Source organism: Phoxinus phoxinus (genome assembly GCF_949152265.1).
Source record: "Phoxinus phoxinus genome assembly, chromosome: 5".
In the NCBI taxonomy this organism is placed as follows: domain Eukaryota; kingdom Metazoa; phylum Chordata; class Actinopteri; order Cypriniformes; family Leuciscidae; genus Phoxinus; species Phoxinus phoxinus.
Window position 1 is genome coordinate 26,311,314 of NC_136880.1, and position 121,896 is coordinate 26,433,209.

Genomic DNA, 121,896 nt, shown 5'->3' on the forward strand with positions numbered 1-121,896 from the left:
TAATGTCTTCATTCAATTCAATTCAATTCAATTCAATTCAAATTTATTTGTATAGCGCTTTTCACAATACATATTGTTTCAAAGCAGCTTTACAGAAAATGCATTTAAGAAATGTAAAATACTGTTAGTTAATCATAAATTTAGGGCATAACATATCGCCGGCGTTGGGTCGTCTCTTCACAGGCGTCGAGTCGTCTCTTTGGGGCATCTGAAGTCTCCATGAGAGGCTGGATACATAACTGGAGCTGACAAACTCTATTTGAGTTATCTCGGGACAGGCGTACCAAGATAACAACAAAAGAAGGCAGATGGGAAATAATTAGCGTAGCTGCTGTTCATAATATGAATGCATTTGATCTGATTTAACTGTAGTATAAAAGGTATGAGATGCATTATGTGAATGCTTGGCTAAAGAGATGCGTCTTTAATCTAGTTTTAAACTGGGAGAGCGAGTCTGAGCCTCGGACAATATCAGGAAGGCTATTCCAGAGTTTAGGAGCTAGATGTGAATACGCCCTCCCTCCTTTAGTGGACTTAGTTATCCTAGATACCGTCATCTATAATATCCACGTTCTTTCCTTCATTACTTAATGACACAAACATTTATGTTATTGGATTTTTTCAACATCCGCTTTATGCTGGTAAATCTTGTGGATTTGTTGCAGAATCGTGTTAATTAGTTTTGTCAGGACCCAAAGATACTTTTGCTTCAAAGCCATTTTGAATTCGTTTATCATGTCATATACAAAGTTGGCCATAAGCGTGTAAAATTAATAAAACAATTTAAGGAATTTACACTGGTTCAATCTAGGTTGCACTGTATGTTTGATTTATGTTGAAGTCCTTAGAACACTGCTTTTAATAATGAGCCTTTTCTTTCGTAATCAGGCTCTATTTTTTGTTCATTTTCACCTTTTTTTCCTTACTCACAGGTTCATCGTCACGCTCTCTTCGCTGCTGCTTCCTTTCTGTGACCTCATCGACCTTTTTATCTGAAGTGACAATCTCTGTAGAAAACAAATTTCATCTTTTCACAGAATTTGGTCTTGGACACTGGAAGTGAGCAATGGCACAAAAACTGCCCCATATAATCGATCAAGCTGTCTATATTTTTCACGCTTGCAGTATACAGCTTCGTTGATCATAAGGAGAGTGACAAATTGTTATACAGGATAGGTTATGCAGAAAGCCCTTATATGGTGATGTATTTGTGCATGTATTATGGTAATTACCAACTGCACATGCGGCCCCATTTAGAATAATCTGTATTTATCCGGATAATAAAATGAGGGTGGGAACAAATTTGTGTGTCTACACCTGTTGTGATTTCATTATTATTATTAATATTGTGCATTTATGGTCTATATATATATATATATAAAATACCTTTTCTGATCACAAGAAGGTCACTTTGAGATTGTGGACTGCATGGGGAAGGGGTTCGAGCCCTTGTGCACTTCACTGCACTCAACTCATTTCACCTTCTGGGCCAGATGATAAACATTTTTAAATAATGAAGGGCGCGCAGGGATGATCAGATTTTGGAAGTGATTTATGATGACGAGGGGGCAGAGGTGATGGCAGGGAGAGGGACGTCCTGTTTTGGCCAGACATTGGCTCTTAATCACTCCCTGTAGTCAGATAATGACATGCATTATTTAACATCAGGCCAATATAATCCCACTTTCACAGCGCTCATGTTTCTGCTCTCCTGTGGCGCGTGCGGCACGTGCGGCGGTCAGTCCGTGTCTCTGATCCCTGCCTTATTAAATCTGTCCCTACAGCTCGGATGGGATTTAGTCTGACAAAGTGTGGTGCTGAAGGTTCTGCAACTAAAACTTTTCTGCTGAAATTGAACTCTGGAAAGGTGTTTTGTCAATCAAGGTTATGTTGGCTATTCCCCCTCTGCTTCAGTGTGAGTTTCAGACTTTGTCACTGATTTTAATGGTATGACTGGCATTTCAGTAACATTCTCTTGAACTTTTTGGTGGCACGTGTTTGCTGTTTCATTGCTAATCTGTATGCATACACAGTCCAGTGCAGGAAATAAATCTGTCTAACATTTTAAATGCTAAAATTTGGTGGTAGCAAGCACAAACCCACTGATTTAAGCATATGATGTTTATATATTTGAATGATATTACTCACTAGCTCAGTGAAAAAACTCATAAAATATGGTGGGTTAAATTAGGGACATCTCACCTATTCATATATGTATAATTATTCAGCACAAGTATCACAAAAAATTAAACAGTAATAATATGGACAAATTAGTTGTGTGTGTGCTAGCTTTTGTATCTATTTTATGCTTATTAGAATATTGTCTCATTAGCATAACATGCCTAACTAATTCCAATGCAGTCACTTGTGAGGTTCAGTTTAGTCAGGATACTGCCTATGAAGGTAGTAGACAGCAAAGCAGCTAGCTAGGTGACAGAAGCTCATATAGGCTATGACAAAGAACTTCACTGACTCTCCAGTAGAGGAAATGGAAATTTCTTTATGACACAAACATTTTTGGGGGGTTTTTTTTCAACATCCACTTTATACTGGTAAATATCTTGTGGATTTGTTGCAGAATCGTGCTGATTAGTATTTGTCAGGACCCAAAGTAGTACTAAGTTTTGCTTCAAAGTAACCATTTTGAAATAGTTTATCATGTCATGTTTAGCAAGTTCGCAAGAATATTTTGAAGTGCAGTAAATATTTGCGTATCTGCGCAGGATTTTGCTAAGCAAACGAGTATGTTGTTGAAGAATAATTCTGGCACACAAGTAACAACTCAAAGATTGCTGTAAATTGGTTGGTTTTCCCCCTGCTCATCCCTTTCTCTCATTCTTTTCCTTTTTCTTTTGCGGCTTTGTTTATCTGTCCAAGAGTGGTGGGTTGGTGGGTGTGGTTTTAGTGTCTCATCATTAGGAAGGTAATGCTATCTGTCCAGACCTGTCTGAGCAGCAGAGCTCTAATTAACTATAATGGAAATGTCAATCACAGTAGGACGACAAGCTGTCCGCTGCTATCTATTTTCAATTGCACTGCACTACCAGCAAACAATTCCATTCTAACCATTACAGGAATAGTTCACCAAAAATAAAAATTATGTCTTTTTTTTCACATCCACATGTCGTTCCAAACCTGAATTGCTTATCGGAATGGTGGAACACAAAAGGAGAAATTCAGAAGACTGTGCTGGTCTCTCTTTTCCATGCAATTAGCTTTAAATCACATTAAGCCATAAGATAAGATTCACTAAACCTATTGCCATCCATGCTCATTCAAGAGAGACGCAAAAATTTACAATTCATTCTTTTTGGACAGATCTTTTCAGTGACTTAGTTTGGTTCACAAAGACAGTGAGTCTTTGGCTGCGTTTACACTTGGCATTAACATGCGACCTGTATCTGGATGTTGTCCACATACACATTGAAAAGACGAGTGTAAACGCGCTTCTGATCGGAATGCTATCCGATCAGCGTGTCCAGTTTCGGAGGTAGTCGTCGAGGACGCATTGTGATCGGATCTCAGTGTAATGTAAACGCAATCCAGCCATCGTGTCTGCATTCACAGGTGGACGTCATATAAATCCCCGCCCAGTCTCCCCACGTGCTGTCAGAAAATAATGGCCAGACGCAGTTTAGACAATAAATTACATTTATTTGAACCTTACAATAAACGTCAATATTTAAAACAGTTTATTTAGACTTACATGATACTGTGTGTGTCATTTTTTTCATTTTAATTGTGCAACATTATCTGAACGAGGCGATCGCCTGTACAATCACAGCTGTGATCATAAGATCTTAATGAAGAGCGTGCGCCGCTTTGCCAGAGGAATAATGGGAATACACTTTTAAAAAAATTATGTTTTAAATGTTGAAGGTTTTTTATTGTTTCGGCATGTTTATTAATCCATTTCTGTTAATATAGTCATTGCATGCTATAAGCTTAAACCCCGATGATCGATGATGTGACTTAACCATGGTTATTTTTGTATGATGGAAATATATGCCTGCATTTAAAAAAAGTAATTTGATTTAAGGATGGAGATTGCACAGGAAAGTAAAGTGAGTGAGTGAAAGCAATTGGGACATTGCTTAATTTGTATAATCTTTACTCTTATTGGTGTCGTACTACAGACCTAATTTAAATATTAAGTAGGAAACAGAAATCCGATCGGTTATCCAGATACAGAGGTTACTTAATATGAACAAATGTAAACGCACGGTGTCCTGATTGCCTAATGATCCGATCTGCTTGATCGGATCACGGTGATCGCATGTTAATGCCAAGTGTAAACGCAGCCTTTCAGAAGTCGGACTGATTCGGTTCCCAAGTTCAATTCACTGACTCAATGATCTGCATGGTCTCAGCAGTTGACAGTCCACTAGAGGGGAAGATTATTGGTGAATACAGATTTAAAATTCTCCATTTGTGTTCCACACAAGATATGAAGTCATATGAGTTTTGGAACGGCATAGGGGTGAATAAATGATGATTTTTCATTTTCATTGTTGGGTGAGCTATCCCTTTAATATAACTTTCAAGTATGCAGCACTGATCCAAAAAGAGCAACTAGACTAGCAAACGCATACATTAGATAGCTATGTCACAATGGCCTTGATTGTGATGTTTGCTTTTCTCTGCATTCACAATTAAAGGAATGTGCCTGGAAAAAAAAATGTGAGTAATAACTTTAAGTGAAAAGGTTGACTCATGTACTGTTCATGCGTAGTGTTATAACCCAAGGTTACCGAATCTGAGATTGACTTACACATAATTGATCACATGCTTTGCAACTCTGCTAATTAGGGTTGAGGTCAAATAACTGATCTTATCAGGGAGAACTAATTAGTTGCTGGTTATGTTAGTGCATGGCAAAACAAACGACTCTCTTTAATGCATAGTACACGGTCTTAAACTGCATGGCTAAAGTTACCTCAGAATACACTTTGTAAACGCACAATGCGAAAATAATTCGAAAGAGTGCTTTGAATTTACATTTAAAGACTATGAAAAAGCACGACTGGATATGACACAATATATCTGTAAAGCCGCCATTCCACAATATCTAGAAGTTATTTATTTCCAATCTTCCAGAGTAGTTCTGGAACTGAGTTCCAGCATGTGTGTTTACGTAATATATTGAGTGTATGCGTCCGTCCGACCAGATGTGTAGTATTCTTATCAAAACTATTTTTGCACTAAAAACTTTAATATTTAAACACTATTTATGTAAACTGGGCTGTTCTGAATAATTATTTTACAATTATTAACCTTACTATTTACATTGGGTAGCCCTAGAAAGCCTACTATGCTTGTCTTTCAAACATATTCATAGGCATTTGTTTAGTCTGGATATATTTATACATTCAGTATTCATTATTTCACCATGGTGAATAAGTGGAGGGTAGCTGGTGCATCACAATCAATTTGAATGTTCCGTGCAACTGCCAATGGCGAAACGTGACAAACGAGTCATTATATATACATTGTTGCCATGGATGACGGCAAATATTAGAAATTTTATTGACCAGTCAGAATCAAGTATTCCAGAAAGCTGTGTAATAGACTCAAATAGCCATGCAGTTTGAAGTTTTGTAATGGTTCTGCCTTTGCGCTCATAGTATCTCCTATATTCCTCTTTGTTCACAAAGACCTTTTAATCCAGCTGTGTTATGCTTTATAGATTAATCCTGAGAGAGGCTTCGTAGACACATCCCTTAATAAAAGCGCTGGTGGGTCTGTCAGTTTTCAGACAGAAGCTCAATTTGAGCAGGTAAGGAGTTAATATAATCTGTCCTCACAAAGGGCAACGTGTGAGATGTCTGCATATTTATCTGTGTGTGTGCGTGTGTATCCGCTGTCTATCACTGCACGTGTGTGTGTTTGCATTTCAATGTGCCTCAGGGGTTGAGGTGAGGACAGGGAGAGGTACAGGAGGTGCTCTCTATAAAGGGCAGCCTGGCCTGTGCTTGGGGAATGAGAATGACATGCTCAGGAGAGTGTGTAATTAAAGGGGCTGCCTACTCAGCATCACACATAACATTACACTCAGCTCCTCACTTAACGATTACTCGGCAAACAAGTGTGCAAATACCTGTCCATCTCTCACTGTTTTCCACTCTTCTTTCATGCACTGACCCAGGCTACAGATAACACCACAGGCACTGCAGTGGACCGTACCGAGCTTGGCCTGGCCTGACTACAGAACAAGTGAGCACATTTGAGAGTGAGCATAGCGCTGTTGAAGGCAAGTGGAGAATGATACTTCAATGTGACTTTCAAAATAGGCTCATTGGTAGAGCATGCTTCTACTTAATTTCTTTTTTTTGCATATCTCCAGAAAAATAACTATATATACAATTATGATTACTGGGGTAGATTATTGATTAATAAAGGTTATTTTCACACAGTTCCCTGAACAATACTAAGTTATGACCTCAAAACACTTTTACTATATGATTCGTAAACTAATACATTTTGACATATAGATCACGTAACCAGCTTCTCACGCATTGCTTTTCTGACATGGTGAAATTGCTTGGTAGCTCCCCTGGTACAACGTTGCACTTGCGATGCAGATCGCTCTGGTATGCGTCCCATTAAACATTGGTATAGAAGAGCTCAAAAATTGGTAGAAGCAAGCTAAAATGGCATGGTTGCTTTAGAAAATGTGTTTTTTATCTCACTTTGCTTTTGTTAACTATTGGTTAGGTTTAGTGTAGGTGGTGCAAATGCGATAGAGCAAAAACCTTTTTAGCGCCACTGACTGTCATGTTCTGTTTGTTTTGGCTTTCACTGGTCACATGTGTTCCTTTTTGTTCTTGTTTCCTGCCACTCGTCAGTCACCATGGACACTAACTACATTTATCACAGCTGTTCATCCTTTAGTTAACGTCTCGGTGTATTTAGTTCCTGTCTGCGTTTCAGTTCATCGTCCGGTATTGTTCGTGTGTTGTGTTTGCACGCTGTCTCGCTATTCAGTTCTGAGCTATATAAATAAACCGTGTTGTTATTCGTCATCTCCTTCGTCTTCCTTGGATATCTGTGTATAATTTCCGAACTGCCGCAATACGTACAACAAGCAACTTAATAAAACATTGCCAGATTCACGTTCATCTGTTTCTGACAAAACTGAGCACGCTTTTAGAGCCGCCATTCACTGGACATGTATGAAGCAACTTAATATCATTTAGCAGAAATGCCACCACATGCATGTTTTTCCAATGATCCAATTGGTTGGTGACTATATGGGTGATTAGGGAATGATGAAATATCAAAAACTATATATATATTATGTAAAATTTAGTGGGTGGCATAATATTCTCAGATAGCTTCAAATAGCATCCTGTCTTAACTCATTGCGTACAAGTTTATGAGTCAATAAATTCAATAGAGATTCCGCTGCAAAAGCTATTCTGGAATTGTGGAAAGGTGGAGTGTGATGTTAACATAATTATTACAAATAATAAATTACTAGTCTGGTAATATACAGCTCACAATCAAATTTTTGTTTGCAGATCTGGAGAGAACAGATGTGGGTGGAAAATTAAGCAATGAAACTGCATCCGTAAAAAGAGCAATCTGTTGTTATTTGCTATTATTAGGCTTACAAAGCAATATGGTCAGCAATCCTGACATAATGAAAACTACCTGACATTTAACTGGGCCTAGCAGACACAATAAGGAAGCTTATATGAACTTAGCTGACTAAGCCTGATGTTTACATTTTTGAAAATCATTTCAACTGCTGTCATTGTTTTTATCCCTTACCCAGCTACAGTATAGTTTTACTGCACACATTTAGATAACACTTTCTACATAGCATGAAGAAATTTTTCTTTTTTGTTTATATTTCTTAAATACATGTACAAGTAGCATATAATTCATTTTAAATTATTTATTATTGTTTTCAAGTGATAAGAACATAAATTATATATTTAATACATTCATGCATGTATTTTAATATATTATAAATAATTTTGTACTTTTGTACTCCAGTATTCCAATTGTTACAAAACAAACATATTTAATTCCAAATTCCCTTCATTTGAGTTTCACTGTTTATTCACTGTCTAATTTGTCATTTCTGATTCAACATTCTTAGCTGTTATACTACAGTTGGTTTATATTTTCAAAGTGTTACCCAGGTTTGCTGTGGATCAATAGGTCTTGTGCAAACAATTTGCATCACTTCTTGTCAGTCCATATGTTTGTTATTAAATTTGGGGGGAAGGAGATCTCTTTATATTCTACTCTAGTCCTCTGTTTGGTTTCCTAATGACATGGAAGTTTAATGATTTCCTGTATACAATAAAATGTCAGGATAATATTGCAGACAAAGGTAAGCCAGTCGATCTCTCAACAACCCCTACAATAATAGTCAACAAATGAAAACGTTCACTGCTGTTTCACAACTAAATAAATCTTGTTATAGTGGAAGCTAACTAGATCCTATTCTAACACTCTTGAGACTGACATTCAGTTATTTGAGAGAGGTTGCAGTGGCCGGGCTCTTTGTGTGCATGTTTCTCCACCAAACATAAAAATTGATGTGAACTAAAAGAGTTATTAGTGCAAAATGAAATATTACCAATTGTTTCTGTTTCCAGTGCTTGAGTTAATGACTCAATCCCTGGAACAACCTGGTAACATTGTACACTGTGTGGTCACAGACTTAATGCCGCCATCTTGAGGGTCCATTGGGACTGAGCTTTTATTGTTAGTACTCCCAGCAGACCATGCACTGTTTGCCTGAACCCCACACAGGCTCTGTTCTCAGCTGGCTGCATAGGCTGGTAAGATTCTGTTTGCATTAATACTGGCAGAACTTGTTGATTTGAACAGGTTATCCAACTCCACACAAATCTTAAAGTCGTGGTGGCTATCTGGTCCCATGTGAGAACATCTTTGAAACATAATTCCATAAAAGGACAAATAATCTGCGATTAAAATTAGCAAAATTCAGATGGTGTTATTGCTTCTAATTCATCTTTGATGATCGTGACATTTGATATCTTAAAGACGTAGTTTACAATGTGAATAATACCTGCCAGCAGAGAAACTTAAAAACCCATGTGGTGAAAATCAAGTTGTTTATATGTCTATGTGATGTTTTTAATAAGTTTTAAGACAAACCATGTGCAAATTCATAAGTCAACACCATTGCGGAGTATTTTATCCTTAAACCGGCATTGAAAAAAAGACGCGGTTTGAAATCGCTGGTGTTTCTTACGTCACAAACTACCTTGTAACCAATCACGTCAACATGCGGGCGGATTTTTGCATATCATTAACAGCGAACTATAAGATGAGTCTCAAGAGAAGCCATGCCAGGATATTTTTCTTTTGATATGAAAAATCTGGCAAATTTAGCAATATAGCGTGTGAATTATGTATATGATGTATATTACGAGGTTATGATGAACTATATGCCTTTCTCCACTGACGTTCTGAGTTCATAGCTTTGAATAATGTAGTCCAGCGTTTCCCATCCGGGGTGCCGCGGCAGACAGTATCATGCTGTGTTTTTGGACTTGTGAGCTTTCTCTCTCCCCCTCTCTCGCTCATGTGCTCTTTGGTTTGTCGAGGTTGTCCAATAAGCTGGTGTGTGGTGGGCATTCTGGCGCAGTAAATGGCTGCCGTGGCATCATCCAGGGATGGATGAGGAGATTCCCCCTTCCATATGTAAAGTGCTTTGAGTACCCAGAAAAGCCCTAAATAAATGTAACTAATTATTATTATTAATTATTAAACTCTTGGCTCAATTCTAAAACTGATGCTACGGACACAACTGCACATAAATAGGCTATAAAAACAGCCATATAGCACTAGTAAGAGAATTCCTGCATAATGAACCCACAGGTAAATCTATAAAGACAACGGCTGAATTCTTCACATTCATGTAAATGCAGGATGATTTCAGCTGTTGCGGGCCCTTATGAATGTGTCTTTCAGCAGTGCACTGCACTGAAGCATCCTTGTTAATGATATGCCAGTGCCAATAATTCCCCAACAACACTCTCGGTAGACAGTTGGATAATGAGTCGTTCTCTTGCCTTCCACAGTAGAACAGCTGTTAAGCTTCAGCACTTGAACTTCCTGTTTAAGAAACTCTTAAATGGTTCCCTCTTTTCTGGACCACTTTTCTTGTCAAGCCTCGGACAGCAACATCTACACTACAAGAAATATACTGACAACAGTAACACACGAACAACCAAAAATCACTCTAGTGAAAAGGTGCTCATTACCACCAAACTGGTGGTGTATGTTTCTTTCTTATGCTCTGCTCGGTTAGAAGTTGCTTGGCTGGGAGGAATGAGGAATGAAGAAATCCAGGGAGGATTTGCCACCACTGCATCCTCAGTATAGTCTTTAAAAGGACTCATAAATGTGTTGAATTTATTTAGTTATTGAAGGGAGAAACCTTATTATATGTGTTCAAGGGGCGAATGCTTCCTGAAGGAAAACCCGAAGGAATGTGGATATCATATTAGGCTTACTAAATGTCAGCTTTTGGAATATCTTTTGATTTTGAGATTTAAACTCAGTTTCATTGTTCCCTGAGCCATATGAACTCGCTCCGCGTGCAGTTTGAAGATAATTTTGGAACTGTTTCTAATAGCTTTGCATAATTTTAGTTTTAACAGCTAACTAGGTCCTCCTAAATCCAGAGGGATACATTTTGTACTTATTACAATGTGAAGGCAATTAATTGGGCTGTAAAATGCTTTTAATATCTCATGCTCATTTGAAGCAAGGTGGCTTTAAGAGAACGAATGCTCTGTTTGCTCTTACTGGAAACCTATGGAAAAGACTATGTTGTCAGCACAGTTGTGACACCACCTGCGTTTAGTTTGGCCTTGTCCAGGGTTTAACTAATGCTCTAAAGTGCAGGGCTGGCAATATTCTCAAGGGAAAGTCACCGTGGCAATAAAAACATGAACCTTTATGGTCACACTGACCTAATTCTTCACACTGAACCAGCTCACTGCCACTGCTGTGGAAATGCGATAGCATCATGCTATGTTTGTAGCGCTTGCAGTGATACTGAAAAATCCCTGTATGCACAAGGCAAACTGATTGGTGACTTTATGCAAATCGCTTTTTTCTAGCATTTTGAGTTGTCTATTTGGAGTCTCCTTTTTTTAAATCCACAGAAAAAGCAACGAGTCCAGAGAAAGGATTTACCACACACTCCCACCTACGACTCAGACGGTGGTATTGGAAGCTGTCAAAGAGCAAAGCATTTTTTAGCAAAACATTGGATATGGATATGAATGTCTCCTTTACAGAGAAAAAGGGTGTGTACTATGTTAAGACACTTATTATATTATTATACACCTATTATTAGCTAGCACTTCTCTTTCTTCCCTATATATAGGCCCTTGCTCTATATTATTCTGGAGATCTGTGGGAGTCTGTTTCTGCCTCAAGAGTACAAAATAAAAAAAGGTTGTTGTGAGCTAAAGTTGAAAGGGAGATATAAAGTCACATTGTGAGATAAAGCGGCAATTATGAGTCAATAGTCAATTGCATAGTTACAATTGCAAAAAAGAAATAAAGTACCAAATATGACATTTTTATTTGTAAAATCAATTTTTTTTTAAACATTTTTAATTAGTCGCATTGTTAAACAAAGGCGCAATTGTAATATATATAGTTACAACTATGAGAAATAAAGTGAACTTCAAAAAGTAATGAAGCCGCTACAAGAAATGCAGTCGCATTGTGAGATATATGTGAGATAAGTCAAACCGGTGAAATATATGGTTACGATTATGTGAAATAAATCTGCAATGTTAGCTATTTTATTTATTTATTTTACTCTGAGGCAGGAACAGGCTTACATATTGACCACTCTCATATCACTGCATATCAACAGGAACGTCAACACTTAAACAGCATGTTTCATCAGTTTCCCCCTCAGACTTATTGACATTCCTTTATCATGAACAGATTGCACACTTTGAGAGGACAGTGGTTTTGGAGGGAAAGACACACTTTATTACTACAGCATTAATATCCAATCCTGCGACCGTCCGTGCCAGCCGTGTTTTTCTACCTGGGATCCTTTCCCAGGATTTATGGGATCATTCACACAGAAAATGTGCACCATTAGGTTTTTCACACGCCGCAATTCAATCACGTCCTGAAATCCCCGCGCGGTCACCTCTCCCGGCGTGTGTCATTGTAGGCAGGTATTTCTCCCCACCGCCACACCACCCCATACGAGTTAATTCCTTCTCGGACTCCAGCGGGAGAAAATCAGGCCTTGAAAAATCATTACTTTCCATAATCCCTGCCTTCCATACGCCACCACACTAATGTGTGTATGACAAAAGGGGGGAGGGAATGAGAGCGATGTGCTGGAATAAAAGAAATTGGATTAGAATAAGTCAAGAAAAAGGGAGATCTGTCCCCAAAAATTGAATTTCAGGTTTTAAGTGCCCTTGCTTCGCCAAGGTCTTTCATTCCTCATATTCTAACTTTATTTTCCATCGCGGGGCTTTCCTTCTTTCTTACTTTTGACATGGCTTGGAGAAAACGCACTTGTTCCTGCAAAACTCTCGACTCTCTTCTCAGACATTTAGTCACTGGCAGCCTGAAGATTAATGGCGCTCTTGACAGTGTGTCTGACTAGAAAACAATCTGGTTTGTATTAACCACACAGCAAATTGATTTAACACAACCAGCTGATGGAAAGTCCTTGTCGTTGCATTAAGTTGCATGCAAAAAAATATGTTTTTGGGAAAACGTGAAGACATTTGACAGCACTGTTGACTGTTTAAACGTGAGGAGCATTTAGCTCAACAACCAGGACTACTAGACGCACTGCCGGGAATATAAACACATTGCGGTCTCAGGTGTTTACTGAGAGAAATTGAAGCTTAAACTCTGTAATGGTCTTTGGCAAGCTGGAGCCGGTCGCATCGAGGTGGAGATGCAGTTCTGCAGGGGGGTAAACAGAGAGTACCGATAACCTCGACAAACCAAAGACGCACCTGACCGAGAGAGGGGGAGAGAGAAAAGCTCACAGGTCCAAAAACACAGCATGATACTGTCTACCAAGCACTTCTCAGAAGCCCTGATTATACTGCAAGCAATGTGGCCAAAATAGAGTCAGAAATAACAATGGCAATCAAAGTGTTCCTGCATGCACGTAGAGTCTCCGCATTACTGTGACAAGGGCACTGTGCACTTAATGTAAGTGGTGCCGCTCGGCAATTAAGACAGCAGAATGGAATCTCAGCAAAAGCCGAAGTGGAGAAAATTACGCCCTAAAGTGGTTATGATTCACTCATATATAACTGTCACCACGAGGAACTTTGGCGGCCTCCCTTATTGTGCCAGATTTTAAGAGGAACATGAGCTGGAGTCAAAGACACTAATATTTTAGTGGGCACGCTTTCAAAGGTCATCGACCATGTTGGATGCATCACCATCTCATCGTGTAAACAAAAAAATCAACAATGCTTTTTTGGCTCTGTGTCAGTTTTTATGATGTTCATGCAACACTATTGATCTGTTCATTGAAGTGTATGACTGCAGAGGAAGTACCTGGTTTCATCAACCCCTTACTTCACACCCGCACCACCTGTCATGCCCCCCTCTGCTGTATCAGGAAGGGAGTCTAATCATTATCACATGGCAAGTTTTACCTGCCTGCACTTCAGTCTCTCAACAACACATCATATCACACAAACAACCAAGAAAGAGAAGAGTGGGAAGAAAGAGCATACAGAGATCGAAGGAAGTCATGGTTGGTTTTCTAATGCACTGTCTGGAACCAGTGCAGCAAATGGGATAGGCTTCAAATACTACAGGATGTTCTTTACTGAAGGAAAGTGCCCAGTGTCAGTTATTATATTTGGCCAGTGGTTACAAAAGTTGTATTTGAAATGCAGTGTAATGCAGTTTGATTCTCTGGGTCAGTCACTGCACCACTGTAATAAGCTTAGTGTATAAACATTTCACACTTATTCGTTGAATTTAACAGTTTACACAGACTTTTTAATTAGTCATACATGCAATTGGCCTGAACTATAAAAAAACAATACTAAACAAACAAAAAAAATAGGGATATATTTAAAAAATAACAATGTGAATACTGACAGTGTGAATCCTAAACAACATGTTGTTTTAATATGAACAACCAGACAGATATAGGCTTGCAGAACCTGATTTTACCAGATGCACACACACACGTCCTGATTTTGCTGAGTTAGATACATTCCTGGGTCAACATCTTTTTTGATCCTGAAACAACATTTAAATCAACCAATCAGATTTGATGGACAAATTTGCAATTTATGCAAATTTAGGCTGACAACCATGGTTAGGTGCTTATACATCAGTGTAATTCACCTTATAATTTCCCTCTGATTTTAGGGATAACTTAAATGTAGGGGTAGGGATATGGTTAGGATTACATTTTCAGACAGGAATGTTGTTCCAGGATCAACAAAATATGTTGACCCAGGAATTTATCTAACTCATTAAAATCAGGACGTGCAGATATATTCTAATTGAAGTGGGTTATAAGCGGTTTGTTCACTAAAATAGACTGGCTCATAAAAATACTTTGTTCAGAATCAGGTGACGGAAATGACTGCATTCTGACTCACAGGGTCTCTACGTAGTGTCTATTTATTGAGCACAGGCTCTCTGTTGAAGTTGCATTCAAAATGTGTTCTTTTGGACCACCCTAAAATGTCATCAGATGCATCCCCCCCACCCATACACACACACACACACACAAATAGAACCAGTGTCCAACCCTACAAAACAGCAGTGCTGCTTACCAACCAATTATTATTTGACCAATGAAATGATGAAGAAAAAAATCCAGGTGAGGCTTTTTGTCTAATGATAAGAATAGTTAGACTGTCATAAAAGGTATGCAGATCAAATTTAGTTTTTATTTCTATTATGAAAGCTCAGTGGTGTAGTTGCTAATTCTTCTCATTGAGGTAGGTATAAAGAAATATTGAGTGTCTCTCATTCTCATCTGGACACAGAAGAAAAGATACAGTATGTCTTAGCTACCATTGTGATAATACTCTCGTCGTCTTTGTGGTTGGTCGTCAGACCGGTCAGTTTGCTCAAAGGACTGAATTTGTGGATCATTACCCACAGTGACCCGAACAGTCAAAGAAAGAGCATGTCAAGAGATGTGATGATTGTTCCACTGGACTGTGACTCGCAGCTTAAAACAAAATTTGATATTTGAAAGTCATGTATGCCTCTGTGTCGTACAATATGTTCAGCATTACTGCGTTTTGTGAGAACTGTCTCTTACTTCTGTATTTCTGCGAAGTACATCTAATATCAGTGGGACATAACCATGAATAAGTTCTTGAATAATTCTAACAATTTTTCTGAGAGATGTTGAATATTCAATGAAAGCTCTGTAGTTCATATCTAATTAATGCATTTGAACCTCATCTCAAGTTCTGTGTTTGATCTTATGCCATTTTGTAAATTGGGCTCCTCCGGAGACGTGCTTGCATGCTTGCTGAGTGCATGACTTGATAGTTCTCTCTAAGGTAGACATGAAAATGATCACATGCTTGATCGCAGAACGAGGTATGTTCTTATTTATTTAATTTTGTCAATTAATTTGTTTCATTGCCACTCCATTAAAATAGTCGAGTAGGGGTCAGGGAGTGCACGGAGAGTGGCGCTTTCGACTGTGAAAAGTCATAATGTGGTTCATGCGCTAAGTTTATGAGGTCAACCATTAGGATTAATTGTCCTGACTAATGATTTAGACAAGGATGCTAATTACAAGTTATTGTACATTATGTCAAACACAATTGTAACCCTGATATATCGTCCCTCTGCTTTTTTCTCTTTATACTTCACACCTAATCCCTGAAGGTTTTTTGGAAAGTCAAATTGATACAGTATGTGACTTGGTCCTCACAGTTGCTGGTGACTAGTTTGAACCTCGGCTCTTCTTAAGTGTTCAAAACATAAAAGAATAGCAGAGTCCACACCACATGGTACAGAGAAACAATTAGAAACACTTGCAGAATTATTTTTTTTCCAGCTGAAGAACAATAAAAACATTGAGAGCCAATTCAAATCCGTCTCTTTTAAGAAATAAAGGTTCTTTATTGGCATTTGGTTCCATGATGAAATTTTAACATACATGGACCCTCTTAAGGTTCTTTATAGTGGAAAAGGTTCTTTAAATTATTAATGTTTTCTTAACACTCAGAAAAATAAAGTTATTTGAACCAAAAATGGTTCTTCTATAATGCATCGCTGCAAAACCTCCCTTTTGGAATCTTTATTTTTAAGAGTGATCCTGCTTTAATGTAATATAGCATTTAAAATAGCAGACAACAAAACTGCAGTGTGCGCTTAAACAGAACGTTATCATCTGCTGGTGTGAACGCTGTTATAGTTGATGTTATAGTTATCATCCTTGATGTGGACAGGCCTTTATAGGTCAGGTAGGTTGTATAACACTATTGTCAAAGCAGCTGGCATAGACACACGCTGCTCTGTGACCAGCTGGAGGTATTTTAGCCCTACTCTCAGTTATCCATACAAAAGAATTGCACCTGTGTTACAATGCACCTGAGCATGTTCATTGATTACTGCTGCACCTGCATCTACTAATCAACCCATTTCAGACACTCAGGTGTCAGCAAGCACAGCCAAAGATGCCTAGTCCTGTCCTTCGGCTGTAAATGACCACCATCGTCTCTCTCAGAAGCTCTCGTTTCACTAACACAAAGAAAAAGAGAACACTTTCAACTCATGTTTTTATCTTGAAGTATATTTTACATTTAAATGTTTAACAGAGAAAGATGTAGGAATTTGTCTGAATTTTGTGTTATCATGATGTACTTTCCCATTAAAATATGGGAATTATGGACATATTATTGTATGAAATTTAATATACCAAATTGAGATGATAAGGGAAAGAGAAGGCAAAAGTTTATCTTTTATGAATCATGTAATGATGGATTAAAATAATACAACATGAGAAATGTGAGCACAGTCTTGTGGAGATAAAATGCAAAACATTAAGCAGCATGGAGCTGCGGTGAGGACAAAAACATTCATTTTCTGGATGAGTTTAAACATTAAAGCTTTCACAAACTCAGTTAGCAGTCACAAATTAAACTGCTATACATAAATAATACATACATACTACATAACTTAAGTTAAACTCCCTTAGCTTACCAGTAATACAGCCAGTAGGCCTAATACAATGGGATTTACACTTATACTTACACAAAATAACAGAATGTGTGTATTCTCACACAGTATTTCTCACATAGCAATTCTGTTGAACAGTGTTGGGGGTAACGCATTACTAGTATGATGGTTATAGAATAGATGTGAGCAGGCATTTACTCATCTCACTTGCAAAAAAACAAAACAGATTCAGCATTACTCAAATTCAATAAAAAAGTGAAATGCAATCTCAGAATATTATGTAAACCTGCAATAATTAAATGTTAAATAACACAAATATACTTTATGTATTTAATCTCACTTTATTAACCAATGTCTTTGTTGCTGACCTTTGACAATCCAATTCAATCTTACCAATGGAGCAAAAATGACATCACATTTGAGTTTAATTTTCTTACATTTTTATTACTGAAGTAATGTTGAACTTTCTTCTCCATCCTATTCTTCTTCAATCTAGAATGGCAGAAGAGCTTTACGGTTTGTCTGAGCTTCACCCTCTACTGTACAGGTGTGAATTTGCATTTCATTCAGCATAGGTTTATTCATTTCACTTTTGATGTAAAGGGGCCTTTACATTTGCCTTTTTTTTTCTTTTTTCTTTTTTTTTAGTAAAAAACAACCAAGCCCAGCCCAGGTGAGAAAAAGCAACGCAAAAGTAATCTAACACATTACTTTCCATAAAAAGTAACTACGCATTACTTTTAAAAGTAACTTTCTCCAACACTAGTGTGAGTTTATACACTTGCAGCAGGACATTGACTTCCAGTAAGTTGATTCTACTTTTGTATGTTTTGTGCACTGAGTGAACTCTTCCTCAAACAAGAACATTACCACATCAGCAGCTTTATGAGAGTCTGAGCATTCTGGGAAAACAAGTGCTCTTAGTGAGGTATTTAAATATGCGGACAGAATAAACAGTTCTTAAAAGAAACTATTTTTGTATGCGTGTTGTCAATATTCTCAAAAGTAATTATTTTATTATTGTTAACAGAATCAGCGATGTTGTAGTGGAGACATTCAATCAGAGACAACACCAATCATGTATCCACACAGTTTGTTCATCATTCATTAAGGCATGTGGCTCATCCAGCGCGCTGTCATAAATGACTAATCACGAGTAGATGGATGAGGAAAGGAGACTGCTATTTTCAGCAAATCACAAGACTGGGTGGCTTCTGGATGAAAAGAAAAGAAAGGAGACATTTAGAACCTTATAAGGTTACAGAAATCTCTTGAGGTTTGGATCATTTGTGGTATTAATTAATGATTTTTTTTTCCCTTTTCATGTTAATGCTAACTGTCACTAATTAATGGGTGGCTGTTTCCTTCCCTAATGACAGTCTGGAGAAGTGATGCGGCCCCTGACAAAAAAACCAGTGAGGTATTTTTTACTTGACAATACTGGTTTATACTCATTTTTAAAACATGATAAATTACACCGAACTTAAAGGAGATGATTTTGGGCCTTAAATTAGATACTGCCATTTCTTTAAAATATAGCTTTAATTAATTTTCACTTTTAGGAATGCATTTAATATTCAGACCAAATGTACCCCACAGCGCTCATAATTTGGTCAGAAAATCTTCTAATTGTTGAATAAGTATGGCCTTGCAGATTCTGCTGTGGTTTGAGCTAAACCATTATTGGAATGACAACATTTGCACCTCTCAGCCATGGCAGCATCTGTTTAATCTCTGATGGTTTGTGTCCTCTGAATTGGTCGGGAGTTAATTGCAGTTTCACACTGAGGCAGAGTGGCTTCTTGTTGAATATCTAAGTGGGTCATTGTGTGTTTTGTTTTGTGGGGAGCACTACATCACTCGATGGGGTACGTGTCTGTGATAGCCACGGGGTCCCCTGCGGATGATTTATGCGGATAATACTGTTGCTTGTAATAATAATAATAACAATGTTTTATTGGAATAAGAAATGAAAGTGGGTCAGCGCTAACCGACTGATTCAGTGTCAAACCCAGGCATGCCTTCAGAGGCCAGACGCATAAAGACTCATCCATCAATAACATCCACCTAAATATAGCTTCTGAAATATAGCATCCTGTTCCTCTGCCCAAGAATGATGGAAGAAATATGGCTTTTGCCTGCAACTGAGGTATTATTCATGAAGTCATACTTTGATTATATAACTCGTTTTATAAAACAGTTGGTTCCAGCCTTTGAATTTCCTAGAGTGCTGATATGCAAGTACTAGGACTTTTCACTGTTTGTATCACTCCGCTTGTCTGTGTTTGCATGCTTCAAACAGGATGTTCATCTGTACATTAGTGGGGATTTTTTCCCATTCACAGTTTTTTGGAATCATTCACTCATTATTAAAAACACTTAAAGAAACAAGTAGCTGTCCCAAATGACATATATACTATGCACCATGCAATAATAATAATAAAATAATATATGTAAATATACTGACAATATAAACTAAAATATGTACTTTGCTGTCTAATGTATGTCATTTATACATCTACGTAATTAAACACTAAGTGCATGAAGTGTCCAACATTCCACTCTTCGTTTTTTCATTTAATTGCACTTTAATTTCACTTCTTGTTGGGATTTTCAGTGTGAACAACACCCTATACTCACACTATTTATACTACAAAACGCACCTAGTGTCTTTATGAGTGAGTCTTTGAATCATTCACTTAACCCGATTCATGACTCATCCATTCAGAAGCGCCTGGCTCGGAGACGCAGCAGTCCTGCTTTGAATTATTTCTTCTTTTTTTTTACGATTTTATTTTAAGCCATTTTCATTGACAAAAGCACAAATAGACAGCCTAAAATGAAAGTTAATCAATGTTATCCTACTTTTATTGAACTGTTGTATAAAAGCTGTTGCTTTGAATGCTCGATTAAATTACATTGTGATTTAAAACCCGCTTAAAATAAGCATCAGGGAAGATACATGTCTAGCTCAGCTCATTTAATTGAGTTTATTTTAAGTAGCCACTTCTATAAACTCTTCATTAAAAAAAAAATGTAAATATGTTTTTTTATAATCAAATTATATAAAATGGTAGTTTATCAAAAAGACACAAGTCATACATGACGCACAGACGCACAGTACAACCTTCTGTAACAACCACATCTAAAAACAGAAAGTACACTCCCATCTCTGTTATAAATACTGACATGTTTGTTCCATCTGAATCGGTATCTAAACTCACAAACATTGGGTGATAAGAATAAGTAAAATTAGTTAACTCTTAACGCGTCATTAGATACTGATTGTCTGTTGAATCATTTCTAAATGAATCTGTATCAAATCTCAGTGTCAAGAAGGACAAATTTGATCTTGTTATTGTTTGATATTCATTCACTCCAGATATGTTGGACATATGTTCAATTCCCATTGCATCATGGGTTCTCATAGACTAAAGAGTATCTGCATAGAGTCATTAATAATGGACAAGCTACATTAAATTTGTATTCCCTAGATGTTCATTTTTTTCTCTTATGGAGGTCAAAGTAGGCATGATGCTCCATTTGACAACTAGTGCAAGACATTCATCTGTCTACAAAAGCCTGCCTGTGTGTGAATGCGCTTCTGTTAGAAGTAGGATAGCTCGCAGGAGAGCAGCAGGAAGAGACAGGGAGTAAAAGGTGATGACAGACTCGTGAGGATGAAAGGGTCTAACCCTGTTAACAGCCCTACCTAAAGCCTCTAAATAAATGGAGTGAAAACTAGGTGACTAACTCAAGGAGGAGAGCTTCTCTCTCTCTCTCTGCACCAGACCAGACAAGTGCAGACAGATGTATCACCAAACCCTCTCGTTTCGTTAAACTGTCATCCCTCTGGCACAGCCCATCAGCTTCTTTGGATTAATTGTCTTAAGTTGTTGTCGCCGTGAACTGACTAATCTGAGTCACGCATGTGTTATGCTGATAATGAGTGCTTATAAACAGAACCTAGCTGTGGGAAGTGGGAAGAGCTAAGCTTGCGTAGGTCCTCTGGGCGGTTGGGCTGCATCGCTCATGAGATCAACAATGGATATTTGAATGAAGCTAAATAATCAAGGTCAGCAGGCTCAGAGCACTGAGCACAGAGTGTGAAAAACCAATTTCATGAGACCCTGATAGGAAGCTCAATTTAATATGGCACACATGCCCATTGTGTAATAGTCTTAAGCCATCTATCACACTATGAACTTACTGTTTTGAATACAGCAACACATGTAAAGCTTGTCAATCCCAGCTCTCTGTCTATCCATCTATTTGAAGCCTACGGTACTGCGGTAACTTGCAAATGGTAAATGGCTCTCTCTTGACATTGTGGTCACGAAATGGTTGTGCTGAAATTGAGTAGGGCCTTTGCAACTCAACGCCAACATCAAAAAAGACAAGTGGAACCTCCAGGGAAAGGATGGTGGTAGGCTAGAGGTATTACTGACATCGCTCACCTTCCTTTGGTTCGACTTGATATTCAGTGCAAAATATTATGCACATAACATTTTATTACAAGCTTTGAGGCATGATTTTTTTTTTTTTCATTACCACATAATACATGATGTACCATAAAGGCGGAAAAGCACCATAAGGCTTTTTTGATTTCCATCAGTGTTTGGGGCAGGCGTCCACAGCTGCTTACACAAGTCTGTGTTTAGATGTGTGTGTTGTACTGCACTCTTTTGTAGCTATAGTAAACACGCTTGGGGGGAAAACTAACAAAAGAAAAAGAGAGGAGAACTGGCTCAGAACTGCCTTTTTATAAAACATGAAATTGTTTGTGTTGCAGTGGCTCTGCTCCTCTGTGATACACATTTGGTGTACTTTAATAAAATAGAACACTCCAATACACTTGTAATGGTAGCATGCTGGTATTTCAAGTAAATAAAATTGTACTTTATTGTATGTATATTTTCTCTCTTTTTGTCTTTAGCAGTGTTTGAATGTGTCAGAGCTCTTATAGGTTGCATGGACCATGCATGATCAATCATAAATGTATGTAACTGTTCATCAGATGACAGCGTATCGTAGAAGTATCCAATGAAAAATTAGATTTGAACTAATAGAACTAATATCTAACTAAAGCTGTAAAGAGGGAAAAAGCATGATATGTCTGGCCAATAATTTGATAGTTTCTCTTTCATTTGTATTGCTTATAACTGATCAAGACCACACAAATTTGCTCTTTTTCTTCTTGTTCTTCCTGTTATTATGACGGGGGTGGGGGAGGGATATTCCAAAAAGCTGGTTATGTGACATACTCAGGTATGTTTTATATATAGAATTCTCATCTCACACATTGTTGATCTGCATTTCGTGCTGGTCGTAATCGCACATACACAAACACGGTTGTTCGCTCGACCGAAGGTGGCGGCAGGCAGAAAAAACAAAAGCTTAAAAACTATGCATAAACTAACAGATAAAAGCAGTGATTGAATATCCTAAAAACCACATTATGAAGTGCAGTTTTGTTTTGTTGGGCGTCTTGTTAGATAAATCAAGGACCGAATAACCACAAACCCATATTATGAAATGATGTTTTGTTTTGTTAGGCCAACCACGAAATCCAGATCTTTGTGTATATCAGTACTAAAGGTGACACTTGCTGTGGCAGAGCAAATATAGTTTAGCCTCTCTCAGGTGTAGGTGTGTGTTGACCATGTCTGAGATCCTGTCCTGCTGTTTTCACAGCTAGCTCTAAAACCTATTAATTTAATTTTGTGGTGCAGCCCACACTCCTGTCAGGAGAAATATAATTAACAGGGTTTTGTTGCTGGTGTCTGAAACCATCTCTCTTACAGTCTAACTCACACATTTATATAATGAGCAGCCTCCTACATGACAGCTTGTGGTTGTGAATTATGACCATAAACAGCAGCCCTGTGGTTAAACTTCCTCACTGATATAATGAATATACTCACAGAAACATGATAGCTTGTGGTCTTGAATTAAAGTGCTTGTTTCGGTCCAAAATCTGGTGTGAATAAACAAACTGGACAGGCTTTGTTCAGAGATGTAATCAGGAACACAGCATTGTGGGATTGTTTTATGTGCTTGAACTGTGTTGATTTTTGTGTGCCATAATTGCTGTTACTGGCGAGCTGTAAGAAGTGCCCTGAAATATCAACACTTTCTTGTATTTCTCTATTGACTCCACCCACATATTTTCAGACACAAAGCTTTTTGTTTTAGCCTGAGAGCTAATGAAGCTGGCTCATACATTTTTAGCATTTTATAATGTTAATCAAGGTTTCTTGCAACCAAAACAGTCGTGATTTAATTTTATGTGACCATTTTTCACCTTCTCCCCAACCCTTTACCCCCGTTCACACCTCCAGCGACTTGGCTGACAATGTGACCTGAACTCATTCATTTTCAATGAGAGTTGGCGACATGAGCGACAGCGACCATTGGCGACAGGATATAGGCGAGGGTTGCAACATGACAAAGCTGAGAAAAGTGTAACTTTATTGACTCCTGGTATTGTGTTTTTATAGTGCTTTGTTTTTAGAGCTTGACAGCCTTTGTTCACCATGAACTGTTGTTTTGTGGAAAAATATCTATGTGATGAATATTTTAAAAAAAGTTATTTTTTTCCTGTGAAAAATAACATGCATTTGGAATGACAGGGTGTGTAAATAGTGAGAGAATTAGCATTTTTGCATGATCCATACCAGCTTGAAAAATGTTTTCTTAATGTGTTTAGGAACGATAGTATCTTCCATTACTTCACCATAATTAAGCTTCTGAACACCAAATGTAACTAATGTGTAAATGTGGGTGGTTCTGCTGATGTTTTCATAATGTTTTCAGTTTTGCAGCTTAGGGTATGTATACACAACAACTTTTTCAAAACTATCCCGTTTATGCATGTCAGGCCAGTAGTTGGCGATGTAACTTTGTTAAGAAACACTCCGTGGCGTGAACACATAATACGCATGCATGAACATGTAATTTGCATTCGCATGACGTCACCGTTTTCACAAATTCACGCTTTTGTTGTTTACATGGAGAAGGCATTGTTTTCAAAACCTTGCACTTTGAAACCAGGCCCCAAAAAAGCTGTTGTTGTGTAAATGAACGGCCAAAACCCATAAAAAGGTTTCAGTTTTCAGTTGAAAATGGTGTCGTATTCCCTTACTTAAACCATCTATTTTTATGTGTGAGGAGATTTTGAATTCCAAAAGACAATCGAAAAGAACATCTTTTTCGGCAACACTTGGTCCATTAATACTATCACTTTATCTTTTATCTTCTCTTCTATATCTTTTTTTTTTAAGTACATGTACTGCGTTAGATTACACTGGGAAGGGTCATAGAACGTGCATATTGTTGTCCTATTGTTAGTTTAACTGCTTCAATTGTTCTCATGTGTAAGTGGCTTTGGATGAAAGCATCTGCTAAATGAATAAATGTAAATATACTGTACTTTATCAAAGCCTGCAGCTGCAATTATTCACCTCCTGGAAGTCATTTCAAAATCAAACCAGCTCATCAGGACTCAACTTTTACCCGTAAACTGCATCCAGAAACACATCCGGATATTTTACCAGCTGGTGTGATAACACTGTGCAAACATCTAGCGCTGCTTGTCACATCACATATACATATGCATGGATTACAGGTGAAAAAGACAGCTTTGATATGATAACGAGTGTGCGCCACTTACTCAGAGATTCTGCAAGTGTCCCCTGTGTGAGTCACAGAGTATCGTTCACATCAGCGCATTACATACAGCCTATGTTCATTTCCATTTCCACTTTAATTTGAGTTTCTCTTTGTATCTAGGAAATTCAATCCAAATTTTGGGAGACAGCCATCATGTTGGTAATTATGCTGAAGTCTGGACGTAATTAATTTTATTGGACCAGTTAATCGATTCCTGATGAAAAGGGAGATTAAACTGATAGCTCTCCTCTCCAGTCATCGGGGCTCCTCCCTCCCTGATTCGGGCACGCATACGCGCTTTGGCTAAGCCATTACTTCTAAATGAATCTGTAGCGTGTCGCTGGCTCTGAGCCAGGGCAGATAATGCTAAGACTGTCTCACTCCCAGCAGTCACGGCTTGATCTTTCGGAAAGCGACCCATTCGCGTGACTATCAGTGGTGAATTCCTCATGCACAATGTCTAAACAGGTGTGGTACATCTATTAATCAGGTGCAGGCATCGGTGTGCATTGCTCATAGTTTAATGCAGGTCATAATTTAGTTATGGGTGAACCGGTGTCATCTTTCAGGAGCTGTATGGTGAAGCAATATTGTGTTCCATTCGGTCTTTTCACATTGACTATGTGAACTAATTGGCAAAAGCGGCAATAATAAGGCCCCTAATGCGATAACATACAAATTAAACTTATCGCTCTGAATGATGAAGCACAAAGAGTCGCGAGGGAGCGAGCTAAATCAATTTAGGAGGAGTAGCGTGTTTGTGAAAAGGGAAGAAAATGACAAGGGAGATCACGGCGGCTACTGTTGGGGAAGTGCAGATCCTGTGCGAATGTGAATAAATCCGGCAGCTTGGTTTAATGATGAGAGACAGCATTCCGAGTGCCTTCTGGCAGTTTTGTATTACCTGCTAAAATGAGCTGACATTTGCATTTGAAAATCCTCCCTCCTGAAAAGATACAATTAATTCTCAACACCTAATGGTATTTGCTTGGCAAATCTGTGGCAAGTCACGCTCAAATTTAAGCCCTCTGTTGAGTATCTTGGCAGTAGATTTGCTCTGAACATTGCAAGTTTCCTGTCCAATCTTCCAATTGGAGCTCCTCGCAGACCTTTGTCTGAGGCAGTACACAAAATTTGATATTCCATGTTTGTCATTCACATTGGAGGACTTTATGTATTAGTTCTATTGTCGGGCTGTTCTCCAGGCACACGGGAGGTGATTCTTGGCCAGATTTAGCTGCATAGAAAAATGATGAAATGGCTGTGACATGTCAAGATGTTTCACTATTCTTGTAAACATCTGCTATCAGACAATACAATGCCTGGCATGCAGCCTGGTTGTTTTCAGGGTTATGAAAATGGAGACAGCAATTCACCATTAGACCGTGTTGAAATGCCAGTAAACTTTTACTTATCCAATACGTTCAGTTGCTCAGTAATATTAGACTGAATGGAAATTTGCATTTGGTAAAGCCTGCACGATTGTTCTGCAGTCTTTGTTTGATGAAAGAAAATTAAGAGACTTTCAGAGACGATTTCTTAATCATTACAATTAGAGGAACTTTGAGAACCATATCTCAGTAGCACAGGCAGTCAACAATAAGATTGTCACACACAAAACTCAACACAATTTCTTAAAAAAACTAAAACTTTCATATCTCTTAAACAGTATATGGAAGTAGAAACATCAGAGACTTCTTTTGACATAAGAACTATTTATGCAGTTTCCAAATATGCTTACACAGTTTGGGGAGGTTGTACCGGGTTAGAAAGGAGTTAGAAACAGGGATGAAAATAAATTATCATTATGATTTGATTGCCAAATAACATTTACTCAAATCTTTTTTCTGAATATTAATGTCATGTCTGAGCAGACAGAGAGGATAATAATAAAATAATAATATATATATATATATATATATATATATATATATATATATTTTTTTTTTTTTTGACTTTGTGGAAGTTGGTATACAAATAATTAGACATTTTAAAAGTAAATTTGATTAACAAAACCACTGGTCGTGGGCTGGGTAGAAACAACAGTACTCATTGCACATTTGATGTTCATTTACACAGTTTAAGTTGTAGATTTCAAAACCACTTTAATTTATAGTGGATAAATGTTGAAAAAATATGACATAATTATGAGATACATCACAGCACATAAAAAGCAAAAAACAAATTACTACGAAGCAACAAAAAAAAAGCACTGTCTCTATTTAAAATGGGCAAAATGTATTTTTATGTCAAAAAGGGCTGGATGACATTAAATGGGTAAACACTGAAGCAGAACATTTGCCTTTGGTCGAACCAAGTCTTATTATTGCAATCTTTTTTCGAAACAGTCACAAAGCCAAACCACGTTGTTCCTCTTCTCAAACAACGGAAATCTACTGTCTTAATCTGTCCAGAACTCAACTGCAAACAAAAACAGCTCTGTAGAACAACCGTCGCTACCGAATATGCGAACACTGCTGCCCTCATGTTTTTCTCTCAACGTCATGAAAAACAGGACTTATATAGTAGTTCTTAATAAAGTCGGCGAGAGGGGCAGGATAGAATTATGGGACATTTCTGACTCCTCGACTGTTACAGCGCCAAAAAGGTGTCAAGCTGATATCGATGGCAAAGGTGCCCACGAGAACTATGAATAGCAAATACATTTCTGCATTTATACTCTGAATTTGAATTACTCCTGGCAGGATGAGGTTGCAAAAAAATCACATCTACGGCTATCTGTGTCCAGGGTTGTAAGCGTGACACTGCTCCGTAATCCTGCCAATCCATATTCATGCATCATTCTGCCAGGTTCTATCAGGACGAATTCTATTACCAGAGCCAAGGAAGCAGAGCCTCAGTAATACATTTAGATAGATCATCATTATTATGTTTAAAACTTTAATATCTAAGTTTGTAATAGCAACACATTGTAGTTTAAGCCTGCACAGTGATTGTCTCTTACCATGGCTTCTCTTCCATGTTGTGTGGTTAATACATTTTCTGCACATAAAACACATTCATGGATCAATGGCATGATAAAACACATTCAATGACATTCAATGGCATGATAAAAATACATTTAAAAAAGTATAAACACTTAACAATACAAAAAACATCACTTACTGATTTTACCTTAATTGCTTTATTTAAACTCATTCAACTTTTTGGCCGGCATCATTTTGCATAATATTTTCACAAAACAGCTTCTTTAAGACTTTAAGATATTTTTTAAGACTTATTAAATGTGAACTCTTTTTAAAAGTGGTATAAAAGTTTTTCAAAACCACATGAAGCCAACATGGGTATAAAGAGAGTACATTTCTAAACTAGGTCAGAACTTTTAAAAGATGTTTCTCTATTGTGGACATGGATATCATTGACCCTCAGACTAACAATTCTTCTTTCAGCTGTGCTGTTACGGTGTTAAATATTTCTCCAACAGCTCACTACCCATTTGAGTTCTGACTCAGTCGTGACCGCCAACCGAATCTCTGTCATCTCAGCAAGCTGAGCTTGAGTCATGACAATGAAGAATCACTCACACATCATGCACACAGTGACTTTTATCACGCAGCTAATTTTGTAGCATAAGCCTTTGTTATGTGCTCCAATTCAAGTGTGTATGTGGCTTGTTTTTTTATTGCTTAGGTCTTTTTTCCCTTTTCTTCTAAAAAGCAATTTGTCAAAAGCATGTGATAGAACTGTTTATGAATAGCAGATCAAATTAGTGTAATCAACCTTGCGGCTGCAACGCACCCATTTGTATTCATATGGTACTCTATCTGTCGTTCATTGGGATGTGGCGGTGCTGCGAGGTTCGAAGTTGTCATGAATGGCAATGCATGCTTTATTTGTCACCAAGCTAAAGCCGCAAGCATGTCTTACAAGCATATAGTCTGTTTTACGGTTAATAGATTATACACATTCTTCTCTACTAACAAACAGCAATTTGTGTTAATAGAGTAATTTAACAGTGCAGGCTGAATGAAAAGTAAAACCATCCAGTAACTAGCACTTTGCAGTGGATATTCTTTTTCTGGTAACAAGAAGCGCATACATAATTAAAAATAAAAGGGCTATCATAAACGTGGTGTGGTCTGTTTTACTTAATAAGCTTCCAGAGGAAAATATGAATAATGCAGCACAGTTTTTCTATTTCTCTTTGTCTCAAGGTACCGATGGATAATTCAATTACTTTTTGAGGAGACCAGACCCAAATAATGCAATTAGATTTTTATAAGCCACACAGAATACAAAACCTGTCATAAACTTGTGATGCTGTGCAATATGATATCAAATGCAAGTCCATTGCGAGGTCTATTCTGAGAAAACTCTGAAACATTATGGAATTAATCAGTCAATCGATACACCTAGCTGAGGTGCAAGACACGCAGAAAGCTCTTGTTGCTCTTTTGTCTGGAGCCTGCAGAGATGAATGAATAGTGAAAGTAAGCTTTGTTTGTCATCTTAAGTTTTTCTTTTTTCTTTAGCTTGCAAAAGTGCAGGCATGAATTGAATATGTCTGCAGCCACAGTAGGGGGTGGAAACCAGAAAGAGGCTGCACTGGATTGTGGGATAAGAGATGATGTGAACTACCGGTAATCCTGCTGACACAAAGTAAATGTTAACCGGAACAACTATGAGCCGCATTATAAAATGTATAATGTTATAGGTAACACTTTACAATAAGATCTCATTTGTTGATATTAGTTAATGTATTAACTATCATTAACTAACAATGAGCAATACATGTGTTACAGTATTTATTAATCTTTGTTAACATTAGTTAATAATAATACACAGTTGTTCATTGTTTGTTGTTAGTTCACAGTGCATTAACTAATGTTAAAAATACAACTTTCGATTTTAAGAACGTATTAGTAAATGTTGAAATTAAAATAAAATAAGATTATTAAATGCTAGAAGTAGGCTATTGTTCATTCTTAGTTAATTTAACACTCTAAAAAATGCTGGGTTGTTTTAACCCAATTTTGGGTCAAACATGGACAAACCCAAACATTGGATTAAAAATGCAATTTAAAAATTTAACCCAACGGCTGGACAAACTGGATCAAATATTTGATCCAGACTTGGGTTAAAACAACCCAGCATTTTTTAGAGTGTAACTAAAATAGTTAAAGGGGTCATCGGATGCAAAATTGCATACAAATGTGTATTTGCAGTGTGTGGACACAACCACCATACAATGGAAAAAAAAAATCCATTCAGGACTCCTTTTTTTTATTCCTCAAAAAGCCTAAACACTCTCAATAATCAAGACATTTGGATTTTCTGAGCAATATGATGTCATAATGATCATGCTCCGCCCACGACCACTGACAGACTGTCCCGTAATAGCATTTGTATACTGCAGAAGAGAGAAAGAGTTGCGACACTCTTTGATGTCGCCGCTATGGCTGTCACGTGGTTCATGTAGGCCCCAATAGATCCAAAACATACGCTGGCTGTCATGTTCTTCTATGGGACAGACAGCAGCGATTGCATTATTGAACGGTAATATAAAATAAAACATACACCCAAGTACTTTTTCAGCTGTTATTGCATTTTGTTAATTTCAGTTTTACATTTGGAGAGGCAACGAGGTACTGTATATTGCTTAGTTAAGTTTTAGGCTATATTTTTGGAGGGAAAAGCTTAGTGTTCATGTTCGCATGGGTAGTAGCACTGGCTTTAGCGGCTCTAACTTAACTTTTCCATATCATTCATCTGATGATGGACATCTTATGATATTTATTTTAGCACAACTGGGCTGTATTAGGCTATTGATTCCTGTGATTTTGCTTATAAATTCCTATAGAGGTCTGCCGTGGCGGTCCGTTAAGATTTCGCTTAGAAGCTACCTCACTTCTTCTGATGAAAGTGGCCACCCCCAGGACCACAACGTGAAACATGATCATGTTGTGACTAAGAATATAATTTTAAGATTAAGCCATACACATATTATCAAAACTATAACAGGTTAACCCATAAGAACCCACTGTGACGCGGGCGTCACAAACACTGGTGATTATCTGGAAAGGTCTTTTCAAAGCATTATCCCTCACTTTCAACCCAGGAAGTCCCTAAGTGACATTTAAGGAACACCCAGGTTCAGTCATGTGACAATTTGTGCATTTTTGTTGCCATGGCAACATTTCCAAAATGGTGGCCTGTCTGGTCTGCACATGTTGCAGTGTCAGCAATTTTTAAAAACGCTTGTTTTTGTTACTAAAGGTATGTTTCAACCCATACAACAATTCTAATGTTTTAATAACATATCCTAGATTACACTTGACCTGATTTTAATACCTTTCTTGTACAAATTGATATAAAACAAATTATGAAAATATTGTGGTGACATATGTCACATCGCCCTTACAGAAAAACCACATGAATTTCACATGTGCAAAAACACATGTGGTCACATGTGACCACATGCACATGTGATTTTTCACATGTGAAATTTCACATGTAAAAGCATGTTAAAAGCACATGTGAAATATGTGGATCACATGTGGATTACGTGGGAAATGTGTGCTTTTGGAACATTTACACATGTGAAGCCCATGTGATCACATGTGAAGCCCATGTGATCACATGTGAAGCCCATGTAAAATTCCCATGTGAAACCTATAATCACATGTGAAACGTACAATTCCAATGTGAAACCCATGCTATCACATGTGAAACCCATGAAATCACATGTGAAACCCATGAGATCACATGTGAAACGTACAATTCCCATGTGAAACCCATGCTATCACATGTGAAACCCATGAAACCCATGAGATCACATGTGAAACGTACAATTCCCATGTGAAACCCATGATATCACATGTGAAACCCATGAGATCACATGTGAAACGTACAATTCCCATGTGAAACCCATGATATCACATGTGAAACCCATGAGATCACATGTGAAACGTACAATTCCCATGTGAAACCCATGAGATCACATGTGAAACGTACAATTCCCATGTGAAACCCATGATATCACATGTGAAACCCCTGAGATCACATGTGAAACATGTGAAACCCATGATATCACATGTGAAACCCATGATATCACATGTGAAACCCATGATATCACATGTGAAACCCATGATATCACATGTGAAACCCATGAGATCACATGTGAAACCCATGAGATCACATGTGAAACGCACAATTCCCATGTGAAACCCATGATATCACATGTGAAACCCATGAGATCACATGTGAAACGCACAATTCCCATGTGAAACCCATGAGATCACATGTGAAACGCACAATTCCCATGTGAAACCCATGATATCACATGTGAAACCCATGAGATCACATGTGAAACGCACAATTCCTATGTGAAACCCATGAGATCACATTGGAATAACATTTGAAACCCATAAACAATCTATGTTAAACCTACACCCCATGTAAACCTTTAACTTCATGTGAAACCCATGTAAAAATCTTTAAAGGACAAGTTCGGTATTTTACACTTAAAGCCCTGTTTACAGATCGTATCTGATGAAATAGAACGGTTAAGATTAAAATTTGGACACATGCTGCTGTCGCGAGAATTTTAGGTTTAATTCGCTTTTGTGGACCTATTTTGCCAAACGTGTCACACCCGTGATTCTTCCGTTGAGAGCTTGAATAATAGACACTCCAGCGGCGGAGTAATACCGTACTTCACACAGCACATTCAATACTAGTCAATGGAGTTGGACAAAAACTACGATAAAACCTGTTGGAAAGCATCTTTTTCAGCGATTTTTTTTGGGACCGTATCAGTGAACACCCCTGACCACTCGGTGAGTTTCACGTCTTTGTAAACGAAAGTTTAATGTGTTTTTAGGAAGGAATCTTCCAGTGCACATAGACTGCCATTGTGGGGGTGGGGGAGGAAAGCGAAATAAAACTAAAATTCTCGCGACAGCAGCATGTGTCCAAAGTTTAATCTTAACCGTTCTATTTCATCAGATACGATCTGTAAACAGGGCTTTAAGTGTAAAATACCGAACTTGTCCTTTAAGCAATATACCACAGAAAACAGTAGGCCTACCATGTTCTTCTGTAGGACCTATAGCCATGTTTCCCAACATTAAAACAAATAATTCAAATTGAGCTTTTTATTTCATTGTAAAATATGCAATACAAATTAAATTTTTGAAACAAACAAAGCAAAACCAAAGTAAATATAATCATAAAAGGGCATGTGTGTATTGTCTCAGTCCTCTGTGTGTCCTTCAGCAGGCATCCTGTTTTGGGATAGAAAAACAATCAAAGAATATAGCTGCAAGCAGCAATCAGCGGGGCCAAGCGCAAGCAAGACGACAAGACGTGCCAAAGTGGCTGGGAGTGTGAGACCCACTGCAGCAAGGAGCAATTGAAGACATTTAAAGATGAATTTTGGCAAAATGGTTGATACATTAACTAAAAATATGATTATCACTTTCGACCAATAGGTGGCGCAGTTACGAAACTGATGTGATGTGGTCAGACTGAAGTGACAATGACACATTCAAAGTTTGGTGTCAATATGTCAAGGCATTGCAGATATAAAGCCTGAATAGTCATTTTGGCATCATGCCTCAACTTTGCCACTGCGGTTTACGAAAACGGTTTCGTCTATCGACACGAAATCCATAACTTTTACTCGGCACGGTCTGGAGATGACACGATCCGATTTTGGTGAAAATCGGACGTTCGGTCTAGGAGGAGTTCGAAAAAGTAGGTTTTAAAAGAAAATAAAGATGGCGGACAGGAAGTTTGACTGACTATGGCAAAATTGGTATCTATGTTTTCAGCATAACCCAAGGAATCTATTGAGATCAGTGTCATTACTATAGGCAAATTTATTCAAAAGTTATTAGCATTTTTGGAAATTTCATTATAACTTTTGACCAAAAGGTGGCGCTGTCTCATAATCTTTTGAGTACATTTAGGGCCTTGTACTGATGACACATACTGAGTTTCGTAACGATACGTTCATGCGTTCATAAAATACAGCATTTTAGCACATCATTCAAAATGGCCGACAGCCAAAATGGCCGATATGGGAAAATTGGATATTAGTCAACTCAGTATGACGCCCTGAATCTATCGAGACCACTTTTGTGATTTTTGGACAAACCGTTCAGAAGTTATAAGTAAAATAAGCAAATTTTCATATCTCCGGACCAGTAGGTGGCACTGTGCCGAAACGCAGCATGTAGCCTCAGGACATGCTTGTGACGACATGTACTAAATTTGGTCTGAATCCGACAAAGCGTTGTGGAGATACAGCCTTGAATCTGTTTTCGCAAGCTCTACGTAAAATTTATTTTCGCGGTATTCGAGAACGGTTATTCGAATCAACTTGATTTCCATAACTTTTTGTCGGCACGGTCTGGAGATGATCTGGTTCAATTTTCGTGAAATTCGGAGCAACGGCCTAAGAGGAGTTCGAAAAAGTAGGTTTTTCGGAAAATTCAAAATGGCGGAAAAACTTTTATGACGGAAAATGACGTCATAGGGTGCAGTCGAATCGTCATGAGCTCAGGAATCAGAGGAAAAAAGAATTTTGTTTCTAGCCCTTGTGGTTCAAAAGTTATTAGCATAAACATGAGTGAAATTTTGGACAGCTGGTGGCGCTAGAGGGAATGAGTTGGAGACTCCAAATTTGCTATGGTGATAGTTCAGGCTGTCCTCTATCACTGTGCCAATTTTCATAAGTTTCCCGGAAACGGTTCTATAGGCTGCCATAGACGCCCAGTCGGAAAAAGAAAAAAAAGAAGAAGAATAAGAACCGGAACAGATACAATAGGTGCCCGCACTTTCAGTGCTTGGCCCCTAATTAGGGCAGTGCAAACACAAGTCTATCCTGATAGAGTAAAATTTGACTGATAAAGTAACATTTTCTTTCTAATGTCTTAGATCTCTCAGTGGTTATAATGTCAAGTTATGGGGTCCACCTCCTTCAAGTCCCAAAAATGTGCATGCATCCTTCACAAAAGTAAAACCGCACGGATTACCTTCAGAAGGCCTTCGTTTATCCCCCTGGAGCCGGATGGATTACTTTTGTGATGCATGCACATTTTTGGGACTTGAAGGAGGTGGACCTAGGGCTGGGCGATATGGCCAAAAAAAAATATCACAATATTTTTTTTTATATCAGTCGATATCGATAATTATCGATAAATGTCAAATCTTTATTTATTTCAAGTTTAAAGGCAGATTTGTACTCCTAAGTGAAAGCTGTAGAAACCAGAGCGTTTGTGTTTTTAAACTACTCTTTATTGTCAGAACATATCATGACAAACACTTGACAAACAGGTGAACATTCACAAATCCGAGGTAGAACATTCAAACATTTGTCATTTTTCCTTAACAAAATAAATATCTTTATTTCAGTAGTATTAGCTTGAGTTAGGATGCAGATTTACTATATACAATTTATGTTCATTAACAAAAACAGTAACATCTGTTAAAAAAAAGTAACAACATTATTTTTATTTGGTAAAATGTAATATTCTTTATTAGTTTTATTAAAATTAGCCATTGGTCATCCAGCATCATGCATTTAGATCATGATAACCACAGATAAAATGTAACTTTATGGTTTCTATGGTATTTATGAAAACCAGTAGCCTAAATACATTATTAAAAACTGTAATTATATTCCATTAGTCCTTTAATACATTGTCTACATTAATAATATTATATACAATTCAATATATATATATCCCACATTTCATGATGCAGTTAATATTACTAGGCTAACGTTACAGTAAATCCGTGGTAAATGATGGAAATGTGTAGACGGAGAAGCTTCTGACTGTAACGTATCGCTGCGCACTGTGTTTCTCCTGTTCGTCAGCGCCGCTTAATCTGCCTTTAAACTAGTTTAAATCACTGAGACATTTGTGTTCCTCGCTGAATTCAAGCGCTTCTCACTGGATCTAGTGACCGAGACCGATCAGAGTAAACGCGTCTGCTCGAGTGAGCTCGCGCTGCGCTGCCGTTTGGACTTTGAGCCGAGCGGATAAACGGTCCGTGTGGCGCGCGGTTCAAATGAGTTTCCTTCTGCTTTTGGCGCAAAAACATTATCGAACATTTATCGAACTCTTGATATCGTTTTATCGAGAAGAATTATATCGCGATAATTATCGTTATCGTTTTATCGCCCAGCCCTAGGTGGACCCCATAACTTGATATTATAACCACTGAAAGATCTAAGACATTTACTAAAATAACTGAAAATGTGTTCGTCTGGAAAATGATTGACAAATACATATCGAATGAGTTGAGGTGGATCAGACTAGGGCTGCAACAACTAATCGCTAAAATCGATAATAATCGATTATGAAAATCGTTGTCAACGAATGTCATTATCGACTAGTTGGTCTGCTCACGTGACGTGGAGATATGAGTATATAAAAAAAATTAGTTGAGTGCGGAGCGGCGCCTCGCCGAACTGGACAAAAGCGAAGCGAACTCCCCGAGCGAGCCACACACTGCGCGAGAGAGAAAGAGTGTGTTTGCGCGCGAGCGATAGTGCGCGCAGTGACCGAGTGTGTTTGCGCGCGAGAGAGACCGAGTGCGTCCGAGAGCGAGCGATAGAGTGTCTGCGCGCGAGTGTGTTTGCGCGCGAGCGACAGAGTGTGTCCGAGCATTTGTAAATTGGTACATAGTAATATATAATTACTATATAAGAGACATGGAAGTTTGATAAATGGACAACAATATATATATATATATATATATATATATATATATATATAAAAAATCCTACCACTAAATTAGCAGACTGATTTGAATCAGATAGACAGAAGATGCAAACACTTTCTTGTCTGTCCCAAGTACCATTACAAGGGGAATATTTTTTCCACAATTTGCAGCACTGGATTTTTCATTCTTTACTCTAAATGACTCAGAGAAACTTCACTAAATGCTCGGAAAGGATGAGCTGCAAAATACACACCATACGAGGTGGTCAATCCATTGTATTTTTTTGTGAGTGTGTGCGTCTGTGAGTGTGTGCGTGCGTCTGTGAGTGTGTGAGTTTGTGCGTCTGTGAGTGTAGTGTAGAGAACAAGTTCTGACGTTTAAACAAATCCTGTTAAGTTTTCTGCTTTGTATTTTTCTTTATTTTTTAAAATGTATTTATTGTTCTGACAGCTCAGGTCCCTTAAACAAAAATATACATCTTTTTGTGCACTTTAAAAAAAAATCCTATATATTTGGCAGATGTAAAGCTGTAACGCCGGTGCGGCTGAAGCAGAGATGAGGCAGGATCCAATTGACACACTAGATAACGGGACTCGGGAACGAGAATAACCAACATCAACGTTAAACATTAAACAAGAACTCACAAGGACAGGGCAGAAACACAGGTCTTAAATAATCAGAGACAAACGAGCTAAACAGGCTAACAAGGGGGCGTGGGAAATGAGAGACACCTGGGATAACTAATAGACAAGACAGGGAAACACTAATCATGACAAAAGCATACATGTGTATGTTTTTTGTGTTAGTCAATTAAAACATTTTTTTATTACTTTAACAGCTCAGGTCCCTTAAACAAAAATATACATCTTTTTGTGCACTTTAAAAAAAAAAATCCTATATATTTGGCAGATGTAAAGCATACATGTTTATGTTGTAGGGCTGGGTATTGTTAGGAATCTCACAATTCGATTCGATTTCGATTCTTGAGGCTTCGATTCGATTCGATTTCGATTCGATATTGATTTATTAGCTTCGATATCGATTCAATAATAAGTAAATACACAAGTAATTAAGTACCTGAATATATTTTTAAATAATGTGTGCATTATTACCAATGTTTAAGAACAAATTGACCCCAGCATGTTTCCTGTCATGGTTTATTTAGCAGAACAAACTGTACAATATTGTACATGTGTTGAATACAAAACACAACTGTAACAAACAGGTGCTTTATTAACACTTTTAAAGTGCATGTAACTGTAAGTAGCAGAAAGTATATTTCTTTCTTCCTATACATTCAAGTTATAAAAGAAATGTAAACAGAAGCACAATACAAACATAAACAATTGTCCAGAGCAAAATTTGAAATGTATATAAAAAAAAAATCTATATATTAATTTAAACAGTATCTGAAGACAAACATTAACCTAATGTTACAGAGCCATAGGAAAGCATGGAGCTCTCAATGTCAGCATCAGCAGGCCTATTATTTTACTGTATTTACACAATTATTTTGAGGTAAACCAAAAGCTTAACAAAATCTTTAAAGTCTTTAAAAACTACATACAAAAACACTAGTCTAGCTACAGGAGGAAAAACATTAAGGCGGGCGTACACGGTGCGATTTTTGCGTCATGTTATTTTTGTAGCTCTGAACAATCTGATTATCCCGGCAGCTAGGACATAGAACAGAAAACATTTAATCACTGGATAGTTTTTTCGTTTATTTAAAGTGTGGTTTATGTCAGCTGAATGTGCGGAACGCTTTTCATAGAAGAAGGTGTTTTAGCACTATTCACACCCAGCGGTAATTCAGGAAAACAATATATCCGAATGCTCCACAAGGAACTATGGTCTTCCGACCTTTTACCATCGTGTCGATTTATTTTGATTAATATATGCCAGGGAGAGAGAGCAAGACAGCGCTTAGGAGACGGTGAAGCCTTTATACTTTCGCCTGGCTCCACTGAGAGAGAGCGCGCGCGCGACCGGGACTCGCTCTCTCTCTCTGCCCGTTCTTCAGTTAAACATGCGCCCTGTCACCGATCAGATAAGACTATGGCGGGACAAACATTTTATTAAAAACATTTTCATTTCGGACCCTGGTTGGTGGTGCAGGCTTGAACGGAGTGCAGCTGCTATTCGCCATGTTGCTGTTTTGGTAAAGCGCGTCTTGTACTACGCTGAACGCTCTCACTAGAGTGTTGCCCACAGCGCCGCCACTGGCCGGTGGACTGAATCGATTCATAGGATTTGATGAATCGATATTGAATTAAGAAACAAATAATTGCAATGCATTCATGAATCGATATTTTTACCCAGCCCTATTATGTTGTTTGTGTTAGTCAATTTAAAAAAATTATTACTTTAAAAGCTCAGGGATGGTTAAGGAGCAACCTGTTTGTGCACTTTCTGAAGATTTTTTTGCACTGTGAATTTGCACTGTCAGTTCTGTTTTTGAATAAAGGGTCGGAAATTAATGTTTTTTTTATTTTATTTCTATCCGATTAATCAAAAAAATAATCGACAGATTAATCGATTATGAAAATAATCGTTAGTTGCAGCCCTAGATCAGACCACATGGGGATCACACTTGGATTATCTGAAGATACCTTTCTGCTCGTCGTCTCAGATCTTTCAGTTTCTGTGCCATGCAGACCTTGATCTCAGTGTCTCTGATGCCTTGGTGCTTCTTTTTGACATGGTCTGTAAGAAATTAGATCAATTACATTAAAATTTGAAAACAAGTTACAGATCACGGTTCTATTGTTGTTTTCAATGATGTGTACATATCTGTTTTAACCTCTCAAAAAAATGTTTTTTAGGGTTTCATGACAAATTAATGAACCCTTTAAAGAGCTGATACAATAATATTTTGTTCAACGCAAAATAAATATTCAGACATGCTTACCAATTACTAGCTGCACCTTTTGTAGGTCAAAGCTCTTTCTTTTTTCACCGACAACTCCCTTTTTCCCGGTGACAGAGCAAAAAGAGAAGATGGAGTCCATAAGGGATCTGGTCAGCTTTTTGTAACCCTCACATCTTAGAGCACGATCTAAAGCAACTGGGTTCATCAAGTTAGTCACAGACTTGTTCTGCAAAGCAAAAATAAAATAGAATACATTCACAGACTTGTCAACATTGTGTTTGTTATTTTCTAATGATAAAATCACAATTAACTTTGTGTTTTCTACAACTTTCACTTGGCATCAAAAATGTACCTTTTAAACTTGACAGTAATGAAGATTTGCCATTTATCGTGATAATTATCGATATCAACTGGGTGGCTGGGGGCAGACTGAACTGCCTGAATGGCATCTTTGACAGCTTTTGTAATTTTGTCAGCAAGTCCTACATTCAAATCAAAGGAACGAACAGTTAACACACACAGTTAACACACACAGCAATCGAGTTGAGACTTATTAGTTGTAGTATTATTACAATATTATAATCAGTCCCTCCTGTTTTTCACGATTAATGTAAACACGGATGTATGATACAGTCGTGTCTAAAGAGAATGTAATAGGCAGGACAAAAATAAATAAAACATCAGATATGGTCAAAAGATCCGATCTGTGCATTAAGACTTGCAGTGTAAATGCAGCCATTGTGAGTTACATACATGAGATCACATGTGAAACATACAATACGATACATGTATGAATGATCAAATTAAAATAATCACCCAAAAATCAAAATGTTGTCATCACTTACTCACCCTCAAGCTGTTCCAAACCTCTTGTGTTTAACAGACGGAAAAAAATTAAACAGGTTTGTAACAACTTGAGGGTGAATTTTTGGGTGCACATTTCTTGAAATTACCACCACAAAATCAGTAATTCTGATCACAAAACTCACTAGGAGTAAAGGATTTTTTTGTTGCAAAATACAGTACTGGTGGAACTGTAAAATCGAAATTGGTTAAAAGTTACTGCAATGGCTCCCCTTACCCTCTTGCATTTGAAAGTTTAATCTTCGCAAACGCCTTATCTCCTTATCCTTGGTTTTACCCTCTCCTCAAGCTCCTTTACGTCATTTTTGTAGTCTCTCTATCAGTGTAGAAAGAGGAAAAGTGTACAAGAGAAAGAAAATAGAGAAAGTCTTAAATGAAAAAACTTCAAGTAGTGCTGGACAACTTTCTAGAATCTTGTAATTGTTAAAAAATATCTCTGTTATCTGTTGCTCAGGTAGAGACAACTAATGAATTGGGTTTTGTTATCTTTCACCTTTTACTGCCTATTTGGTGACATATGTATGAAAAAGACACTTTTACCACATAAATACCGTAAGTGTAAACAAATCAGATTTGTTTACATTTATCTTTGGCCGTTTTGGAGTCCAGATTGAGTCATGCTCTGGAGTCCCGTTTGAGTCATGCTCTGGAGTCCCGTTTGAGTCATCCTCTGTCTGAAAAACAGTGTATGGAGTGTAAAGAGTCAGCAGTAATTATGAATGATAACACTACCATCCAAAATAGTTTGAAGCTCAAGTGTGTACAAACTTCAATGATAAACATATGCCCAGTCTCGTCGAGGTAAGGGAGGAACAGCCTACTCAAGATTTTGATGTGAAAATAATGCCACCGGCCTTGCGCCGCCGGCTCTCGGCCCCGCACTGCTTGTCACACCCAAGTTATTTTTTACAGTAAAATACTGGCAACACTGGTCTTTTAACTGTCCAAACAACATGGCTAAAAACCATGGGTAATCGGGCTTTCTCCTCGTTGGCTCCTAAATTGTGGAATTCCTTGCCCTCTGAGATTAGGAATGCAGAATCCCTTAGTGTTTTTAAATCGTCCCTTAAAACGTACTTTTTAGGGCAGCTTTTATGTGATTCATGTGATTACTTTGTTTTTTGGCTTTTTATATATACTGTTTTTATGGCCTGCACTGTATCTTTTATTTATTTTCATGTAAAGTGCTTTGAGATGCAACTGTTAAAGGCGCTATATAAAGTCAGGGGTCAAGAGTAGGGCTGGACCCGAATATTTGAATATTATGAATAAAATAAATATTAAAATAAAGATTTTTATGGAGTAACTCCTGTAAAACACGGCTTCGCAGGGCTTATTGCTTTAATTTAGTGTGCCTCCTCTATTTTAAAACCTACGAGTCGCCACTGCATATGACATACAACAAATCATCAGTTAATTATATTTAACTAAATTAAAATAAAAGGCCGTTGAACAGAAAGAGACTAGATGAACGTGTTTGGACAACATATCTGCACCTGATGTTGAGGAGCCTCATCTTCCTCATCGGAGTGAGTAACATTAGGCCAATCTTCCTCAATGTCAATTGTAGTCTGACAAAACAGCAAGTGTGTTGCAAAGGGGAAAAGACATAAGAGAATTAACGTTACAACTTACTTAAGACAAAGGTAATAGAAAGGAGGCGAAATTAGAGAAATTGCAAATTAAGGTCATTACATTTTAGAATTAACTAGTATAACTTAGAGGCCATATCTCTCAATGATAGTGTAACATACCTTTGGTTTTGATGGAGTCGCCATTTTGTGCGTCTCTATTCACTGACGCTCAGCCTTTTTTATTTCCCCAAGGCTATCTATATTCAAACAAAGCAAACGTGTGGAGCAGAATATTGAACATATTAAAAACCGTGAGGAAAATAACGAATAAAAAGCACGTAATGTTAAGTATTTCTTATTACATGGCTAGGTTGAATTTTAATGTAGATTGCGGTCTGTTATTTCTTGATAACAGACCGCTGCGAAGTATAACAGACCGTTGCCATGAAAAACAGAGCGTTGCCACGGACGCAGGATTCTAACCGTAGAGACGGTTAGAGACTAACGTTATTTTCTTTAGCGGAAGCAATATAAATCGTTTTTAAATCAACAAACTCCTTTTTAAATGAATATTTTGTGTCAAATTATTGATTTATTTAGTAGGTAGCCATGTAATAAGCGGGATAATGTATATAACGTTATATATATACAATGTAGGCTATAATGAATCTACAAAATCGATGTCTGAAGCTATAAGTAACAATGAGCTGGGCATCATTGACCATAACAATTATAGCGACCATAAAAATTAAATATTAATAGATTCACTTACCGTTTACTACGAGAATTTGGGCCGGAAAAGCTTTCCAGCCGCATTTAGGTGGCTTTACTCTAACCGCTCCGTGTTCCAGTCAGACTGTCAGACACGTTGCTCACGTCACCAAGCTCAGTTTGAGTCTGCGCAGTACGCCTGGCGATCAGGAAGTGAGTGCTTCAGTTCAAATGGGCTTCACTTTTCTCCGTTGAAATCGACAGTATATAAGAGGTTGAAATCTATGGGGTCGCTGTGTCCATCTTATATAGGCTACTGTCTATGATATTCACCAGGGGTGCCATCAATTCTGAGCACGACTGTATGTAACATCGCCCCATGTTGATTGCTGTTTACACACACACACATATATATATATATATATATACATATATATATATATATAGTTTTTTTTTTATTTACTTTTATATATTATACAGTGTAACAAGAGTCTAACAGAGTCTTCTGTCTAATAGAGTTAGTTCTAATAAATACTTATACCAGTATATGGACGGGTGAAAGATTAGCATTTGACATGCATATTGATAATGTGTTGAAGAGGCTTAGGCCAAAATTAGGTTTCTTTTATCGTTTAAAAAAGTGTTTTCCATATGAGGCCCGAAATAAAATAGTAGAGAGTGCATTTTTATCTATAATCGATTACGGTGATCTTTTATCACCTAAAGGATTTGTTTGTTTCTGTCACGGACGCATCATTGCATTTCATATGATTAATTAGCTTGGTTATCTTTACATCAAAGGAGAAAGCTACATATGTACTTATTTATTGCAAAAGCTAATTACCCTCTTATATATTAAATCTTCTAATTTATTACACAAATAGTTATCGCACTAGATCCGGTTCTCATATCCGGCTAAAAGTGCCAAGGGTATTGTCAGAATCTGGTAAATGTGCTTTTCCTTTAAAAGCTCCTTGATTTTGGAATGAATTGTAAAATATACTAAGATGCACTTCCAACTCTGAGCACTTTAACATTTATCTTGCACAATGTTCTAAAGGAAACTTGTAATTGGTTTTCTTGATTTGCTACTATATTTAGTTCTTAAATATGTATATTGTGGTATTGTCATTTTGTGATCCTTTTGTGTGAAACTTTATGTACTGCCGTCTTGACCAGGTTTCTCTGGGAGAAGAGATAGTAATATCTCAATGTGATTCTCCTGTAGTGTTGCAATCCTGAATAGTTCTTCAATACATATTATATAACTAAGAAGAATCTCCATCTGGTCAGTATTTTTACTTTGGTCAATAGCTTATTCTGTTAAAATAAAGATTTTAAAAAGCCTACCACATGTGGTGTGTATTGCTTTTATACAGACTCATACATTCATACCAATAATCAATTTTTAAAAGATTTTGTGCTTTGTCAGTACTACAGACTGCATATGTAGCTCAGCTTATGGGGATGAATGAAACATCAACATTGCGTAAGTTGATGTGTTTGGGCCATTACATATAACATTTTAATGTGTTGTTGGGGAATTTGGCTATTAACTTGTAACCTTTTAATTATGAACGAGATTCAAAAGATCTGAGTCAGTAACTTCACATTACAATAAAGCTGAAAATGTGTTTTCCACATGTGCCACTGCTCCATTATGTTCACGTCCTGAAACTTTGTTCACATGTGGTGACGTTCACATGTGGTGAAAACTTTGTTCACATGTGGTGACGTTCACATGTGGTGAAAACTTTGTTCACATGTGGTGACGTTCACATGTGGTGAAAACATGTGATCACATGTGGTGAAAACTTTGTTCACATGTGGTGACGGTCACATGTGGTGAAAACATGTGATCACATGTGGTGAAACTGTGTTCACATGTGGTGACTTTGTTCACATGTGAAAAACATGTGATCACATGTGGTGAAAACTGTGTTCACATGTGGTGACCTTGTTCACATGTGATCACATGTGGAAAACATGTGATCACATGTGGTGAAAACTGTGTTCACATGTGGTGACGTTGTTCCCATGTGATCACATGTGGGAAAACATGTGATCACATGTGGAAAACATGTGATCACATGTGAAATTCATGTGTCTTTTCTGTAAGGGCGGGCTTTTAACCTTAAAACAGTAGGCAGAATTTTGATGTGACGTATATGTCACATTAAGAAAAATGGTAATGAGCTGCTCAAATAATTTAGCTGATTCAATTATTTTAGGGTTATATATGTTCTGCTGCTCATTTCAAAGCATATTTTAACAAATGTACAAAAAAAAAAGTCAAATTAATAACATTGTTTTATATTGGCACGGGCCCACAGCCATTACATATTTAAAACAGTAATATCCTATACTAAACCTAAACTAATCTGGACAAACTATATATAATTTGAAAGCTTACAATCTCTAGTTTACATTTTTGGTGACTGGTTTTCAAAATAAATTACAGAGGAGCCGTAATTTATCAATTTGCAACAAATATTTTCATACTCCTAAGGCGTGTTCAGACCTTTATTTTATAGTTATGAACATTAAAAATCATGAAAGAATGGTAGAAACCTCAGTTTGTTTTCATGTCAAGAGTTCAAAAGATAGCATCCATAAAATTATTTTAGAAAAAAAAGGTCTGAAAATGTTTTAAATATAAAGAAAAAAATAATAGATTCAGCATTTGTGATGTGGCAGCGAGTTATAATGCACATACGTGCTCTTTTTGTGTTTCTTAGAGGTTGAATTCATTTCAAAATCTGCCAAACTTCCAATACTACTTCTGAATAGGATGTCTACTTCATAAATTGTATGAAAATTGTAAAAATAATGGTTCAGATCACTCAAACAACATATGGAAATGGAGGCGCCCTTATATGGGCAGTAATGTCAACTAGTGAAAAAGTTTGGTACTGCGCCCAAACTAAATCTCACTGAAAGCTTTTTTTTTTAGATCTCAAACTAAAATTTGAAACACAACTTGTTCAGATTTTTGGCTTTGAATTTGTTGCATTTTTAGAGTCCACCAGGTTTTGAAAATATATATTTTATATAAAATATGAATAATAAAATGTTTAATATTGTAAATGTTCATGAACTCAAACTTCTATAACTTTTTTTATTTTTAACTTTCTTAATTTATTTCACTTCTACAAAAATCTGCCAAATGTCTTCTATAAAACAAGACCAATCTTACATCTATATTCCAAAGCATTCTTGAATTACAACCATTTAAGGACAAAGAAAACTAAATCTATTTATGAGAAATAAAAGCGCAATGTGACATAAATGTAACATAAAAAATGTATCATAAAAGCCCAATGTGACATATATGTAACATTACAAATCTTTGACAAGGAGGGGTTGTATTTCAAAAACAACTGCAGAAACATGTTTTAAGTGGTCCACTTGGTCTGTTTTATATCCCCCATAATTTTCCGGGTTCTTATGGGTTAAAAACGAATTTCACGCTTTTATGTTTGGGTCTATATGTAAGTGCAGATTGAAGATTTTTCTCTATGGCTCTGGGTTAGTGTAAGGTTAGTATAGTTAGCTGCAACTCAATCCAAGTAACTTAAGCAATTAACTAACAAAACACTTGTAACTTCTGTTACAGCTATTGAGACATCAATTAAGCGTGGCTGATATGTTTTATTAAACAATGACAGACAACAAAAATGTGTGCTTGTGTGAGTGTATGTGAACAAGAAAACCAAAAACCAGAGGCAGGTGATTCATGAAACAGACAGGACTGGTGATGGCCATAACAATCCTAGAGGTCCAGCATTGTTCTCACAAGCCGCTTCACTCAAGACAACAAATGAAAAGTTAGTATATCCCAAAAATTCAATTAAATAAAAGTTGCTATAAAGGTGGTAGCGATTCATTACCGAACTAATTAGATGCTACCAAATTCACAGCTGGCAAAGTCGCGCTAGCTAACTAAGCAGGCAATGCTAGAAAATTGGTTGAAACAACCAAGAGAAAATATAAATAATTACGATGTGCATATACAAATGAAGACCAGTATAAGCATCGCAAAGGGCCTCTGAAACAATATAGACAGTTGACAATTCAAAAGAGGTCGATATTTCAGCAACTTGCCTCTGGAACAACTCGACGCGCAGCAATGCAAGTGAATGGGGTTCAACGCCCAAATGACAGTGTTTGGAACTAATCCGATCTTCAAATCCCGGAAGTAGGCGGTTAAAAGCGCCGCCATTTTTTACAACGGAGGTCTATGGGAGTGTCGCAACTCTTTCTCTCTATGGCTCTGGTATACTGTCCAACTAAGGCAGGTTGTCATGGGAGTACTTTACATGTCTTGTGTCAACTAACAAGCCCCACGGAAGAGTGGGGTGAGCAGTTGCTCATTATCATTTAAAGAGACATGCACCGAAACGGGTCGCTGTGAACAGAGCAGTTTTTGAGGAGGTAAAAAGGGTGTTGTTTTACACAACCATTGAGCAATTTTAACCAAAGTATGTTACAAACTTTACATGAAGACCCGAAAGAATCATACCAACTTATGGAAAATGGGCATTCGATGACCCCTTTAACTAATGTCAAATAATGAAACCTTATTGTAAAGTGTTATTGTTATAATAATTAAGTATAGTACTGAGTGGAAGAACTAACTCTGATCATTTATTTGCGGCTGCAATAACATAATAATAAAAAACTATAATAAAAATAATGGACAACAAATTTCATAACTGATTGATTAGTCGGGTCTGTGTACTGTGCAAGGAGAATATCCACCAGTGACAACACTATAATTCACAATAATGAAAAACACATTTATATAAAATGCATCTGGAAAATTGACTGAACTGCAACTTGGATCATGCACTTCATATTAAGCTCTATAAACTAAAGTAAGCACATAGTTTAACACTGCTTCATGCTTTACAGATGTGTGTGTTGTTTTATGCCTCCGAGACGCGGGTTCCCAATTGCATAGATACAATTTACAGTTATATCCTAGCTGTAAATGTTAGAAATTTCACAAGTGTTTTCTTTTTTCATAAAGGCTGTTCCACCTTCTAACAAGCAATGATGCATCCAAATATACTTCCACACTATATAATAGGCAACAAAAACAGTAGTCCTATGTGAGCCAAGTAGAATGTCCGAATTCATATCAAACAGTAAGCAAAAACTCTCAGATGTCCTACTAATTCTTGCAAGATTCTGAAGTGTGCATCTGATGGAGACTTTACTCTCCCGTGAGAGCATTGGATAGATTTGTGAATGGCAGTATTTAGTGACGCACCTGATGGCGTAGTTCACATGACAGAGACAAAATACCCCAAACAATAGCTGCATTTCATTTCAAAGGCTGCGTCCTCCGGAGGTCGCATGTGTAGGCTGCGCACGTCATAAAGGATGTCTTATTTCAGAAGACTAACCATTATCAAATTGACCATTATTCCTATTGAAACATAAATTGTTGTAATTTCATAATGACTTAATGTAGTGGTCATGTTACTGAAATTAAGCAGTCTCAATAATGTAGGCCTATACAGCCTTCGAAATGAGACGCAGCTTATAGATACGTAGATGCCACATTCAACCCCTCCAGACACGCTGACGTGTCGGCCATCTTGGAATGGTTAACATGACGCTGCTTATCATTCACACTAACAAATCAATTAGTTTTCAGAGAAAATGTCACAGCACTGTGCAGCCAATGGCTGTAAAAACCACTGAGCTATAAATTACAGACGAAATGGGATAACCTTTTAGAAGTGAGAATGTGCTGGTTTGTGTTTTTATGTAGGCCTATAACTCAATATGCAATGCCCATGTACAGAATTATCACATTATTGATAAACTAAATGTTGTGAAAATAATCTGCTAATGTATATTGCAGAAATAGATAGATGCCTTAATTATAAACAAGCTGGTTTGAAGTGCAAACAGTTTTACAGTTTACTGCACTTTGATATATTATTCTCGTAATTTCCCTAGCAGCTAATAAAGAGGAAGTCTCGCACATTCACAGAAAACACCTTATTTCCGCGTTGAAAAAATAAGGTTGGATAGCATCCCATGGAAACAGAAACTCATGAGGCATCTATCTATTTATATATAGGCTATATATATATATATCCTACACACATTAATACAATATATAATGTACTGTTTTATCTGTCGCAAAGTAAGTTTTAAACCAAATGTAATACCTAGGCTACTATACAGTATGCGATTTCGAATGCAGAGTGAAGTCTGTGTTAAACTTCACATCAAACGAGCGCCATCGCACGCATGTGCATCAATCAGATGAAGTGCAAGACAAATGAAGCACGACAGGCCTTTATCACACTTCCACGTTCAAAAAAAAGGAAGCTTCTTACAATAAGATTTTATATAATTTCAAAATATAAATTTTGCTCAAATATTTGTTCTTGGACATTTAATTTTAGCATTTTTAATTTAGTGATTTAAACATCTACTTGAAAACTGTGGACAAGAAATGTTTCAATGATAAAATGTAGGCCTGTGTGAGTAACATTGTCCTAGATTAATAAATGCTTAAACCATCTCATTGAACCAACCATCTGATTGTTCATTGCTAGTTTATGTGTTACCTACTGTAAAGTCAAGTGCTAGCCTACCATACAATCCATAAATTTGTAATATCTAAGCTCAGTGGTCAGAAAAAAATGCAGCAATGCCCTCTGCAGATGCCAATCATCATAATTATTATTTTATACTGATATCATCGGATAATCCTCAAGAACATCTGTACACATGAGAGATTTGTTCTTTGTTCTGTACAACATTTTCACTTGGGACCTTTAAATTTGTTGCACTAGTCAGTGAACCAAAAGGCTAGTGTGCAGCATTGAACTAGACTGATGCTTAATTCTCACGGGAGAATCCGTCTACCATGACAGCTTATATACTGCAACTGACAAACTCACGTCTTGCCCTGCACATCGTTTGAGGTCTTGGCAACACTGTGATGGATCCTGTTTTTCACTGATCAAGCCCTGAGGAGCCAACCCACTGCTCCCTTTTGATTCATAAAGAATGTTTTTTCGTGAGAGCATATTGAAATTATACTAAATTATCAAGGAGAAATGTTTGCATCCTGAAGCATATTTAGACAAATAATAAATAAAATATACATGTAATTTGATTACATTTCTCGATTTTGTGATTAAATTTCTTATTATGAGATCTATAGTTCAGCCAAAAATGAAAATTCTGTAGTAATTGACTCACCCTTGTGTTGTTCCAAACCTGTATGACTTTCTTGGACATCATTCATTGAAAAAACAAAACAAAAAAACAGACAAAATATCTTCTTTTGCATTCTGCAGAAGAAAGAAATGCATTTTATGGATCAACTATCCCTTTATTGAAAGGATGATGTGCCACATAATGATAAATGCCATTATATATACATTATATATCCCTGCTAACCCCCAGCATGTACTATTTACTTGTTGTACACCACACTCGAAGCAGCCTGCTGAAAGAGAGAGAAACACTGCATATGAAGGTGGAGGGAAATGAGAGGAAGAACGAGAGGGAGATGTCTCTCGTGAGAAGCAGAAAAGGAGGGGAATGTAAAGAAAAGGGGAGGGACGCACACAACAGAGTAAGATCGCCCCTGGCCCCCTCCAAGCTCTTGCTGGCATCTCACGCTTCATTAGTTTTCAACCATTATGAACAATATTTGTCATCATCTTTGCCCCCTGGAGCTGTTAGTTTACAAGCCACCTGATAGAAATAAGTACAAGACTTCACATGGAATTACATGTGCCTCGCTTTTCTCCCTTTTTCCAAAGGCCATTTCTCTGTTTCCCCCCATTTTTTATGTTCTGTCTTCTGCATGAATATTTTGTTGAGGGGATTTAGAGCGTTTGCCCTGTGGTCTCCAGGGGTAACGTTTGCCTGAGCTGCACTGAGCGTTCTGCAGCGGGGGGATGTGGCGGCCCCGTAGCAGCTCAATTACAGTATAATCTCTCTAATTAAAAGTGTAACCAGCATGAAAATCATCTCAGTTAAGGGTCAGACAGACAAACACCAATCGCTTTTTTGCTGGTGCTACATCAGTATAATAAGCGTTACGTTGCGTTCATCAAATCTCACCACTGACATTTCTTGAGCTCTATTCATTAGTCTACATCAAAATTCCACCCACAAGAAGCTAACAGAGCGTATAGTGCCTTAAAACATAATTGATTTCATAAATAACTTTTCACTGTTAAAGGAGTTTCTCATGTAATGTGCTGTACTGTAAGATTGAGTGATCCAATGTGCGTGTGCTAACAGATGGAAACCAACTGTTCTCTGTATTTACTCCCTAAGCCTGAACGTATCAGATGATCAATAAGACAGAAAAGCCATTATTATCATATCACAGTTCATAAGATTATGCTCTTCAGGATAATATCTTCTGCCTCTACAAATTGATTGAGGAAATCTATTAGACTTGTCGCTTGGAGCTGCAATGAACTTATGAAAATGTATCTATTGGAATAGCAGCTTATCCTTTGGGGTTTGAGCACCATCTTCCAATGCGATGACACTTACTTGATTTACTCCGCACACTGGCTGTTGATCCGGGTTGTGAGGAACGAGGCATTTTAAGAGATGTCTTTACTATAGCTTCCATCTGCACGAAATCACACTTCACACTATTCTTAAGGATTAATGTTATTTTGCTACTGGACCAAATTGGATTCAAAACAGGGAATAAAATGCATAATTTCAAAATGATGAACTATAATTTGGTAGTCCAAGACATAGAGGCGAATTTCCTTAGCAGAGCTCTGAAAGAGGAGAGTGTAGGAACACAAAATTGGACGAAATATTAAAAAAGGGAAACCCATTGGTTTAGAATTGGAATTGTTCTATTAGCATGCTGAATAGTCCTCAGATTTCCAATCAAAATGTCATATAAGCAAATGCAACAGTCACAGTTCCAGAGAGAGAAGGAATAATGTAAAATTCATGACATATAGATCAGAAGACACATTAGGTTTTAATCTTCACTGTTCCACCACACAGCTATTGCTTTCATTCATGTTGTAGAGGATTCAAAAGCTGCTAACCTTAAACGTCTATTTCTGAGCCTCATCTCATGCGTTTACATGATTTTGTATGAAATATTTATTAATATTTTGAGCTAAAGTGGTCTAATTGCATGTTTGCTATACCCTAAAATGCTAAACACAATCCGAACCCACCCCGAGAAAGCACTTTAAACAGTGTGATTTTGAAAACATTGATCATTTTAAGATTAATTTGTTTACATGTCATAGCACAAAGCATCCATTTTGATATGAAAGTGACAGAATAAAATTGACAGTGAAACATGATTCCCCGTCAACAGGCGTACACCTGATGCAGCAACTTTTCTAACCAACAAAACTAAAAGACCTGTGCCAGCTTTCTGTAACAATAAGGCAGCTTGTGAAAAGATTTCATTTTCACAAGTTAGGTGACTCATCACCTGGAGGGCCCTGAGGGCCGCAGAGCAGATAAAGTCCCAACCGTTACAGATCGGCTTTAAAGGAGTGTATGAAACCCCATAGCAGGAGAACTGCTGGGTTCTGCAGGAGGCTCGGTTTTATCCACAGTATTCCTGCGGCCCATGACACTTGCACGCATTATGGTCGTAACTGCAGGCAACCTGTAAAGAATCAGTGATTACAAATAAGCGAAAAAAAAAAATCCATATTCCAGGATGACAATGTTGAGATTCATCAGGCTCAAATTGTGAAAGAATGGTTGGGAGCGAGTGTAACCCCTCCACCCGGGTCCTTCTCACCCCGCTCCATGCGGGTCTCCGGCATGAGAGTCAGGTACTCTAACAAGGAGGCTAAAGACTGCAGCCTCTAGCATCTGTCGCTAGAGCGCCTATTGAGATCAGAGGAGTGAGGTTTACTCGCACAGCAACTACTAGCTGGCCTCCGTTACACGAGCATGAAGAATCATTGTCACACACTAAAGTATGAACTATCATTCAGGGTAGAAGGCATTTAGAAGATTGTGTACAACAGATTTTTCAGAAAAGTCTTGATCATGTTGATAATTTAGAGGTGTGGTCAGCAAAAGTTTTGCGAAATGTACGTTGTCTATATAGTATGAAGCACAGCTCAAACAGAAGTCACTTTCAAAAAAAGCAGGTTTCTGTTGGTCCTGATCGTGTGGATTCCTGTTGAATTTCACCCGTGAACATTCACCGAACGGTAAATGTGATCACACCTTCTGTATCAAAAATCATGTATCAAATATGATAGGATTTATAGAGTTAAATATTTAAAAGCTAATCATTAAATGTATAATACCTATCATGTGTTAACGCGAACATCAAAAGATTGTGATAAGTTCTGTTGCATCGAAAGTGGAAAGGTAGCTCATATCTTCAAACGCAGTAGGCAGGTTTGCTCGTAATATTGTGCATCGACAAGCTTGTAGTGCGTATCCTCGTAATTCTGGTCTCCGCAATTCCCCACTCTTAGCTGCGCAGCAGGCTGTGGTTATGCTACCCGCAGAGACAGTAGGACATGCAGTTTACACTTTGAAAGGGAACAAAAACACACTGAGATGGTTTAAGATGTATATGTCAAGGGGTTCTCGGGTCATTGTTGTCATCAACGGCAATACATGGTTTCCTGGCATAAAGACACCTCAGGGAAGAGTAATAACTGCTCGAAGGCAAGGTTTAAGAGATAAATATGTAGTGTCTGTTTGTTGGGTCTTGTTTCTCCTTTAAATCTCCTTCATACAATGGATTATTGTGCCACAGACACAACATATAAAGCTGTTTTGTTAAATGGGAAAAATATGTTGGTTCCTTTACATTGATCCTCATTACATTTCACACGCAAGGCTGCAAAGAGAAACCGATCATCAACCCATCTACTATATAACCTTAATGGCAGCCACTTCCAACATATGTGGTTAAAGCGGCATTATAGCTCCAAAGTGCAATATTCACGGGAAAGAGTGCTCCATATGAGTGACCCATAACTTTGATGTGCAGAGGTTCCACTGAGTGAGTGGATGTGTTCAGCACTCATCACAGGCTGTGATTGATAGGTACGCCAGAGTAGTTCTGGCCAGAGGAGTGCGGCTCTCACTCAAAAGACTGCCATACCACAGCATCTCTGTTTACTCTTATGATTTACTAACGCTGCTGCCGCCACTAGCTCCCAGTGCACTGCTGAGACCTGATGCTCTCTTCAAACGGAAAGCTTTTAGAGAGCTCAGTTTAAAGATCAAAAGCTTGTGATCCCCAAATTGCCGTGTGGTTGCTTTATAAATATTACCAACCGGTGCCTCTTTGTCATGACATTTTACATGTCACCAAATGCAGAGTGGTTGTCAGCGTGACTCATATCTTGATGCTTAAAGTTGGCATGAAACGGAAGTTGAAATGGTATTTTCTTCCCTATTGTGGTATATCAAAGTGAAATGGCTTCTTGAACAAGTCAAAAAAGTAGGGCAGGACTTGATTTTGTCCATCGGCAAATGATTGGATTTTTGTGGTTTACTATTGCTGTGACCTCATTTGAGTGACAAGCTGCCCCGCCCTTACGGCAGTGAACATGAGATGCCGCTGCAAGAGGGAGAAGTTATTTTGATTAAAGATTATGAGGGCACATCATTTGAAAAAATATATATAATGTGCACTGATAAATCAGTTATAATAAACACTGAAAATTTCCATAAAAAAAGATTTTGATTTCATGGTGTCTCCAATATTTTTTTCCCAGACTTTATAGTGAAAATTTTATAACATATGTATAAAAAAAATCTGGAATAAAATCTGACAACAATATTATCATGAAAAGCTTCTTTTTCTCAAGCTTGAAAGCCTGGATTACCATTTACTTTCATCATATGAAAAAAGTGAGTGGCACATTCTTCATCACATCTTTTGTGTTCCACGGAAGTCATTCTGGTTTGGAACAACATGAAATAAATAAATGATGACACGAGTAATGATCCGTTGACACAGAACACGTTTTTGGATTCCACTGCGCTACTTTTCCATTGCTTTTTTATGTAAACATGCACTAAATGGACGTTTTCGACCATTGCGTTTGCATCTTTTACAGCGTTTTGCGCGTGACACAATGTTATACAAAAGTTAAAATAACGGAACACACATACATTTTCTGTCTGAATAGCCCTAAAGAGTGCTGTTGGTCAGATCTCAGCGCACCTGATTCGGACGTAGGTTGACGGATGGTAATCACTGATGTCCCTAAGTGCTGATTTATGTTTCACCTTCCCCCATTTGGTGATATTGTGATGCAATATTGAATTAATTGTTTGAGTGAATTATTAACTAATTCGAAAATACATTCACTTGTTTCTTTATTGAACACAATTTTTAATCTTTTGAAAGAATGGGTGCGTCTCAATCAGTTCCCTAGTTCAGTCAGGGCACTGATCAGGGAGTCGCCATTTTAAGGGCTTTCTCTATCGCAAAATCCTTTCAGTGCATTGAAACATTCACTCCCTAAAAAGTCCCTCAATGCACTGTGAAAACCAGGAAACATTGATGCTCAATATGTTCCCTTAACAGAAGTTCTGAAGCACAGAAAACATAAATCAAGTAAGCCAACTCACCACACATATTGACATGCTTTAGATGTTTTGAAAAAACAAACCGTTATTTAATTATATTTCATCCTAAACATACATCATTTGACAGGTACCGAACATAGCTAACATTTATAATTACAGCTAAAACATTGCATATGTAACTTTTAAGTAACATTCAAAGTATTTATCATAATGTACTTTACATTTTTTTTTAAAAGAGTTCTGCTGTTGTTCATAATTATAATACCAGTAGTACGTTGGACAACAAGGTCACCATCCGTGTCCCATTGTGTAGTGAGCCAGGGTCCTTACCTTACCAGTGCCCAAATTTGTGTACACGATATACTGATTCACGACCTAGCTAGGCGGCTGATTGAGACGCACCCAATAACTCACAACTACTTGTTTTGTTCCTGAATTAATCCATGTGTGTTTGAACAAAACAAGTGAATGATTCAACGAGCACTTGAACTAAGTGTTGTTTAATTCTGATTATTACCATACGAACTCTTTCTTTTTGTGTTATTTTTTCATCATAGCTTGCCATGTCTGAACCATGTCTTTCTTGTTAGAAAGGTGTGTGCAGATGTGTGTAACAGAAAACTGCTGTCAGATTGGATGGGCGACAGTCTGAGTCTCTGGGGTCAACCACTGGTTTTGAGAGAGGGACAGAGCAAAGCATTGTTGTAGCATACGAACACAGGTGAGAGCTGGAGAGATCTTGATGAAATATTAAAGGCCTGTGAGCTGATGCAGGGCCAGGATGAGGGCACTCAGGGGGCACTGTCTCCTTAATTACTGTGTGCGGTGGTTTCACTATTTCATTTGGGAAGAATCCCAGATTGAGGTTATGTTCAAATTGCCCTTCTTCTGCCACAGAGCGAACTGGACTACAGTGCCCGGAGGAAACGGCTCCTGATTTAATTAATGCTTGGGTGTGTTATGCCCTATGTTAGTGGGGGGTTAGACGAGCCATTAGGTAATAATAATGGCCCCGATCTCAATTAAACCGCATACTTAAGAAACAATGAATACCAATCGATGACATAAAGTTGCAATCAGAAGTATTTACAGTGTAACCAGCTCTTCAACAGTAACGTTAATAATTATTTGCACAGATGCATTTAAATACACAGTCCAACTATAAAGCGTCTCTCAGTGTGCTGAGTTTCAGAAAGATTGGCATAGTTAAAGACCCAACCATGGTTATTAGTGTTATTAACGTAATCCCTCTCTCCTCATGGTCTCCTGGAGCATTGATCCTCCAAAATGGAGTATGGATCCCACTTTATCCACTGTCTTACAACAGCTCTACCTCACCTTGTGTGTTCTGCCTGTCCCTTCAGACTCTAGACATTCAAAGCTGTAATGTGATAATGTGGGTGTCGCTGCAAAACATGACTATGTGGTTTATTGTCTACATGACCAGTATTTAAACGCATAAATGTTATGAATATGTGGTTTTCTAGTATCAAAATGATATTCTGGAAGCACAGTAAAACTGTTTTTTTCTAATTCACAAGAGAAAGTGTTAAAAGTCCACTGATCTTCAGTACGCCAACAAAGCCTCATCACTCCGGTCCCCCTGGACACCAGATAGTGCGGCAGAAAATCCGTCAGCTCTAAAAGAGCTTGTTGCTGAAATTTATTAGCATTTAGATTGTATCTAGTTTGATTCAAAGGAGGAGAGGCTACAGATGGTTTGAAAGCAGCAGATTTAGAAGTAGATTTTGAAAACTGTCCGTAAATGGGTGCATTTACACACTACTCATTTCGTTTTTTTTTTGTGTGTTAGGCCCAGTGTTTTTAATAAGAAACCCGGTCTGTTATCTGAAGTCCTCTGAGGCCTGCCATTATTCACTAATCTTTTTTTAGTTCATAGTATTTATCAGTGCATTTGTCAACTACATGAGAGATCCCTCTTTTGGGAGAAACCTAAGCCATGAGGTTTGATCTCAGATACTAATTAATTCATATGATACATTTATTAATATAAATTTAACATCCACTAAAACCACATGGCCATAAACCGAATTAAATTCATTCATCTTCTCCTTCTGAGCCCATGTGCATTCTTCATTGCAATGGATAATGCTAAAACATGTTCCTATCAGTATGCTCTTTCCAAGGGCTTGACATTAAGAAGAATAAATAGCACTGGTTTCACAACACCACCTAATTCATCAAAGTCGCTGCCACGGGTACATGCCCAGTGTGAATGATCAAACACTAGCTGGGCTTTTGGCTCATGCTGAAGGCACCGGTGCATTAGAAGGCACGAGAACTGTCTGCTAATGAAGAAAACTATCAATCCCTTTCATGAGATGCGTTAGAAGGCTACGGATCTAGGGTTCCAATACAATAATCTGAAAACAAATCAATTTTCTGGCAAAATGTAGTGAGCTACATAGCATCAAGGCATGATTTGTTCATTTGAATGCATGAGCTGTTGCTGTAACTCTGTATTTAACCCACAGTCAGTGTTCGGCTCTACACATTTGCAAAGTATTAAGTTAGCGCCTAGGAAACCACAGTAAGATTCAGAATGCATCATACTGCTCAAGGCCTGACTCATCTTAGATATTTTAGTGTAAATGACAATTATTTTGAAACATGAAGTTGGCACCAATGAGCAAGCTCTTTTCAGTCCTTACATGATTTGCTGCTGATAATAGTGAAGTACCTGCTACCGATAATACATTTTTGCTCAAGCATAGAAGTTGTAGGATCTTTATTGATCTGCTGCCCTCTGCTGGCGACATTTTATGAATAATTCTAGCATTTGAATTGCAAGTCAAATCTTTCATTCCCTTCTGTTGTAAGGTCTGTTACTGACTATTAAACAATGCTTTATTACCAGAATCCACGTAAATATTTTTGAACCATTTATTTGTACTATAAACAAGTGTGTGTACATTAATGAATTGCCACGTTCAACTTGACGCTATTGAAATTGTTAAACAAATTTGACCATATCTAATTGCTTCCCAGTTCAAATCACACTGTGTTCATGCCTTTTACCATCTTTGCACTTCAGTTTTTCAGAAACTGCTTCATGCCAGTCATTAAAAAAAATTACAATATAAAAAAAACACTACCATATAAACCTACATGATCAGTCATATGGTCTAATGTGGGTACTGAATTTGTTTTTAAGCATTCAACTTAATATTCTCCTTACAGACTCTATCCTATGAAGAATTGCTTGCTGAGTTTAGTCCGGAAGCATGCTGGGCACAAAGGAATGACTCTGCAAATAACACCACACACACACACACACACACACACACTAAAGCAGCCTTTGCAAATGTTTTAAAAGTATCATATGAATTGCTATTATTTTCCTCCATTTCAGTTATCCCACAGTGATGATTACACTCCATATGCATGTGGTGCCATGGAAAATCCATTTGCATTGTGGCTTTTAATACATTTCGCGTTAGTAGTCTCTTAAAACTGCATTAAAATATTTCCCCATTAAGATGAGAAATATGATGTTTTGTGGTTGTTTGGGTTGTTAAATGTTCCATTTATGATTTTATCATGAGCAACCGATATAATTTCAGAAAAGTAAGACAGATTTGCTATTGGTGTTTGGTATATAGTTTATAGGGATGCAAAGAAACAACAGGGAAAAAATATTCGCATACAGACAGTACCCCAAAAAATACATTTGATGTCAATTGATGTGACATGTCAATAAAGTGATTTATACAGTCACACTGTGAACACCTTTTTTCTAATAGACCTACACATGAACTGGCTCTTATAAATGCAAAAAATAAGGTATCTTGGTGGAAAAATGACTGAAAATGGCATTCAGTTCACTCAAAATAGCATAATTACAATAGCATTATGGCAAGCCATTTTAACTTTTATTTATTTCCAGGATATTAATTATCGATATCAATAATTTAATTTCAACTAGTAAAAACTATAATTATTGATATCTGTAATTGTATTTTCACTAGTGAAATGTCACCATAGGCATTCATTCAAAATCAATTATTGATAGCAATAATTTATTTATTACTAGTAGAAATATAATTTTTGATATCATATAACTACATTGTTACTACTAAAAATGCGAATTCCTGATATCAATAATTCAATTGTCACTAGTTGAAATGTCTATTCTTGATATCAACAATTGAATTGCAACATCTGAAAATGTATTTCTGATATCAATATTATTTTAGATATCTAAAATGGCTTTCTACTAGTAACAGAAAGTATCAGAAATTAACATTGTCACTAGTGAAAATTTTATTTTTGATATCAAAAATGAACATTGTTACTTGCAATTCAATTGTTGATATCAAGAATAGACATTTCAACTAGTGACAATTGAATTCTTTATATCAAAAATAAAGGTTTTTACTAGTAAGAATTGTATTTCTGATATGTGAAATTGGAATTTCAACTAGTAAGAAATCAATTCTTGATATCAACAATTGATTTTGAATGGCAGCCTATGGTGACATTTCACTAGTGAAAATACAACTACAGACATCAATGATTATAGTTTTTACTAGTTGAAATTCAATTGTTGATATCAAGAATTAGCATTTTAACTAGTGAAAATGTAATTGTGGATATCAAGAATTAGCATTGTTACTAGTGGAAATGTAATTTCTGATATCAAAAATTGCCATTGTTATAGTATAAATCTAATTCCTGATATCAATAACTATCATTTTAACATATCAACAATTCATATCCTGGAAATTAATAAAAGTTAAAATGGCTTGCCATATAGCATGTGTCTCACAACATAACTGAAAAAAAAAATACTGTTCACCGCCCATCTGGTGGGAAATACCATAATCTTGTCTTCAAGTCAAACTAAATGTGTTTATGATCCAAGATTTGCATATGTTGCTCATCTTAAGTGTTGAGCAATCACTTTTTGTTCTTTAGCAGATATAGACAGTCTAAACTCAGTTTTGTCTGTATGATTTAACTATATAAACATTGCTTAAATATCAGGATAAATAAATCAGTGCACAAAACAATTGGTCATATGATGAACTGTTTGCAAAAAATACAACATTTGGAGGAAATATACTGACATACTTCCCCAAAAGTGATCTTTTGGTGCAATATGAAAAAGGCAAAAACATTTACAAAAAAGAATGACTGACTGTATGTCTTTTATAACCTAGCTTCTCCATCACAGGCCAACATGTATCCTCAATGAGTTTAATCTCATCTATGGCCATATTCGTCTTCCACATGTTAATTTTGGCAGGGGATATATCTCCTTCATATATCAGATTATACAAATTTGTGGACGTGGCAAATGTCAGCTGGTTTAATGCAGCTGGTGCAACAGGTATTCCAATAAAGTTATGTATCGTTCTCGCCGTCTTTTCAGGAAAATATACAACGTCCTCGAATTTGATTATAAGGTAAGTGTGCGTGGGGAGGCTTGCGCTCACCTTGAGCCCTGCTGAATTGTGAGCCAGCCATAGCTGAGCTAGCAGCTGTACAGGGTTGGGATCTGGCTGGGAGAGGATCTTCTTTAAAGGAAGAAACTGCGAGTCCACTGTAGAACAGCCCTGATCCACACCATCAATGTTCTGCTTAAAAATGTTGGCGATGTGCCTTTTAATATTCTTACGTAAGTACAGGCTTGGCTTACTGCTGTAGAGCATTAGATAAATCCATGCACGTGGGTCTCTGACCACATGAACTGAGCGAAGTGAGCGACCTATGACCTCTTGAAGATACGGCAGCTTCAAGAACCAGCCACCACTGCCCATGCTCAGCACCGGCCGGGCATTTGGGTACTTTACCAGGTGCTGCCTGAGCTCTTGTATGTATCCGATGTCCAAACGCTTTTTGCTTCCTGTCCTGGTTTGCTCTGACAGCAGCATTCTTCTCTTTCTTTGTCCTTTCTCTTTGCCATTACTCCCTGTTTCGTCATTGCTCTGGTGCAACTGAATGTTCTGCAGGTGCATTTTCACATTGTGGACTATGGAGTGGAACCATCCCTGAATAACTCGAAATCGTCCATTTTGAGCATCTGCTCCAGACCACTCGCAAGCGTCCACCAGAGAGACGAAAGGAGACACGGGGAACCGCAGGTAGGTGGAAGGGATCCGGAGGTATACAAAGTCAGAGCTGTTATCAAAAAGGAGCTGAAGGATGTCTGCGCCAGAGCCCGGCATAGATGTGATGGTGATGACGGGTAGGAGGTCAGGGACGCTAGAGTCTGTTCCATCATATATGCTGCTGTCTTTTGATTTGGCTTTGCACGAGAGCTGTTCGCAGACGTAAAAAACAGACAAAAGTTCAGTCACCCACAAAAACAGCACACATATCAGAGTGCAATGAATTAGCATTTTGAACGACACATATTTTCTCTTTTTTATTATGAAAGCTAAAGCAAAACATAAAGTCAGTATCGCAGAGATGTTTACTGCCAATCCAAAGTCAAACGCAAAATCTTTTGTGACTTGACTTGGCAAAGTTCGAATTCCCTGGCCAAACTGAACTATTCTTTGATTGTCTTCTGTTTTAGCAAAGCCTGCAAAGCCCAAGTAACTGTGTCTAGCCTCAATGTCTTTGTAGTTTGTTACAACTGACACAACAGTCTCAGTGTCATTAAGAGTTACTGAAATCTTTACTCCGTTTTTACTCTTGTCTATGAATCTACAGTCTGAGACCTTGACGTATGGGCCATACATCAAGTAAGCAACTCTGGCGACAGGGTTCTCCATGGGAAAGGTCACGTTTAAGAACTGCGTCCATCTCTTTTTAAATTCCGCAGCCTGTTCTGCCTCTTGTATCCTGGCAACGGGGCTCGATCCTTGCATGTCCAGCCAAAACATTTTGTAATGTGCATCCCACACATCCATCAGAGCCCCATTGTATTTTCCAAACGATCTGTGAGGAACGTATCTGAAATCAATGTCTAGGTTGTGAAAAAACGCACTGAGGGAACTGAGAGGGGAGTGCTCGTGTTTCTCAATGTGGTCCAGCACGAATAATGTTTGAGAGTTAAGAAGCACAAGTGCCCGATACACACTCTTTAGCTTCATGGCGGATGAATAGGCTGAAACTGACTCTCCACTCACAAACAACATGTCCTCATGCGACGAAGCTGCGATGACCTCCCCGGCGGTTTCCCCAACTTCCTTTTCTCCCCATCGTAGCCACTTTGAACATTCCCCCAACTGTCCTTCCCAAGGCTGATTACACTGGCTGGTGGGTGAGGGGGAAAATACCAGCACATTGTTAAGATAGCTGTATTTAGGACCATACAAGGCTTCAGAGACAAACATCTGTCCATTTGGTGCAAAAGTGAAGGAGTTTTGATCAGGGTGCTCATGCCCTGGGTTGAAGTTCGTCCAGCCTTCTACCCAAGAATAAGGTTGGGCATGGACAATATCGTACACCGCTCGCCCTCCTAATTTTCCAGATTTAAATGACACAAAGGTATTACCCTGAGCTTGAGGTAACCCTGCCCCATACGTCACTACACCCCAGTTGGAGAAAACGTGCATGGTTGCTTTGTTAAAGTCAGGCGGAGGTGATGAATTTAACTCAGAGTCATACCATATGTACTCTGTATGCAAAGTAGCCCAGCGTTGGGCTGCTGATTGCATCATCGGCCCATCTTTAGGACGATGTTTCCTAATCTGCTCTGCCAGCCAGTTTCCCGAGCCATTTCGGAGCACGTATGCATCCAGAAATACAAGCTGGCTTTCAGGCCCATAGAACCAGTTGTAATTGGAGTCTGCAATGCCAACCGTTCGTTGAAATCCAGGAAGCAGAGTAGCGAAGTAAAACATGAAGTGAGCTCTGAGCCAGTTGTTCTGTGTGTTGTCTATCTGAAAATGACGCAACGCTAAGTAAACATACTGAGTGATGGATTTTGCTGTGTAGCTACCATATGCAACACCCTCATCGAGAGAGCCATCAACAATGTGGCTGAGAAGGAACATGGTCTTTTCCATGTAGTTCACTGATATTTGCTTCCATATCATGGTCTCTGGGTCATTATGTTCCCCTGCCACAAGAGCGCCAATGAGAATGGCTAGTATATTAGTTGTCTGGTGGTTCTGTAGAAACTGTTTTCCCCATCCTCTGTGCTTGGAGAGCTCAAAAAGCTCCTCGGTAACGGATCGTATTTTCTTGAGATATCGCGATCTTCTCCGGGTGTCAAGAAAGGTGTAAATGAAATCATACGCTGTGGCAAAACCAGTGAGGGAGTGGGCAATCGGAACCTCATCATTTGGTGCACTGGACACCATCCAATCTGGATACTCCACCATTCTGTCCATGTACTCAATCAAAAACTGAGAGGCGGCGGCATCCTCAGGTTGAAGCAGACAGTACAGCGCAAGAGGTGGCAAATTGTTGCCATAAATCTCATTCCATTTCTTGCCGAAATCCTCGTGGTTCACCGGAGGCTGGTAAGCAGCTCCATTGGATAACATAACAGAAACAGCATTTTGAATCACTTTGAATATGTGTCTATGCGTGGTGGTGGCCCTCTGTTTCATGAAACGCACCTCTGTCTGATCAAAGTAAAGCTTGGGGTGAAGGTGTGCTGACAAGGTGGTATTGTCTGTTTGGTGTTCATTCAAAGACACATATCTGTCTGAGGCATACGAAATACCACAGAAAGCAAGTCCCACAGCCAAAACACAGAGCAGAACCGCAGACCTCTGCATGTTCTCCATGACCATGATACAAGAAACAGATGTGGTGCTTTTCTTTTTGAAAGCTCCTCCTCCAAAGTGCCCAAAATTTGTACTCCAACTTAATTCACATGTAGAGCTGCAGATATTCCCTTTCAGTCAAAAACCAAAGTGTCTAGTATTTATGTAGCGAGTAGGAAACGTTCAGATTTCGTAGTGAAAACATGCTTTTAACTGTCCGTCTAAGCTTCATAAACCCACGCAAAAAAAAAAAAAAAAAAAAATCTTCCGCATTTATTTGTAAGCTGTTGTATTATTCAACTGGATAATGTCAATATCATCTCTCGATATTTACAACTACATCCGTGCTAAGTGCCATAACGGAAAATATCTATAAATATGCAGAGATGTGTCAAATAAACTTCCGTTTTCAGAATCCGTCAAGTTTGATCCGCTGTTTCCAGAGAAAGTTGCAGCGTTCGTTCTGCGGTAACTGTTCACACCATGCAAAGTCACTGTTAACGCCTTTTACTCATCCTGTGACACGAGAAGCGAGATAATCCATTAATCCACTTTGAGGTGAAGGAAATTTACCGCTTGCTGGGACGTTGGACGTGGTGATGTTTTCTCATTTGATTTGAAGCAGACATATTTGAAGAATCCATATGCTTTCAAGCCATTTTCAGTGTCACTTTTTAGGTTTGAGAGTTAAGTTTCCTCCATTAAATTATTCCAGGACAGAACTGTCTCAGTGTTATAAGGCCAGTCGCTTTTTCCATCTTCCAAACTATTTAGTAGGCTACAACTATCACTTTCGGCATTAACATTTTTTAATATGGTCGATAGATGGCGTCGTAATATCACATTGTGTGGTTTTATTAAACTATATTTCCGGTAATCATGTCGTTTGATTTATAACTGATAAATCAAATGGTATACTAATATAAAGTATAGTTTTAGTTATGAATTATTTCATGTAATTTAGCCACAAGTCAGAATATAGTTTGACTTTTAAAGCAGACCCAGGTCATAGCCTAATGGGTTGAGAACTCTTTCATACTTTGCCTTTTAACAAAAAGTAAAGAAAAAAATACCCAGGGACCTCCAAAATAGTACAGTAGAATGTTCAAGTGAATTTGAACACAACTTTACAGCATGCATATATGGCCATATAGCCTATGTGCTTTATTCATTTGATTTTAAATATTTATAGACTTGTTTCACATGATGGGATAAGCTTAATAAAATAAATTAAGTTGATTAAGTTATTTGAACTTTATTTGATAAAGAAACCAACCACAATATCAACAATGCAGAGCAGACTGGGAAAACAATTTATAAAAATGGGTATGATGTTACAGATTAACATGATCCTAAATAAACAGTCCATGCTAATCCTCTTTCTTTGCTTCAGAGGTTTTTTCTGCGCTGCCAGACTGCAATTCGTTTGCCTTCTTCCCTTGTGCATCCAAAGCAGGACTGGCTGTAGCTCCTTCCTCAGGTTTTTCCTCATATGCTGGTACAGCAGTACATGTAGCCCAGATAACCATTACAACTATGCCCAGAGGCAGTCCACACACAAAACAGGAGAAGATCGGAGCTGTCTGGAACATTGACTGAGATCGAGGAAATGTGTATTAGTTACTGGGACAACAGTAACCAAAATATTAGCCTCAAGTAAATATTTGATGAGGATGTGATCAGTCGTGTGCTTGGGTTTAGTAAATATTTGGGGAAAAATGTAATAAGCGTAAATCTATCCTTCTGCTAAAATAATAAGTGTTGTCAGACTTACCACCACGGTAGACTTCGCTTTAAAGAAAATCCTCTTAGTGCCCTGCAAAAACCCATTTCCTCCGAGAAGCTGGTTAAGGTAAAAATGGAATTTTATTAGAAAAGGCCCATTGTATTTCGCAAGAAGGAAGTAATTTGACAGAAAAGATGGAGAAGAAAACACCTTCACGCCTCATACCGAAGTGCTGCCATCCAGAACGCTGTTGAGAAAGCGAAGTAAATCCTCAATGGTCTCAATCTTACTTTCTGGTAGACAGTATCCATCAATGGTCATATTCAGCACAATTATGGAGGGGATCGCAACTTCTCTGAGAAGAAGAAACATTAGTGGTGATTATACAAAAATATATGAGCACAGAATGGACTTCTCTGTAATATATTATATGTAGAATTTTGTATTCATCTATGTCAGTGGCTTTAAATACAGTTCTTGCACTTTGCACCTGCTGAAATCTGCGTCCAATTCAACTCACCCCATAATTAAACCGTTGATATATTCATTACCATCCATAAAACCAAACTGGTAATCACTAGGAGAAGAGGAAAAGAAAAAAGGCCTTTGTTAACAAATAATTTAATAAACTCAGATGTCAGGTTCTGTTTTTATAGTTCATATAAATGTGCTACCTACCTTTTATAATGATCTCTGTATTCAGTCGACAGCCTTTCCATCAGAGTTTTGTAACTAAAGAGAAATAATGGTGGGGGAAAACTGGCTATTGTCATGGTTTTGATGTCTTCAGTGCACATTTTCTAATGTTACTTACCGAATGCTTTCTTCAGATGGATTTTTCTCATCTACTACTGCCAATGCCACAAGTTTACCTTTGAGGAAAGTGTGAGAAATGAACAGCGACACAACAAATGATGTATGCATGGCAAGTTCACATAATCACAATCTGTCAAAGCATAGTTTTCACACATAAATATTGTCTCTTGGCAAAATGTCTAGCAGTTTTGTTTTATCACTAGTGGCATAAACATAGAAATGTTAGTAATTTATGACAATGCAGTTTTTAAACTTGAATAGGTTATTAGAAAATAAGACAAATAAAATAAATACTATATGTTCATATAGAAAGACAGACTTACTTTGTTCTCCCATTTGGTACAGACTGAAGCTATCGATTTGGAAGTAAGAGGGAAAACGTTCTCGATTTATCCAGGAAGACAGATCACCATCAATAAATTCTACAGAAATGATCAAACGAGAGATGAAACTTTTTATTTCTTCATGTAGGCCCTACATTTAATGTGTTCATGTATTAAATGTAGCCCTACACTTATGAAAGGTCACCATCAAGCCTGTGCAAACAATATGCAAAGTTAAACACTCAAAAATGTTTAATCATAAACAAATCATCTTTCATTTTATTATCAAAGTGTTTCTGTCACTAACTGTGCATTAAATTATGCAAAATACGTTACATGAACACAGTCAAGTTGTTGACTTAAAGGGTGTGTATTGAATGATAGCTCAGACGAAATGTTCCGAATAAGCCACTTGACAGAGGAGAGGAACACTTCACTGTCTCTGTATTCTCATAATTTGGAATATAATGGTAAGAAACCATTGCAATATTTACAAATATTTTCACTTGTTTCTTATATACGTGCAAGAACCTGTGGTAAGTACTTATAACAAAACAATTTTATGTTAATAAAGTAACCTGAATTCCAGCAATAAAGAAAATGTAAATGTGCTTTCATATCAGATATATTGGTGTGCTGTGACCTGTAATATTTATTGTATAATACCTTTATTGTTTGTTTATGCTTCTGTTTTTATTAGAAGGAATACCATCTGAACTATGTTATGAAAAGAGGCCATTTAATAATGTAAATAATGTCAGGTAAGCGATTCATAAGGACTGGCTTCCAAGTTGAAACAATTGCATGGTTATCAGGAGTTTTTTTTTATAGCAGTGATAAGACAAGTGTGGGCTGTAATTTGATCCTGTATGCTCAATTGAAAATAAATAAATAAACTTTTAGCATTAATTTAAAAATAAAATTCTGACCAAATCTGTATTTCTTTTTAGGTAATCAAGGAGATGTTAATGCATAATATCTGCTGCAGAATCCACATTCTACACCTTGTCTTTAACCTTGCTCCATGGATGTGTTAACTATTCATATCGTGGAGGACTCGTCTGACAGTGCCGCGTTCTGGGTCCAGGTTCGGTGTGCTGATCCTTTCCTGCTAAACTTCTGGCTCCAAAAGACCTTCTTCAACAACGGGGAAGTCCAGCAGATCAACACCCTGAGGATAAACGGCTGCCATGGGCTAGTGTTTGTTTTGAGGGTGCTGCATCGTTCTTCACGCCTGCCTAATTCCCATTATTGGTGCCCTTTCCTAGTGACACTCTGCCTCGATGCCCTGGCATTTCACTACCACCTCCCCTCTCTGCCCCAGTGGAACGGCACCCTTCGAGAGGCGATGAGAGGAAACAGCCTTGAACTCAGACGCTGAGAGACTATGAGATTTCGCTGCTTACAGATCCTGTTAGTTTCAGATATTCTCTTAGTAAAGTGATGCTCTGCAAGTAGTGCATCTTACCATTGTAGAGGTAGTACGTGCCATCTTTGAACACAGCAACAACGGGAACATCCTGCAGAGTGACTGCCTATGGAGACAATCAATAATGGATCGATTTGGTTTATTTTCTAAGTTGAAAAAAATCTGATTTTTTTACAGAGGGATTTTCTCTGAAAAGTGAAACTTTTACCTTTGGAAGGATTTCCTCAGATGCAGAGAAAAAATAAGTGTGGACTATATACTCCGTTGCAGCTTTATAGTATTCCTTCTGTTAAAAAACAAACAAACATTGAATTATATTTCACTAGCTGTCGAATATGATCCATTCCTGAATGACATTGCATGACTTGCCAATAAATATATTCACAGTTTATTTATAAAACAATAATAAAATACAATCTAATAGTAGCAGTAGTTGTGAATTCATGCTCGACTGGTCATTATTTGCATTTCATTCCTATTCCAACGTAATTGACTCATTCATTGTACATAATGACAGACATTCATTTTACATAATGTTTACCTTAAGAAGTGACTCTCCTCCAATGTAAACGTAGATTAGATCATGACGACTCATAACATGCTGGAACAACTGAACACTAGAGAGTGGTCTCACCACAGGACTAGATTAAATAAAAAAGGACAAGGGGATTGCATGAAAAGAATTACAACTAGCACTGACATAAGACTAAGGTCAGTGCAGAACACGAAAGACACAATACAATTCATTATGGTGAGATTTACTCTAGAATTACCCTGAAACTCTATTGGTGAATTCAATAATAGCATCCTTTGTTCTTGGTCCATTGTAGTCAAAAGACAGATCTCCTTTAAATCTTTTTAAGAGAACAAAACAAATAAAAAGAGTCAAATGCAGCATGAACAATAATTTATAAATAATTAATATATGATAACAAGTAGGCATTTACTCACAGTTTTATGGTTGGATATCCACGAATATTAAACTCTGAAGCAATGCCTAAAGACACAAGAGATAAAGCTTTCGTGTTTTATTTGCAATAATTATTATTATTTTGTACTTATACATCAGTGGAGAAGCATTTCAGAATAGAGATAATAATGGTAGTACTACTCATACTTAGAAGATTGTCATTAGTTAATAGCTATATCATTATAGATCACGATTAATCATTGTTAATTTGCTTGGATTTTTTTAAACAATAATCTAATTAATAACAGGGTTTACCAATGGCGGGGGGTAAAACAAAAGACATGTGCTACATTTTATTTAGCTAGAAAGCTTGCGTTAACTTAATAATAAGAAGATTATTAAGTCGGAAGAAAATGACAGCAAAAGGCAGACACTGAACAACCTAATTCCAAGAAACTAAAAGGATTGCTGAAATGCAACTTATGCCATATGGCCATCTGGTTAACAAGATACAGACTCAATACAGACTATGTATACAGTTCAACGAACTGAGTCTCATGAACGCACGAGGCCTGCTTAACTAATCCCATTAAACAGCAGGTAAGCCTATCCTGCCGTTTAAGTAGCATACTAATTGGTTGCTAAGCAATGGCCTGGTGTGGCATTACCATTACTGTCATCTCAAACCAAGCTTCAGCACAAGCTTTCATCTAAGGATCCTAAGAGGGGTATGGCATAAAGGCAGTTCTTGGTAATCTTAAAAATAATTTTAGCATTCAGTGTAACCAAAGCTTTCCAATATACACACATGAATGGAACCCACTTGAGTGCTCTGTGGTATCCATCTTGCCGACATTAACAGGAGAGCCCAGACTCTTCAGCTCTGCACCGACTTCATACCATATTGGCTCAAATGTGTGACAGTATGCGCACCATGGAGCATAAAACTGCAATAAAAATTTATAAATAAAACCTTCATGATATCACACAGTTGGGCATGTTAGAAATTTGCAAAACACACAACATACAATGGCAAAAATTAGACTGCACTGTATACACCCTCACCTCCACCAGCCAGAGTTCATCCTGCCGGTATTCCTTAAACCTGTAAATGTGAATTGTTTAATACATTCAATCAAACATTCAAATCTATCTGTCTGTGTCTGTTTGTATGTATGCATGTATGTATGTATATTATCTATCTATCTGTCTGTCTGTCTATCTGTCTGTCTGTCTGTCTGTCTGTATATTATAATTACAAATAGGATAGCTAGATAGATAGTCACAGATAAAATAACATACTGTCTATTATTACGCAAAATCATTGTGGCATATTTCTCAAGATCTCAGTAGTTGGCTACGTTGCATGCATGCAACAAACATAACCACTGCATTGACAACACCTTACTAAACCACAATCAGTTGCTTTACAATGTGAAGCACTTATAGCCTACTTGTCATCGAGTTCCTCCACGTATCCTGACACCACAGCAATGACCGAAAGAAGCACTATCACACACACACACAAAAAAAAAAATGCAGTGACATACAGATAGGCAATACGTGTCAATCAGTAGTGTTAATAATATTAGCATTTTGCAGTTCTATGTTGGCGAACATGGTGTCCAATTAGTCCAATGGCGTATACAGTAGCCTACCTGTAAGTATTAAGTTTCTCATTCTTGCTATCCTTGTATCTTGTCATTAACCGCGCAATGTCCTTTAATGTTACAGACTGCAGAGTCGGTGTTGGGTTGGTGACATAATCATCAGACTGGTAGTAATAAGCTCTTGACCGACTGACTAGATTAACCCCATTGCCCCGAGGGGTAGGATAGGATAGGAACGTACAGATTTAGGCCACAAATTGAATTTGGACAAGTGGAAGGTTTTATCGCGCAACTCTAATTAGTTTGAATTAGATTTTCGTCTTGTATTTTCCAGCGTACAACAAACACACGGAAACACGATATCAGTCTAAATTAGACCTATATTAACAACGTGTTCTGCTGTTAAATCTTTAAAACTGTAAAAAAAAAAAAACTACGTTTTTGATATCACTCGATGGCAATTGAATAGACCTATATTCAGATAAACTCACCCAATAGTAGGCTTCTTATTGTTGTTGTCATTTTGGTCCCACTTTATATAAGGTGTCTGGTAGCCTATTTAGCCTAATAAATTAATGATTGTGGGGGGTTTTGTGTCAAAAGACTTTGCTGCTATTGAAGTGTAATAAGTGTAATATTAGATGTTAGGGACAGGTTCTTAAGTGGTCTGGGGTCAACAGTGTAACTAAGAAATTAATTGCAGATTTAGGCTATGCATGGTCTTTTTAAAAACAGGCCTGTGCACTGTATCAACTACTTTATGTAAATATTAGAACACTTTATATAAAGGGGTTTATTATTATTATTATTATACAATTGACAACTCTATTAGGCTGCATGAATCATATCGTTTTACCTTGAAGAATGTTCTCTTTTCTCTGCCAAAAGATGGCGCCATAGTCCATTTGAAATACAGCTGCTTCGTGTTTTATTGGAAGGCACAGCTGTGCTAAAATATAAGTGGGCATTATTACATTAATCCTATATAGGCCTACATAACAATTTACCCAGAGTGGGTTAGTATTTTTTGACGGAAGAAATACTTAAAATGTTGTCAATGCATTTTTCCACAATTGTTTATTGTTCTTACAATTGTTTTCGATCCCATAATACAATGGAATGCATTTTAAAACACACACAGAGCTGTTAAGAATACGGCCTAATAACCATTACTAATGTGAATCTACTTTTGTATGTGTTTTATTATGCCATAGAATCAAGCCTATCATTGGACAACTGTACCTTGAGTAAACATTTTGATTCGCGGAAAAACGAGTCAATCAATCGAAATACCCGCCCACAGTGGTATCTGCCTCCCCAGTGATTGGTTCAAAATAATACCGTTTAAAGTCTCTTGTATCTCTATGGCCGACGTTGACGTCCATCTCCATCAAATGAAAACGTAAGTTTAGTCCGTGGGGAGAGGCAACTGTTATGGAAGTGGCTGTCTCTTGAATATACTTCATTGTATTTTAACTCACCCTAAGTGGAATTACGTCTTTGGCGATTTACTGCTTGCTAAATTAGTTAGGAATATAGAAACCGTTTTGAAGAGCCTGACAGGATATTGAAAGAAGGACTCCCTAGAAAGAGCTCGCGCTTTATTTATTTTTCTCTTGACCGCTTCATGTTTGTGGACAGAACGACGAAACATACGCAGTTATCTACTTGTGCACGTTAAAAAATTGCGTTTCTGTAGGAAAGTGTATTACTTTATTACGTTCACACGGAGCTTGTGTTGTTTAACGTTAATTCGTTTTGCAGTTCAAATATAGCCTAGCCGGCGCTTGGTCAAAACAGGCATTTATATCTGCATGTTAATGGATTGTAGTGTATGGCCCTTGTTTGTTATTGCAAAATGCAATGGGACTAAGTGAGGCCTTTCGACCGCCAGAATATCTTTGCTTCACTTTCTAGCCTGATGACCAGGTAAGACAATTCACTTTGTGTACTACCATCTTTCCTCTTGGTTTTAAAGTACGTTGAACGTGATACCCACGCGCGTGTATCAGTAAACAATTAAAAAGAGCTCTGGTGTCCACATAATGACTAACATTTTAATGACAGCAATGCAGTTGCACCTGATCACTACTCTCAGCGGTATTCTGACGCTTATTGTTTTGCAGAAACCGAGTTCATTTTCGGTCAGCACCTCAGCATCAATTATGCGATCTCGGATTGCAACACTTGCACTTCCGAGTTGTTTTCGCGTCCGCTTTCTTTTGCTTCCCTAGTAACATTAACTACCCACGCGCATTTAGTGTGTAAAGCAGTTTGCAAATTCACCCTGATTGCTAGGAAACGTTGCCATAGTTGCCTTAACGTATCTGTTCTTGTTTATTTTGATGGGGGATGGTTTGTAATAATTCAACAAAATCGTTCAATTGTTGATAAATCGTTATTGTAATTGTATATATTGACCATGTGAAGTGAATTATGTTTAGACCTGTAAAGTGTCTTAAGTATGCTCGTTAATAGGCCTATTTACGTCTAAGCACTTCTTAGCAACATCTTGAGCAGATTTTCAGGTGTTAAGATGATTCATGAATTAACACCTCCTTGATGTTTCCCCACTGTAAAGTATGTCAAATGCATGCACAAAATGTGTGGTATGAGCTGAAAAATGTCTGTACAAGATGATCAAGTCCTTCTCATTTCTTATTTCTAATCTGTGGAATGTCAGACATGCTGTTATTCACACCATCAGCGAGGTCGCTCTGTCTAATCATGTCATTTAAAATACCTGGAACCTGTAGATTGTGAAGGCATTACAACCTCTTTTGGAATTTGTGTCATCTTGGCTGCTAGAGATCATGAGTCAGATACTAGAGTAGCGCTAGATCAAATTGAGGTCTTGTTGTGCAATGTTTAGTTGGCTTACTCTCATTGTTGTTGTTTTGGTGGAACCCCCTTTGTAGTAGCCTAGCCGTGCATACTTTTTGACCCTGTGCCATGCTTATTTCCAGGCTGGGAGGGTTATTTTTGGAAATAAGAGATTGGTATATAGGTCAAATCATGCAGTAGGTTGAACATTATTTGAGTGTTTGCTTCCCTTAAAGGGCATATTGCAGGGTTTTTTTTTTTCAGAATTAATATATAACCTTGTGTGAAAATACCATATGAAGAGTAAATGCATGATTAAAAATTGTTTTGCCAGACATAAGGGCACAAATTTAGTAGAAAACGTGACAGTTTCCTCGACCGTGTTGAAAAAGCGCTTTTTTTTCACCATCGCGTCATATTACGTCACAACGGGGAGTCGTTTGCCGGGCTCTGCGTTCGCTCAGTGCAGAATAGGCTGGTATTATGTTGAAGCGGTCGTGATTCAGTGTGTTTTCGGTGGTTATTGTATTTCAATTAATAATTATCGTGATAAATGACTGTGAATTATGGCCTGTCAGGACATCGAGTCCACAGGTTTCCGAACAAGATAAAGGACGGTGCTATCTTCCGTGTTTGTGTGCGTTTTGTGCAGGGTAAGAGACGGGACTTCGCTTCTGCGTCTGCTTTTAGCGTTCACTATAGACTGCATGATTATAATCCCGGCGATATGATGAGTTAACGTTACGGCCAGAGGTGTAGTGGTAAAAAAAGAGGTGGGTAAACTATAAATTCTGGTGAACCACGACGTGGTCACCCGGTAAGGTGAATGAGAAGAGCCGATGTCTCTGGAACCACAGCCTACAGAAAGGTGATTTATAGGCTAGCCTAATGATAATAAATGTGTCTGAAAAAATAACGAGGCATTTTAATTGTTTATTAATAAACTATTGTTTTCTAAATCAGTGTCGGTTAAAAACATCTCCATCTCCGCTGTTAAGCGGGTGCGCTTTTAGAGAGAAATGCACCTTTCATACGGATTACATAATCAGAAGGTATTAGCTTTCGATTCGAATTTGTTCGTTTTGAAGTGGACATTTCAAGCTTTAGCCTACATAGGCTATATTTAGTTTCAGTTCTCGCGCTCCAGTTCACGGAGATCATGAAAGCGCGCCTGATTGTTTTATTTTATTTGACAAAAGCACAACGTTTCTTGTTATTGCGAGTTTACACAAATAAAAGTAGTTGCGAATAATGTATTATTATTTTCTGTATGACCAGAAATGATAGAGTATTTTAAATTGTTTCACTGTTGATAAGTGTTCGCTCCCGCGCGTCCGTGCCATGCAGTGCGCGCTCACACTCCACTCCACAAACGCTTGGATATGCGTCAAAATCTTGTGTTTATTTGTGATAATCTTAGGCTAGTCCTGTATTATTATGGTTTAACCCGCGCGGCTACTGACAGTAATGCAGCGCAATATGAAAGACTTCGTCTTAGGTTTAACAAATGAAACTAATAATGAACAATATGAAACTAAAACGACATAGCCTGCTTAATTTAAAATGGCTTAGGAACTATATGCTATTTAGAGGTGGATAAACGCAGTTTAGAGGTGGATAAACGCACTTTGGAGGTGGATAAACGCTATTTCAGAATTTTTGGAGGTGCCCAAACGGCGTTTACGTGCGTTTAGCCTCCACTACATCCCTGGTTACGGCGATATGCACACTGTCCCGGCTCCTTCATCTGGTCGCCCGGTCCGCCGTCAGCATGTGGGTCGGCCACCGGTGGGAAACATGACGCTCACGGATCCGTCAGAGATCACTTATTGTACATTTGTTTTACAAAATGTGCCTTGTCTTAATTTAATTCATTAACGTATACTCCATAAACTTGTAATGTCTTGCAAGTCTGCAGCCGACACTTATTATTATTATTATATAATTATGTTCATTTTCAATCTGTACTCCGAATTTTAATGTTTGTGTTGGCTGTTTCTACATAAAGTTTTTATACAGTAAGAAAGTTGTGATTGTGATTATTTTTTTATTCATTATCACCAAGTGGGGCCATTCAAAACCTTTATAATGTCCCTCTTTCTCTGGAAACTGTCTCCTAATGGCTGACACACACGTGCAGGTAAGGGTCTAAATACTAGCTTTGCTATTGCCTGACAAATAATTACAATATTGTGATCTGAGCATAGTGTTATACATATAGTCGGCTAACGTGAATACATCTATAAGCTAACACTGTTCTCTCATCGAGACCCGACTCCTGTCCTGTTCTCCTCACACCACAGCTCAATGTGTCTCCTCTGACCGTTGTTTTGTCTAATCCTGACCTGTCTACTCTCTTGGCTTCATATCAGGCACATAATTATATGGCTGAGGTCCGTCATACGAGTAAACATTTAGGCTACAATTTCCACAGCGTCCGATCTGTCATTGCGATCCATTGCTTTCCTATTGTTTACTTTGACCGCTCTCCCCCATGCTACGTCACTTCCGGTTTGGCGGTTTTCAAATGCGGAAGTAAAATTTTCTCACAAAAATGACTCCAGAAGCCTAAATAGCGTTTTATAAGTATATGTTTATATTTAAATCTAGTTCCTACATTATTGTTCTATACATTGGCGCACTGGGTACTCTAACCTGCAATATGCCCTTTAAGGCTTTCCCAACTGAAGGTCAAGTTTGAAATGAGCTCTGTGGAAAGTTGCCACTGGAATCATGATCAAAACAGCTGTTTTAGGGCTTGTCTTTAGTGGTCCAGTCCTACTCCCATACTCCAACTCTGAACACACTGTAGTTTTGGTTGTTTCTACAGTAAATCACACAATTGAGTGAATGTTTATGGAACATACATTTGAAAATCACAGGAGGAATCTACAGAAATGGACTGAGTTGATTTATCACAATGTAGCAAGTAGAGCCAGCTGTTAAGCGGCCTAGGGCCTGCGTAAATGTTTTGGTCATTTTAAAGTGGCTTTTTACTGGGGTGTGGCACTCGACTGTGAGAGTGGGAAGCCAGTGTTTAGATCCGGGCAGAGTTTTATGTTATTTATTTATTTCCCTATTTCATTCCCAAGCATATAACTGGAATGTTGCAGGGACAATTTATCACATATCCGTCCTCTGTTTTATATGCATTTTGCTTTTCTTTTTTTTGTGATGAATGAGGGGAAATGAGTGTGAATGGTTTGATTCTGTGTTTTTTTTTTTTACAGAGAATTTAGTCTAGGTGATTAATTTTCATGCCAGGCAGCCAGTGACTGGACATTGTTTGTTTGGATAGTGTAAGGAATTTAAAATGTAAGCCACTCAGCACTTTATCTGTGCTGGGGTTCTGCTTACTCTGCTGTGCATGCTTCAATTTGGAAGAAGATGCAAAGTTATTACTTTATTGCTCACCAGGTGTGTTTACTACCCCGATGGTATTTTCCATGTGTATTCCAATTATCTTAAATAATTGTGCAAAAAAGTTCTTAGTATTTAGCTGATAGGGATGTCCCTCAAGGGTCGGAATGGGGGCTGATTAAGCTTTCTTTTTAAGCTTAAACTGATTGTTATCGGCTGTCCTAAGCCCGGTCCTTTATTTTGCATTATTTTAGGTGTCGTCCGGTAGGTGGCGGTATGCAATTTCAAGTTTGTTTGCAAACCGGCTACTTACAAATAGATGGTAACAACTTTTTGGTGACATTGATGGTGACATTAAACATTTGGGTCAGACTTCCGTTTGTTTTTGTTACATAGTTTTAACTGCTTGAGGTACTAATAATGTTAGCATCCTCTCAGTTTAAATGGCAAATATACTGCTGTTCTCCACTAATGTAGCATCTAGTCAACACATTACTTAGCCTACTTTATAATGATATGAAAACATGTACCATAGTGTAGTACTGTTTCATTGTCCCTTTTAAATCCACATCTGGTGTCCCACTCTGTGCAGCGCAGCCTTTCGTGTCAAAACAAACTCCACGAGGCGTCGGTGATAGTTTTTATTTCGCCTATAGGGGATGCTCTCGTACTGTATAATGACAGCGGACCCTTCTCAGCCGCTCCAGCAACGGACACAACCCAAATAATCAAAATGTCCTAACTCGATCTTACAGGGAAATTACTGATTTCTCTTTGTTAGGTAATTATTATCCAATCTTTTAGTCCACTTAAAAACTGTAATTTACTTACAATCTTCTGAAAATTAACATTCAGATCTGCCCCCATTCAATCAACAACTGATGCAATGAACCAAGTTTCCATCCTACATTTTCAATAATCTGTTTTACTTCAATGTACGGAAGACAACCTTCTGTTTCATTGTGTCTTTCAAATAGAAATATAATATTTTTGTAATGCAGATCAAGATCAAGCTTTTTCATAATCTACTCTTCAATCTACTGCTCATGTTGGGTTTTTGGTTTTCTTTCACTACAGATTGCTTCTATAAGAGTAAACAAAACATATTCAGTTGTGATAAGAATGGATAATATAATGGGACATAGCCGGCGTACTGTTATTAACAATATTTACTTCTCTGTTTATTCCTCTGTAGGTCTGGAAAGGACCACCAAAAATGTGAACCGGTGATTGATAATCTACCAGATACATTTTTGCGCCAGCAGCAATGGAGCGGAGCAAACGGAACTCCATTGCTGGGTTTCCCACACGGCCAGATCGGCTAGATGACCTGGATTGTGGAGGAGGAGCAGAAACCGGTCTGGCACCACTGGACAGGGTGTGTCCCTCTTCTTACCGGGCCCTCATCAGTGCCTTTTCTTGCCTGACCCGACTCGATGACTTCATCTGCGAGTGGATTGGCTCTGGGTTTTTCTCAGAGGTCTACAAGGTGAGATGGTTGTCTAATGACTAAGTAATTTTGATTTCAGTTCTTAGTCACTTGCCCTTACCAAAGTCCGCCTGCAGAGTTGAGTTCTGAATCACAATCAGAATTAGCTTTATTTGCCTAGTGTGCGCAAACACTCTTAATTTTATTTTATTAGGGCCCAAGCCCTGAAAGGGCGAAGGCCCTATTGTTTTCTTTCGGATTATTATTATTATTATTTTTCTTACGACTATTCGGGCACTTTTGGGTCTCTTAACGTGCTCAAAAACTCTTGAAACTTTGCACACGGGTCAGAACCCGCGGCCATTAGGGCCGGGCTGAAGCTGGTACCCGGGCGTGGCAGGCTTGCATGGAATAATATGAAAATCAGTATACATATAGATCTCATCGGTTCATATATCCTTCGTGCTTTTACTTTTTACGCCAGCCCAACAGGAAGTTGGCTATTTAGGGTAGTTTAAAAACGCATGTTCTGGCATTTTAATTACTCCTCCTAGACAATTCATCCAAACACCACACAACTCGGTGTGCATGAAGTCAAGACATTGAGGATGATAAATTGCCAGGGGATTTTTGATATCTCGAACGGTTTGGCCATGGCGAGAAAACGAATTTATGGCGAATATTGGAAACAGGAAGTGTGTTATAACATCCTCATACATTAACTGATCTTGATGAAACTTCAGCAGTGTGTTCGTTGTAAGAGGCCGATCACATGGATGTGACTATTGTGAGTCAACGTTATAGCGCCACCAACTGGCAGCAGGAAGTGTCACTTTCAAAATGCTTTGAAATCACCCTCTTATTTTTACCCGATTTGCTTCAAACTTCATCTGTATAATGTAAACCCACGGCAGATGTAGACCTGTGAAAGGATTATTGATATCTTAAATACTGTTGCCATGGCAACGCATCAAACTTTAATATTCTTTTTTGATGTTTTTGAGAACACACACACAGACAGTCCCCCCTGTCTGTGTGTGTGGGGAGGGGGGCAGAAAGACTAGCCATCTAGTGTAGAGGGGGGCAGAAAGACTAGCCATCGAAAGCCATCTAGTGTTTTATACAATGTATACATGTTTTTTCTTTTAAACAAGTGTTTTAAAGTACAGTAATTTCAATGAATATATATACCACACTTCATAGGAATTTTCGGTGTTGTGTACTTACAATGGCTGCTGATTTCATGTGTCCGTTAAGTCCATGAGACTGTAGGGTGTCTAATTTTTCATTTTAGGTTTCAGAAGGGTGCTCACGCATACTTTGTGGTTGATATGTTCCCTCGATGCGCACTTTTGCAGAACCCACACTGATGCAAGCTCTAAAGCAGACTTCTTCTCGACAGTCAAAGCGGAGTTACGTTATTGCCCGTTGTGCACAGGAACCCTAAAGGCACCGGGGTGGCGGTTTTTATATATATATATATATATATATATATATATATATAAATAAATATAGCTGCAAGCAGCGATGGAGGGCCCAAGCCGGTGCCACCGCCACCTTGGTGCCTTTAGTGCACCTTTAGTGCAACTAAAGGCACCGGGTTGGCGGTGCCACCGGCTTGGGCCCGTAATCACTGCTTGGATGTGCCTGGATGTTCTAGTGCACAGAGATCTGCCTGAGGGGAGAAGTACAGGTTGTTGCCTGGGTGAGAGGGGTCTCTGATGATGTTACCTGCACGTTTCTTCGCTCTGAAGATGTACAACTCCTGAAGGTTGGGCAGCTGCAGATCAATGAACTTTTCAGCTGTCCTAACAGCCTGTTACAGTCTTCTTATGTCTGATTTGCCTGCTGACCCAAACCAGATAGTTATAGAAGTGCACAATACTGACTCAATAACAGCTGAGTAAAACTTTTGTCATCTGCGCCTGTGGCAGGTTCAACTTTTTCTGTTGACGAAGAAAGTGCAACTTTTCTTTCTTCCTGTGAATATTCTGACATGCTTAATTAGTCGTAAGTGAACATGAAATCGTTCTATTAGATGATTTTTTTTTTTCAGGTGTTTGATAATAGTTTTTACACATTAGGAGGTGAAAGTTGTGTAGCCTTTCTCAAAGATACACATAGATGAAGTGGAAGACAAGAGGCCCTAAAGAAGGATAAAGGTTAATCTTGTGATTCAGCTGATCAGTCATCCAGGTTGTAATGTCAGCTTTTGGCATGTAAAATTGAATGCTGTTAGCTTAGTAATGATGACAGAATACTCAATGCAAATAATGAAGAGTATAGGGCTGATCAAGCGATGACTGATCCCTGCAGTGACGTTGAAGATGAAACATAGCGGTCAAACGTTGGGAATGATTCCGGTTTCTGACTAGCTTTCAGTGTGGTAAGACTATCTACTTTAAGTCTATTTAAATACTGTTGGGCTTTTTATTTTTATTTTTTATAAAGTAACATTGCCTAAAGTTTGCCTCTTCTTAACTTCTGATTGCTGACTGGTCACGTATTGGCAAGTATCGTGAGAGTGAACATTGTCATGTCAGATAATTGTCATTGTTTTGTTTTTGGTGTTTACAAAAAGCATCTGGGTGTTGATTAGAGTTTGTAATGTATAATTGTTTGGTTTATAAGACCTACATTAAATTGAATACTACCCTTGATGCTGAGAATCAGTGGTATGGTAGGCTCTGAGGGTTTATATTCACTGTGAAAAGCCCTGAGAGAAGAGTGCATCATCGTGATGCCCATTACTAAGATCAATTCTTCTGTCATAGCAGTGAAAGCAGGGTTTATCCTGGGGCTTCGGTGGTGGCGGATGAACACGGTCATCCACACACAATACAAAGTACCTAACACATGTGAACTGTGAGCCCAGTACTCAGAATAAATCCAAAATAAAAAAAGCAAAAAAAACAGTTTGTTATATTACCTTATCATATTAAATTTTGAAATGGAAAATAATGAGTGTCAGGACAGATTGCACGTGAACCGATCATTTCTTCCGCTTAACTACCGGTAGTTACAACACGACATACACATGAATAAACATCAGAAGGTATGTTGAAAGATACAGTACAATTTTCCGAAATCTGAATCATGTCACATGTAATCTCTCAATCAGTATTTCAACCACGGAAAGACGTCACAAGGCACAAAGGCGTACCTCAGAAAAGCAATTAGGCTAAATGTTCAAAAACTCGTAAGTCAGCTAGAAAAATTAATTTGGAAAGGGGCATTTTGTTAAATATATTCACTACATTGCATATTCATTGTATTTGACATGTTTTTCAATGTCTTTGAATAATGCGCTTTTTGATGGCCACCAGTTGAGATATATTTTTTTCTTTGAGGAAATTAACTATGTACTTTACCTGATAGGCCCCAAATTAATCAATATTGAATTGAAGTAAATCAAATTTCAAGCTTGTGAATCAAAGTCAATTCCAATTGTGAAATTTCAATGCAGTGTCAATAAATGTTTTTTTTTAAATGTTTTTTTTACTTTATGCAAATGTTGTGTCTTCCCTTTATTTTCTTGTCAGAGTGAACCTGGATGCTTCATTTGCATGTTAAAATCACAGCAAAAAATTATCCTGTGGGAGGATGCTCTCAGACAACAACAATATCGTTTGTAAACATGTCTCCCTTTTCACCTCTTCTGAGTTTGCAGGTCTGGACATTACTGGTCAGAGTTTTCTTTTGTTGTGTATATATCCATTAAGAATATTCCCTCCCTTCCCCACACAGGTGGCTGAGATTTAAAGCACAGCAAATGACTTTAGGATGGCAGGCAGGGGGTGTCTGCATGTGCCACAGACAGGGGTAATGCGCTGAGCCAACTACCAGCTGTGATGGGGGTCTGCAAGAACCTGTCTGGAAAGCTAATACAAGAATAGCTTTTTTCAGTTTATTTGAACATGAGTTTCAATGTGTATCCATGTGATAAACTCAAAAAAACATCCTAAAACCTCACAGCGCTATGGAGAATCCCTAAATAATCATATTGCTCAATTTGCTAATCCATCTACGTTTGAGGAACCGAAAAATGTTCCTAGGACACTGGATTTGTTGCATGATAGGCAGCAAGCTGTGACTTGATATTAGCAGAACAGATTGAGAGTTTGGGTGCCGCAGAGAAGGCATCTGGATCCATGTCTGACAGGCGGCTCTCACTGTAGGTGGCCACACGAAACGGGCTCTTCCTAGGCCGCTTATCCCAGAAGTGCGATTGGTTACAGACTGCTGTGCAGTCAGCACCATGCATTTAAAGTAAAAGGACATGCTCATAACATGTTGCTATGTGAACAACATACACCGAAGTGAACACAGAATTCAATGTTTTGGTTCCCTAGTACTGAATTTTGAGTAATCCTTCAGCTGTGTTTTGTCTTTCCAGCACTGCATGCAGTTTGAGGAAGTAAAGGTTTTTACAGACATATATAAAAAAAAAACTTTTTGCTCTAATGAGGATATCCTGTGGTTGATATTTGTCTTTTTATTGGTCAGTGAGATGAAAGCCCAAAAAGGAAACTAGGAAAACGCAGAAGCACATTTATAAATATTGAGAAACCCCAACCATACATGGCCAATAGTCATTCATGCAGTCAGTGTTTCTCTATTCCATTATTCACCTCATGCTAGAATATTGGTTGTGTAATAAAGACAATGATTTTAACAATGATTTTCTATGGTAATGTATGCCACTTCCCATCTGAGTGGTATTGTTGGTCTAATGTTGTGGGTTATTACTTTCTCCAATGCCCGTAATCATAGTAGCCAGTGAGAAGCAATGGGCCGAGATGCACTGAACAAAATTCTTTGCATTCTTTATATTCCTTTAAGATGAACATTCAGAGCATATAAGAACTTACTTCCTCATTTCATTTTGTTGGTATGGCTTAGTTGAACATTTCTCATTTTCTTTGTTTGTTTTAGGTGCGTCACAAAGCTTCAGACCAGGTAATGGCCCTAAAGATGAACAAGCTAAGCAGTAATCGTGCCAACATGCTGCGAGAAGTTCAGCTCATGAACCGACTCTCCCACCCCAACATACTCAGGTGCTTTCACACAACATACTTTGCTTTCATTTTAACACCATTTTCACGGTGGGTTTTACCCACACAGGCCGCGGGTTCGAGTATCAGTACCGGCAGGCAGGAAATGTATTGTGGGGGGAGTGAATGAACAGCACTCTCTTCCACTCTCATTATCCACAACTGAGGTGCTCTTGAGCAAGACACCTAACCCCCAATCGCTCCCTGGGCACCGCAGCAAAAATGGCTACCCACTCCGGGTGTTTGTGTTCAGTACACACTGCTGTGTGTGTGCGCTTGGATGGGTGAAATGCAGAGCACAGATTTGTGAAAATGGGCCACCATACTTGGTAGGGCTGGGTAAAAAATAGATTTCTCGATTTTTAATTGATTCTCATTTTTATGAACTGATATCAACGATTTATACGAACCAATTAGTCTACCATGTTTTCAGATGATAAATGAATGGAACATTGCTTCAAATCCAATAAATCACAATAAGCTTTGTTAATTTTGATAGGAAACAAAGTCTCAGATTTCCAATTCTCTCCATTTTATTACGAAAAATAAACCGTTTTGGCACTGTTTAATGTAGCGTGACAAATCGTTGTAGCACCTCAGTTCAAGAGAAGCGTCAGCGTGGAGCGCACATGAACTGATCATCTCCTCAGCTTTAATACCAGTTACAACACGAAATAAATATGAAAAAGATACAGTGCAACTTGCCAAAATTAGAATCATGTCTCATGTAATCAATCGTGTTTCAACCGCAGAAAGACGTCAATGAAACGGTTTGTAAACAATGTCACATATTGTCAAATATGCATTTTTATAAACCATAATCACTGGCTTCTAGTAACGGCCGTACACGAGTCTAGTTCGCCCGGAAGAGTGACCTCTGACCCGACGTATGACGCACGATGAAGGAGTAGCGTTAGCTTAGGTGAGTAACGCCTCTCGCGGTTCAAACAAATAGGGCTGGGAAACAAAGTCAAGCTACTCTTCTCTTATATCGAAATCCTCCGACATTTCTCTTTAAAAATTCTCTAAGTCGTGACCGGTGTTTTGTTTTGCTATATTCTCTGTGCTTCTGTGTTCTTCAATATGTCATGCGTCGGGTCAGAGATCATTCTTCCGCCAGAACTAGACTCACGTACGGCCGTTACTGGAAGCCAGCGATTATAGTTGATAAAGTTATAAATATAGATATTTTTCTTACAAAAATGCATCGCTTTGCTTCAGAAGGCCTTTAATAACCCCCTGGAGCCATATGGATTACTTTTATGATGGATGGATGTGCTCTTTTGGGCTTCAAGTCTATGGTACCATTCACTCCCATTGTAAAGCTTGGAAGAGCCAGGTTATTTTTTAATATAACTCTGATTGTGTTTGGCTGAAAGAATAAAGTCATATACACCTAGGATGGCTTGAGGGTGAGTAAATTATGGGATAATTTTAATTTTTGGGTAAACTAACCCTTAAAGACCACAAGCTACATATTGTTCACTCTAGCTAGAACTAGCGAGGCAGCACAGATACAGGACGCATTCACTCAAGAGAGCGCAAGAAAGACAGAGCGCAGCTGAATGGGAAAGACCACTGCAACTATTTTAACTTGACAAGGTTCATTAAAAACTCCTGACAAGTCTGTCACCACAAAAATAGTCTGATCGCTTATTATGATAACTATGGCAAAAGCCGCACAAAAGACAGGCTTTGAGGTGTTTATCAGCTGTAATTTTTCCATTAAGAAAAAAAAGATGTTCTTAGGAAATATTTGAGAACTTAAGGATTTTTCAAGAATTTTCTTGACTTTCTAAAGAAGAGAATCCGGCCCCTGGTGTACTTCTCTCTGTTGCCATGTGTCTCTGTGTGATTATTTTATTAAATTGGTGTCTTGGCGATTGCAGTTGCGGTTTACGCTTACAAGAAACTAAGGAGCTGATGTCAATAAAAGTTAATTTAACGAGCTTGTATCTAAACAGGAAAATAATAGTAACGTGTTTCAAAGAAAAACACGACTGCAGTATTCATATAAAGCAGTAGCTGATGGAATTAGGTTTCCTACTCTTTGAACAAGGTCTGTGCCTCGCTTTATGCACTGCGAGTGGCTCAAAATGAATGCCGTCCTTTAAATAGTGAGACTGTGGGAGTGTTGCTTTCAATATGAATCTTTCTCTCCTTTGTAATGGAAACGCAGAGATGACCTCTTCCTCCTCGTTCCACAGAAATCCATTAAAAATAGATGGAGTGTAACAACATCCTGAGTTTAGATTTCATTGAGATCAAAAAGCCTCCTCTTGGTTCTCCACATCAGCTCAGAGAAGAACTAGTGAGTTCTGTCCGCACCTGAGGATGAATAGGGAATTGGACCTGAGGAATATAGGACAAGTAGTTCAGATGTTTTTTTTTTTTGTTGTTTTTTTTAATATTTGTATATTTGTTTAATTTACTCATGTTTAATCATTTGTTTGTTACCTTTATTTTATTCTTTTATTTATGTTATTAGAACAAAATGCCACCTAGAGAATTTTTTTGTCATGCTTGTCTAGTTTGTAAAGTAGAATGTGAGTTTGTAGGTGGATGAGAGAGAGAGAGAGGGGGGGGTCTGTGTGTGGTTTACAATCACACCATTGTTACGTCTTATTGAATGGGGGTGGAGGGACTGTAGCGCAGACAGGAGAAGGCTGAGGGGATCTTTGTTGAAGAAATCCCAACACAGACCCGCAATAAAAGCCAGGCCTGGGGTTTATGGGGCCATAACTTTGAAAACATAGACAAATTTGTATCCTGTGTAATGACTCGTGTGAGGTGGCCAATTCAGAGACATTGATACGTTGTGTCATGGCTGAGAACACACTAGTGAAAAGCTACTGCATGTCTATATTATGTAGGCCCCCCACATTTATCTGGTCTGATCTCTCTGACTGTTCGCAGATATTCTTGACGCATTCAGACACTACCGTTCAAAAGTTTGGGGCTTCTTAAAAAAAAGTTCATGTTTTTGAAAGAAGTCTCTTGTACTCACCAAAGCTGCATTTGATTGATTAAAAATACAATTTAACATAAATGTTGTGAATTACAATTTAAAATAACTGTTTTGTAGCATTGTAAATGTCTTTCTTTATTGTCACTTTTGATCAATTTGATGTATTTATTACTTTCGAGAATAAAAAACGTCCTGACCACAAACCTTCGAGCGGTAGCATAAGTGAGATACATAAGGCAGAGATATTACTGTATTGACACATTTATATGATGTTGTCTGACATCGCTCACTTGTTCACTCATTCACTATGTAACACAGTCATAAAAATAGACACTACTGCACTGTGTGTGGTGCCCCATTCCAAATAAAAGAAAAAAGAAATCTTGAAAGTGGTGCACATTAATTTATCAGTGCTAAATATTATCGAGACCTGTATTTGTAATGTGTTGCTTTTCTTTAAAATAACAACACTTGTTTGCACCCTTTGCCACATATTCCATGTCTGAAAGAAAAATCAGCTATTTGTTTTTACAGCAGAAATCTTGCTTTTACTGTGCCATTGTATCTGTTCACATCACAGGTTCACCCTCCAGTCGACTTGAGACCGTCTCACATTTTATAGCTAGCGTTGATGTACAGTGCCATAAACCTATCTGAGTGGTGTCTTTTGTAAAAGCCAGTTTTGACACAATAAATGAACGTAGAGCATAAATAAGTCTATTGGACTGTAGCCTCAGAGAAAGTAAGCATTGGCGTAGATGACAACAGCTTCCTTAATCTAATGATATTGCGGAATTAGCGCTTATTCCATTCTACATTGATTTTTTTACTTTATGCAGGTTTTTTTGTCATTCTTGAAAAATCTCCTCAAACGTGTAACTTCTACTGGTTTAGAGCATCTAACATCAACCTCTCTTTTTGTTTTTGTGATTGTTTTAGATTCATGGGGGTGTGTGTTCAGGAAGGTCAGCTTCATGCTCTCACCGAGGTAAGCGACATCAGCTCAAAACCAGAGCTTTCATTCACCACACATCTCTTCATTTGACCCTTCATCATGGGCAATAGGGCTGGGCGATATGACCAAAATCCTGTATCACGATATGAGTCATCACTCATTGCTTTAAGTTTTTTATCATTTCAAATTAATTGAAATAATTATTGTCATCAATATCACAAACTAATACTAGCCTAACTAAAAAAACTTACTGAAGTTAAAAAAAACAAACAAGCATACTGAAGACAAGTAAACAGAAAATAAGAACAAGGAAACGAATTACAAGCAATAGGAAAATAAACTACAATAGAACAGACAAATGAAATTGGCCAACCTGAAAAAAACTTCAAGCATTAGAAATAAGAAATACTACATACATTTTAGTAATCAAATGTATAAAAAACAAAATACTGCATAGTCTTCACTGTGTAAATTAAATATATATATATGTTACAAAAGTGATTCAGTCAAGAGCAGTTAGATTAACATTGATGAGACAGCAGCAGGTTTATTAGGCAACGGATCCAGTATATTGTGACGCTGGTTTTCTTTCTCAACTGTTTACTTTCACTTAAGACACAAATGACTGTTTATGACGATACTTGTAAAGATGGGCATTTTGACCACAAGTACCGGTATGTGTATTTGACCATTCAAGCCCAATTTTGTGGCAAAAACAATTCCGTTCAGTATTCACACGCTCTCTGCACTGTGGCTTCATGTGCACACGTGTCTCAGACAGCGCTCAGAAACAGTCTCTAAGACAGTTCTCTTTCGCTGCTTATTGCTCTTCAACAGCTTATCAATTGATTTTAAACCGCAATGCTTAAAAACACATTCAAATGATAAGCTTTTGTGGCCATGCAACACAGTAACGTCATGTGAGCTTAACCGTAATCGAGACGATAGTCAGTATAGAGTAAGCGCTTGTATGTCATTTCTATGATCACAACTGCAGATATGGCTTTATGTTTATGTGTTCTCACCCCTGTAGCGCGGTGTGACACGTAAAAAGACAGTATATTATAATCAGTAATTATGTCCCCAATGAAATAAAACCATACCAATCTGACAAGTTCTGGTCCAGTCACGCGTAATGTATTCGGGCCAATCACAATTTACTGGATCGCTGGCCAATCAAAGCACACCACACTTTTCAGAACGATGAGTTTTGTAAAAATGGACTCATTTCAGACAGGCGGGACATAGAGGAGCAACAATGATGTACGGTATGTGTTAAATATGACTTAAAAAAAAAAAAAAAACACATAAAGACATTAAAATAATGTTCTTTTTAGAAGCATCATATGACCCCTTTAATGTCAGACTGTAGGACAGTCAAGACACGTTAAAAACGGGCGCACGCAAGAACTTGTCCGGAGTTTTACATCATCAATCAATTACACTTTCGGTGACAGTGAGCTGCATTATACGCGGGATTGAAATGGAGGCTACAAATTTTGGACAATTTGACAGTCGTCATAGAAGTCACACTGCAGGACTGTGAGTCAAATCTTCTGACACTGCCAGAATTTCATCGGAGGTCAGTTTTGATCGCAAGGGTCATTAATCGGTTGTCGGTGAACATGTCAAACTAACAATCAATGACTTAGTATTTTAGCCAAGGATCAGAGGAATCTTTTAGTATTTGCAAAATCGCTGTGTGTATCTGGCGTAAGAGTGTTTGCAGTGTACCTTGATTCCTAAATCTGTGGCATTTCCCCCTGTGAATCAAATGACTCACTGTGACATTGAACAGTTTACTCTTTGTTCACAGTGGCCCGAGGGGAAGTATTCTACTAGAGAGCCCACTGGCAGTCCCTTAAGGCATGATGTATTTTTTCCATCTCAAACTGTGTGAGTGTTTTATGCCTGTATGAATGCTGCAGTGCAATATAGTACTATGCTGAAGATTAACATTGATTACACAGGTAAAAAGTTTACATTGCGTTGTACATTTTATAGAAACAAAGAATAAATTGCAGGCATTGAGCCAAATGTACTATCGGAAGACAGCATATGGGCCAGTTCACAGAGAACGTGTTTTTTGCTCTGAAAAACGTGAGACGCTGTGGAATGGGGAAAAAAAATCCACAATGGGAAAAAAAAAACGCAGCGCTGTGTTTTTATAACTCTGTGTCATGCACGAGACGCTGCAAAAGATGCTAGACACGAGCAAAACGGTCAAACACGTCCATCTTGTGCTTTTACATGGAAAAATAATGGAAAAACTCAAATGCTGTGTGACCTATCTATCGTGTATGCATCCACAAATGCACTGCTTGTATTACACGCATTGTATTTGAAGATGCCTATATATTCAGGTTATGTAGGCAATGCTTTTCCTTGCAAGTAACCTTTGGTGCAATAAACAGTCTGAACTGTTTTTTTTTGTTGTTTTTTTTTACTCCATGGCCTCCCCATTGTCCACAACAATATTCAAAGACCCCATGACTTTTTCAGTCGTTGTGATGTACTGGATAAGGATTTAAAACAAACAAACATATTTTTTACCTGATGAATTATTTCAGTGCTTGGCATAGCTAGGAAAATATATATAAAATAAATACATATAAAAATAAATATAAAAATGTCCATGAGTTATTTTATTGATTTTAAATAATATTTTGATTAATTAATAATAGTATGAAGATTATTTATTAATAAAAAGTGTGAAAAATCACACTTTTTAAATTATGCTAACTTGTACATCCAAGTTTTCCAAGACAGTGGAAAACCTGGTTCTTCATAAGAAAAAAAAGTTAGCTCATGGTTGAGAGCCACTGCATTAGAGGAAGTATTTTAAGAATAATGAAAATGCATTTCAAGAAGTCTCTGAATCAATCACCATTGAGTAGTTTTTAATGTACAAAAATAGCCTTTTAATTAAAAATGAATCAATTGGCTATCAAATCACCGATTTGCACCTTAAGGAAAACTGAATAAAAGTCAAGATGAGTAAAATCTTTGCAGCTGCACAATACTGTTTTATACTGTAGTTTATACAAAAAAAACTGATAAACGCTATGTACTAGTGTGTCTGTGACACCTGTTCTAGATATGTGACATTATGATACATTAGTATTTCACTTTCTTTTTTTTTTTTTACAGTCTATGGTATTCCCATTATAGTGTAAACTATTGCAGGTCCCTTGTTCTTGCCGTAGCCCTGTGACCTTTGCTCTGCTTTTTTGATGCATGTTGACAGAAAAGGGTATTAGTGCAGTGGTAATCACTGGCCTGCTGAGGGATTATACTATTTTTCAAAGCCACTGGGGCCTTATGTTGCTCATGCCATTAAGATTTCCCAGTCATCTTTTCCCTGATAAATACACTCCATTTAAAGGACGCTGAGTGATTTGACAGTGTATTAAATGAGCTCTCTCATCACTCAACAGTTCTGAAATCAGCCCCGCAGGAAGGTTTTCATCCTCTGTTGTAGCCTGCATCAGCACCCAATCCACTCAAGGTTACGGTTTCACCAAGAGGATTTGCTCTATTTAGGCATACACATCAATCACCTAATCACCTGGAGTACCTCAGCTTTAGACCTAAACTGGACTGTTCCTTTTTGTTCAGTTTAATCTGTCTGGCAGTACGTCGGATAGTCAACACTGATCAAATGGTGCGATGTAGGATTAGTTTTAACCCTCTGAGAGATGAAGCCAACAAATAGCAGAAGTAGGGCACTTCCAGAAGAAAGATTTCCTGACCTGGTTCAGGATAGATGTTGGGCATGAGGTCAGGTCTGTAAGAAGAGAGAGAAATGGGATTAGATAGGGACAGCTAGCCGCATGGCGTGATTTGGCTTAGCTAACTGCAGGTCTTCATACATGCAAACACTTAGTGCAGCTTCTCTTAAGCCCCAAAAAAACTGATTTTTATTCGATACTATTTGTATTTTATACAGTGCGTCCCCCAGTAAGTTCTGCACATGTTTGGACCCGTGAATAGTTTGCTGATTGGCTGTGGTTTGGCTACCCGTCTGCTGATTGAAGTAAACAGAGCGAAAATAGACATGCCCAAATAGCTGAAGAGTGGGCCTGTATATTTAGCCCAGGATACCCAAGACTGTATGTCAGTTGTTTTAGGAACAACATAAATTAACACCTTCCCTCCTTATATCACTGTTCCATTATTTATGCATTTTCCTTATGCTCCCCACAACTGCATTTGATAAGAAATGCAACAATATTGTGTAATATTATTACAATGGCAAATAACTGTTTTAATATTTTAAAAGATAATTTAAGTTAAAAAATTTAATGTTAAAATTTCACACATTTTCAGCAGCCTTTACTCCGGTCTTCAGTTTTACATGATCCTTCAGAAACTATTCTATGTTGATTTGGTGCTCAAGAAGCATTTCTTGTTATCAATGTGGATTTTTTTTTTTCAAGATTTATTGATGAATAGAAAGTTGGAAAGAAAAGCATTTGTTTCAAATTTCTTTATTAATTTTTAACAAAAAAAATTAGTCTTTACTGTCATTTATTCACTTTACTGTTATTTTGTTTGTTGAATATATGTATTAATTCTTTATATATATATATATATATATATATATAATATAATATAATGTTTAAAGTTCCCCTGCAGTCAATACTTTTATCGCTTAAAACTCATCTTTGATCACCAAAATGACATATTTAAAAGTTTTTTATTTGTGGCAGTAGGTAATTTGGTAAGTCGCACTGGACTATAAGTCGCATTTATTTCACAAAATCCAAGACCAAGAACAGACATTTAATCTGGAAAGGCAAGATATTCAGCTCCACAATAGCACACAGAACAACAGGCTTAATAGGTGTCCGGCATGTTAATGTAACACAGGGTTTCCCGCAGCACTTTGGAACTAAGGTGGCCGCCTAAGCAACACACGCCTGCCGCCTTAACTACGTCGTCAAAAAAAATGTATATGAGCGATATCCGCCGTGTTACTTTGTCCTGTTTAGAGCTTCGATTCTCTGCCGAGCCCGATATTTCCCGCCGCTATACTCGGGCCGGACTCGTGATCTAGAGACGTGCGGCGCGGGACTATATTTGATGGCCGAGTGCGAGCGCGGACGGTTATGCACTCACTCTGTGATGTCAGCTTTTAGGAATTATTAAGGGAGCGCACTTTGCGCGCAATTTACTCATGGCAAACAATGCACGCAGCCTGCTTGCTTTTATGTTAAATTAACAGTCGTTTGTGAATGTTAATGCTTTAATAACAAATCTAGCTGACAGTCTAGTTACACAAAGTACACCTTAACAATAGAACAACAGTGTTGAGAAACCCTATACAATAGCATAAAGAACATATACCTGGGAGGCCGAATAGGCTAAATTAACATAAGCCAGCGAGTCCAACAACTTACCGGTAAGCAAGTTCACCAAGCTCCCGCGATCTCATTCCACAACACTGAATCCATTGAGTTCTTCCTCGGTGTCGCTTCTGAACAACTCCGCTAACTAGAGCGTCCTCTCGCGGCTGTAGACGGTAATGTTTTCTCTTGGTTCATCTCAGTCAGTATGAATTCATTTTGATATATTAGTCGCACCTAACTATAAGTCGCAGGACCAGCAAACCTATGAAAAAAAGTGTGACTTATAGTCCGGAAAATATGGTACTCAGCAAGGGTTTTGACATGCATTTGTACAGGGTTTGTCTTAAAGCATATTTAAAACACCACATAGACATATAAACAACATTTTAAAAGCTTGATTTTCACCACAGGCGGACTTTAAAAGCATGTACACACACGAGACAAAGAATCCAGTCATAGTAACTTAAAAGCTGTGATGCTTTACATAGACCAGATCGTCTCATGATTGGCATCTTGTTGAGATCACGACCAGCTAAATACTGTTTGCTTTGTCTCAGTAACCTATTATCAGACACTTTAGCTTGCAGAATAAATTACTGCTGCCTGTGAATTGTGCTTGATATGCCCTTTATATGTTTTGTTGCCAACATTCCATGTACTAAAGTGTTCACTCATCTGAGGACTGTGTGGGCTGTGTGTGCCATTTGGGACGGGGCTAAGTGCTCATTTTGTCAATTTGAAGTTCCAGGGAATTCAGATAATTGGATGTTTTGCTGGTGTTTTTTGTAAACCTTGATCTCAAGGTTATGCTGAGTGTGAAAAAGTTTTAAGAGTGTGACTAGAGAGTGACTTGTACCTCAAGATTTTACTTGCCTTTGAATGTGTCCTCAAACTACAAGAGCATAACCTATTTGGTAATAATTTTATTCAAGGGCCAAGATGCAGGTCTATCGATAACCTGGCTGGGTCACGGCACCAAAGCTTTATGGGAAACTGGAAGGTTCTGTCATTTTGATTCCACCATCTTGTCTGCCGGTTGATATCTCACCGCACTGACCACATACTAAGGTCTCCTCTGTTTAGTCAGCCATGGCTAATTTTGTTAGCTAAATGTGGAGCCCTTTATCTGTCAGCACAGATCATTTCAGGCAGCCCAAAATTAGGACACAGTTGAGACCAGTGCCCTGTGGTGAATGCATCAGGCTTCTAGCAAGTAGCATGTGCGCCACATTAACTAATATCTCAAATACTTGTTTTGAAGTTAATCGCACATAAAACATTCACAGCTGCAAAAGAATAATTGCTTAATTATAAGATGGTGCTTTGATGCAAATTCACTATGTGAAACAGAAGCACTTAAAGGGCTTCGACTGGGCTCTGCTAATTTGCACGCTTTTGTGACTTGAAAACCAATCCACTGGAGAGTTGGCATGGAATACTTTTACCCACAGGAAGCTGATAGGATTCACTTTTGTATTGTAAACAAAGTACTGTGACCATCAAAATGATTATAATCCCCATTATGCAAAGATAAAAGTTGCTTGATTTAATTGTTGCCTATTATTGTTGTACTTTATCAGATTCAAAGTTTTGTGCATTGCATTTATTTTTTTTGTCCCATCTTTCTAACTAATTTAACCTCATGAATACAATATGGGCCATTTGAGGATGTAAAAAAGATGGAAACAGTGATGTTTGTCACATGTGGTATCTTCTCTTTTTTCAGTACATTAATGGTGGAAACTTGGAGCAGCTGCTGGACGGCAATAAGTACCTGAGCTGGGCCACACGGGTCAAGCTGGCCTTAGAGATCGCCTTGGGCCTCAGTTACCTACACTCCAAGGGCATTTTTCACAGAGATCTCACCTCCAAGGTAATCATCACAATAAATACACTACAATGACAAAATCTTACTGACCCAAAACTTTTGCAAAGTCTCTTTTGCTCACCAAGACTGCATTTAGTTATTCCTTTAATGGCAAAGCTGAATTTTTAGAAGCCATTGATCCTTCAGAAATCATTCTAACGTGCTGATTTGCTGCTCAAGAAACATGTCTTATTTTCAGTGTTGAAAACAATTGTTGCTTTTTTCAGGATTCTTTGATGAATAGAAAGTTCAAAAGAATAGCATTTATCTGAAATAGAATTATAAGTGTCTTTGCTGTCACTTTTGATAAATGTAATGCATATTTTGTGAATAAAACTACAAAATAATCTCACTGACACCAAATATTTGTGAATGTTAGTGTAATGTTGTAAATAGTAATTACATTGCTTAATTTTATTGGCCTCATGAAGGTAGGCAATTATTGGATGAACTCAAGGTACACTTGTCCTGTGGGTTTAATGCTGTTACTTTATAAACAAGAAGACTATATCAATCAACACTGAAACGGATGCTTTTAATTTAGTATTCACAGTGCTCTTGTTGGGGGCATGCGCTGACATGCTGTCTCTACCTCCAGCTGTTGTGTTATCTTCTGGGACTTCCCATAATTATACACTGTGGGAATCACCCCTGTGGCTTCCTCGCTACATCATTACTTTCTGTTTAAGTGATTCTAATTAACTGAATCTCAAGTGTAAGGTATCCTGTGGGAGGAGCAGTATGATCTTCTACTTACTGTTTCTTTCCTTTTGATGTTCTCTCAGAACTGCCTGATCAAGTCTGACGAGAATGGCCACACTGCGATCGTCGGAGACTTTGGCCTTGCTGAGAAAATCCCCAGTCATGAGTGAGTAACAGGCAGTGTGGGGACCTACAAAATGAGTAAAACATGCACACATGAGAATTTCACTCTGCTGCGTGTATGCTAATTATAGCAGCAGCTATGATTAATATGGCTTTTCCCCCATATAAAACAGTAAAGTGGGCATCCTTCTGTTTCGCTGGCAATCTGAAAGGAAGCAATGGTGAGACGCAAGCAATGCGGACAGGGGATCTAATTTTGAAGGAACATACCGTCCAAAGCCAACTTTAAAGAGAGCTAATAATACCAAAGCAGTTCAAGACCCTTTCTTTCCCATGACCTCCTCACCACTAGTATATATATATTTTTAAATCGAATAGTCTGTTGGTTGCCTGAACAACTAGTTAGTTAATCCCTAATTTTTCAAATGTGCACCATCTTAAAGGGTTAGTTCACCTAAAAATTAAAAAGCTGTTTCACCCTCATGTCATTTTATCAGACTGTCATCTTCGAAACAAAGATATTTGAATGAAACCTGAGAGGTTTCTGTTCCTTCATTGAAAGTCTACTCAACCAAAAAATGTATGCTTCCAAACGTTCAGAAAGACATGGTAAAGGTAATCCATATGAGTCAAGCTCTTTAATCCACGTCTTCTGAAGAGACACAATCACATTATATGATAACACATTTAATTCAGGCTTTTATTCACATAAACATTAATTAATGGACATGCATAGAGAACATCAAAAATGCATAAACATGTTTGCGCTTTAGCAAGAACCAATGAGGTTTGTTCCCATGTGTCAAGCCTAAACGATCATCTAACTCCTATAACGCTATCGTGTCTTAAAGACAGACTGCACTTAAAAAATATCTTCATGTGCCATTGAAGTCATTGTAAGTGTCTGTATTTATATAACATGTGAAATTATTTTGACACATCAGCGGTTTTGACCAGACCACTATTCTGTGTGTTCAGTTTTGAGGGGGAGAAGCTGTCTGTGGTGGGATCCCCATTTTGGATGGCTCCAGAAGTGTTAAGAGACGAGCCGTATAACGAGAAGGTTAGATTCTCAGCTGCAGTCGGCACTCTGCACTATCACAAAGCTTGTTTCATGCCAGCATCTATCAGGACACATAATCAGTTCTCTGTGTTCATTTCTAGGCTGATGTATTTTCATATGGCATTATTTTATGTGAGATCATTGCAAGGATACAGGCTGATCCCGACTACTTACCGCGCACTGAAGTGAGTCCACCGCAGCAATTCACTGTTATAAACCTCTACAATAAATGTTTTGGAGATCATTTTTTTTACTACATGACATGTTTATGCTAGTCATTAAAACCTCTTTGTCCTAAGTATGACATTTACCGGCTCGTGTGCTTCTCGCAGAACTTTGGCCTGGATTACCACGCCTTCCAGCACATGGTTGGAGATTGTCCCCCTGACTTCCTTCAGATCGCCTTCAACTGTTGCAATGTGAGAGTTTCTCTTTATAAGAATCATTAATGTATTTGGTAGTTCTTTTTAGGGTGCACCATATATTCTATATTCTTACCACGTACTGTATTTTTATTTTCCAAATGTTTTATCATATAAACTACTGTTCAAAAGTTTGGGGTCAGTAAACATTTTTTTAAACATTAAAGCATTTTATCAACCCAAAACTTTAGAATGGTAGTGTACGTAATGCAACAGACATGCAACTACATCATGAAACTGTCCCACTGTAATATCTGTGATGTGCAACATTCTAGGAGTGAGAACATGGAGCTCCTCCAGATTTAGATGCTGATGCTTTTTTATGTTCTTGTTGCCTCCACATATATCCCAGATGGATCCAAAGCTCAGGCCCTCATTCCCAGATTTAGTAAAGAGGTTGGAAGAAATCCAGATACAGCTGAAAGCTGATGACTCTGAGAGGGAGAGGATGCTACTAACTGCTGGAGAGGTTGAGAAAAAAAACATGCCTAAAGGTGCGTGTTTATTCATGCAAACGCATTTATTTCACTGCCGATATTGATTTGAATAACCTGCAAACTGCCGATATGATTGTGAAAACTGCTGGTGTCCATTCCATGCTATTTTATCCACTTTCTGGCACCAAACGTAAAGCTTTGATGTGCTTTGAACGCATCTTTGATGCGAGTTGCTTTGACAGAGGGCTAGTACATCCTGTCGCCCGCTGAGGCTTTGCTCATACCATCCAACACTCTCTTTCCATGTAGTACCGCAGGGTCAATGAGTTGTAAGAACACGGAGACTAGAAAACGAACAGGATTGGAGACCGTAACATTGTCTGTCTATGAGCTTTATGGATTGGATGTTCTTTCCTAATGGGAATTACTTATAATGCACAGCTTGTTATTTTTCTGTCTTTGGAATGTCACAGCCTAGTTTCCAGTGCTAGTTCATATCCTGAACAAACAAGGAATAATTCACAAAACAGTGTGTGGCTAGAAGAGATTAGAGGCTCATTGATTGTTTCAGATAGACTACCATTCAAAAGTCAGCAATATATATTTTTTCAAAATAAATATTCAGCAATGAAGCATTACATTGATAAGAATTTTCAGTAAGGACATGTTAGAAAATACTTCTATTTCAAATCAATGCTTTTCTGTTTTTACTTTGTATTCATGAAGAATCCTGAAAGAAAATGTATCATGGTTTCCACAAAAATATTAAGCAGCACAACTCTTTTCAACATTGATAATAATCAGAAATTGAGCAAATCATCATATTAGAATGGTTTCTGAAGGATCATGTGACACTGAAGAGTAATGATGCTGAAATTTCAGCTTTGCCATCACAGGGATAAATTACAATTTGAAATGCATTAAAATAGAAAATATTACTAGTTTCACTAGTTTTTGGTCAAATGCAGCTTTGGTGAAAATAAGAGCCTTGCATTCAAATCTTCCTGACCTTCAAAACCTTTAAACTACCAACATTGTACTTTTGTTTCTTAAATGTTTTAATGAATATAAGCAGATTTTGTATTCCATGTACTGTTTTTTTCAGTGCACTGTATTTTGAGTTTTGATATGAAACTTGATACATGCTCTTTGCCTTGCACATATATTCAGTCAAATGAATGTTACAGATTGTGTCACCCCCTAGTGTTCAAGCTTATTCCTTTAAAGCTCAAGTGTGTTGGTTCTGTTTGGTGACGAGCAGAAATATTGTTTTTAAACCGGTTGTCTGAAGATTGCTTGCATCTGTCATTGGTTAGCCCCTCCTCAAACTCATGCCATTGGTTGAGCCAGTGTTGTTGTATTAGGCTGGTCATTATGCTCTCGCTAAATTTTGATGGTGCCATTAGTGTTTACACTTTTCATTCAAGGGAATCAATATACACAAACTTACCGACCCCAAACTTTTGAAAGGTATTTCAAAGGTTTTTTTTGGCTCACCAAGGTTGCATTTATTTGATCAAAAATATGGTAAAACGTTAATATTGTGAAATATTATTGCATTTTAAAATAACTCTATTTTGATACATTTTAAAGTAATTTATTCATGTGACGGTAAAGCTGAATTTTCAGTAGCCATTACTCCAGTCTTGTCACATTTCTTACTATTATTTTATTATATATTAATGCTAAAAAAACGGTCTTGCTGCTTAAAGATATACTATGTAACTTTTGGTCCTCTAGCGGTTAAACAAAGCATTTTGCAGGAGAATATTGTTCTGCTTTTGTTTTGCTTCGGCTTTACGTGATTGTGCGGATGAATATGGTTATCCTTCTGCTCAGAAAACATTCACTACTAGGGTTAATAACCAGTTTATATGGAAAGGATCTCAAGCTGACTAGCTGAAGAAGTTACTGTAGCTATACCCATTAATAGATTAATGAAATTCCAGCACAGCGCTACAACAAACATAATGAAATGACCGTTCACCATAGATAATGCTTTACATTGAACTGCATATGGTTATTTATCTGTTCAATAAAATACCTTACTCGCCTTTGAGTAATAAAGCCATAACGCCATCTCCACATCGCTTTTACAACATTTCAAATCCCACAATTCTCGCCTTCTCCGAAAAGCCAAGCAAATGCTGATTCACATTTTATTACAAGCTCTGTCGCATTCTCTTTTTGAAGGCAGAAGCTCCTTTTTCAGTTTTTTTTTTTTTTTTTTCTGGTAATGACCTGGAGGTTTGAGATTTAGCTGCTCCATGTCAACCTTTCTCTCTCGTTGTGACGACTAATCAATGCTACTCCCAACTTTTCTCCATTTACGGATTTAACAAGACACGTATGGGCGAGTAACGCAAGTACGCATCCTGCTTGGTCTTAAATATAAGCACTTATAATAGGCTTAAAATAGTGAATCAAATAGTGAATCAGAGTAAGATAAAAACATCTTTTGGAAGAAGGATTGATGGTCTATTGATTTCAGGATTCTTTGAATAGTAAATTTAAAAGAATAGCATTTATTTGAAGTGGAAATTCTTTTGTAATAAATAAGTCAATTTAATGCATCCTTGCTGAAAAGTATTAACAACTTCTAAAATATATATATATATATATATATATATATATATATCTTACTGTCATTTGTATGGTAGTGAAGGTTAATTAAGATTCAAATGTATTAATATACATAGAAATTACTTTTAACAATGAACAATACTTTTACAATAATTTTTCTAATATTTTTACCTAATGCGCTGCCTAATGTTAACATATAGAATCTCACTGTAACGTGTTATCATATAAACACTCTAATGTGGTCTCAACCTCTCTTATTGTTGTTCTAGGTCCAGGTGAAAAGGGTATAAAGAGGTTAAATCCTCTTGGTTTTCAGGACGACAAGATTCCACCCAAGTCCCCCCGCCCACGTCGCAACATCTGGCTTTCCCGTAGTCAGTCCGACATTTTCTCTCGTAAACCCGCCCGCAAAGTGAACGTCCAGGACCCTTACTACAACCCAGGACCTAGGGGCTTAACACATGGGCTACCGAAAATCAACCCTTTCAGTGCCAGAGAGGACTTAAAAGGTGGCAAGATCAAGTTTTATGACATGCCCAGCAAGTCGGTTTTCTCGCTCATGTTTGATTTGCACGCACCTCACGGCAGTCAAAGCTCATACCAGCCTCAACCCAACATCAGCACTGGTGCCTCTGGCAACAACTGCTCCACCTCCTGGACAGAGCCCTGGCAGCTGCCCGGTCGGCAGTGCCGTTCGCTCCCAGTCTCTCCCCGGCTGCCCCACTCAGAAGTCTTATTCTCATCTCACACCATGTCCAGGAGCGAGGCCGGACAGCCTAACGGTGAAAACCCCCCAAAAACGCTCAGCAGCTGGGCTAAGAAGTACGCTGTAACTGAGATCCCTCCGTACAAGCCGCAAGCCGACAAAGAGGAGGAAGTGGGGACGGCAGAGGACTGGTCTTCTCGTGTACCCTCTGATGGAGGTGAAGCAGAGGCCATGGACTGCTCTAGTAGCAGAGGAAGCCCTGCGGATGATAAGGACACAGTCCTCCTCAGCCAGATGCACAACGGAAGTCTCAGTGGCTTCTGTGAGGACATGGAGGCTGAAGAACAGGATGGCATGATGATCCCCAACAAGAACTCGCTCACGCTAAGCATGTCTGTGGAGACTGAGGAACTCTGTCCGATAGTCCTCACAGCCTCGTCTTCAGGAGGCCACATCTCCAGATGTGATATCTAGATAGTGTAGAAAGGAGTTTGGTCACGCAAACAGAGATTATATGCATTCAATATTTAATACGATAATACGTTGTTCCTTAAGGGAAGGAAACTCTTGTAACTTAAGCTAAAAAGGGCGTCTTGGACTGAACATGGGAGCAGGAAACTGAGGTGTGAAGCACTGATCCGGTCCATGCGTTAGAAGTTAGCCATCACACTATGAATAACTCAAACAGGGAGATACAATGGACGGCACTTCACACAGGGCTAATGATGAGACACGTTCTGATTTTCTGTATAATACATGCTATTGGTTGCACCACATTAGTTACCACAAAAGCCGTTTTGTTTTTTAAAGTTAAAGTCCACAAACTGTATCCAATGTATATTTAAGTGAGCAGCTTTGGCCATTTCTATGTGTTTCTAAGTTAATGAAAAGTGATTTCAGTCTTTTTGCTCTGCGTGGGCCTGGCAAAAAAATCCGCAGCAAACATTCCATGTCGTCTTGCGTCTTAAAAAGCTCCCGTTTTTATCCTATGCTAACGGTGTGTGCCATGGTAATTTCAGGACAAGGACAATTTTCACACTTTGACCTCTCAGGTCTTCAAAAAAAAAAAAAAAGTCCATGTCTGTATCTACTTAAAATAGTAATTGCACTTGAAATAAGTTAATGGTTTGAACTTTTTTTTAATCTGTTATTTGTCACTACATTTCTATGCAATACATTTAACCAAGGCATGATAGTTTTATAGAGAGGATTTATTTTGATATTTATAAGGAGAAAAAAATAATTTTACTATGTCTTCATTGTCTGTGAACTGTTTAAACGGTGTTGTTGTTTATACAATCTGATGAATAGATTTCTGTACATGTTGAAAATGGTCAGTTCTTGCCAGTTTATTCTTAACTCTATTTTTCTGCTTTCTCAGTCCTGACTGTTTTCTCAATACTTTTAGATTGTAGATTTGTAAATTAATGAGAAAGATGTATATTTCTACCAAAGACAGATCAGGACTTATTTTCCCCATTTATATGGCTTTAATTGTTTAAATGCATGTGTGTATTCCCATTTGTTTAAAATAAATTCAAAATGTCTTAATGATTTTTATTGTGGCTTTGCTTATTCTTCATTAACCTTGTTGCAGCAGACCTAATACTTCAATGGCTCCTTCAAAACACCCATTAAGTCAAACACACTTTTAAGAATAGTTTAAATGTACATTAAATCAGAAAGGGGAAAACAGGCATTATAAGGACAGGAAACCATAGGAAAACTTATATTTTATTTGTCCAAAAAAGGATTCTATGCATTTCCTTCAGCTTTTACAGCAGTGTTTTTTCCCCAGACATAGTCCATCTTGCTCACATGAGCCTTTGAAGACTTTGAGAAGGTGCTTTTGGCTACTTGTAGAGGAATAGACTTGCCACTGAGGAACAGCTTATTGAGACACGTGGGAACGAGATGAGCAGTGCTGGATTCCTCTGTGTTTTTTGTCAGATTTCTGGCATAAGCAAAAATATACCCAGTCATGAAAGCGTCAAACCCTGCTCGGTGAGTTCCTCCTTCCACTTTCTTCTCTTTTGGTCTACCAGGAGCTTCAGCAGGTGCTTCTGGCTGAGATTCCTCATTTCCGTTCTTGCTGGCTGTTTCCCCAGGTTCAAACGCATGCGTGGCATCTGTTGGCTCAGCTCTCGCAGTCTCCTGATGCTCAGGGAGTGCTGGTTCAGACATGGGCACTGCCTGGTCCAGCTCAGCTCCTTCAAAGTGTGATCTTTTCTCCTGTGGGGAACTGCATGACTCAGAGGCAGCTTTAGAATCTTTCTTTTTGTTCTTGCGCTTCCTCTTCTTCCTCTGGTCGTCTTTGATCTTCTCATCATTCTGGATTATAAGGTCCGTGTCATGTGACATGGTGCACTGAGAGCCATTAGGACACCATCCATAAGCCTAGCAGTAGAACAGAGCAGAAAACATTAGCAATGTCATATAACATTTCAGGAATACAAAGATGAAGGGGTGAGTTTAAGTTAAAAGACCTCATTACTTTGTTTATATACTGTACATATTCATAAAAATATATACACAGTTTTATTAACTACTGATTTTATTTAGCATGAAAATTAAGGCTTTAAAGTAGGGAAATTAAAAAAAATGCAATCTGAAATTATTTTGCAAAAGTGACTTATAATGGGTTTGATCATTCTGGAAACAATACTAAACATTAAATGATAAATAATAAAAATGATTTAAAAAGGAAAAAAGTACATTAACAGTATCAATATTGACAATAAAAATATGAAATGTTAATTCCCATTAAAGAAATGTTGGTCACTTTATTTTAAGGTGTACTTGTATACAATTAATATAACTCAGTACTTAACATGTACTTGCTATATAATTAAGGTTAGGGTCAGTTACATGTAATTATGCATAATTTACTGTTATTATTATAGTAAGTACATGTAGGATATGCAACAGGGACACTGTATGGCCCTGTTTACACCTGGTGCTGTTTTGTCCTGATTTCTTCGATCTTTTTCAGATCTTTTGATCTAATGGACAAAATTAGCTAGTGCACTTTACATATGAACGCTCCCGGAGACGACGGAAAAACATACGGAGTGCAGCAGCTTTCGTTTCTGCTGCAGGGTATCTGCACATTTTTTAAAGTCAAATTTAAGGCATTTTAAGACCTTTTTAAGACCTGAAGAAATCAAAATTAATACCGTACATTAGGGGTTTGCAATATTAACAAAAATATATCTCGATATTTTCAAAGTTTTGTTGATAATAATTAGATGATATTTGACTGATTTTGTACTGGTACCATGGCTGGTTTAGGCCTGTTGTTGACAGCAGACTCACAAAGATATTTATATTTAACATATTCTATCTATGCAGTGGTCAGTTCACAGTAGTGACTGAAATAAAAAAAAAATATTAAGGGGCAATATTTGCCACCTTAAATTGATTTCCAGGGGCATTTTCACCTAAATATGGAAATTATTTCTAAACGTATTTAGAGGTATGCATCACCTTTTATGTCAAATTCTAACATTCAAATTAAATTCTATTAGAATAAGACCGTACCACTGTCAAATTAAATAATTAAATAAAAAACCATCCTTGCAGTGCAGAGGTGACACAGAAGCGGCATCCGAACTGGCAGTAGGCCTACTATATTTACACTTAATTTGCAATTGCATAAATAAAGCTATTCAATATTTAAATATGAAATTATTTATAATTTTAACATTTTAATTAACAATTAACAATTTAATTTATTCAACCGATTTGTTCAAACGGCAGATTCATTCATTGAATCAAATGATTCGTTCAAAACGCGGATTTCAGTTTTTAAAAAAGAATCGCTGTCTGTTGGACTACAGTTTCATTATGAAATTCTCGTCGGCGAAATAAAGGGGGAAACAAACAATATTGACAATATAAAAAGTAACACACAATGTTAACTTTATTGTTAATTTAACTGTTGTATAAAATAAATAGCACATTTGCAATTGTGCACAGGAAAACGGCACTCTTGCTCGTGATATTCTAATATAACAACATAATATGTTATAAATATAATAAGACAAAAACTCATTTGGGGACATACCTATAACTGCACTGATACATCACGCAGTAAAAGCATGCATGAGAGACAAATGCGATATCAGCTCGAACTCGCAGTGTCTCGTACGTAGTTAAAACAATGATTACAATATCATCATAGTTCATAGACAATCCTAAGCACAAATAATGAACTTACAATTTACTGTCATTTACTCGTTCTCTTATCCTCTCCTCTCGCGTGCAGGAGACAGACGCAGGCTAATACGCTGCCGTAAATGACGTGAATTGTCACGTGAACAAGCAAATCCACAAAGATAGAATAATAAAAAACAATACCTACGCTAATTAGATAGTTTTCATTTGGAAAGCATTTAGATACGTCGTCAAAGTGTCATCTAAAATTTAAGACCTTTCATAGGTAAAAATAAGACTTTTCATAAGTAAAAATAAGACTTTAAGACTTTTTAAGGCCTTAAATTTTAAATATCGAATTTAAGACATTTTAATACTTTTTAAGGATCCGCGGGGACCCTGTGCTGTGATATCCTCAAGGCCACAGCGAACGCTGCAAGAGCGTGTTAGAAATCTGGAATGTTGAGAGGGCATTGTGCTTGGTACGGTAAGTTTTTCGTCTTAAAACTAAACTTGGGGGTTCAGCAGACAAAGTTTAAATCTCGTCTGGCTAGCACGCTTCCCATAAAGTTTACACGTTAGGTCAGTAGGCGGAGAGTTTCTTTGCATGACAACCTGGCAAAAACGTATGTACGCACAATGTTGTCGTGTTATGTTGAAAACTAATATACAGCTTAATATTTTTGTGGAAAACGTAATACATTATTATTTGATTCATAGAAACAAAGCAATTTATAAAAAGAAGCTGCATTATATAAACCATTTATTTTAATCACTTTTGATCAATTTAATGCTGAATAAAATAATTGATTTCTTAAAAAAAAAAAAAAAACCTCTTACTAAAATTTTTGTGTCAAACTTTTGAGCGGTAGTATATAACCCCACTGAATTTGAGGAACTCACAGAGAACTGAACACAGATGTTGAGGGCTCCATCCAGATTCTGGTTGTCCAAGCAAGCCCTGTAGTCGACGTAGCTCTCCATGTTGTCTGTATATTTACAAAACTCTAGGAACACACGACTCCCATTACCACCGGCTCCAATGCCTTTGCTATTTTGCAGCTTACTGTAAAGGAAAAGAAATACCTCAAAGTTTAGGTACTGAACAGACATGTACATTTTTTACTTTTGCCATATTGAGGTATTACACATACCACTTCTTATAGGCATATTCCAGGTATGAGGCTGTAAACCGCAGCTCATACTCCGTTGCGTACTTAGTGTCATAGATGCCTGAGGGAAACATCTGGGACAGATCGGCAGTGAAGGTGCCCAGTCGATCAGGTAAATGGGCATAGAAGCACTGGTACAAGAAGACCATGTCTATCAGCCCATTATGGACCACCAAGGGCTTGTTGGCCCGAAGCAGTTCTACGAACAAGGACCGCATGTTTACCCCATAGGCATCACCTCCCTAAAAGAAGCACAAAACACACCTACTTAAGTCTCTAAATCTGAAATCTCTTACAAAACTCTTACAACTTCATACTCACTCTTTCATTGCCCTTATAATAAGAAATGCCTTCAGCATATTGTTTGTTGAAGTCAAATCCATGTTGCACAAGGAACTTCACTGACTGAGGTTCAATGACGTATTCCTCTGAGCAAAGCAAGGTTAGATTGTAAATCTGGACCAGGTATGTGCGGTCAGCCTAGAAACAGGAAAAGCACAAGAATCAATGCAATGTCCATTTACATATTCAGAGGGGAAATATATAATGTTAATCAAAGATCCTTACTTTGTTGTCAAGCTCTTTATAACAAGCAAACCCCAATGAAAGTATCGAACGTGTGCGGGCTGCATGGCATATGGCTTTGTATCTGTCTTCAATGGATCTTTAAAGGCACAAAAAAAACATTACCATTTATGTAATTGGTAATGTTGGTAATTACCATTTTTTCAGTCATTTATGATACTGGATAATAATATTTTAATCACACAACATACTCAGCCAGAAGAGCTTTCCTTGATCCAAGACCACTCAGTTCCTAAAAGAGAACACATACATGAATCATGTTGTTCCATTCTGGTATTAAACACATGAATTTTCTCATTCGGTTCAGTTTCTCAATAAAGAGAATGTGTTTAATCTCACCGTATCAATGGCGATGAATGAAGATGTTTTAATGGCTAACACCATTGCTGCCCATAACTCCTTAAAATTGTTCCCCTGCACATCTATTACAGGGACTATCATTGAGGATGACATTTTAAGTGCACTGGATAAATGAACCAATACCACACATCTGCTGAAGACAGATACTTTCTTAATGGTCTTTGCAAACTACCTCTCTAATCAAAGTTAACAAGTGAGTGCTCTACGTCACCGTTGTTATATATTTACGTAAAACAAAATGATGATGCCGTCAAAGCAGATAACTTACTTTAGACGTGCATAAAATGTAATTTCGGAGAGTAACAAAATATAATCGAATATATCTATAACGTTAATGTACCTGGTAGCATTATAATAATTGCTTGGCTTTCGCGTTTCTCCGCCTGTTCCAAAATGTATTACTCTAAACGTCAAATTCGTAAATGTGTTTCTATAATTTAAACTTTCATAAATTCAATCGCCTGTGTAACATGTGAGTGTGTATATTTTCTTTCCGGTTGGAGTTTCTTCTACGTTTTAAGGCAGATTGCGTAATATGCGTGTCCGTCCACCACCTACTGGACTGGAGTGTGAAGCATTACTTTTTGAATATAAAATAAAGTATTATTAATATTAATCACTTTAAAACAGTTCACAAAACATTCACAAGTAAAGAATAACGTAAAAAAAAAAAAATTGGATTTACTGTAAATCATTGAGAATTTCACAACCAAAAAGTGGAAGATTATTTAGTTTATTGAAGAAATGTAAATTATCAGTAGACCCTGATACATAAGCTATTACTAATTTTATTTGATTTATTTTCTATTATTATTATTATTATTATTATCTTCTTCTCCTTTTATAGGCGTAATTGTGCTCTGTTCTAGGTTAATTAAAAATATGGATAAAAATAAGGATCAAAATATGGATAATTGTTAAGTGCCATTTAAGAAAAACATAACGCAAAAGTAATAATATTACCTTCTGTAACCCTATTACTTTTAAACATGAGTAAGTTACCTTTGTGAAAACAATACAAAATGTTTAAAGCTTTTTTAATTTATGTAACAGCTCACATGTTATCTTTTTTTGTTTTATTTTTGTTCGTCGTCTCGCATTCTCTGAACTGTTGAATGATGCATAAAAACTATTTACATTATGTGCATTTTCTGAATGTGAACGAATTTCATACAGGCAAAACTAAAGTCAACTCTCACATTATACGTCATCAAGACGCCTACCGGCGCCATTTTGGCTCAAACAAACTCTGCATTTCACTTACTAGTAAAATATATTCGTTTTAAATAATCGTATTTTCTACTCAATACATTAAAGAGACCGCACGTAAAGTCATTGCTTACGTCTGCTAAAACAACTGCTATCTCTTTTTCTGACGTTGAACGTGTATTTAATAATACACCTGCTAAGTCCTCTGCTAGCAGACCGCTACTTATCATTGTTGTTTTGGCCAGATGGTAAGTTTAACATTTGGCGAACATAAATAAAAATGGGTGGATGCTCCGCTCCAAACTGCTCGAACTCTACAACTATTGGAAAGCAGCTCTTTCGCTTTCCGAAAGACCAGGTGCGCATGAGAAAGTGGCTTGTAAACTGTCGGCGTGATTTTGTACCAACTCCCTGCTCCAGACTGTGCCAGGCAAGTAAAAAAAAAGCATGCGAGTATTAAATTCTGCAGAAGAAAACAATGAAGTCATTCTTCTGGTATCCTCTTGGTATAACTATATATCTATATTCTTGCCATAAAGCTGTATTTCCGTGACAGGACCACTTTGAGGAAAGCCAGTTTGAGGAGATCGCCAGATCACCAGCAGGGGGAAGGAAACTCAAACCAAACGCAATCCCCACACTGTTCAATGTACCCGATCCTCCCTCTCCGGTCACCCCTCAAGTAGCGTTACCTGTTAAAAATGAGCCAGGTAAAGTTTATGGTATGGAGTCCCTAAGGGGCACAAGGTGCAAGAAAAAATAGCTATTAGACGGGAGGAAAAATTCTGTTTCAATGCTTTTGTGTAATATAATTTTTGCACTAGCCATTTGTATTGCGTTTCCCAGAGAAACTTTGCATTCGCTTACAACACTTTTGTGTTCTCTAGCGAAAGTCTTGCATTTCCCTAAAATCTTTGCATTTGATCACAAAACATTTGCGTTCTCCCAAGATACTTCACCTTCGCTCGCAAAACTTTTGCATTCTCTAGCAAAAGTATTGCATTTCCCTGATAAACTTTGCTAGACAATGCAAAAGTCTTGCGATGGCGAATGCAAAGTATTACATTTTCCTGAGAAACTTGGCGTTTGTTCACAAAACTTTTGCGTTCTCTAGCAAATGTATTGCATTCCTTCTAGATACTTTATATTTGCTTGCGAAACTTTGCATTCACTCGCAAAACTTTTACGTTCTCTAGCAAAAGTATTGCGTTTCCCCCGAGAAACTTTACATTTACTCACAAAACTTTTGCATTCTTTCGCAAAAGTGTTGCGTTCCCTTAAGATTCTTTGCATTAGATTGCAAACTTTGCGTTCACTCGTGAAATTTCTGCGTTCTTTAGCAAAATTGTTGCGTTTCCTCTGATATACTTTGCATTCGCTCGCAAAACATTTGCGGTTTCTAGCAAAGTATTACGTTTCCCTGAGAAACTTGTCTTTTGTTCGCAAAACTTTTGCGTTCTCTAGCAAATCTATTGCTTTCCCCGAGAAACTTTTGTATTCGCTCATAAAAACTTTGTGTTCTCTCACAAAATTATTGCGTTACCCAGAAAACCGCTGCGTTGATCTGCTAATCTGCAGTCAGATAGTTGTTCCTCCCACTTCATATTATTTCCATTACAATTTAAAAAAAAAAAAGTAAACGCAAAATTTCTCGGGAAATGCCAAACTTTTTTAAAACCATTGAAATATATTTTTTCCTCCCTTTAAATGTTTTGCACATCACCATCTCCTATTAGGGTCTCTTTATATTTGAGCCATTTCCCTGAAAATTTCATTTTAAAAAATGTGTTAAAAGCACTACAAATGTAGATATTTGGAAACCTTCGGTGTGAACGCATCTGCAAGTAATTACAAATAATTTAGTCATTTATTTGATATCTGTAAAACTTTATACAGCACATCAGTAAGAATAATGATGAACATTTTTAGGTTTTACATTACCAATCCCTTTTAGGTGACTGTGTAAATGAATATATGATGATGTTGTTACTGTAGTGGAAAAGGACTTGAACATGGGGGATCATGGGTATGCCCGCCGACAGCCCCCTGTGGATTCCGAGGAGGATGGAGTTCAGGGGGCAGAAGAAGAGCGACCCTGTTCTCTCTGCCAGCATTATAAAAGCAAGCTAGAGCAGCAACAGCAGCACACAGTCAGACTACAGAGAGAGGTAACAGTATGAATCATAAGAACGAATCATAATCGATTGAAAACACTGGTAACATTTTGTCATGTCTTTTTGTACACAGGCAGAGGAGATGAAGAAACGTCTTTACAAACTGAGTAAAATAGAAAAGGGGCTGCAGGTGTTCCTGTTTGAGGATCAGATTCGCGCCCTAACATTAGCCAAGCGTTCTCGGAGGGCTGTGTGGTCCCATGACACTTTACTGACAGCCCGAAAAATCCGCTGTGCAGTAGGGGTTAAAGGATACGAGTACCTCAGGGAACTGGGCTACCCCCTGCCTTCTTACAGGACGCTGTGCAATCGCCTGGAGCCCAAAATGATGGTGACCACAAGTATGCAGGACGAACTGGCAGAGCTCGGCCTGGGCATCATAACAGCGTGTGACAGTCCAGAGGGCAACGTCACGAGCGATGAAGGACTTATTGGTGTCATGACCTGAAACTGCACTAATGCTTGACTGTTAAACCAGCCAAAGGCGACGCAACGGCAGGACTCACAGATGATGTTTGTTTACTGGGTAATAAGTTATTTTGGGGTGTTGTTGTTGTTGCATTTTAAAACCATTTGCATAAATACCACAACAGACTGGAGCTGATTCCATATTACATGTGTTCTTTTCTCTAAGAAAGAAATATTTCGGTCTTGCTGCATCTGTCTGTGTAGTTGCACTCCCTTGATGCAAATTTTGCACCTTTTATGCATATTGAGAAAATCTAGGTAAATTGTTGGTGGAATAATTTCAGCTGTTTACAGAAACATGAAATGTGCCCTGAAATCCAAATGTTATCACTCTGAACTGAGACCTTTTGCTACTGAGACAAAGATATCGGAGAAGATCTGGGGAAATGTCAAAATTGACGATATGACGGTCAAAATATCTACTTTAAATTGGTATATTGGTAGCGATGCTATGTTAAAGTGGTGTAAATCTGGTATATGGTGTGTAGTGAAGGAGTTTAGCCGCTAAAAAGATTGCACATATTTATAGACCCACCACACAAATCATGCAGCTGCCGAACTGAAAGTACTGTTCTGAATAATAAACTTCTGTCTGCAAACCAGAGTTTCTGGTTTTATCATATTCAGTTAGTCAGAAACAGCTTTGTGATGGGTCACTTGTCCTGACAATAGATCAACTGTGTGTCTTAAAGGGATATTTACCCACAAATCTATGTTTTTGTATTTACTCACCTTCATGTTGTTTCAAACATGTACGGACTTTCGCAGAAGAAGAAATGTTAAAGATGTTGGTAACCCAACAGTTTAGGTTACAATTGACATCCATTTTATTACATTTCTTAAAGTATCTGATTTTGTGTTCCATAAAAGTCACAGGTTTGAACGAGAATCTTTATTTTTTCTGTGGACTATCCCTTTAAGAAAGTGTTTTACTGAGAAATGAACAGAGAGCACATTATTAGGGATATTTGAGGAACACGTAAGGTTTAAAGCACTTCAAGTAATACAACAATGATAAAAAAAAACTGGATATTTAGTACTATGTGTTTTAACAGCTGTTTTTTGTGTTTGTGCTAATTTCTGTTCAGATATTTTAAACGTGTCCTGGAGGTTGTTGCTCCGTGGATTAAAGCGTGCACTTTGTCCCAATCATTTCAAGGATGAAACACTGCTGTTTGCAAAACTAAAATCAATTCCTCTGTCCATGAGATGGTGTAAGATCTTTCAAGAATGTTTTCTAGGGTGTCAATTTCAGATTGTTTACTTTTGTGTACATACAGCAAGGCCATTTTATCATTTATTTAGTGTGTGGCTGACATCCCTGTGGATGTTCCTATGATTTTAAAGTGAAAGATATGAGCAGACAAGTATATTTTCAACTAACTTTTCAACAAATCTATATAGTAATTGGTGACTGAAGGATCAATTGCATCATTTAAACAGGACAGTACATTTACAGACATGCTCATGTTTTCACATGATGTGATCACTGAATGTTTAGTTCAAGCAAACAGTGGCACAAACTGGCAGAGTCTCAAATACAACACTCATGAACTGGGGCCGGTTGCATAAACAGTCATTGTGTTGTTAAGACAGTGTCTTGTGACCCACTAGCAGTAGTTAGGGGCAGTCAGTCTTAAGTTTTCGGTATCAAGTTAGACTCATCTATGTTTTTATGTAACTGATTATAAAAAGATGTTAAGAGTTTTAAAGAAAAATTATGCCTAACTTGTCTTGGAGGTTTATGCAACCGGCCCCTTGCCCTAAGATTTTAAGACACTCCAGTATTTGCGTTTCAATTTAAATCTTTCCTTATGTCAACTAAATTAACCAAGCGATCGGTCAAAGTATTACATCAGTGTTAAAATGTCTTCTTCAGATGTATAGATTCAAAGAGGGGGGAAAACACACATGACTGATCCAAGAATATAAAGCATGATTTCCAACTTTCCTTAATCGTGTTTTGCAAAAACATACAGAAAGCTGTCATCTTTTATCAATTGATGTTATATATTATTCACCCATGACAACATATGACACAAAATTTGTTTTATATAAATACACTGAAAGATGACACAAACATTTTGTTTTAGTTTGTTATCAGCTAGTGTGTACTATTTGTCTTAGATCACCCACACACATGAACAAAAACTTTGTAGTAGGTCTCACCAGTCCCCAATCCCCTCTTTTACTGGTTTGTTCTGTTTGTTGAGGGGGAGGGTTTGTCCAGAAGAGAACTTTAAAAGTGTGGACAGTCCACTTTTCCTCATTTCTGTATTTTTTTTACTTGAAGAGGCCAAGGGACAGAGCTTCAGGTTTGTGCAACTTTATGTTCTCCTGCCCGTTTTGCTTTTTTGCATACTATATGTGTAGGCCTATGGGATAAAATAAAGACGTCGAACTAATGACACTACTTTAGGTTGTTACTTAGAGGAAGTGATGATTGTTTTTGTTTGTAGCTGTCGCAGCGGGTGAAGTTCGGCAGGCGTGATGCAGGCTCTTTGGGCTCTGTGGTTGTCTGCTATTCCAGCTCTTCTGGGAGCTTCAACACTGTTAGTGGAGAAAGAAGGCACTGGCTCCAGAATATGTAAACCTGCCCCACAGTGGGAGATCGATGGCAAAACTCCGATGAAAGACCTTCTGGGAAGTGTAGTCGTTGTGGCTCTTCTTAAAGCGAGCTGACACTTCTGTCTCACGCAGGCTGCCAAGTGAGAGTTCTTGTGCTGAGTCATTTTCTCATTCTATAAAGCGATGTTTTTTTAGCTAGAGATGTTGATTTTTAAAGATTTCTTTGGGCAAATTTTTAAATAAACAAGGTGCTAGAAAAAGACGCAATGCTGATTTAGACCCTTTTTAATTGTTTACTAAATCAGTCTGTTCACTAAATGTAACTAAGTTAACATTTTAAGATACAGAAACATAAGATACAGTAATAAAATAGGTGACTTTTAATGCTTCATTCTAAAAAAGGATGATGATGCAATCATAACAGTTTACAGTTTATTACAGTAATTAATCCGTTTTATCTTTATCTTTTTTTTAATCTGTGGAATATATTAATATATATATATATATAATATGAAAATGTAAAATAAAGCTATATATATACACATATATGAAAACTTTTATATCGCCTACTTTTGAATTTGTATCAATTAAAAAATTATTCAAACTTGTGTTTCACGCAAATAAACTGACCTTCCTCATTACCTCATGTAAAGGGACAGTTTTTTTTATAATGTCAGTGTTTTGTAAACAACAGAAATATAAATGATGTTTTTTTAACAAAGTTCAGGAGGAGCAGGTTCAGATAATTAACCCAATTACAAGTGGAGATCTATCAGTAATCAACTCAATGACAAGGTATAAATACACAGCAGACCTGTTCATTGACAGTTTATCAGCATCCCTCCTCTACCCCATCTCCTCACTTCTAGTTCCATCTACTCTTACCACAACCGGGGGGAGTACTCTGGGGTCGGGCCGAACTCCGAGCTCGGAGCCCTCCCCCCGGACAGCACGCCAAATACGCATAACCTTTTTATGTAGATGTGAACTCGTGAAATCTTGGTAAATTGCTCAGTCAACTGAATCCTTGCTTGTGTTCTCTTCCTTTTGGTTGGGAAGGTTGGGAGACCTGCGTGACAAGCTGGTCCATGGCAAGCTGACTAATATATCATTCCTGGTCGTCAATGAGCAGGATTCGCAGTCCAGAGCCATGTACTGGGAGCTGAAGAGGAGGGCAGCAAAGGGCATCCCTGTGTACCAGCAGAGCCCACTGCAAAACGACGTCTGGGAGCTCTTGGAGGGAGACAAGGATGATTTCTTAGTGTATGACAGGTATGAACATAACACTTCTGAATCCAGTACACACTAATATGACCAGTTTGACTAGTTTCCCTTTAGGGTCATGGCTCTTTCAGTTCCCCAGAAGAATGAACATCTGAGATATTTTTCTCAAGTATTGTATGTTGTTCATATTCATTATTCCGTATTTCTTTTCTGCACAGATGTGGATATCTCACCTTCCACATTGTCCTGCCCTTCAGTTTTCTTCACTACCCTTACATAGAAGCGGCAATCAGGGCTACATACCACAACAATATATGCAACTGCTCAGTGAGTGACAATAGTCGACAATATACAGCTTCAGAAAATCCCATATTTATGAAATGTTTGCAAATGTTCATTTATTTAAACTCTCTTTCAGCTAAATGCCAACTTCTCCATATCAGAAGGCTCTGACAACCCCAAAAACAATGCAGACGAGTCCACAGGAGAGAACAACCAGCAGGCTAACACTACAGAACCTGTAGCTGTTCAGCATCATCATCATCATCATCAACATGAGCATCATCATCAACATGAACATCATCATCACCATCATCATTCAAATAACAGAAACAGAACGGGTTATTCAGATGTGGCCAGCGTACCAAAAGAGCCAACCCAGCATTCTCATCATGAACATCATGAACATAGTCATTAAAACAGATTTTGTTTTTGTTTTCCAATAGCCTAATTGTTGAATTTTGATTTTGTAAGTTATAATTATTATTATTTTTTTTGTAAATTTACAGAGCTGCTCTTGTGCCAGACCTTTATATTAATGACCTTAAAGGGGGATTTTCGTTGAATCTCATTGTTCTTAATGAAGTGTGCACTTTAAACCTGAGTCAGGGGTCTGCATACAGATGTTGAGCAAAGGAGTCATTCACACTTGATCTGTATTCCTCCTTCCCTTTAAGGAATATCTGACATTGCTGAACTAAAGAGTTTTCTTTGCTTATTATGTTAACTGATTTGTATTTGTTAATATATTGGCTATATATTAGCTATACGATATGTAATGGGAATGTGTTTGAGTGGGGTAAGAATATAAAAAGCTGTATAAAAATAGTTTGTATCAGCATATCCTCCTGAGACCCAGAAATTGAGTTTTTTCCTCTGTAGAGGTGACCGTATAAGACACATTTTTAAGTCTGAATGTTCTGTAAAGGTTTCAAATCAGAATTTGACTTTCTGTTATTATGAGACATGCATCAGTTTCATACATGAAGACCACTGTAGAGGACACCAGGCATTTTAGGGAGACGTAGGGAAGAAATTATATATCACAAATATTATGAAAATGTTTTGGTTGGGAAGTTATTACTCTTTTTATTATAACTACCTAATTTTTCAATACAGAAACAATTAATAGATACACTTTTGTATGAAACCCCATTTTTGGCAATTTGGCCATTATTTAAGCCCATAGCCAACTTAAAATGTAATTTGCAGGTTGCCACTTTATAAAAAACAATATTATTCGTGTATTAATTACGCTTAATTTATAGTGTCTAAACACAAAATGGTGAAATTGCTACGGCACGCTGCTCAAAATAGCTGATGGTAGCCTATCTCTGTTAAAGAATAAAGTTATCCAGGGGATTTTGGTAATCCGTCTTGTGGAGGATGCCATGTGTAAACTCCTTAACTCATCCTTGAGCCTCTGATTTATGCTGAACGAGAGCTCTGTGTCGTAATTTCGTTGACAACATCATGTTCTCTCTCTCGTGGAAGCGATAATAATTTACATTTTAGGCAGTTAGGCTACTCCTGAAGTTACACCCTGCAACGAACTCTCGCGCTGTTCCTAAAGGCAACCGATAGATGGCGATGTTTAGGCATTACTGAATGAACATCAAGCGCAATGGTAAGCCGTTTACGCTTATTTCATATCCTACCATTTCTCGGATATACGGATAGGCCTATTGGTAGAGTGACTAAAATTATTTAAGGGTTTGGTTTCGTTTGTTTGTTTTTTATTTTTACAATATGCCTATACATTAACAGACACGTCTCATCTCCATTATTAATTGCTCAGGTGTCCGTATCACCGTCGACATGGCAAAGGCTCCAGATACTTTACCGATGGGTCCTAGAAAACGGAGGTATTTTTTCAAGGAATTGCATGTTCATTCTTTTACTTTAAATATGCTCTTTATTATTTTCATACGACACAGGGTAATGAGCAGTGTATAACACACAAGTTGTAGGCCACAACAGTTATGTTTTACACAGTAGCCTAACACCGACAGCGGTGTAGGCTTGGCTAGCCTACATTTGACTAATTGGTCCTGACGAAACCAGTATTTAAAAAAAAATAACTTTTCTAAACTACTTTAACCACTATATTAGGAAGTTTAACGAGCTAATTATGCAATTCGTTCTTTCCCACAGACAAAAGGACAGATGGATGGCTATTGGTTTATTCTCCCCTGCCTGTCTGTGGCATCTTCCTCGGTTACCTTGTCATCATCTGGCTCGGCCCCAAACTGATGACTTACAGAGAACCAGTCAACATCAAGGCCATTCTTATTATTTACAATTTTTCCATGGTGTGCCTTTCCGCTTACATGTTTTATGAGGTATGAACTAACCACAGTCTATGGAGCTAACATAAGCCTATTTCCTATTCATTCATGAAATCTCATTCATTATTTTTATTCATTCATTGTATAAATACATTCATATGTATTTATGTGTGTATAGCCGTATGTATGTTTGTTTTGCTTTTAGTTCACAGCATCTTCTTGGTTGGCAAATTACAGCTTGCTCTGTCAGCCTGTGGACTACTCCGATAACCCCCTTGCAATGCGGGTAAGCAAATTATTTTTATACAAATATTTTGCATTTTTCCACACATCTGCAATAGTAGAATAAGAATTACCATTATTATAGTTATTGTCATTAATGTTGTGCAATTTTGATGCCATGCAGATGGCCAGAGTGTGCTGGTGGTTTTACTTCTCAAAAGTCATTGAACTTACTGATACTGTAAGTAAATTATCTAGTCCTTTGATATCAGATCACATTGTTAACGAATGTCTTATGATGATGTTTTATTACATTAAGAAGTAAATGTCATTATCATCAGATGTTCTTCATTCTGAGGAAGAAGAACAATCAACTGACCTTTCTGCATGTGTATCATCACGGCACCATGATTTTCAACTGGTGGGCCGGGGTCAAGTATGTTGCGGGAGGGCAATGTAAGTGTTCTTACTTGGAGTAAAACAGATTATTGTGTTTACATACAGCACTCCACTTAGCACAATACAACAATATCATACTCTCAAAAAAGACATATACACGTTGTGTATACAGGTTGTGTTTAGTTTTTGAATAGAGGTGAATTTGACTCTTTAAAAACTAACTATTAGATTGCATTATTGTATAGCTCCAAAAGTCTGAGACAACATGTACAGTATAATTTAAACCTTGAAATAAACTTGTACAGAAGCTTCTATTGACGCCTAAGATGCTAATTGGATCATCTCAAATCATGCTGGAGAACAATTATCTTGGTGTTTTGGAGTTCATTGAAGCAAATTCTGAAATTCATGTTAATTTTCACTCAAAATGATGTTGTGATTACACTATAATTTGTAATAAAAATATTAGAAGCATTTTTACTAGTGATCTGCTTTTGGACACAACTGTATTCATGTAATTAAAATAAAAAAAATGGACATCTATTGGGGTTGATTTAGTTGCAGTTTCACTCTAGCACCACTAGGTTATACATTGCTCCAGAAATAGTCGATGAAAGTATTCTGAAATGTGTGTGGAATTTTCTTGATGTTAGGCAACTGATAAAATGACAAATATCTTACGGATGTTTGCTATTGCTTCAGGATGACAAGGCAGAGAATGATTTGCTAAAGATGTTCTCTCTTCCTCAGCATTCCTTATTGGCCTCATAAACTCTTTTGTGCATGTGGTGATGTATATGTACTATGGCCTGGCAGCACTGGGCCCCCAGATGCAGAAATACTTGTGGTGGAAACGCTACCTCACTTCCCTCCAGCTGGTGAGACTCTCATAATGATTTTTTTTAAGGAATAACGCCTTAACATGAAGGATCAGTCACTTTTGTGTCTCTGTCTTTCTTTGTCCTCAGCTCCAGTTCTTTATTGTGACCATTCACACTGCGTTCAACCTCTATGCTGACTGTGACTTCCCTGACTCCATGAATATGGTGGTGTTCGGCTACGCCCTCAGCTTAATCGCTTTGTTCAGTAACTTTTATTATCAGAGCTACCTTTCCAAGAAGACAAAGATAATATGATTGCATGGAGATGGAACATACTTTGATTGTTTGAATAAATCATATGAATCGTATGTTGATCCCTCAGACCGAATGTGGCGACTGTATCTGTCTTCAGGACTGTTTAATCCTTCCTTTATCTTAGATCCATTTGTCTGTGTATTCTCCCCTCCTCCAAACAAGTCCATACAATCTCTACACCCCCATCCCCCCCTGGTCATTAGGGATTGAGACCCTGCAACGCTCTAGTGATCTGGCCAAATTGAAATAAACCCGAGTCCACCTTCTGCTCCTCACTCACTTATTTATCTAATCTCCCACTGTGACACTTCATTTGTTTTACCACTCATTGGTTCAGGTCAACCAATCACAGTGTAGCTGGGGGGAGTGTCTTATTTAGGACCATGCCTTCCCTGCTGCCCTCTTCTACAGTACCTTGTTTTAAGCCTATGCCTTTTTAAATATGTTACCTCTAAAAGGCACAAACATTTATATTTATATATTTTTTAGATATAAGATACGATATATATCCTAATATATTTTATTATGGTTTAAAATCTATTGAGAAACATTTAACATAACATTTAATGTATATTTACATTATTACATTTATTACAAAAGATACAATATATATCTTAATCTCCTACTGTCTGATAAGATAATGATAATTAGTGAGACTTTAAATGGAATTGGCCACAGGAAGTTGAATTGGATTTTTAATGCATTCTGGGCATCTATCTATCTATTTATCTATCTATCTATCTATCTATCTATCTATCTATCTATCTAAAGTTACATTTCTTTGAATTTCAATCCATTATATTTTTTACATATTTACATTTAAATCAAATTGTAATTATGCATTATATTTGCTATCTCAGTTCAAATTGAATTGGAATTTAAAGGGCATTCTCAAATGAATTCTGAATGGCGCACAAGCTTGCATATTGCAGAGAAAAATTTGATGGTAGCAAGAAGATTTCTCCTGAAAAATTGTTCCTGCCAGCTCTGAATAGCATGTGTAGGTCTACTCCCAAAAAACTGGGCAGCACCCTGTCACCTGAGTGGCATGTGTCAAAACAGTTCAAATGTCCTTTCATTGCAGGGGAAGGTAATGGCATGGAATTGCAGACTATTTTGCACTAGGACATTCTACTCCTGAGTAAAATTAGATATAGACATCTAAAATTGCAGTGCTCTTACAAATGACCTCTTAAATGTAATGCAGTTTTAATATTTGTTCTAGCATCTCAAAAACATAATTTTATTTGCAAGCAATATATTCACAGGCATAGGTTTGGGCCTCAGGTATAGCTTTAATGCAGTTTGAGGGTTTCATTGCATCCGCATGAATATGTGAAAGCTCTCGCATGTCTCTCATTCAAATAAAAGCAGCACAAGCTTCTCTCCAACATGTCAGTCATCTGACAGAATGTGCCCAGTTTGCACTTCACCTGTTGAGGTTTAAGTTCCCCACAGTGCCATCAATTTGATGTAAAATGTCTACTCTTCGTGCATTCCATAGGCCAGTGCAGTAAAGGGACAGTTCTCGGGGTGCACCTCTAAATGTCACCTTCCCTGCAAGATGCCAGAAGAAGGCCATCCTTTAATGTTGCTGTCACGTTGAGCCGCATCCATTCTTTCCTCTGCCTCTTTTTGTTAAGGCATAAAGAGCAAGAAGCGTATGCCTCTCATGCTGGCTGACAGAAATATAAGTGCCTGAAGATGAATCCATTCACCTCCCTAAATTTTCTTTTGTTTTCCATTTGACAGTCACACTTTTTTTTTCTTCCAGATTTTTTTCTGCTTCAGGAGCAGCACAGGATGTAAGAGGAAGATGGTAGTTGTAGTTTTAATGTAGTAACTTGTCAGCACCTTACTTTTTATAGCACATAACAATTTTCTAAATTCACATTTATATAGATAGATAGATAGATAGATAGATAGATAGATAGATAGATAGATAGATAGATAGATAGATAGATAGATAGATAGTCACCTATAAATGTGTATTTAGTTTATATAATTCAGTATATTTATTGAAGAATACTCCATTTCTAAAATCACCTGTATTGAATTTCTTTAAAGTAAATTCCTCTTCCAATTCAACTTCCTGTGAAGTGTTTCCACTTCAATTAAGATTCACACTCATGAACTGAAATGTAACGATTCATATTTTGCACAGTTCTCGTGTGTAATTGATGTTGTTGAGCAAAATGTGAACTTCTTCAAATAAAATTAACCAAGGACCTTATTTTACTGATGAATCTAACTGCTAGTATGTTCTTATATATAATTCACTGTAGCAAGGTTTTAGGGCTACAAACTGAACCCCTCCATTATAAACCGCAGTGTTTTCCCTCTGCAGTGAACTTTTAATGTAGCGTCGTGTTCTGGCTGGGGTCAGTTTCCTCCACTAGCAGCCGAACTGTAATTAGTAATCACTCAGAGAGGGGCTGAGACCTCCTCACCGCTGCCAGTCGGTAATCACACATGTCCTGAGTACCAGCAAATGAACTGCTGATGATGATGCTTTAGGTACGGCACGCTTTTCTCACACAAAGAGGGTTAACAAGAAGGTTAGCAAACCTCAGCCACTGCCACACTCCAGCAGCGGTCACAGCCACTACATGATCAGAGTGGTCTGCATGGCGGACGGGGTGTCAGCGAGGTTGAGGGCTAATGTGAGGTCATCACACTGATGTTATTGTGTTTTATTTCGGACGGCAGGAAGATGTATGCTAAGGACAGTAGTGAGGGTTTTATGGAAACAGTGCAAACATCCTGACCTGCAGACACACAAACATATAGAATGTTGTTGTTGTTGTTGGTAAAGTGCTCTTTATCTAAAGAAAGCAGACCTTAGAAGCATTTAAGTAATTATTTTGTTTTTGTTCAATTATGTAGACTATAGGAAATATAATGAATGTTAATTATAATCACAGACGAGCCTTACAAAAAGTACTGTTGCATGGTACAGTTATGAAATCAGATATATGATATCAGATACCATGGTACAAAATAATTACTATTCAAATAGCATATGGTAATATTATTAATATTATGAAAATAAAATAATGTACACACATACAACAACAATTGATAAAAGCATGAATCAGTTGTTGAAGATTTCCTGCTCAGTTTCATTTGCTCTTTTATAACATTTCTCACATGGGACTGACGGGAGGTTATTTTATGGTGCT

General features: G+C 37.7%; 7 protein-coding genes and 1 long non-coding RNA gene across 10 annotated transcripts; 5 read left to right on the plus strand and 3 right to left on the minus strand.

The window, feature by feature from the left end:
- Positions 1 to 58,741: 58,741 nt before the first annotated feature.
- On the minus strand, positions 58,742 to 64,685 carry dsela (dermatan sulfate epimerase like a). The gene has a single exon (XM_079614069.1). The coding sequence runs from the start codon at positions 63,843 to 63,845 to the stop codon at positions 60,270 to 60,272; it is 3,576 nt and encodes a 1,191-aa protein (XP_079470195.1). The 5' UTR covers positions 63,846 to 64,685; the 3' UTR covers positions 58,742 to 60,269.
- Positions 64,686 to 64,948: 263 nt separating this feature from the next.
- tmx3a (thioredoxin related transmembrane protein 3a) lies at positions 64,949 to 71,478 on the minus strand. Its single transcript, XM_079611864.1, has 16 exons — positions 70,681 to 71,478; positions 70,477 to 70,531; positions 70,088 to 70,127; positions 69,846 to 69,969; positions 69,064 to 69,109; positions 68,886 to 68,966; positions 68,654 to 68,753; positions 68,321 to 68,398; positions 68,152 to 68,218; positions 66,684 to 66,782; positions 66,359 to 66,416; positions 66,223 to 66,276; positions 66,065 to 66,121; positions 65,770 to 65,899; positions 65,593 to 65,661; positions 64,949 to 65,413 (listed from the first exon to the last, which is right to left on the minus strand). Exons 1-16 carry the CDS (start codon positions 70,700 to 70,702, stop codon positions 65,189 to 65,191), a joined length of 1,305 nt encoding a protein of 434 aa, XP_079467990.1. The 5' UTR covers positions 70,703 to 71,478; the 3' UTR covers positions 64,949 to 65,188.
- On the plus strand, positions 66,789 to 68,641 carry LOC306998090. The gene is made up of 3 exons (XR_013797512.1): positions 66,789 to 67,153; positions 67,384 to 67,444; positions 67,634 to 68,641. It is a non-coding gene; the product is annotated as an uncharacterized lncRNA (long non-coding RNA).
- A 496-nt stretch (positions 71,479 to 71,974) lies between the features above and the next one.
- tesk2 (testis associated actin remodelling kinase 2) lies at positions 71,975 to 101,533 on the plus strand (the record flags this gene model as incomplete). Of its 2 annotated transcripts, none has more annotated exons than XM_079611861.1 (11): positions 71,975 to 72,034; positions 78,011 to 78,304; positions 83,180 to 83,301; positions 87,206 to 87,254; positions 94,299 to 94,445; positions 95,225 to 95,307; positions 96,243 to 96,327; positions 96,429 to 96,512; positions 96,660 to 96,746; positions 97,102 to 97,243; positions 100,039 to 100,949. In XM_079611861.1, exons 2-11 carry the CDS (start codon positions 78,083 to 78,085, stop codon positions 100,947 to 100,949), a joined length of 1,932 nt encoding a protein of 643 aa, XP_079467987.1. In that variant the 5' UTR covers positions 71,975 to 72,034; positions 78,011 to 78,082. The 2 variants fall into 2 exon arrangements, with proteins under 2 accessions (XP_079467987.1, XP_079467986.1); XM_079611860.1 differs by having other exon boundaries at positions 72,019 to 72,561; positions 100,039 to 101,533.
- Positions 101,534 to 102,230: 697 nt separating this feature from the next.
- Positions 102,231 to 107,302, minus strand: toe1 (target of EGR1, exonuclease; the record flags this gene model as incomplete). 2 transcript variants are annotated; one of them, XM_079611863.1, is made up of 8 exons in its annotated part: positions 107,088 to 107,302; positions 106,727 to 106,821; positions 106,579 to 106,619; positions 106,370 to 106,466; positions 106,124 to 106,282; positions 105,785 to 106,044; positions 105,534 to 105,696; positions 102,231 to 102,872 (listed from the first exon to the last, which is right to left on the minus strand). In XM_079611863.1, the coding sequence occupies exons 1-8, from the start codon at positions 107,095 to 107,097 to the stop codon at positions 102,231 to 102,233; spliced, it is 1,467 nt and encodes a 488-aa protein (XP_079467989.1). In that variant the 5' UTR covers positions 107,098 to 107,302. The 2 variants fall into 2 exon arrangements, with proteins under 2 accessions (XP_079467989.1, XP_079467988.1); XM_079611862.1 differs by having other exon boundaries at positions 106,727 to 107,301.
- Positions 107,303 to 107,672: 370 nt separating this feature from the next.
- Positions 107,673 to 112,644, plus strand: LOC306998082 (uncharacterized protein). The gene is made up of 4 exons (XM_079611865.1): positions 107,673 to 108,386; positions 108,513 to 108,666; positions 109,952 to 110,124; positions 110,204 to 112,644. The coding sequence occupies exons 1-4, from the start codon at positions 108,237 to 108,239 to the stop codon at positions 110,576 to 110,578; spliced, it is 852 nt and encodes a 283-aa protein (XP_079467991.1). The 5' UTR covers positions 107,673 to 108,236; the 3' UTR covers positions 110,579 to 112,644.
- Positions 112,645 to 112,775: 131 nt separating this feature from the next.
- selenop2 (selenoprotein P2) lies at positions 112,776 to 116,534 on the plus strand. The gene is made up of 5 exons (XM_079611871.1): positions 112,776 to 112,913; positions 113,058 to 113,306; positions 114,226 to 114,438; positions 114,609 to 114,717; positions 114,809 to 116,534. The coding sequence occupies exons 2-5, from the start codon at positions 113,089 to 113,091 to the stop codon at positions 115,085 to 115,087; spliced, it is 819 nt and encodes a 272-aa protein (XP_079467997.1). The 5' UTR covers positions 112,776 to 112,913; positions 113,058 to 113,088; the 3' UTR covers positions 115,088 to 116,534.
- Positions 116,159 to 118,780, plus strand: elovl8a (ELOVL fatty acid elongase 8a). Its single transcript, XM_079611872.1, has 8 exons — positions 116,159 to 116,296; positions 116,468 to 116,534; positions 116,824 to 117,011; positions 117,163 to 117,243; positions 117,364 to 117,420; positions 117,521 to 117,635; positions 118,329 to 118,456; positions 118,547 to 118,780. Exons 1-8 carry the CDS (start codon positions 116,294 to 116,296, stop codon positions 118,712 to 118,714), a joined length of 807 nt encoding a protein of 268 aa, XP_079467998.1. The 5' UTR covers positions 116,159 to 116,293; the 3' UTR covers positions 118,715 to 118,780.
- The last annotated feature ends 3,116 nt before the right edge of the window (positions 118,781 to 121,896 follow it).

Excerpts from the sequence above, each read along its gene's own strand:
- dsela (XM_079614069.1), bottom strand. The coding sequence starts at position 63,845 with ATGGTCATGGAGAACATGCAGAGGTCTGCGGTTCTGCTCTGTGTTTTG.
- elovl8a (XM_079611872.1), top strand. Across the intron at positions 117,636-118,328 it reads GTATGTTGCGGGAGGGCAAT|CATTCCTTATTGGCCTCATA; the intron begins GTAAGTGTTCTT and ends TCTCTTCCTCAG. Across the intron at positions 118,457-118,546 it reads ACCTCACTTCCCTCCAGCTG|CTCCAGTTCTTTATTGTGAC; the intron begins GTGAGACTCTCA and ends CTTTGTCCTCAG.
- tmx3a (XM_079611864.1), bottom strand. The coding sequence starts at position 70,702 with ATGAGAAACTTAATACTTACAG. Across the intron at positions 66,277-66,358 it reads CCATCTGAAGAAAGCATTCG|TTACAAAACTCTGATGGAAA; the intron begins GTAAGTAACATT and ends ATTTCTCTTTAG. Across the intron at positions 65,662-65,769 it reads TTCTGGATGGCAGCACTTCG|CTTCTCGGAGGAAATGGGTT; the intron begins GTATGAGGCGTG and ends TACCTTAACCAG.
- LOC306998082 (XM_079611865.1), top strand. The coding sequence starts at position 108,237 with ATGGGTGGATGCTCCGCTCCAAACTGCTCGAACTCTACAACTATTGGA. Across the intron at positions 108,387-108,512 it reads CCTGCTCCAGACTGTGCCAG|GACCACTTTGAGGAAAGCCA; the intron begins GCAAGTAAAAAA and ends TTTCCGTGACAG. Across the intron at positions 110,125-110,203 it reads CAGTCAGACTACAGAGAGAG|GCAGAGGAGATGAAGAAACG; the intron begins GTAACAGTATGA and ends TTTTGTACACAG.